This window comes from Macrotis lagotis, chromosome 2 (genome assembly GCF_037893015.1).
Source record: "Macrotis lagotis isolate mMagLag1 chromosome 2, bilby.v1.9.chrom.fasta, whole genome shotgun sequence".
Lineage (NCBI taxonomy): Eukaryota > Metazoa > Chordata > Mammalia > Peramelemorphia > Peramelidae > Macrotis > Macrotis lagotis.
Window position 1 is genome coordinate 51,640,105 of NC_133659.1, and position 144,179 is coordinate 51,784,283.

A 144,179-nucleotide genomic window follows, 5' to 3' on the forward strand; every position below is an offset into this window, starting at 1 on the left:
CTCCAGTACATTTTGTGGTGGTAAAAAAAAGAAAAAAAGGTTCAACCCAAGAGGATGTCCAACAATAGAGGAATTGCTGAATAAGTTGTGGGATATGAATGTGATAGAGTATTACTCACTGTAATAAATGAAGAGATTCCCAATTTCATAAAGAGATAGAAAGACTTATTGGAACTGATGCAGAGAAAGGAGAGCAAAATCATAATAATAATTAATTTTATTATATAAAACAATGTTATAAAAGCAAATAAGTATGAGGACTATTGTAAATGAATGAAAAATAGAATGAGTAGAAGCAATAAAAATGCATTAATAACACAGTAAATAAAACTAATTTTGAAAACTATAAGAACTATCATCAATATAAGGATATGATTCAAAATATATGATTCAAAAGAAACAATGTTGAACTATGATATACATTTAAGAGTGGTAACAGATTTAGGGTACAAAATGAGATGCATGTTTTTTAATAACCATTAAAGAAATTGATATGGCTTAACTATCCACTGTGTTTCATTAACACAAAAAATGGTTTCTTTTATTCTTCTTCATGGGATGGAGGCTAGGTAGAAGTGAGACAAAAACAGATTTTTGCAAACTTAAAGTCAAGCATAGATCAGTACAGTTATAGAACATTAGATATACTTTCAGATGAGATCAGTGTATTATTAATTTTACTTTATTGCTTTTTATTAAACATGAAATCTCTCATAAAGCAAGAATCATATGTAAATGATTGTAATATAAAAGCAAAAGAGATTAATAAAATGAAAGTAAAAATTTTTACACAGTAGGCAAATAAACATTTATTTTCTCAACACCCACATACTCCATGATAATTATTCCTAATACCTATTCCAATCATTTTCTTTTATCCTTTGAATTCTGTTCTGGTAAGCATGTATTAAAAAATGCATGAGAAATGCTTTACCCCTTAGAGCATGATTAAGATCACGAATGGTTTATAAACAATTGTGAAAAATATCTGATGGAACTGTAGACATTTGGTCTTGAAAAAATAGTATGTAGGTTAGGATTACTACTTAGTAAGTATGTCAGCAGTTAATATGAGAAATGTACCAGTCATTCATATTTTTGCCTTCCCGTGAAGTTTTTGAAGGACTTTCTTCACACTACTGATGAAGTAGCTATTATAGGCAGAATGTGAATAGTTTTCAATGCTTTGTCTATGTAAACAGTGTTAGTATGAAAATCAAGTGTGTCTTTAACTCATTTCAACAATGCCAAGATCAGTGCTCTTCCATTGCACAAAGTATAGACGTTCTATGTTCTTTTCTTAGCAGAGAACAAGAACCAATGGTCAGAAGTTTTACAGAGATCGATAGTAACTCATATCTTTAGCATATATTAAAATAATCATAATTAGGGAAAGAAAGAAAAGAAGGGGAGAGAGAGAAAGAAAAGAAAGGAGAATGAGTGAGAGAGGAAGGAAGGAAGGAAGGAAGGAAGGAAGGAAGGAAGGAAGGAAGGAAGGAAGGAAGGAATAATTGAAATAATATTTTGTGTCAAATAGTGAATTCCTATCTTGGAAATTGTTGTTTATCTGTCAGGAATTTTAAAATTGATAATCCCTTTATTTGATGAGTTTTGATTCTATTACCTTCAATCTTCTGACATGATTCTTATATGAACTTTCTCCAATATATATGATTTGAGGTTATGTTTAAAGAGATATACATAGATTTTTCTCCCCCACTCCTCTCTTTCACACACACACACTCTCACTCATCTATAAATGAACGAATACTATTTCAAATGTTTATTTTTTCCCTTTATTCCTTATCCATATCCATAATGGCAAAAAATGAGGAATGGGAAACAAAGAAATCTTTTTGTATTTTCCTTGGCAGGATTTCCTCTATTTCCTTCTATAAGAAGAGAATCATATGGGCTTTTTTACAAGGAGTTGAGTCCCACCCATTGAGTGGACAGTGCTGGAAGACCAAAGACTAGGGAGTGGGGATATGCTGCCATGTAAATACTACGAGGTCTCTAAAAGTAGAAGGCTGCATCTGGTGTGTGATAACATGATAGTTTGTCCAAGAAATAGAAGTGAGATGAAAATCAAAGCTTCAAAAAGTGACACAGTTTATTTGATTAACTTTAACTTTAACTGAATAATGTTGGACAATCTCCCTAAGCTATTTTCATTCTCTTTCTTAAAGACTTTGTTCCAAGTCTGCTCCAAAAAAGTATATTTGGGTGTGGATTCAGAGGAAATAGGTCTGTATTCCAAAACACATAGCCTGGCAAACTGTGGTGTGTGTGAAATAAGGTTCAAATCAGACCCTTGAATAATGACTACCTAAGTGACCTTGACAAATTGTCTGGTCTCTCTAATTCTCTTTTTCCTCTTCAGCATGCTAGGATGATTGAACTAAGCAACACTTAAACTACCTTTTAATTTTAGATCTATGACCTTATAATGAGTCAACATATATATATTTATGCATATATTATATTTTATGCATATATATGATATATATTAAGTTCATAATTATTTCCATTGACATAACTTGTACTGTGCTATTCTCTAGGGTTACAAAAGAGACAAAACACAGTTTCTTCCTTCAAGGAGTTTACTATCTATTCTGAATAATCCTAAGCATGCCATTTAAACTCTTTGGAAATCAAATTCTCTTTGAAAGGGCAGTATTTGACAAAAGAAAATTCTCTTGTGAAGAGGTGATTCCTTCTGTAAGGAGGTAGAGTAGGTCAGAAAAATCCAAGCTATCCAGATTTCCTCCACTAATAAATGAAAGAAATATCTCAAGGTGAAATTAGAATGGTAAAAACAAAAACAAAAAAGTTGTGGCAGAAAAGTATTCCTTCTGGGATAATCAGAAAACATTGAGTGCTCCATCTGGGATGATGGCAGATCTAACTTGGACCAATATGCCAGCTGAGAGAACTGCAATCACCTCCTGGCTAGCTCTCTTTGACAACAAGAAGTGAGTCCTAGAGGTAGCTGGGTTGGAAAGAAGCCTCCTCCTCCTCAGTCACAGGAATTTTCTTCTCCGGGAAGTGTAGGTACTGTGGGATCTGAGCAGGGGAAGAGAGGTATCAAAGTCAGCTTGCAGGTGAGATGCAGTACCGGGCAAATAGCAACCAGAATAGGTCTGGGGAGTGCAAAAGCAAAGACACAAGGCCACTCTTGGTTGAGGACACTTACAATAAAATTAAGTTCTCAGTAACCCACAGTTTACAGACACTGGAGGATTCTCAGGGAGTAATAATAATAATAATATCATTTTCAGAGTATGTTGAAGGGTTCCAGCTGTGGTTTAGAGGAAGAAAGGAGTGCAGAAATTGGGCCCAGAACAAAGTTGCTGAGATCAGGGATAGCATCCATCACATTGCAGGACTAGAGGCTAATAGAAGAAATAACTGGGTTTTTTTTTTTTTTTTTTTTAACGAGCAGTCAAAGAAGAAAGAACTCAACATAGACAATTACTATGAGAAAAGAGAAAACTTGGGTTCATCTTCAGAGGAAATAGAGTAAAAACATCTCAGCAACCCCAAAGAATAACATAAAATAACTTCCTGGGAAAAAGAATTCGTAGAGGGTCTTAACAAAGACTTTAAAAATCAAATAAGAAGAAAAATTCAGTAAAAATAAGAACAATTTTTAAAAAATCCAAGATAACTATGAAATGAAACTAAACTAACTGGAAAAGGAGATATATCATCTTAAGGAAGAAAATGACTCTTTAAATATTAGAACTGAGTATGGGGAAGCCGGTGAAGTTATAAGGGACCAAGAAATAATTAAACAAAATATAAAGAATGAAAAAATAGAGGTGAAACAACAGATTTTGAGAACAGATCAAGAAGAAGCATCTGAAAGCTATGATCATAAAATGTATCTTCAAATAATAAGGCAAGAAATAATTAAGAAAATTGCCTGATCTGTTAGAATAAGAGAAAAGAAAGTAGAAATAGAAAACTATCACCAATCCCCACATGAAATGAATCCTAGGAGGAAAACTGAGAGAAATATCATAGCTAAATTCCGAAACCCCAAGTTAAGGAGAAAATATTAAGAACAAGAAAAAACAAGATTCAAATATATATGACCTGGGTTCAAATTCAGTCACAGACACTTAACTCTTACTAGCTGGGTGATCTTGAGCAAGTCTCTAAGCCTGATAGTTTCTCATCTAGGACAATCTTATTGGACCCAGATGGCTCATCCTCTCATTCAAATACAATTCATGTGCTTGTCATGATGTCACCTCCTTATGTCATGATATTCTTCAAGAATGAAAGTCACAATAATAACAATATACGTAAATATATATATATATATATATATATATAGTTATATATAGTTATAGAGGACTTCTAATTCATAAAGAAATAAAAGGAGGGGATAAGAGAGGGTCACGGGTTAGAGCATAAGGGAACAGGATAAGAGGCTGTATAGAAGATGGTTAGATTAATGGGAGGTTTTGAAGGATATATAGAATAATGAGGCATAGGGTCTTGAAGGGTATGTAAGGGAGGGATTCTTTAAAGAGTGGTTGATCAAGGAATAGGAGGGCAAGTTAGAAAAAGTAACATAGGAGTGAGGAGAGAAATTTTTGTAAAATTTCTGGAAATATAAAATGAGAGATACACAAAAGCAAATATATTTCTATGACTATGTATACATTTCAAAAATATATTTTATATTGTTGTGTATGTATATAGGTATGTGTATACAAATGTCAATATGTATATGGTTATATATATAATGTATAAGTGTGCATATACTTGTCTATGTGTATATTTATGTGCGTACATATAGATGTGCATATATAATATAAATATACAATATATACATGCTTAATTTTAACCATCCTGTGGGGGAGATGGGAGGGAAAAAATAATAAACAGTTCACAGCAGAGAACAGCAGAAAACCTATAAAAAAGCAAAGAAAAGATGAACAATTTTAAATATGTGTAATATTTATTATGTAGGCTTTCTTGAAATCATTTTTTTTTGCTTTATATTATGAATCCTTGCTTATTATATGTTGGACACATGAGAATGTTTTTTCTTTTATTTTGTAAATCATAAAAAAATCATAAAATTTATTCTAATTTCCAAGCAGATGAATGATGAATCCCCCATATTTGTGGTTTACTTTATTTTTTTCTCAACCTTAAGTTAAAAACAAATTTAACTAAAAAAATGAAACTCCACATTCTCTCCTTCTTTCCCTCCCTTCCTTCTTCCTTCCTTGGGAAGATAACTTGATACATTTATATGTATGATGTCTTGCAAAGCGAACTTCCCTATTAGGAACATTGCATAAGAAAACACTGCCCTCCCCCTCCAAAAAAAGAAAAAAAATACAATTTTTTTAAAAAGTATGCTTCAGTCGAAATTTAGACTACATCAATTTTTTCTGTGGAGGTGAATAGTATTTTTCTTCATAAGTCCTTCAGAATTTTCTTGGATAATTTTATTGATCAGAATAACTAAGTCTTTCACAGATTATACTTACACTATTGCTGTTACTGTACACAATATTCTTCTGTATTGTTAACCTCATTTTTCATTAGTTCAGATAAGTCTTCCATGTTTGTTGTTTTACTTTTCCTGAAATCATCTCACTTGCTATTTCTTATAATTATTTTCACTTGAGTTCCTCTAATTAATAGATTTGTTTGATGACTCCATCTGAAAACTACCAGTTCATATCCGTTGGCCTTTTATCAATTAGAGAATTTCTTACTGTTATTGTTATTCAGTAATTTCAGTTGTACTTAACTCTTTGTAACCACCTCTGGGGAGTTTTCTTGACAAAGATACTGAAGTAGTTTGCTATTTCCTTTTCCAGTTCATTTTACAAATGATGAAATGGAGGTAAACCTGGTTCAGGGACTAGCCTAGGGTCATCCAATCAGTAAGTGTCTGAGACTGGATTTGCACTCCTGAAGATGAATCTTCCTCATTATGATCTCAGTGATCTATTTACTGTGCCACCTAGTTGTCCCCACAGTTATGATTATTAACTTTGCATTTCCCTCCTACCTATTTCACTATTGTTTATTCTATTGTTTCTCCTTTTACCCTGTCCATCTTCAGAAATGTGATGTTTTGCATACCAACTCACCCAATCCTTTCTTTTTTCTATCAGTCTACCTCATTTCTATTATCCGTTTCCTATAGTACTTATTTAGAATAAGATAGATTTCTATGTACAACTCAGTTATATATTAATGCCTTTTTGAGTCTATTATGATGAGGGTAAGGTTCAAGTACTGCCTCCTATAATTCATCTATTATTTTGAAGTGAAAGCGCCTTTGCACCTCTTTTATGTAAGTTAATTTATACCATTGTAGGTATCCTTTTACCCTTTTCCCTGAATATTTCTTTCTCACTTATTATTTTTATTTTTTAGATATTCTATCATATTCAAAAGGTAGCAATAGCTTATGTGTCTAATAATGATAAAGTTCTTAGGAACTATAAGAATCATCTTCCTATGTAAGCAGTTTTATCTATTGAATATCTTATTTATCTTTCTTGTTTACCTTGTTATGTCTCCATTAAGTCTTATGCTTTAAAGCCAAATTTTTGTGTTCTGCTCTTTTTTTTGTTTGTCCCTTTTCATCAGGAATGCTTAGAAGTTCTCTCTTTGATTGAATAGGCATTTTCCCTATTAAAGGATTGTACTCAATTTTGCTGTATTGAGATTATTGATGGTATCCTGTGTAATCCCACTAGGGCTCCACTATCTTTGAATTATTTCTTTCTGGTTGCCAGAAATATTTCTTCCTTAATCTGGGAGATCTGGAATTTGGCTAACATATAACTGCGAGTTTCATTTGTGGATATCTTCCACAGAATGATCAGTAGATTCTTTCTATTTTTATTTTACCTTCTGATCCTAGATTATCAAGGTAGTTTTCATTGGTAATTTATTGAAAGATAATATCTAGCACCTTTTTTATTATCAGGGATTTAAAGTTAGCCTAATAATTCTTACATCATCTTTCCTCAATCTTTTATATTTTAGTCATTTTTTCTAATGAAATATTTGAAATTTTCTTCCAACTTTTTCATTGTTTTTTATTGTTACTTGATTTTTCAAAAAGTCATTTGCTTTTACTTGCTCAATTGCAATTGAATTTTTTTTCTTTTCATTTGGGCAATTCTACTTTTTAAGGAGGTTTTTTTCTCCTCAGTGGAATTTTGTGTCAATTTTACTATTTACCCTATGCTGGTTTTTAAAGGGATATTTTTTCAGTATTTTTGTGCCTCCTTTACCAAGCCATTGACAATTTTTTTTCATGATTTTCTAGTATCACTCTCAGTTCTTTTTCCAATTTTTCCCTCCCTTATTTGATTTTTAAAATGTTTTTAAACCCTTCCACAGATTCATTTTGGACCTTAGACATATTCACAATTTTCTGACACTTTGAATGTAGCAATTTTGACATTGTTTTTTGAGTTTGTGTTTTGAACTTTCCTGTCATCAAAGTAACTTTCTATTGTCAGATTCTTTTTTGTTGTTTGCTTATATTTCCAACTTTATATTTAAGTTGAACTCTGTTCAAAGAGAACACTATCCCAAGTTTCAGGTTTACTGAGCTGCTGTTTTCATAACTTTCTGGGGCTTTAGTAAGTTTTCAATTCTTCCAAGTTGGTTTGAACTTGAATGTGTGGTCACTGCTCTCCTGGCTTGTATTTTGATTTGTGATTGACCACAAGCACTCTTTTCATTCCTAAACTGTGACAATGATCTACATGTTGCAGCAGCCACAAGTTCTGGTGTCATAGTATTTCTCCTCACCCTTGGACTATGACCCATATCTGCAACCGAAATCTATATGTCAATGCAGCAGAGTCTGCACATCATGCCAGCAAAGAACCCTCTCTAATCTCAGTTGTCTGACCCCCCTTACCCTCTGTTTTTGTTTTTGTTTTTTTTGGGGGGGCAAGGCAATGGGGTTAAGTGACTTGTCCAAGGTCACACAACTAGGTAATTATTAAATGTCTGAGAATTTGAATTCAGGTCCCCCTGACTCCAGGGCTGGTGCTCTATCCACTGCACAACCTGCTTTACCCTATGAACCTAAATTGGGTCCCAGGCACCCAACAACCACACAACTCTAAGACTCTGGGCAACTCATCTAACCTTGTGAAAAAAAGAAAGAAAAGAAAACAAAAAAAAAATAAGCCCGTCAGAGAAGTTGCTCCTCAGAAATTCATTTTATCTGACTTCCCTTTCTTTTATCACCTACACACTCCCTCCCTACCACCTGGTCACTTTCTCTCATCCATCTTCTCTTCTTTTTCCTCTAGGGTAAGATAGATTTCTAGACCCTGTTGGGTGTGTATGTTGTTTCCTCTCTGAGCCATTTTTGATGAGAATGAAGGCTCATTCATTCCCCCTCTCCTTCCCCACCTCCACAACATTGGAAAAACTTTCTCTTGTCTCTTTTACATGAAATATCTCAGCCCATTATAACTCTCCTTTTCCTTTCTCCCAATACATTGCCTTTTTTCACCCGTTAACTCTATCTTTGTAATATAACTTCATATTTATCTCTCTCCTGTGCCCTGACTATATATGCTCCTTCTAACTGCTCTAATAAATGAGATGGTTCATATGAGCTATCAGTATCTTCTTCCCATGCAAGAATATACATGGTTAAGCATCATTAAATCACTCCTAATCTGCCCTTCCTGCTCACCCTCTCTGTGTTTTGCCTGAGTCTGCTACTTCAAGAACAAACTTTCTGTTCAATTCTGGTCATTTCATCAGGAAAGTTTGAAAGTCCCCTATTTCACTGAATGTTCATATTTTCCCCTGAAAGAGTATGTTCAGTTTTGCTGGGTAGTTGATGTAATCCAAGTTCCATTGCCTTCCAAAATATCATATTCCAAAACCTACAGTCTCTTAATGTAGACACTGCTAGATCCTGTGTAATCCTGACTATAGAGTCATGGTATTTTAATTGTTTCTTTCTTGTTGCTTGTAATATTTTCTCTTTCACTTGAGAGTTTTTGAATTTAGCTATAATAATCCTGGGAGGTTTTTGTTGGGGAGTGGCGGAGTCTCAGAAGGTGATTGGTGGATTCGCTCAATTTCTATTTTACCCTCTTCTTCTATGATATCAGGGCAAGTTTTACTGGAGAATTTTTCTAATGAAGTCTAGGCTCTTTTCCTATTCATGACTTTCAGGTAGTCCAGTAATTTTTAAATTACCTCTTTTGGATCTGTTCTCCAGGTCAGTTGTTTTTCTAATGAGATATTTCACTTTTTCTTCTAATTTTTCACTCTTTTACTTTTGTTTTTGTTTCTTGATTTCTCACAATGTCATCATGTTCCCTTAGCTCCATTCTACATTTGAAGGAGTTATTTTCTTCATAGAGCTTTTTTATCTCTTTTTTCCATCTGGCCAATTCCACTTTTTAAGGCATTCTTCTCCTCATTGATCTTTTGGATTGCTTTTTTCATTTGACCCAAACTGGCTTTTAAACATGCTATTTTCTTTGGTATTATTTTTGTATCTTCTTCACCAATCTGATGACTTGTTTTTCATGTTTTTCCTGCATCAGTTTCATTTATCTTCCCAGTTTTTTTTCTCTTTCTCCTTTACTTGATTTTCAAAATCTTTTTGAGCTCTGCTACAACCTGAGACCAATTCCTATTTTTGGGGGGATATTTTGAATACAGAAGTTTTGACTTGGTTATCTTCTGAGTATATATTTTGATCCTCCATGGAACCAAAGTAATTATTTATAGTCACATTCTTTTTCTTCTGTTGTTTACTCCTTTTCCCAGCCTATAGCTTGGTTTTAATGCATTTCTTAAATGGTGGTTTGGGGACACCTCCCCAGGGACTTTAATTCCTCCAAGGTCTTATGAGAGCCTCTCACTATTCTCCTGGCCTGTGCTCTGGTCTGTGGATGACCATGAGTATTCACCTCTGCCCTGGAGCTGTGAGGAACATCTTTGATCCACTATGGCAGCATGGGGCCCCAGACTGCAACCTCTATCTGAGTATGGCCAAAGCAAAAATCCTGCCTCAAAGATGGTGGAGAGACCTCAAAAGTCTTCCCCTACCCCTTTTACCATCTTGGAACTGAGTGCTCTGGAAGCAGCTTCTGCATGGTCCTGCTTCTGTTTCCTGGAACTGGGTCTGCACTGAGGCCTGGTGGACCTGGGCTCTGTGTTAACTCTCGTGTGCCAGAGTTTTCCCATATACCTTCCAGGTTGTCCTTGGTGATCCTGGACTAAGAAGTCTGAAAAATACTCCTGTTGCCATGGAACCCTGCACTCCTAAGGACCCAGGTGCCTTATAGTCTGTTCCTAGAAGACTGGAGCTCGTTGCTCCAGTGAGTATAGACTTGGATGCCCTGTGGCCTGGGCTGTGCTGCTGTCCCTTCCAGCTCCAATAGAACAAGCCCTGCCTGTGGATCTTTTGAGTTATCTTGGGTTGGAAAAGTGTTTAACTTGGTCTTTCTATAGGTCTGCCCTCTAGAATTTGGTTAGAATCTTAATTTTAAGCAATTTGGAACATTCTAGAGGAGAGCTTCTGGGAATTCCTGCCTCTACATCACTATGTTGGCTCTACCCTGAGGATATTTATAGAGAGACATAGACATATATATATATATATATATATATATATATATATATATGTATATATATATAGACATATATATATAGACATATATATATAGACACACATATATATATATATATATTTGAAAATTTTAGAATAATATATAGATGTTAACTAATAGTATTAATTTAACATTTAGCTTTTTAATGACTCTTTGGATTCTAAGATGGAGATTTTCCCAAAATAGGAATTTTATAAAGTTATTTTCCTTTAAAAGATTTAACAGCTATGGAACAGTTACCATTCCTACCTTGGTATCAGAAAGAAAAAATAATCAACTCTTTCCTCTGATATATATTAACTATGTCTCTATAGGTAAATCATTTAGCATATCAGTAACATAAGCAGCAATAGGTTACAGCTAAATTGCAGCCCAATGGTGAGATTTTATGTCAATACAGTATATTGTTTTGGACCTAGAATAACTGACCTGACTATATCACCTAGAAATATAGTCACTTAGCCTCTCTGATTCTTATTTTACTTATTTGAAAAATGGGAGTAGTAACACCTAACTTACAGAGATTTTATGATGCTTAAGAGGCAACATATTTGTCAATCTCTTTACAAACTGTACCACACTATTGAATTATAAATATCAATATCATCTTCCTCCTATTTGCCCCTCCTCTTAGTCCCACCACCATCATGATTGAACTCATATCATCATCATCATCATCAACAGTGTCCATAGTACAGAGGATTTGACACTGTATTTGGAGTCAGATAGTTCTGAGTTCAAATGCCATTTCAGAACTTACTGGTTATAAATATCTTAGGCCAAGTCATTCATCCTCTCTTTGACAAATGAGGAAATTTAAACTCAATGCTAAGGGAGGTCCTTTTCATCAGTAAAATCCAAGATCCTATGATTTATGTACAGTGGAGGGAGTTTTCCTACCAGGAACCTCTTTCTTTGTAGAAATCTTTGGGGCTAAGCAAGGAATAGGTAAGATTATTCCTGCCTTAGTTATGTTAAAAGAGTGTTAGGAGTTTCTTCTCTTGAAATTGTTCAAATCACAAGTTGAATCTAAATTATAGCACTAAAGAAATTCTGGCAATGAGTTTCCATGATAAACATTTTCTGAATGCTTATCTAGAAGATACACTTCTTCTCCTAAAGTGCCATTATAAGTATTGCAGTGAAATATTAGACTCTTTTTAAAAAATTTGATTTACCTAGAATGACTCAGTGCTCTGTAACCCTAATGCTGCTAAATATGTTCTAGCCCTGAGATTCACTTCACACTTTCTTTAATGGAAAAACCTAGGATGATAATATAGTTGAGTCATGAGTATTATTAATGACTAGATTATGTACATATATCAAAGATTTATTTTTCTAAATTAAAATTCTTCACTAAATAAATAAGCTGACTGGCATTTCCTTGAAATACTGATGACAAAATGGCCATACTTTTTATATGCAATAATGATTTATAGAATTTTAATAGACAGTTTATGTACATGTATGTATGTACATTTTCATAGTGTGAAAGGTAAATGATGTTTCCTTATACCTGTGGTCTACTTTTAACCTGAGTTATTGATTAAAGTGAAAAATCAAGAAATAACAGAAATCTCTTAGAAAATGTACTTCTCAGAGCAAGGAAGAAGATGAGCAAATTAATCTTTCCAAGGCCCTGCAAAATCAGGATAAGATTGATTTTATCTAAAACCTTCAGAGGCAAGATTTTTCATAGAAGTTCAATTACAATATTGTCATTTTCTTGTACAGCATATTGTATTTACAAAATGAATATTATGAATATTTCAAATAAAATATAAGCAGTAATATAATTTATATGCAACTTATTCTATTTTACTTGCAAAACTGTTCGACATTTTCATATGTTGATGAAATATACCCTATTGATGGATACCCTTTATGTTATTTGAAATTTAAGATACAAGAAATTCATGGAGATCATTTGACTATATTTTTCTTAGTGCATAGATTGAATGAATATTAAATTAAGTTTTGTAGGGATAGGAGAATGCAATTTAACAAAATTCATAGGTTCTGACATCAAACTGCAATGAAACTCTGAAATGTTGAGTTTCAGATCAAAACATGAGTTTTGAAATACAATATTTCTGTTACATCTATTCATTTATTTCATCCCTGGTTAGTCCTAAAAGCAATTTCAAAGAATAATTTTTATTGCATGTACAGCCTTGTCTAAAACATATCTTTCTTAATTGAGTTTTCACTTGAAAAATGGTGATTTCAGGTTTTTAATCCTTTTGTTTTTGAGTGGGAGGGTGCAAATAGAACAGTAGAGTTTCAGTTACCTGTGAAGGTTCACTGTTTTAAAAAAAAACAGCTGGAATTTGCCAAGAAGAGAAATACAGATGGATTTTAAAAATAATCTTACTGTTTCCTAGCAATGGGCCAAGGAGTTTAAACTTTGTCATTCTGAGAAAGAAGAAAAAAAAATCTAAGAATTTGAATCTTACATTCAAAATAGTTATAAAATAGATTCAATCCTAGTCAACAAATATTTGTCTAGTTCCTATCATTGTAAGTAGCAATTACAGCAAGAACCATAACAAAAAAAGATTCAAAACTGAACACCTAGTCCAATACCATCATTTAATAGAAGAGTAGAAGTAAAATGATGCTGAAAATCAAAAAGAATAGTGGTAGTAGTAGTAGTAGTAGAAATAGTAGTAGTAGTAATAGTAATTAATAATAATAATATTAGCTTTTTGTCATGCCAGAACTTATCAAAGTACCTCCATAATTCATTCAGCTAGAACTATCATTGTTATATATTTGTAGATATATACTATATGTGTAGAGATATAGCATATCTTTATCCTGAAGAAATCATGGGTTCCTCCAAAAAATTAGATTTATTTTAGCAGTGGTTGACATCTTGATGGAGAAATAAAGATAATACTTAAGTAACAACTATTACATCCTATAACCAAATCTCATCATTTTTTTCCAGAGAAGGATATTATTTTTGTTGAGAAATTACTGTTTAAAAGAAATTCCTAATCAACCATCATAATGTCCTAATATCAATGAAGAGGTAACTATAACTGCCGTATTTTAGCTATGCTCCTTTGGCAATGTTATTCAGACATTCCAGAATTAGAGTTAAAAGTAAATTCAGAGTTCATTTAATCCTATCAGTACCAAGAAGAAATTATTTCTTCCATGCACACAAAATATGGTCATCCAATCTTTCCTTTAAGAAACCCAATATGGGAGATTACGTATCTATTAAGGCAACTAATTATGCATTGAAAATTGTTGTTAAGAAACTGTTTTTTTGTTTATTGTTGTTGTTGAGTTATTTCGATCTATTCAACCCTTTCTGACTATGTGGAGTTTTCTTGGCAAAGTTACTGGAGTTGATTTTCCATTTCCTTCTCTAGTTTTCCTCATTTTTATAGTTAAAATACTGAGATAAAGAAATCAAGTGACTTGTTGATGGTCACAAAGTTAGTAAATATATGAGGTTGGATTTAATCTCAGATCTTTCTGATTTCAGACTCACCACTCTCTCTACTGCATCACCTAACTGCTTTTTTTTGTTTACCTTCCATTAAATTTAAATCTCTGGAATTTCCACTGGTTACCTCAAGTTGTTCCCTCTAACTTCAATTAGAACAAGGCTATCTCCCCTTCCAAATAATAAGACCTTCAAATTCCTGAGGAATTATTATATCCTCTCTGAAGTCTTCTCTTCTTTAGGACCTATAACTCCCTCACTGTTTGGTCTCCTATGGCATTAATTTGAAAGCTTTCCTAGATACCCTCCTCTGGACAAATTACCTCTTCACAGACCATCAGTGAAGAACTAAATTAAATCCTTCAAAATGCTCTAGCTTCATTTATTTATATGTTATAGGGTTTTTTTTCCATTCTGACACTGAATTTTAAAGTTCCAAAAGGAGATGGAAGCTGAGAAAACAGACCAGAGTTGGAAATCACATCTGGCACCTCACCAAAGACAGATGGCATTGTGTTCTCAGTTGCTACCACCCCAAAATGTCCAAAAATTGCTGATTTCTAAGCTGGAAGAGGAATTTTATACTCTTAAGATGTTTTGGTGGATGGTGAGAGTTATGATGCAATTAGACTGTTTTTATTGAAAAAATATCTACATCTCTTGTGAGAATTCTTACTGCTTGAAATGGTTTTGAGTAATTCCTTTTAATTGAGCAACTTTCACATGGAAATGTCTCATCGAAAAGGATATATCAGTTTGCAGTTCAGAACCTTAAGGGAGAAATTGAAAATTCTTTATCCTTGTTTTTCCCACTAAAGAAGTTTGATGCATGTTGAAGACATTAGGGAGGATTAAGATTTGGTTTCAATATTAAGTGACAACCACAAGAAAGAGAACCTAGGAGGGAGACATGTCTTCAGGATAGTGAGAGGATGCAGATTCCCAAAGCATAAGTAAGACTAATAACATAAAAATCCAGACATACTTTTATGGATTCCATCTGCTACAACAGGTTGGAAAAGTTACTACCCTTTTGTATGGTTTGGTGAGAGCAAATGATGACCAAGTTCCAGATATGAGGTTAAGTTTTAAGTGTATAGAGTGCTGACCTAACTATCAAGAAAACCAGATTTCAAGCCTAGCCTCCCACTTCCAAGCTAGGCAAATCATTTAATCTCTGTATTATGCAAGCTCTCAGTTTCCTCATCTGCAAAACAGTGATGATAATAATAATAATTAGTTAGCTCCTAGGGTTGTTATAAGGATGAAATGAGATAATATTTGTAAAACACTTTGTCAACTTAAAAGTGGTATGTAGGGATAGCTAGGTGGTACGGTGGATAGAGCACCCGCCCTGGAGTCAAATCCGGCTTCAAATACTTAATAATTACCTAGCTGTATGGCCTTGGCAAGACATTTAACTCCATTGCCTTGCAAAAAAAAAGTGCTATGTAAATTCTGATTTGGGGAAGGAAATGACCACCTACTTTTTGCCAAGTATCTTTGCCATATATATAGGGCATGAAGTGTCAGACACAAATGAGTGATTCCAAAGCAACAAATGCTAGCTATAATTATCTGACATGTCCAATCCAAAGAAAGGCAAATATGGTGTCAGATATACCAGGTTCAAGATACTATATATATATATATATATATATATATATATATATATATATATGTCCTTTGAAGACTCAAATTCCTTACTTGAAAAAAAGTATGAATGAAAAGACCATGTCTAAATTTTCATCATTCTCACTCATAGGCATGAATAAATTTGGGATGCAACAAATCTGGATAAGATAGAATTCTCCCAAAGCACATTTGAACATGACATCGTTAATATTCTGAAGTGAACTAAGTCTATCTAAGAATACAATGAGGTAATCTATATAAATCACTTTGAAAGCCTTTATATATATATATATTATAAAAACTAATTATTATTGCCATTATTGGTAATAGTAATAGAAGGAGGAGGTTTCATGTAATCAGAACTTTTTTTTTAACTTTTTTTTATTAATTTGCCCAATAAAGTTATCTAAATTTAGATTGGGCATTTTGGAGGCTTATTAAAAGGAGAGGCTGAAAAATCACTTGTTGGCATCATCATCATCATCATCATCAATATCATTATATATGTATGCAGTTATTTATGGTTTGCAAGGGGCTTTACAAATATAATCTTCATTCCCTACAATAATACTGTGAGGTACATGCTATAATGATCCTCATTTTACAGATTATGAAACTGAGGAAAAATTAAAGTTTTAACATCTTATTACATCTCTTTTGAATTGGTAAAATATTTATTAAGCACATAATATGTTCCAGAAATTTTGCTAAGTTGAAAGAACAAGCAAAAGTAAAAAAAAAATCACTAATCTCAAATAGGTTACATTCTAATATGGAATGCTATAGGTATATGTAGAGGTAAGAAAACATACATTCAGAATACATGTAATGTAATTATAAGTACATGTTGACTATAAGATATGTGCTACCCTGTTTTTCCTTCTTTCCTCTATTCTTTGTTTCTTCTCTCCCTCCATCCTCTAGATTCTATTCCTTTTCTTTCTCTTTCTCCTGTCTCTCCTTCTTTCTGGGTAATAAAACATGCTCATACAAGTAAAATGTTGAAAAAATAGATATAAATCTGAACCAAATCCAAAAATCGCTGAATTTAAGTCCTCTTTCTGATATCTATAATGACTGTATGACCCTGGATGTTATTATAATCTTAATACTCTAGGCCAGCATTGTCAAAATAAGAATATAGAACTAAATAAAAATTCCTGTCACTCACATAATGATTTTGTTTTAAAATGTAATGGTATCTTTGTTTAATTGTCTTTTTTATTTTCTTAAATATTTCTCAAATATATTTTGATTTGATTTGGATCATGCTACATGTGACTCTTAGATTGTGTTTGCCACATTGGTTTTAGGCAACCAATATTGTAAATTAAAGAAAACATACTAACATGCATGGTGGTGGTGTTTCCTCAACTGGGGCACCCCTATAACATTAAAATCACAGTAAAAACTATGAAAAAATGCAAAAAGTGTTTTCTCAATCTTTTACTAAGATTAATATTTCATTTTAAAATTTATTTATTTTCCCCATTTATATAATTTTAACATTCTTTTTTTGAATTTTGAGCTCCAAATTGTCTCTTCTCTCCTCCCTCCTCATTGAAAAGGCAAACAATTTTATATAGTTTATATATGTGCAGTCATGCAAAATATATTTCCTTATTAGGCATATTGTAAAACCAAACACTGTGGGTTAATATTTCTAAAGATCTTTGATTCCACCTCTGTGGATGAAATCTTGAGTTTTATAGGACACAATAACCATTTTTATATATATACTTTCTAAATTATTCTTTCCTTTCCCCCATGTCAGATTGGAATCAGTAACACTATTTCTATGATACCATTTGCATAAAATATCAGAATATAGCACTAACTTTGTCTAAGTAATAGCCTTCATAAATTCCATTGGGCAAAACCAACACTATTATATGGTGGTTAAAAATAAATGAGTTCCTGAAGAGAATCACTGATCTAGAGTTGTAAAGAACAAAAGAGATCATCTACTTTATACCTCACATGTTACAGATGAGGAAACTGAGGACTTAAAATATTAAATGACTTGCCCAAAGTCAAACAGTAAGTAGTAGAGAGTGGATTCCAATAAAGCATATTTTGAAAAATGACACCGACAAGGAGATGAACAATACCACACTTCCAAAACATGATGTTGTCATGGGCTTATCATTGTAGATTGATAATGGTAGAACCTAACATTGTCAATCAGCAGACAGTATTTATTAAATACCTATAAGGAACTGAAAACTCTGCTAATTTCCAGGAACAGAAAGGAAAGCAGAAACATGTTCTCTGCCTTTGGTACTAATTTGTAATTAGTTCAAACAAAAATTAATCTCTTTAAGTAAACCACACACCTAGAAGGACTCTAGCTTTACAACATACTCTTCAGGTTTTACTAAAAGGCTTGGTAGTTTCAAAGAAATAGTTACAAATGACACAGAGTAGATTCCAAAGTGAGAAACAAATGGTGGATCACCAATAGTAAAGTTGTTAAACTTGACAATCGAATTTTATGGAACCCATGATGATTCAGAGAACAAATCAGAACAAAATTAGTCATGGCATAGGTAAAGTTCTTTTATTCTATGTCCTAGTTTGAGCTTGGATTCACAATACTTTTAATAAGGAGCAACTCAAGTCTAGTGTCAAAGGCATTTGATTGGATGTCAAATGGGCCTAGATTCAAATATTGACTCTATCACTGACTATGACATAAACTTCAAGACATTTAATCTTTCTGTGTTTCATTTTTTTAATATGGAAACTGAAGAGCTGGGAGGAAGAGATGTCCTAGTTTTAAATTTTATGTTAAACTTTCTTTGACCATTAAATGGAGAGTAGGGGGAATTTATAGCCTAATAAGGTTATGGAAATAATATTATTCCTTTGAATTTTTTTTGGTGAAATGGTGATTTAGAAGGTATAAAAACTGGTTGTAGTATCCTTTTTGGAAAACTTTCAATTCCTGAGTTTTTTAATAATAACCTAGGCTTCCTCCATAATGTACTGAGTATCTGGATCATTTGACAGTCCAGACTCTCATTAGCATCTGGAGAATTCAGCTGCAGAGGGATCCAAAGTTATTTGAAGATCAGGAAGCAGACCAGAAAGATTCATATAAGAAGTGGCAGTTAAATAGTCTAAGAGAAAAATCAACATTCAGAAGCAAGAGAGAGTGAAGGGAGAGAGGTAAAGACTCAGAAACAGGAGACAGAGAAATACAGACAGTCAGAGAGACAAGAGGCAGAGATAAAAATAGAGAAGGGAATAGACAGAGACAGACAAAGAGGCAGAGTGCCAGACAGATAGAGATTGTGAGAAGCAAAGAGACAAAGACAGAAAAAGAAATAGAAAGACTGTCAGAAAGAAGAGATACAGAGAAAGATAGAAACATACAATGATAGAGGTATACCTCTACTAGTCCTTTGGAATTGAAGAAACAGAGGTAGAGAGAGAGAGAGGAAGAGAGAGAGAGAGAGAGAGAGAGAGAGAGAGAGAGAGAGAGAGAGAGAGAGAGAGAGCGAGAGAGCAAAAGTATGAATAAGAACTTAAAATGATAGAGCTAGAAAATGGAGAAACAGGCAGATGGAGGCAAAGAAGCAGAGAGACCCAGAAACAGAGGTACTTGCGAAGAGAGGGAGACAGACAGATAGAGACAGACATAGAGAAAACACCAAAGAATTTTGAGCAGCTAATTTGTTAGAGGAAATGACCTTACAATTCTGAAATAAGAGACTAGGTATTATATAGAACAAATAAGAAGCAAGAAAAGAGGAAGACTTTGAAAAGGTAACTAGATATAATTATCAAGTAAAGTAAGTTGGGGTTTAACACATTCTTACAAAGTTCAATGTGGTATAATAACAAATGATATCTGCTTAGAGTCTTTACATTTATCAAAGCCAGAAAGGCACTTTGAATAAATTGGTTCATGTCATCCTCACAAGAACACTATGAGACAGGTAATTAAATACCCCATATGGATCTACAATTACATTGTTGTTGATGTTCTCTTCAACTATTCAAATGGTAACCGATTTTTCCTTCCCTGTTCTGTACAATTGTTTGATGTCTTCCACTCTGCTTGCCACAAGGCAAAATCTTTCTCATGAGTTGGTGTCTTTTATGCTTTCATTTAACATCTTAAGGATGCTAGTAGACACATGATTTCTTCATTAATTATATCTCATACTTACCACATGACTATACTCTCCATTTTTTTAAATCACATCTGTATTTTCTTTTCTCTGATCTTTATGATAGTTCCTTATTTGTCACATATTTCCATCTTTTTATTTCCCTTATCATTCTTTGGAAATTTATTCTAATTTTTAATTCTTAAGATATTCTCATGTTCTTTGATTTGCAGGCAAATAACCAGTGTGGTCACCTATTAGTTTATTTTTAAAACAGGCTTTCATTTTCAATTAAAATTTGTGGTTATTAAAGGAGACCTGCCATTTCCCAAAGGTAATCTAGATTTTCTAATCCTCCTAGATCATTCTGAGCTCAATTAATTTATTTTCTGCTTCTTTTCAGGATTTTTTAGATAAGATAAACACATAGGCACATAAATGGAGATGTATATTTGTATGTGTATGTTTATTTGTATGTAATGTTTATATGTAGATAGATAATCTCTCCAAGTTGTGCATCTAACTTTTCATTATTGTCTAGATAATAGACTTACTTCAGTCACTTGTTATTTTCTTGTGTGGATGATCAGACAGATAATTGCCTCATAAGGACTGGGGAAAAATGGAAGACTAAAACCAGTTTTGATAAAACAATTTAGCAAGCAAAGTCATTCTAAGAGCACTTGAAATTAAAAATGGAAGAAGGAAAGCAAATGGAAAGATCTCACAATATTTTTAATCATTAATGACAGTAAAATCATCAGAGTCCAAGGTCTCTGAAGGAAAGTGGAATTAGATCAAAAGAGAACAAAGCCAATACCTGAAGTAGATCGGGTATACACAAAAAGGATGCATGATGTATTCCCATGTTATTAACCCTATATTGCATCCAACAAAATTGAGATAGAGGTTAAATAATTTACCCGGGGTCATACATCTAGTAAGTGTGTGAGGCTAGCTTTGAACTCAGGTGTTCTTGACTCCAGGCCCAGTTTATCCATTTTACTCTCCACTGCCTCTAGGGAAATCCAAAATACACAGAAAAAAGGTAAGAGCCTTACTAATACTGAAAACTTATGACCTTAAATACAACAGTCTTATATGACTTCTTTCCCATCTGGGTAATTGATTCATGATAATGATCTACTATGAATATAAATTGAGGAAAATCTCAATAAGAACTTTAATAAGGAAGAGTCTTTTGAAAGTAGTATTCCATAATGGACTACCTCTTTTTCATCACCAAGTGACTTAAAAATGTGTAGGGCATAAAATGTCATTATATATTTGCATTTTTCATTGATCACATTAAAAATAACAATGATAATAATGCTTGATCAGAGCCAATAATGCCTTAGAGAATCTAAGAAAGGTATTTCTCTTTAAAATATCAAAATTAGTCAAGATTTTATGAAGTATACAACACAACCCAAATCCTTTTTACAGATTTTTTTTGATTACTAATTTCAAGTGGAGCATAAAATAAGAGGCATATGCTCATGAAAAGTGTCAGTCTATCATGGCAGAGATCCAAAAAAAAGTTCAAGCTAAAGTACTTTCTATAAAGGAAACCCTCCAGATGTTCTTGGTGGTGGATAACATTGACAAAATTAGTACCTACCCATTAAATATCATTATTTCCATTCACCATATAAATAAGGAAACTAAGACATAGGCAGGGACTTGCCCAAGGTAAGAGGCAGAATTTAAAACCAAATATTTCTATGTCTAGCATTCCATATCCTCAATGGTACTTCTTCTTGGAAATATTGTACTACACTGTCTTTGAGAAGATCTGGCTTAAACTTTTTGTGCCTCAAAATCCCCATTTGTAAAATTGAGAGTATGATAGCTTAATTTTCTATTATATTTTATGGCTTGAAAAGTGTTTTAAATATATTATCTCATTTGTTAATAGTCAGGATGCTCATTGTATAGGGAACTGAGTTCTAATTCCACCTCTCACCAATATTGATTAAGATTTATTTAACCACTCCTTTCTCTAGACAGTTTTCTAATACTATATATCAATTGCAGAAAAGGTGCAGTGGCAAATGAAAACCCCAACAGACCTAGTTTCTGGTTAACCAATAATCAATTTATTAATTAGGCTACCTAATAATCAGCAAATTGATTGTCCCTGGAATATCTCAGGGAATCAAAGCCAAAAGACTTGAAAAGACTGGAAAGCACAATTTGTTTTTAGATTAAAGGATGCTTCAAAAGGTGAAAATTAACCCTGACTTTTGAATAATTAGTAAGAGGGGTGGGCTAAAAGACTGGATTTCAGCATTTAAAGAAAGGAGATTTTTGAATCATCTTCAATTTCAGTGGAGGGGATGGTTCCTTCAGCAGATAGCAGGGAAAGATCACAGCAGGTTTAGTGAGTAAAGATTGTGGGATATGCCCAGGTTGCTAATGGATGACTCCTAGAGGTAATGAGGAATGTAAAGTGTGTACACATACACACACACACACACACACACACACACAAACACACATCCATACACACACTTATATGTGTGTGTATGTGTTTGTGTATAGTCATATAGATATCCCTTATTTTTGTTTTGAAAAGAAAGTGAAATTCAGAAAAGTTTAATGTCTTAGTGACTTAGAAACATAATATTAAATAGCTGAGAAAATATTGGTCTTCAGATATACTGACTCCCAAACCAGTTCTGAAATGGACAAATGGGATCAGGAAGGCTTCTTGCAATAATTCTCTTCATGAGAACAGTTGGTAGCAGTGGGATGGTGAGACCTATACCAGGCACCCCTAAAATGCAAGAATCCAGTTGGTTTGTGGGCAGGTGTCAAAGTTTCTTTGTTTTTTTTTCTTTCATATAGAAAATTTCTCTCCACATATTAGCATACTATTTAACACTGATTGGAGAATTGTTGTTGGTAATCTTTAAATGAAAAAGTCAGAAACCAGGATGGAGGGAGATTCTAAGGTGACAAAGAGTACCTGTTTAGAGGATTAGGGAGGTATCACAGTTTACATAACCCCAACTTCAGGAAATGGAAATGGATTAACCCTCAAGAGGCAAAGAGGAACTTTAAAGAATAATAATATTCATTAATATTCTTATTGAGTCTGGATTCATTGGCACTAGAGAGACCTTGCATAAGTTGAAAATAAATGAAAGTAATGTATTTTTATTTAAAGTCTAACATAACTTCAAGGCTAAACCTTAAGCTGTCTTCCTTGAAAATGAATAGCAAAAGAGGGAATGTGAAAATGAGGCATTAAGATGCAATATGGTTTAATTAGTTCACTCATGGAAAGTTTTTCTTTAATGGGATTTTCCACAAAATAATGGAATAAAATTAGGGTTACCATAGACCTGAGAGTATAAAAGTGTATGACCCTATAAATGCCCAAAGAAAAGAAGCAATACAATTTCTGACAAAGAGGGGATGCTGGCAAGATGAGGATGATATATCCAGTTTTTAACCTGGTCATTTTAGGAATATGTTTTATTACATATATTAAAAAGTTTCCCCCTTTTCCTTTCTCTTTTCTTTTGAAAGCAGAAGTGGAAGGCATTGAAAATAATATTTGTCAATTTTTTTACAAGTAAGATGAAACAATTTTATATTTGTACAAAAGAAAAGAAGCAAGATGTGGTCAAAAGAATAGCTGATTTAAAGTCAGAAAACCTGCATTGGCCTGAAATTTATAAACTGTGTTAAATTTGAAAAACTCATTTAATTTCTTGTGGCCTTATTTTCTTGAATGTTAAAATTAGAGAGCTAGACTCAGTGAGCATAGTACTGAATATATGATATTAAGAAAATGGCTTTATTTTTGGAAATATGTAGAGCAAAGAAGATATTAGAAATGGGGAAAAAAGAACATTCAGGACAATATCATGCCTAGATATTTGAAAGGTTAGAGATGAAAGAAACACTTTTTTTTTTTACCAAAGTAGGATGAGTAACCAGGAGAAATAGTTGGATTTTCCTTTTTTGAAGGTCTTCAAGGAGAGAGCAAATGACCATAGAGTATATATTATAGTAGAGATTATCTTTAGTGATAAATTGACTAGAGTAACTTCAAAAAATAAAATTATGTGAAAATAATTCCACATTGTGTTTGGAATTTATATTTTATTATGACAGTATATACAGTATAACATTTATATCTTTTGAATTAATATTTAGCACTCTGATTCATCATATCTCAGAGTTAGATAAGACCTTAATGACTCACTATACCAACAATACATTTAAAATAAATGCAAACAATGATGTGTTGGGAAAGTAAGCTTCTTATTTTTGCTTAGAAACATCTGAGAGAAAACCATGATGCCTGTAAGGAAGCTACTATGTCACATTAGTAACTGAATTTTAGGAAAGCTTTGTTATTTGATTGTTTTACTGACATAACTAAATTAAGCATACCTCTCTTTTAAAAATAAAGTACCCATTGACTTTTGTTCTTCACTCTGAAAAAAATACCTAAAATGATATCTTCTCCCAAATAAAGAATAAGTCTAATCCTTTCATAACTCTTCAACACTTAGTTATGATTTTCTTGCTCTTCCTTCCCAACTCCTCTCTAGACTAAACATTCCAATTATTTTTCAGTGAGAGAACTGATGAATAGATCATAAGATCCTTGAGGAAAGAAAGCTTCTTTTCAAATTATTTCTGTACCACCCATACTATGATCACAACTGCTCAATATCACCAACACCATAATAATTATCATCATCACCATCATTGTCATCATCATCTGTCATGATTAGGCGAGTGTGGGAGCAAGTGGAAACTCATATTTAGAACTTGTCCCCAAACTAGCTTTCAAGCTTCATTATATATGTGTCTCCTTCTTTCCACTCACCTTACTCATTCTACTCTAAGATTTCATCAGCTCAAGATGGAAAATTGACATGTCCTCCTAAATGATCTTTCTACATTATTTCTCTCTCCACTTTAATGTATACCTCACTCAGCTGCTATAGTAATGTTTCTTTTTTGGTTGTTGTTTTGTTTTTTACAAGGCAAATGGGGTTAAGTGGCTTGCCCAAGGCCACACAGCTAGGTAATTATTAAGTGTCTGAGACCAGATTTGAACCCAGGTACTCCTGACTCCAAGGCCGGTGCTTTATCCACTACACCACCTAGCTGCCCTGTAGCAATATTTCTTAAGAGAAAAATCTATGATTATCAAGTCAATAAATTACAGCAACTTTCCATAAACATGTAAAGTTCGGTTTGGCTTTGAAAGCTCTTCAAAACCTGACCTCAAATTCCCTTTCCACTGAGGAGACTAATAACTGTCACTCTACTTCTTGCATTTCTTGATCCAGTCAAATTGGCCTTTTCTCAATTCTTCAAAGAGGAAAAATGTGTGTTTCTGTGACTTTGCACTGACTATCAATCATTCCTGAATAACTTCCTCATTTCTACCTCAAAGAAGCCCTCACTTTCTTCAAATGACAGTTAATACATCATTTTCTCTATGATCCCTTTCCTAATTCATTCTAATATTAGTGTCTCTCCTCCCTAACTGCCTTGTATTTAACCATGTAGCATTTATTTATTTTTAGTCTATCATTCTATATATATATCATTTATTTGAATGCATGTTGCCTACTCTGGCTAGATTGTAACCTCCTTGAGAGTAGAGCTTATTTCATTTTAGTTTGATTCCTTATCACTTAACACAACCTAAGAAAAACAGGAAATGTTTGTTGATTCATGAATTGATTAATTAATGAAGATAGTTTCCTAGCAATTTTGCTTCCCATAGTATGCAATTAAATATTATAGTAGAGACCACACCCTCCTCAGAACAATCATGCTGCTGATTTTTTTTTTGGCTTATAGACCAAAGACACATACAGGCAATAAAGGCATGTATCATAATGGATACTTTTTTCAAATTATGATCACAGAGATTTGATATCCCATAATATTATAGTGTGAGATTGGCACTATAATGGAATCGGGTGCAATCAGGAAATCCCAAAACATGTAAATGTGAATAAAAGTCCATTTGAATAATTCACCATCACAGTAAATCATAGAGATAAATTTTTTGGCAAGATTCAAATGGATTAGGTATTTATATGTTGACAAATTTATATCTATATTAGTTGTATCAGGACCAGATGTTATAGCATTTATCAACTCCTTTGGTTCATGGCATAAAGAAAAAAACTATTCATAATTATAAAGTACTTTGGTAATTTTGGTGTTGGCAACTAATTTCCAAAGTGATTAGGTACAAGAAGGTGCCCACTTTATGTCATTTCAATTAAACCCTGAGTTTACACTTAAAATATAATAATAAATTGAGATGACTAAAAGTGTAAGTGAAGGATAAATGAAATATGATCATATAGTAGTTATTTTAAAAAATTAAATTTATTTCAATTGAAAGCTCAGTATGAGTCGACAATGTTTATGTGATTGAACTTTTTCTTAAATAAATAAAAAACAAAACCAAAACCCTAATAGAATTAAAAGGTTGCAGTTTTCAGAGCAATGCAATTTATATTAGGAATATTTTTCCTAGGGTCAGAGTGCTAAAAGGATACTCAGACATCACTAGTTCATTTCTCTCATTTTACATGGTAAACTGAATAGTATTCATCTTTAACTTTCCAAGGTTATACAATAAATTATAGTCAAAGGCAAAATATCATGCTGGATCCTCTAAATTCAAACTCCATGAGTTTTCCATTTTACCATGCTCTCTTCAAGGATTTTGTTCATTTTGAGGCACCTCATCAGGAGGAAAATTACTTGAATGATGATGATGTAGAGACTTAGTTAAAGGAATATAGCATGTGTAGCCTGATAAAGAAAAAAAATCTAGGAAGGAAAAGACGTTTTGTGGAATATAGATTAGACTTGCTCCAAGAATCCAGGGCAATCAGTTGATATCTCATGAGCTGGTGAAGTCAGGAAAAGCTTAAGATTCCAACTCCAAAAATTAGAATATGCTAGAAGAGCTGCTTACCCCCACCCCAGAGGTATTTAAACACAAGCAAGATGATCACTTAAAGGGCATGTTAAATGAAAATTGGATTCATGTTTGTTTGAACATTAAGATAGATTTCAAGACTAAAACTTTATGATTCTTTCCATACTCCATTTCTGATAACCAATATATTCCTCCAGAAAGACAACAAATAGAGTTTGGGCTTAAAGGTTGGAAGACATAAATGAGCCTGCTGACTCAGATATGGACAACCTATGGGGCACAAGGTATGTCTAGTCACATTTCTAATATCTAAAACATTATATCATTATGAATTTTCTATTGGTAGTATTATTAAGAATATTTCATATTGGCATATTATGTTTCAAAGATGATACTATATGTTATATTCATTGTTCAATACCCCTTCAAATCTAAGATGGTATAATTCTCATATTATCATATATATGTGTGTGTGCATATATTTATATATATACATATATATGTGTATATATATATATATATATATATATATATATATATATATATACACACATTTCAACAATAAACATGCCAGATGCAGGGCAGCTAGGTGCTGCAGTGGATAGTGCACCAGCCCTAGAGTCAGGAGGACCTGAGTTCAAATATGGCCTCAGATACTTAATAATTCCCTGTCTGTCAGACCTTGGGCAAATCACTTAACCCCATTGCCTTGCAAAAAAAAGTAAAAAAAAATTTTAATGGACATGCTGTTAATAAATAAAAATATTTATTGATTCAAGAGGTGGGGCATGACACAAAAAGTGAAGGTGAAGAAAGTAGCAACCCCAACTTTGAGATACAGCTTATATAAAGATATGGAAGTGGGAGATTGAATGCCTTGTATAAGAATAAAAAATAGAATGATGTGTTTATAATATAGGGGAAATGGCTTTTTTTTAGCCTGGGAAAGTTGATGAATTAGATTGTGAAAGATTTTTTAAAATTCTTTTTTTCTTCCTTTTCTACCCACCCCAGAGATTATTATTCAAATAATCTCTCTCTCTCTCTCTCTCTCTCTCTCTCTCTCTCTCTCTCTCTCTCTCTCTAAATATATATATATATATATATATATATATATATAATAAAATGAGTTATTGTACAAATAAAATCAGATTTAAATAATTGATAAACATTAAATGTAAAATGGAGAGGTTAGAATTTTATCCTAAAGGAAATGGGGATCATTCTTAAGCAGAGTAATGAGAAATGCAGTCAGACTTAGCTGTCCCTAAGTATATAATTCTAATACACTATGCAATATGCAGCACAAAATACTCATTATATTTAAAGCATATTAAAATTTGTCACAAAACTTTCTGTGTATGTTTAGCACTACTACCTCTTGCAAATGTATTTACCACATATACACACATATATACCTATAAAATGTTTCACAATCTAATATAGCTAGAGAGATAGCCAGTCAGTCAGACAGACAAAGATAGATGGAAGGATGGATTGACAGACAGACAGATTTTGGGGGGATCCTTTCAGTCATGACTAACTCTATCCTATATTTGTTTGTCTGAGAATATAAGGAATATTTCAGTACAGCCTAAGGTCACTTTGATATTTTGTTCCTCCAGTCTCCTAGTTTATAGAATAAGCAGTAGACACTTACTAAATATTTATTAAATGGGAATATTCAATCCTTTAATAATTTTTAACTCCATTTTCACAGCAGAAACAAAAGTGGTTTTATTGATACATATTGTTACACTAACCACTATAAAAACAACAAACAGCAAAATAAACTGTTAAATCACAAACCTTGCATTCTACGTTAAATTGTGGAGCTTAAGGTCCTGCTCATAGAACATGATGCTTAAGAACTTTATTAAGTGCTATATTTTGGGATGTGGTTATTTGTTCTTTGTTTTCAAAGAGGACCAATAACATCACAGGGTATATTGGATTTAAGTGAGACAGAGGTGCACGATGTCATCAGCCTCACTCTCTCTTCCCCAGTGATCAAAGTTCAGTGGCAATGCCAGGCATCCAGTGGGATGACCTTGGTATATTTTGTTGTCTGATTAATCTCTAAGCATTGCACGGGGCCTGCTTTAGCTACCTTCATGACTATTGTAACAAATTGGTTTCATCTCATTCCACTGAAAAGTCTTCACTTGATTGGGGTAGATGTCCCCTAACTTACCTTAAACTCAGTTTAAGTTCTGTTCCTTACCCTAAACCTTGTTTCTACATCTGCCTAGATGGTTTACTGGTGTATGGCCATTGTGCATGCCATGGCTTCTTGGCATCACTGATGAGCATTGAAAATAAGGCAGCCATCAAAGGAGGATGAGCACCTTGAAAACGTTTAGCCAGTCCTCACATCAGAGGTGTTGGTGCCTCTTGAGGGTCCCTTAACTTCCAAATGCCCTATACTTTCTGTTGCATGCCTTGCTGGCTATCTGTTCCTCATAACTAATACTTGTCTCAGAAGAGGTGGGAGACAAAGATGACAAGTTCTCCATTTATTTTACAGAATGCCAAGGCTTAAATATCCTCTTAAATCCTGGTTTACCCCCAATTCCACTTGGAGTTCTCCAATTAGCAAATCAAACAGATGCCTTCCAGTTAGTGGACAGCAGGTGATAAGGTTTACTTCCTCAGGCTAGTTCTTCTCACACAATGATGCTATCACTGGCTTAGTGTTTAACACAATGCTCCAGGAAGTGCCAAAACATAAGAAACAGATAAGATCCAGAGAAACAACCCAGAAAACTAAGCCAAGGGTGAACCTGGGCAAGAGGACTGCTAGGCCATCCCCAGTCATGCAAGGACTTCTCTGTGACCCTCAACAGTCTCTTATAATTTTCTAATCTGGAGCTACATTCTATTTGGGGAAAAAGGGGGTTTTGAGTACTGCAATCATTGTCACACTGTCAATCAATTATAGATAATTGGATGGGAAGCAGGAGTTTAGATTAAATTTGAACCAAATTTAATAACATTATTTGTTGATACTTAATTTTTAAAAAATCCTTAACAATTCAACTAAATTAGGGGAGTATAAATAACAATGATGATAAATTCCCTACCTTCTAGGAGCAGCTTTTATTTTTAAATCTAGATCTGTTGCTGTCTAGTCATCTTTCTTGAGGAATCTGGCATATGCTCTGTGTCCTCACTGGGACCCTGCAGTCCTGATTGGTTAGTATCCTCCATGCCTATCCTGGCCCAGTTCCACAATGCCATCCAATCCTCTCCACCCATGTTCCTATCATTCTTCCTTTAACTTTGGGAATAGTAGTCAAGTCTTCCTTAAAAGAATATGTCAATCATTGTTCTGTGACTCTATTATCCCTGGAATAACCTACTCCAAAATATCACTGTCCAAAATGGATTCTCTTCCCTGATTAGAATGTAAATTCTTGAGAAAAATCAAACAAAAAGCACAGAACTTTATATTTCTATCTCTGATGCTTAATTAACTTAGTGCCTGATACAGAGTAAGCATTTAATATATTTACTTTATAATTCATTCATGGATTTATTCAAAATAACAGTCAGACAAATTCAACTGGTCTTAACAGTGAGAATTACATGTTCTTTTTACTCTAAAAAAATTCCCAATATTTTAATATTAGATTCGTGCAACACTGCTGTATATCTGTAAGGTCTACAGAGTCTCCAATCTTGGTAGAATTGAAAATATGTCATTAATATAGCAATGGAGAGGAATGTAGTGAAGGGACTACAGAAGATAGAGGGAATTCCTGGAAAGTAGTCAAAGAATGGATAAGAGTAAAAAAGATAGACCAGATGATGAAAGACTTAAATAACTAATAAATAGCTCCACCACACCTAATAAAATGCTTGTGTATACTACTGGTACCTTCATAAAGTTCAGAGAAATTAGCTGATATCTTTAACACTTTGGGATAACTCCAGTTGCAAACATGGATGTGATGAAAATGGACAAAAGTTACACAGGATAGGTAGGCATGAATGGACAATGATTGCTATCACTGAAATGAATACCTACATTGATAAGATCACAGATTCATTTAAATTGTTGTATTATTTGTTAAAGGTCATTTTTCTTAAGGTAAATCTTTGTGGGGATTAGGAAAAAGGACCATAATGGAAACCATAAATATTAAGTCATTCACAAAAGTTTTGGGGATATCTCAATCATTTAATAAGTTTCAGTTTAATTTATTGTTAATTACATAGACATTATGGTTTCTAATGGAATGAATTCATACCCCTGATGTGACACATAGTAGGCATGTAACCTACATAGTAGGCATGTATCCTTAACTTTTCAGGCCCATTACATGCTTCACAGGACTGCTATGAGAAAACCAACCTGCCAAAATCAAAGTACTATATAAAAATGAGGAATTATTACTATTTCAAATTACTCTGGGCTGACTGTGCAGCATGTGAGGAAGAATACTAACTCCTAATTTCTCAGAGAGAAATAATAAGCTTACGATTACACTGACTTTCTATATTTATTATCTTCCCTATAAGGTGCCAACTGTGCCTAATTCATGGCAAATCATTCAGAATACCAAAAAAGCAGTCTTTCATAATTATTCCTGTCTTTCATTTACTATGATAATATAGTCAAGATAATCTGAATCATGTTATGCAGTTTTCAAGATTTTTATTTGATAAAATAATACTCAGTGAGAGAAATATAGAAAATGATTTTTTTTACTTCTTACTCCTCCTTCAGTTTCTATATTAATTTATGAAATTGCAAGAAGCACTTCACTGCCAGAATTGTCTCTTAAAATACACACACACACACACACACACACACACACACAGAAAGACACAGACACACTGAGAAGCAAACGTTTGGTAATTAACAAAGGGAAATATTAATTCCTTTGGTGCCATTTATTTCAGTACAAAAATGATGTAGACTAACACTATCTGTTCATGAAAATGTTCTGCTGATTATTCTCTTATCCCTGTGCTTTATTAAATTTCCAATTAATGTAATGGTATTGTGGAGCTAGCTCAAACCAGTTCATGAGAGTTGATTGTTAAATTTTCAATGTGAGCATTTACAACTCATAAATAAAAAAATGATAAAAATCAGGCCTTGAATTTATGGTTTTTGTAGATGATCTGAATTTTATAAAATGTTAGAGAAAATGTTAATCATTAAAATTATACTAAAAGTCTTGTGTAACTTTTTTTTCCTGAAAAAACTTTTTTTAAACATTTAAAAATATAAAATTATATTTAGGTATTTTTTACAATATAGGTGGATAACTAGGTGTCTCCATAGTTAGTAGGCATGATGGGGAATCAGGAAATTCTATCTTCTTGAATTCAAATATGGTCTCAGACACACTATCTGTGTTACTGTAGGCAAGTCACTTTATCTTGTTTGTCTTGTAATTCTCATTTGTAAACATGAACTGTAGAATTGGCAAACCATTCATGTATATTTGACAAAAAAAAATCCCAAATGGGGTCAACAGAGTTTGATATGAATAGAAAAAATAGAGCAATTACAAATATTGGTAAATTTGAAGGGATATAGTCATTCATATATAGAGATAAATGGATATGGATATATAAATAATAGCTCCATATAGATGTGGAGATCTAGATATTTGAATCTTTGTTTAAGATTAATCTAAATCATCTCTATAATAATAATGTATCCTTTAATGCTCCTCTCTTCCTCCTTGCTCTCTAATTTGCATGAATGTATATTTGTATTTATGTGAATATAGATATTAATATATGTGAGAATATATGACATTTATTTATATATATGTGTGTGTAAAAGATATCATAAAAACATAGTCCTTCTAATAAGAAATTGGTCATTTATTTCATAGATACCCTTATCCCTTTCTTTACAGTGACTTCCCCGTCTCTAGAAGTGGTTCAGTTCAGTCTCTCTCTCTCTCTCTCTCTCTCTTTCTCTCTCATTTGATATTTTATTTTCTCCAGTCACATGTATAAAACAATTTCTAGCATTTCTTCTTAAACTTTGGACTTCAAAACTCACTCCCTTCCTCCCTTTCCACCCCCAAACCTCTTATTGAGAAGGAAACAATTTAATATATTCTATAAAGGTGTAGTCATGTAAAACATTTCCAAAATAGTTGTTTTGTGAAAGAAAATATAGAACAAAAACAAAATCACAAGAAAAATAAAGGAAAAAAGATCTGCATTCAGACACCATCAATTCTTTCTCTGGGGTTTGGGTTTTATTTTTATTGCATCTTTCAGAGTTGTCTTGGATCATTGTTTTTGATGAGAATTGTTAAATAATTTTCATCTAATCATCTTAAAATATTAGCGTTACTTTGTACATGATAGAGTTCACTTTGCATCAGCTCATGTTAGTCCAGAGTTTTCTAACATTATGTTCATTGCTTGGAGCACAATATTATTCTATCATAATCACATTCCATAATTCCTTCAAGCATTCACCAATTGACGAGCATCCTCTCAATATGCAATTCTTTTTGTCATATAGGTCCTTTTCCTTTGGTTATTTCTTTGAGGATAAAGATCTAGTAGTGGTATTGTTAGGTCTAAGCATATGCATGGCTTTATAGCCCTCTGACATAGTTCCAATTTTCTCTACAGCAATGATTGAATCAGTTCACAATTCCACCAACATTGCATTAATGAATCATTTTTACTGCATCCCATTCAAATATTTTCAGTAATGAGGCTTTTATCAGAGAAACTTGCTTCAAAATTTTTTTTCATACACTATTGCTAAATGTATTTCCCTCCATCCTCTAACCATGTCCCTCTTCAAAAGTATTTTGTTTCTGACTACCCCTTCCCACAATATGCCTGGTCTTCTATCACCACCTCATTTTCTTATCCCCTTCCCCTCCTACTTTCCTGTCAGGTAAGATAGATTTCTATACTTCATTGAGTTTATATGTTATACTCCCTCTTTGAGTCAACTCTGATGACAGTACATTTCACTCTCTTCTCTTCAGCTTCCTCCTCTTTCATTCCACTATAAAAGTTTTTTCTTGCATCTTTTTTGTGAAATAATTTACCCTGTTCAACCTCTCCCTTTCCCTTTTTCTCCAGCATATTCCTCTCTCATTCTTTAATTTGATTTTTTAGATATCATCCCTTCATATTCAACTGTATATATGTATATGTATGTTTATATTTGTGTATATACATATATAAATCTCTATAAAATAAATAAAAACATGTTTGTATATGTTTATATATACTCCTTCTAACTACCCTACAATGAGAAAGATTTTATGAGTTAATAGTATCCACTTGCCATGAAGAAATGTAAATCGTTTAACCTTATTAACTTCTTTATGATTTTCAATAATACTATTCAATCATAATCACATTCCACAATTTGTTCAGGTCCTTTTACTTTTGTTATTTCTTTTGTTTAGTTTTTTTTTTAATGATTCTCTTGAATATTTAGTTTGAAAATCAAATTTCCTATTCAACTCTGGTCTTTTCATTAAGAATGATTGAAAGTCGTTTATTTCATTGAATATCCATTTTTTCTCCTGAAGGATTATACTCAGTTGTGCTGTGATTCTTGGGCATAATTTAAGGACCTTTGCCCTCTGGAATATAATATTCCAAGGCCTTCTATACTTCAGTATAGAAGCTGCTAAACTATTTTATCCTGAATGTGGCTCCATAATATTTGAATTGTTTCTTTCTGATTGCTTGAAGTATTTTCTTCTTATCCTGGCAATTCTAGAATTTGGGATTAATATTCCTGGAAGTTTTCATTTTGTGATCTCTTTCAGGAACTGATTGGTGGATTCTTTCAATTTCTATTTTACATTCTGATTGAAAATTATCAGAGCTGTTTTCTTTGCTGTCTATGCTGTCATCTTTGAATTTCTGTTTGCGTGTCTGTGTGTGTGTGTGTGTGTGTGTGTGTGTGTGTATGTGTGGTCATTAAGTTTGTTGTTTATTCATGGCTTTCAAGTAGTTCAATAATTTTAAAATTATCTCTTCTGAATCTATTTTCAAAGTCAGTTGTTTTTCCAATGAGATATTTATAGTTACTTTTGCATTCTTTTGTTATTTTTAATGTTTCTTATTTTTTATAAAGTTATTATCTTCCATTTGCTCAATTTTAATTTTTGTGCAATTATTTTCTTTAATGAGTTTTCTACCTCTTTTTCATTTTGGTCAATTCTACTTCTTAAATTTAAATTTTAATTTTTTTCCCCAAGTTACATACCAAAACAAGTTTTAACATTCATTTTTAAAACTAAGTTCCAAATTCTCTCCTTTCTTCCTAACCTACCCCCACTAATTGAGAAAAAAAATAATTTGATGAAGGTTCAAATATGTAGCAGTTCAAAACATTTTGATAATACTCATGTTATGAAAGTAAACATAGACTCCCCCAAAAAAGAAATATCAAAAAAAAGGTTAAAAAGATAGACTACATTCTGTATTCAGACACCATCAGCTTTCTCTCTGGGAATAGATAGAATTCTCTGTCCTAAGTCCTTGGGTTACAGCATTGCTTAGAAAAGTTGTCATTCATGACTGATCATCGTACAATATTGCTGTTATTTTGTAGTATATTTCATATTGTGTCTTCTCATATAAGCATTTCCAGGTTTTTATATATATATATATATATATATATACAGATCCTTTGACTTTGTTATTTACCTCTTAATGTGAGTTTTGTTCTTCCTTATCACTATAGAACCTTTCTATGGTCAGAATATTTTTTGTTCCATTATTAGTTATTTACCCAATATATGACTTCATTTTAACTCTTTGTTCAGATAGAGCTCTGCTTAACCATCCTAAGCTTTGGGTTTTTTAACAGGGTAACGAGGTTAAGTGACTTGCCCAAGGTCTCACTGCTAAGTAATTATTTAGTATCTGAGGCTGGATTTGAACTCAGGTCCTCTTGACTTCAAGGCCAGTGCTCTAACCACTGCACCACCTGGCAGTTATTTTCAGATATATTTCTAAGGATCTATAACTTTTCAGTTTTTCCAGGGTGGTAGATCTGAGAAACATTTGCAGAATATTCTCCTGACTTGTGCTCTAGTCTGTGAGTGATCACAAGATCTCTTTTCTACCTTAGAATTGTGAGGAGAGTAGCCACTCTATTGTGGCTGCAAGCTCTGGTGTGTTCGTTATCCATCCCACCTTGGTACTGCCACCCAATCTGGACCTGAGTATGGGAAAAACAATGGAGCCCTGCTTCAGTGATAGCAACGTGACCCAGGTATCTCCTTCTGACCAGTTAATTGAACCCCTACAGTTTTGTGGCTGAGAGCTGCTACTATTTCAGTGACTCCCATGATCTGCTCCAGGTTTGCTTGGGCCAGGTCTGTATTTGTACGATCTATGATGGACTTTGGTCCACTCTCAATCAGGTGTGACAAACCTTTCCTGCTTACCTTCTGAGTTGTCTTTGGAACCTATGGGCTAAATGGTCTGGAAACCCATCTTCTGTCATTGATTCAGTCACCCCTAGTCTGCTCCTGGCTTTTTGGGTTCTGTCTATGTTGCCACTGACCATGCTAGATTGAGTTCCTCTGTCAACCAGAAAGGGCAACAGACCTTTTTTTTTTCTGATCTTCAAAGTTGTCTTGAGTTGAAAAACTGTTTCTCTCCATCTTTTTGTGAGATCTATTGCTCTAAAATTTGTTTTAGGTCATTACTTAAGATACTTCAATGGGTTTGGGGTAGAGCTCAGGTTTAAAGAGCTCTCTTTTATCAGCTTGGTTCTACCCCCCTCCCCTTCTTATATATTTTTTTGCAAGTCAATGGAGTTAAGTGACTTGGCCGAGGTCACAAAGCTAGGCAATTATGAAGTATCTCAGGCTGAATTTGAACTCAGATCCTCCTTGTTCCAAGGTCAGTGTTCTAGCCACAGAGCACCCTAGCTGTCCCTCCCTCCCTCTTTATTTCTCTTTTTCTCCCCTTCCAGGGTGTTCCAAACGACTTAGTGAAGTTTTAATCTTTCAAGGCTTAAAACTGCACCAAAATTTTTGAGATACATAGATGTATTCCATGCTGAGTGTGTGTAACCCACTGACATGTCTGGATCCATAGCAATATCCACATAACATATACGGATACATATTTAATTTGCACTTTGATTTCCCTTTTAAATACACTTTGTATCCTCAAGTACAATATAAGCTCCTTGAAGCAAAAGTTGAGGTTAGAATCTTCACCACAGGCACATTCTACTCTATTTCAGAGGCCTAGGTAAAGCTCCAAAAGTCAAAATCTTTTCTGGTTTCCCATCTTCACCAGGATTCCAAAAGGATAAAGTGACTTGTTCTAGGTCACACAGCTAAGGAGTGACTGAGGATGGATAAAAACTCAGGTCTGCCATACTCAGGACCTAAAGCTCTATCTACCTGCCCCATTTACTATGCAGATCAGCAACTCTTCTTCCAATTACAATCCCAAGATTTCCTAAGAAGTTGAAGGATTGAGCGAATTTTCCGTGGTCACACATCTATACTAGTTGATTTAAGAAGGACTTAAATAGAGGTCACCCTGACTTCAAAGTCATCTAATATGTCAAACGTAGTCTTGCTTCCCAAAATCTGACTTGCCTGAGAAAAAATATACATTCTACTCTCTCTATTCCTAACTTTATTTTAAGCGAATGGCGGTGAGAGCAAAACAAGGTCTACTTGACAAAATCTGTCAGCCAAAGAATCCAACCCACAAAATAGAACTGATATGGACCCACTAAAAAGTGTAAATGGCACCTTGACTGGAAGACAAGGAAGAATAAGTGAGCTGGAAGCATAAGGTTATAACCGGTTGCTCTAGCAACTGAGGGAAACTTTAAATTTGATTGTGGCTTGGGGAGGACGTTCCAAGGAGTGTTGCTATGGTATCAAGTCCCTCTATTCAGAGCGAACAAAGTAACACAAGGGGAGTAAAACCAAGGGGTGCTTGTTCCTATGAAGGGCTTTCCCAATTTGGAAATTCTGTGATTTAATTCCCATGAAGAGACATTGAGCCATTTCTCCTGAGTGAGATCAACTCTAGGTAAGAGAAGTCACAAGCTTGTAAAGAGGGGATAAGAGAGGCTGCTAAGAAAATGTTAAACTCCTCAGCAGGACTATTTTCACACAGTTTCTTTCTCTAGTTCAGAAACTCTGAAGCCCCATAATTTAGCAGCCTCTGGCTACAGGAGGGAGGGGAATAAAGAACAAGTTCCAAAGACATTCAATGTGTGACTGTAGGTGGAATTAAATAAGCTCAATAAGAAGTGAATAAACCAACGAAAAATCATATTGAATTTGCTTTTTAGTTTATTTACAAAAGAAAATTCTTACAATGCTCCAATTCAATGCAACAAACAAGCTACAGTATTTAATTGAATACTAAGTATGCTCTCAGCTCTAGGAAAGGACACCAAAAAAAAAAAAAAAGAAACCATTCTTACCTTCATGGACCTTCCATTCTCTTAGGCAGATACAACATATACAATACATACCCTATAATTGTTATTTTTTAAGGGGAAGAGAACAAAAACTGGTGGAGGCAAGGATTGGGGAGGGGTATGATTGGGACAGACCATTAACACCATTGCCTTGCAAAAATAAATTTAAAAAAAGAAGAGTTATAAATTACAAATAGATTTGATTGTAGTCCTTATGTAATCAAGAATCATCAAAGCTTCTCAGGGAGGGGAAGACTTGGCTAGACTTGGACTTTAGGGATCTACTTTTTGCTAGTTATATGGAGAACTGATTGGAGAAGTGAAGAGGCTAGATACAAGGAGACAAATTAAGTCTACACTATTATCTCTTAGGATGACTAATTGGAATTTGAAGGTTGGACCTTAAAAGTCATTTAGTCCAATCCTGTCAAAATTAATATTTTATAAATTAATTCTATTTGACCAAATCTTAATCTGCTTAATTGTGACTAGAATTGACCCTGGGGTCTCACTGACCATTCCAAAAAGGTCCAGACTCTGGAAGAACTACAATATTAGGATGATTTGAAATACAGTCATAAAAATGATTTATATAACACTTTTTAAAGGATTGACCTAGTAATATTGAGAAGTTCAGAACGAAAGCACAGACTACCAGATACCCATTGAGGTCATTTGCTAAGGAATAGAAAGGAAAGTTTTTATGTAAATATAATATCCCATACTTTACATTGTGTTTATCTTAAATATTATTTATCTAGATTTACAATCTGATAATTTTATGGCTTTTATGTCATTGTCTTATAATGAGTTCTTTTCCACTTCCAGGACAGAAATAATAAATTCTCTGGTTACTAATATAATGTCAAGTCACTCATGAAGTTAAAGTCATTTAGTGGAACTGGGACCATCCATGGGACAAGTCCACAGATTAATAAGGATAGAGTAATTTCTGTTCATTCAATTGATGACAAGGGTTTTAAGAAACAACATATCACCCTGTTCTGCTCACTGGGGTTATTCTTTGTTCAGTATGAAGACTACAAGGATCTTGTCTGACAGGACTTCAATCACCACCTCTATAGTTCTGGTTGAGACATACCCTCTTCCCTTAATGTGTGCAATGAATATATATGCTGCTTAGAGCCAAAAACTACCTTCCCTTGAAAAACTTGACATTGTGCCTTCCCGTTTAACTCCTCCCTTCAACCCATTGCAGGCCATGCAGCCTTTGAAAATCTTAACATAAATGTTCCATGATATGTTTACATGTCTTAGCTAAGTGGTTCATAACAGAGCTATTTTGTTTCATCTTTTAAGAATTGTGATCTTTTTGTGAGTCTCCACATGTGCTACCAAGCATAAGTGACTATAATATTAGAAGAGGAGAATAACTCAGAGGCCTTTAGTTAGGCTTGACTTACAGATTTTTCGAGGGACACAGTCATTTGAATAATCTTGATTAACTTAATAATATACATGATTAGATAAGGGGAAATTTCACAATTCAAAGGGAGTTCTTGGATTGAAGGTGCTATATTATCTAAATTACTTATGAGGTAGGATTCATTGGTATTTAAGAATTTTTTTTTTTTTTTTTAGCAACTAGGAGAGGCAAAATTGTTTTGTTGACCACATAGGCCCTGGGGTAATGTCTACATCATATCAACCATTCTGGTAGAATATGAAAAATACAGTCCATTCTGACTAGTTTGAGGCATCTTAATGATCCCACAAATTTCAGTTGCCTAGTCTTTTCTGATCTCACACAGATAATTTAATCTGGTTTTAGTGAAATCTGAAAAGTATAAGTTGTTGGAATGTTAGAGTATGTAAGTAGATAAAGAATGTCATAGATAGATGAAATGACTAAATATTCTCCACAATGTTCTTGAAACATGGAAGAAAGAACATAAAATCTCAAAAGAGGACTCTCTTGAGAAGATTTCAGAGGCCAACTAGTAAAACCATTAGACAAGGAAGAATATTCTCAACCATATAACCAAGAAATGATGACTTAGCCTTCAGTTCTAAGCCTCTAATAAGAATGAATCTATTACTTACAGGAAAACATGTAACTTCTGAAAAACTTTAACTACAGGAAGTTCTTCCTTATATGATATAGGCATTTATTCTCCAAATGTTTACTCATTGAACCAGTCCTGCCCTCTATTATCAAAAGGTATAACACTAATCTCTCTTCCACCAGACATCTCTATAAATCCTTGAAGCTTACTATGATTTAGTCTCTAATATTCTCTTCTCCCATATTAGCCTTCTAGATTCCTTTAAATAATCGTCTATGGAAGAATCTTGAATCCTTTTAATTTACTTTTCACAATCTTCTGGAATATCTCCATATTATCAATATATTTTTGAAGGGTGACTCCTAGAATTAAATATAAAAATACCAGATATGTTCAGTGGAAAATAAAGGAAGACTCTCAACTCCTTCATTGCATCTTTCTTTGTGTAGTCTCTGGTCACATTTATACACTCAAAGAGCATTCACAAAGAGCTTGCATCTTACACATTTTTAGATATAAATTGTATAAGATAATCTAGGTCTACAAATGGGCAGCTAATATAAACACGTTGACACAGCAAAAAAGAGAATTGAGTCTATTGAGACTATTTAATGATTCCTTATATCATCTAAACCAATGATCCAATACTCAGGACCTTAGGCCCAAATGCAAGTCCAAAACAGAAGCTAAAAATTATAGAAAGATGATAAGACAAGATAAATAACCTGTAACTGTGGCCTGCCTGCTACTTAGTAGGCACTACAAACCCATCAACATGCATCGAGGACTAGGTGAGAGAAAATTCAGTTGAATTGAATCAACTGTCTTAATGGGCCAGAAAATCAACCAGTCTGAGTGAAAAATTCACTTGTTATGGTTGACTGGTACTGGTTGGAAAAGCAACTGAAATTTGTGGGATCATTAAGATGCCCCAAACTAATCAGAATAGACTGTATTTTTCAAATTCTATCTGAATGGTTGATATGATGTAGACATTGCCTCAGGGCCTATGTGGTCAACAAAACAATTTTGCCTCTCCTAGTTGTTAAAAAAAAATTCTTAAATCCCAGTGAAACCTACCCCATAAGTAAGGAATATTTCCTCAACATGTGAGACACTGGCTTGGAAGACAGTTAATTTCCTTTCTTTGCTGGGTTTCCTTAATTCTCCATGGTGACTTTGTCATTTTTGATAGACTCCAATCCCTCTTGTGTGTGGTCTAAAAATAACAAGGACTAGAAATGAGGACAACAATGAATCATATAACAGAAGTGAGAAGAGCTTTCTGCTGATAATTAGTAAGACTTTTCCAATTCAAATCCTTTAAAAAAACTACAGGATTACTAAATCTGGAAAGAACTTTCCATGAAAAAGGTGGTTTCTCCCCCCAAAAACTCAGATTTCTATGAAGCAGCTATAGCAAATCAAGAAAGGGATTTAGCAATTGCTTTGATTGTATGCACCTTGACTTCACAGGGAGTCAAAGGAAAGATACAAAGAATAAAATAAACTAAAATACTCTCACTTTCTCCCCATCGCTGCCCCTTTCATTCCCTACTCTGTGTCTCTGTCTGTCTGTCTGTCTGTCTCTCTCTGTGTGTTTATTTTTCTATCTTTTTGTATCTGTCACTATCAATGGTGCTTTCTCTATCTCTGTATCTCTCTCTGGGTTTATTTCTCTGTATGTCTCTATCTCTGTCTCTCTCTTTTTCTTTCTATGCTTCCTTATTTATCTTTTATTCTTTTTATTTCTGATTATTCAGAAAATGATGAATTATCACTAGTCTAGCATAATATACTACAACCTACCAAGTATGGTTTTACCAAAATACCCCTCAGTCCACTGCAAACTTGAGTGCATATTTTCATGATTCTTTGAAATTCTGAGTATCTGAACTCTCTTCTGATTTTGTCTTTCAGTCTCTGAGACATGTCTTACTTTTCATGACCCCATGAATCATAGAATGCAATATATTTCTGAGGTTTTGTTGGCTAAGACACTGGAGTGGTTTGTCCTTTTCATCTTTAGTAGATCAAGGTAAGACGAGGTTAAGTGACTTGCCTAAGGTCACAAATCTGAGATTTGAATTCAAATCTATCTGACCCCCAGACCCAATGGTTTCTCCAACTTAACCTCCTATCTTCTTCCAAATAAGATCATAAGAACACCTAACTTACAGGGTTGCTATGAATATCACAAAATTTCAGAGTTGGAAGGGCTCACATGATCAAAGTGACCATCTGGTTCAATCCTTTTGTTGTTGAGTCACTTCAGTCAGTCATGTCTTTCTTCTTGACCCCATTTGTAGTCTTCTTGGCAAATATGTTGTAGTGGTTTGCAATTTCCTTCATCAGCTTTTTAGAAATGAGGGAACTTAGATAAACATGGTGAAGTGATTTGTCCAGGTTAACATGACTAATTAGTGTCTGAGACTAGATTAGAATTCAGGTCTTCTTGACTCTACACCCAGAACTCTCCATTCATACCTGTTCTGAGTAGAATCAATGAAAATATTTCAGGAATCATCAAGAATATTACTCATTTTATCCAAATTTTTTCCTGATATCTTTAATTCTCTGGGGACTTATATCACAACTTTCTGTGGGGTTCTGGTCCCTTTTGGCAAAAAATTTAAGAAACATATAGATAGGATCAATAATTTAGAGCAAGAAGAAGCCTCAGGCATGATTATCAGGAGTTCTTAACCTGAGCTCCATGATTTTCTTTTGCTGTCATTGTTAATGTTATGATAATTATAAGTACAATATGACTTCTGATATTTTGGGGGTTTTTGTATTTTTTGCTCTTGATATTTTGATGATTATATTTAAATATAATTGCCATCTTTTGTTCTCTGTGTTTTATTTTATGCATTTAAAATATGAATATAAGAAGAAATGTGGAAGTTTTACAGGAATGACAGAAAAAAATGGATGAAAATCCTGGATCTGTTGAACTCCTTCATTTTAAAGTTGAGGAAACTGAGGCTCATGCAGGCTAAGAAATTTGGTTATTGTCATACAAATGGTAAATAGAAGAGTCAACGTTCATTTTCATGACTTCAGTGTCCAAATCTGCAATTCTTTCTACCTGCTGTGTCCCATAGCTTTTAGACTTTTTTCTTATTCTCATCATTTTAACACTTTGTGCCCTATTATAGTTTTTCTCATATACAAACATCTTAAGACTTCTCCAAGAACTCAGTATTAATAGACATTTATTGTTGTTATTATTGGCTAATTGATTAACCATTTCTGACTTTTTGGGTTTTCTTGGCAAAGATACTGGAGTACAAAGATGCTTCTCCAATTAGTAGACATCAGCCTCTCTCAAAACAGAAGGATGTTGACATAGTAGGAAGAGTGATGGGTTTCAAGTTAGAGGCAGCATTGTACTTGTACCTGCCTCAGTGCAAAGAATGCTGAATTAGGAGTCATGAGACTTAATTTTGAGTCCCATATTTGCTATTTTAGCAGCTGTATGTCATTAGACAAGTCACTTGATAGTTCACAGACCTCAGTTTCTTCAGTTTTTTCCACTCTAAATCCAGCATTCTTATGATCTATTATACTAAGTAAGTCACTTAATTTCCCTTTTCCTTATGTTCCACATCTTTAAAATGGAAAGGAATTAGGGTAGATAGTCTCTTAGAGTCTTCTGGCTCTCAATCTTTTGAACGCCTAGAGATAAATAAAATCCATTCATTCAAAAATTCTCCACAATTAATCACTTTTAAGGAAGAGATCATGCTCTGGTACTCAGGGTCATTATTAGTCAAGTCCATGTTTCCTGGTTTTTCAACAAGCAGTAGGCAAACTTTGAAGGTTTCATGTAGGTGGATGATTTCTTGCTGATTCAGCCGCCTGGATACGAAGACAATTTTTCCAGCTGCCACAGCTTTTCATTCTGTAGAAGTCTCAAAATGCTTTGCAATGAATCAAGCCCTTTCTTGAATAGAGTAAGTAAATAGTTCATTTTAACAGAAACTATATTGTCACTACATCAGCAATTCCCATTTACGAAAAAATGTGCATTACTTATTCAGCTATTTGAAAGATGGTATTATAGGAGAGGCTTTTTGTCAATTCATTTTTTTTCTCCAAGAGCCTTCATTTCCAAACCTATAGTATCATGTGTTTTTAAGATGTCAATTACCATTTTAAAATGTACCACTCTAGCCTGAGTTTCTCAGCAAGTTTCCATGGCAAAGAAAACACTAATCCTTTCAATTTATTGGGAATCAATGTTTAATCCTCTTTTTTTTGTTGTTCTCTACTTGCTACAAATCATGAAGAATTCTAAGCATCAGTTTAAGAAGTGAAAGCCCCATGTAATATTCTTATTACTTATTGATCATTTTAAATTAAAAGTTTTATTGCTCTCTATTTGGAGAGTAAACTAAGAAATTATGTTTCAAATGGAGATATTTTCAACATAGATTATTAATATGAATGTACATTATGAGAAGTTCCCCCTATGCTATTTGATTTCCTTAAATAGAGGTTTTCTTTTTAGTTAAAATTCAGTGAAATAATAATAAACTAAGGCACATATCTATATTTAATGACTGAATTTGAAGGCAACTAATATACAGAAAGAGAAAAACTATACAGTTGAGTTCATTATACTCTTCCTCATCCCCATCCAGAACACTAAAACTGCACCCTTTTGAGGATAATACAAAGATTAGATGGGCCCTCAAAGAGTTTTTCCTAGTCAAGTCTGTACCAGACTCAAACCATTAAATCAAGTCTTAAATTATTTCAAATAAATAAATGAGATGTTTTGTTCTTAATTATATTCAGGAATGGAAATGTTGAATTCCACTTAGATAAGTATTATTCTATCTTTCTTACATAGTCTAGATCCTAATGTCAAATTTTAGCAATTTTTGGGAAAAATAATTATTTAATTAACCATAGTGGGACACATCATGTCACAATTTCCAGATTTCTTGTCCCTTTTTTCAAAAAGCATAAAGATCATAGGCTCATTGATTAAGAGCCTAAAGAAGTCTCAGAATGGATTTTCTGGAGTTCTCAATATAGGCCATGACCTTTTTTGGTACAGTTGTTAATATTAAAATAAATATTTTGATGTAGTTTCTTTTCTTATCCTATTTATTTTATTATATATTTTATTCCTTTCTACATGTAAAAATATTATTCTAATAAGAAGACACTAACTATGTGATCCTGGACAAGTCACTTAAATCTCTTTGCCTCAGTTCCTAATCTGTTAAAATGAATTAGAGAAGGACATGCCAAAACAATATAGACTCTTCGTCACAAACATTTCAAATAGTGTCACAAAGAGTTGGTTCAGGAACAACTAAAGAACTATAACAAAAATTTTGTAATGGAATCCTTAAGTTTCATGAGACCAATAAAGAGGTTCATAACATAAAAATAGTTAAGATAAGAAAAAAGTTAAGAACCCTTTATCTATTTCCAACTCCACATTTTACAGAAGAGGAAATAGAGACTCAGAGGAGTTAAAAAATTTGATCATTATCACACAAATGGTAAATAGAAGTGTCAAGATTCATATTCAGATCTTACATTTCCAAATCTAGTATTCTTTCTACCATTGTGTCCCATGATTTTTAAATTCTTTTATTTTAATCTTGTCACTTTGACCACTTCTGTTCTATTTTAGTTATTACATAAACAAAGGATTCTAGAATGTCATCAGGGTATTAGAACACAAAGTGGTAGTGAAAACTGGGTCAACCAGACTTTGTGTTTGTGTGTGTGTGTGTGTGTGCGTGTGCTTGTGCAAGTGCACACACCTGCACACTTGCATGTTTTGCTAGGAAATGAGTTTAAGTGATTTGCCCAAAGTAAGTAATTTTTAAGTGTCTGAGTCTGGATTTGAACTCCGGTCCTCCTGACTCCAGGGCTATTGCTCTATCCACGTGCCCCCTAACTGCCCCTTGGTCAACCAGACTGACTCAATTTTTTAACTCAGTTGTGAATTTGAGTTCCCTATCTATTGAGTTATAGATCTAGTTCGATTTCTGTCATATAAGAAAAACTTTATTTGACTGGGAATTGTGAAAAAAAGCCAACAAACTTAAATGCATAGTTTAAACCTAGTCTTATGTGACTGAGAAGCTAGACTGCCTCTTATTTCCTACTTAAAAATGTTTAACTAAGAATCTAGTTTAGGCTGACCACAAACCCAGATCTGAAGATTGTTATGAGGAGTTACCTCACAATTATACATTTCAAGCCACTCATTTGTCTTATCTGAAAATGGACTCCATACTGGTCAGTTTGGTGAGGTTTCATGTTCCTTTGATTGAATACATACACTTAATGGGGTTGGGACACCTCTTTTTTCTGATTTCTGAGAACTGGGCTTGTTTGCTCTTTCCTTCCCAAACTGGAAAGTCTTTAATCTTTCCTGTAATTGGAATTAAGACTACATAATTTTGCTTCCTAATTAATTTTTATCTCTTGATTAATTATTTTTGATGTATAAAATTATGACTTTCTGAAGCTAGAGATGTCTGGTCCTCATTTGCTATGAAAATGGAAAATATAAATCAGTATTCTTAGAAATTTAAACCCTTTTTTCCTCTATCATTTCATCTTTCAGCCACTGTATTTTGGGGGGGGGGGTAGCAAAACTAACCAGGTCAAGTCAGCATTCTGAACCACAGGTCAGCAGACTTTCAGAAAAAGAGTGCTCTGATCCTTCTTTCAGTAAAGGACCATTTTTCATAGAAAGCTGCCTCCTGGGAATCAGGCTGCTGTCTACATTCCTGTTTCTTTTGAGCTATGGTGAAGTTGAGGCTTAAGGTGTTCTTGCAGTGGTTTAAGATTAAATTTAAGTTTTGAATTAAGATTTTTCCCCATGAAAGGATTAGTTTGAAAATTAACTACTCCTTCAATCTCCCAACCAGAAGACTAGTAATTTAGGTTTGTTTGTTTTTTTCTCCTCAAACCACACATTTTTTTTAGTTTGGTTTTTTTAGGGTTTTTTTTTTTTGTAAGGCAATGGGGTTAAGTGGCTTGCCCAAGGCCACACAGCTAGGTAATTATTAAGTGTCTGAGACCAGATTTGAACCCAGGTACTCCTGACTCCAGGACTGGTGCTCTATCCACTGCACAACCTAGATGCCCTCACACATTTTTTAAAAGTAACTTTTGATGAGGAAAGATGTCCACTAATGAAGATCAGTAACTTTTCAGTAATTTTATCATATCAAGGAGGCATTTAGTAGCAAAATGTCTCACTTAAGCTCAGATGGCCAGTGTGTACTAGAGGCAGAGGTGAAAGCAAACTATTCCTGATCTATTGACTCTTTGCCTACAGTTTCACAGTTAACTGTCATCCTGTAAAGTAATTTGATAAACTTATTCTCCTTAAAGTGTTAAAGGTTAACCATAGTTAAATTAATAGCTCGACTGTACAGTAGAGGGAATCCTGAATGGAGTCACAAAGACCTAAATTCAAATCCAGCATAAGGTATTTAGATTTATGATGCTAAGTAAATGATACTACTCTCTTGCTTGTACCTTGTCCCTCAAACAAGATACGCCATCTTTTAATTCTGGAAATTTTCTCTCCTTGATTGTTCTCCTTCCTTATTTATTTCTAATAACTTCTCTGGGTTCCTTTATGTCTCAATTAAAAATGCTATTTTTTTACTGAAAGCCTTTTGCAATTCTTCGATTCAAGGGGCTACTTTTTCATTATTTCCTAGTCATGCTATTTATTTATTTATCTGTTCATTTATTGATTTATTTATTTATCTAATCATTTATTTATTAATTTATTCAATTATTTGTTTGTTTAATTATTTATTTAACTATTTCATTATTTATTTATTGTGAGGCAATGGGGTTAAGTGCCCCACCCAAGTTCTCATAGCTAGGCAATTACTAAGTGTAATTACTAAGAGACCAGATTTGAACTCCAGTCCTCTTGACTCCAGGGCCAGTGCTCTATCCACTGAAGCACCAACCTGCCCCTATTCATCCTACTTAGAAGTTGTTTTCTTCTTGTCTCTCCCATTATATTGTGAACTCCTTGAGTGGAAGATGCCTTTTGCACAGTATTACCAAATAGAAGTACTTTTAAAATGGTGATTAATCAACTGATTTGTTCTGAGATAAAATATAATGTCCAAGGACTATTATTTTAAGACCTTCATAATCATTATCTTTTGAAGTTTTTCAGTTTGGTAGTATATTATTTCTGCTTATAGGCACACTGTTCCAATTAGAGCAGCCTAATGGCTATTCCCATGAATTTCACATTCTACCTTCATGGTTTTCAGCCAACTGTTCTTCACACTTATGATAAATCTTCACTTCGTCTTTCACTTCTTCCTTTTAAGCTTAGCTTAGATTTCACCTCTCATGGGAAACCCTTCTTGATCACTCAAGTGATTAGTGTTTTTTTCCCTCCAAAAAAGTGTCTTAGTTCATTTATTTCTTATGTTCTGGTCCCTCAGGTGATTACAAGATTTTTTAAGAGAGTGTTTTTTACATTTGCATCTTTAACCCATAACACAGAGTTTTATAAACATGGGTGCTTAATAAATGCTGAATTCATTTGAACTTACTCTTCAACTGATGGGTAAAAACAAATCTAGCAATAATATTTTATATCTGGTGTCAGTCATTACTTGTCTAACTCATTCTGCCACATTACATTTTTTAATTAAAATTAAAAATGATTTTTTGTTAGAACCTTTTTAGTATAGGCTATATCATAGAGGTTGAAATTTCAAATTCTGAAATTGAGGGTTCCAGTTTTACTTAGACTCAGGAGAGAGCACTGCTCTTGTAAGAGTTATGAGGGAAGAATTTATCATCTTCTTTTTCATATTTTTTTCCATTAACCATATCATTAGATAGAAGGGCACAAAAGTAAATGGAGCATCCAATCTGAGAAAGGAAAGATACACCAAGTATAATATGAGAAAGGAAATAACAAAAAAGGATGTAGAAAGATAAGAAAATGACTTCATGTCTCATCATATCTTGAACCGAAAGTAAATCCTGGCTTTGATTCAAGAAAGGACTTCTAGTAATTAGATATTGTGAATTAACTCTTTGGTTCACATATTTCCTTCATATGTCTCACTATCACAATAAACTTAGTTGAACCCCCTCTTTCCTCTGGAATTCATATGTCCTCATGGGACATCAATTATTTTTTGAAGTGGGGGAATGGATGAGGAAATATATTTGTACTAGCATCCTTTTACCAAGCATACATTTTAAGAAATATCTAGACTTTTTTTGGGGGGTGGGTAAAAACCAAGATGGAAGAATGAAGGCAGGAATTCCCATAAACTCTCCCCCAGACCACTCCATATGCCTTAAAATATGACTCTAACCAAATCCTAGAGTGACAGAACCCAAAGAAAACTGAGTAAAATAATTTTCCAACTCAAGACAACTTGGAAGATCCCTGGGAAGCGTCTGTTCCATCAGGGTTGCAAAGGGCAGCAGTATAACCCAGACCTCATTGACCCCCAGAGCAAACTGGCTCCAGTCATCCAGGAACAGCCAGGGTAGAAGCCTGGTTCTGTGGCAGGTGGGGCAGTTTCCAGGTCTCTTAGTATAGGGATTGCCAAGGAAAGATTGAAAGGTCAGCAGGAAAACTCTATGACACCAAAGAGAGCATAGAGTCCAGGTCAGTGCAGGCCTCAGTGCAGCCCCCATCCTGGGAGCCTGCAGAGCCAGACCAACAGCAGCTTCCAGTGCAATCAGTCCATGGATGTTAGGGGGATCAGGGGAGACTGCAGAGGTCTTTCCACTATACTTGGGACAGGAATCTGTTGCTTTGTCCATATGCAAAACCAGGTTGCACTCTGGGCCACATACCACCATAGCAGAATAGGGATCCTACTCTCAGTCCCAGGGCAGAGGGGAGTGTTTGTGATCATCCACAGACCAGAGCACAGATCAAGAGAACAATCAAAGAATTTCATTAGAAATTGAAGTGGGGGGTGGGGAGGAAGAGTCTTCCCTCAAAAGTTTAGGAAAGTGTTTCCTCAACCCTAGAAGCAGAGTTTCGCCTTAACAAAGAGTTAAAATCAAGTCATAGGCTGGGAAAATGAGCAAACAACAGAAGAAAAATGAAAGAAGAAAAAAGAATGTGAACACAGACAATTATTTTGGGCCTATGGAGGATCAAAATGCACATTCAGAAGAAGACAAAGTGAAAGCTGCTATATCCAATGCCTCCAAGAAAAATAGGAATTGAACTCAGGCTATGGAAGAATTAAAAAAAGTTTTGAAAATCAAGTAAGGGAGATAGATGAAAAATGTGGAAAAGAAATGAGGATGAAGCAGGAAAATCATTGAAATCAAGCCAGCAGCTTGAAGAAGATACAAAAAAATACTGAAGAAAGTAACATCTTAACAAGTTTAGGTCAAAGGGAAAAAGCAGTACAAAAGGTCAATGAGAAGAAGAATATCTTTAGAAAGCAAAATTAGACAGATGGAAAAGGAGATAAAAAAACCCTCTGAAGAAAATAAATCCTTCAAAATGTAGAATGGAGCTATGTGATGACGTTTGAGAAATTAAGAAGCAATAAAACAAAACCAAAAGAATGAAAACTAGAAGGAAATGTGAAATATCTCATTAGAAAAAGTACTGACCTTTTAAAAAATTCCAGGAGAGATAATTTGAAAATTATTGAGCTACCTAAAAGTCATGACCAGGAAAAAAGTCTAGATTTCATTTTGCAAGAAATCTCCAGGAACAATGCCCTGATATCCTAGAAACAAAGAGCAAAATAAAAATTGAAGGAATCTCCTGATTGCCTCATGAAAGAGATCCCAAAATAAAAGCTCCCAGGAATATTATAGCCAAATACCAGAACTCCCAAGTCAAGGAGAAAATATTATAAGCAACCAGAAAGAAACATTTCAGATATCATGGAGCTATAGTCAGTATTACACAGGATTTAGCAGTTTCTATATTAAGAGCTTGCAGAGCTTGGAAATTTGACATTCTGGAAGGCAAAAGAGCTTGTATTACAATCAAAATCAACTACCCAGCAAAACTGAATGCACTCTTTTGGGGGACAAATATGGATACTCAGGAATATAGGGGACTTTCAAAGTTACCTGTTGAAATGACCAGGGCTGAACAGAAAGTTTTATCTTCAAGTACAGGACTCAGGCACAGCATAGAGAGGGTAGAGGGAAGGGCAAATGATGAGGAATTTAATGACGGTGAACTACATGGAAAGATGACACTGATAACTCATATGAATGTTCTCAATTATTAGAGGAGTTAGAAGGAACATACAAAGACAAGGCACAGGCAGGAGCTGAATATGAAGATATAAAGTTGAAGTTAATGGGCAAGAAAAGAATGTATTGGGAGAAAGGGAAAGGAGAGGCATAATGGATTAAGATATTTTACATAAAAGAGGCCAACAAAAGCTTTTGCAATGGAGTGGAATGGAAAAAAGGTGAGGGAGAATGAGTAAACCTTCATTCTCATTGGAAGTAACTCAGAGAGGAAATAACATACACACTCAATAGAGTACCTAGAGGAAAAAAGGAAAGGAAAGAGATGGGAGAAATGGGACAGGGGGAAGGGAGAGAGGATGTGAGTGATAAAAGACAGGGAAGATCATGGGTGAGGGTAGTCAGATACAACATACTTTTGAGGAGAGACAGGGTTAAAGTAGAGAGAGAATAGAATAAATGGGAGTTGGGGGGGGAGAAGATGGAGAGAAATAGAGTCAGCAATAGCAACTGTGCTAAAAAATATTGAGGCAACTTCTATGATGGACTTATGATAAAGAATATGATCCATCTCAGTGGCAGAGGTAATAGTATCTGAACAAAGAATGAAGTACACTATTATTTTCGCTCTATATTTCTTGAAGTTTGTGGGGGGGATGGGGATTATGTTTATTTTTACAACAAAGACTACTGCAGTAATGTGAAAATAAATATCTAAATTAATTATAAAAAAGAAATCAGCAAAAGCTACCCAAAAAAGAAGTATCTTTTTCCTAAAAATTAATTCAGTTTATTAACTGATAATCCATTGGAAACCATTCACTTAGAGCTAATGAGTGACAGGATTGGAACCCCTAACCTCTCAGAATACTTCAAGGCTAAAGTAGTGAAGCAACTTTTGAAACTTCAAATATTTGAGTTCTCCCAATGGTAATAATAATAGCTACAGAATTATCCAGTGTAGGTGTGCTCAGGAAGAGATGCATTTAGAAAAATAATTCTCAAAAGAAAACCTTTAGCTTTATTTATGATAGGCAAATATTGTCATTGATCCCATTTGTTCCTTAGAAGATATATTCATTTTCATGGACATTTGACCTGCCCATCTTCTATTTTATTCATGCACTTCTTAATTGATAGTTTATTTATAATATTATTGATGATGTGTTGCTGCCAGCTCTCACCCACACATACATTGTGATATATCACGAGTCTTAAGAGTGCAGCTATTCCTAAAAAAAGAAACAAATACACAAGAATGTCCTGCTTAGTCACCTATATAAAGGAAAAAATTTAGATGGACAATCAATAAAGCCATGATAACTTATATCTTAGAGAGATAATGTAAAAACGAAATATGTTGTACATTTCTCCTATGTGAAGTGGTTCATGGATCAAATTTGGGACTAGACATCATTAGAATTTCTTCAAAAATTTCTGTATCACCTAGGCAAAAATGAAGTGGTCTCCAGTGTTATTTCATACTGTAACACTTTGAAAGTCAGAATAACATGTTTATACAAGCAGTCTTGGATTTGGGAAGCTTTCTAATAGACATTTATTAAATTCTAGATATTTGACAATACAATGCTAAGTGATAGAAATGCAAAGCAAGATGATAGTAGTCCATTCCCTGAAGATGAACACAATTTAATGGTGGGAGACATTATTCAAAGGTTATATACAAACAAGATTTTTTGGTTTTGTCTTTATTTTTATTGTTTAGTCATTTGGATACTGGATTGTTTTGCATTTCCTTCTCCATTTTATAGATGAGGAAGCTAAGACAAATAGGGTTAAGACCCAGGGTCACACAGCTAGGAAGTATCTGAGGCAAGGACACGAGTCTTCCTGACACACTATGTATTGCACATTTCTGCCCTTCATACTGACCAGAAAAAGTTTCTTGTAAGAAGTTGGATTTTAACATCAGATTAGAAGAAAAACCAATGGAATCTTGAAGGTAGCAACAAAGATGGAGAGCATTCTAGGAATGGAGAATAGCCAGTGAAAATTAACTATCAAGAATTGAAATGTTGTATATGAGGCACAGCACAGTGTAAAAAAATGTAGAAATGTAGAAAGGACAAGGCTATTAAGAACATAAAAGGCAAACAAGATGTTATGATTCTAGAGGAAATAAGGAAGTACTAGAGTTTATTAAACTGGGGGACATATAGTCACCCCTATAGTTTTAGAGTGATCAATTTGACCACTGAGTAAAGTACTTACAGAATAAGATTGAGGCTTGAAAAATCAGAGAGGCCAATCAGTAGGGTATTACAAAATACTAAGAAGTGGATAATAAGAGCCTGAAAAGTATGTTCATAATGCCACTGGACAAAATAAGCATATAAAAGATAAATGACACAATGGTAGAACTTGGAAAAAGTTTGGATTTGTATTGTGAGAATGAGGATGACATGCTGCAAGCCTGGAATGTTGATAGTATGGTGGTACCTATTACAATAAATAAAGATTTTTAAGTAGAAAGAAGTTTTTTGGGGAAAATAACAAATTCTTTCTTGTGCATACTGAATTCGAGATGTCTGTTGGTCAGTCAGAACAAAATGTTTAAGAGGCAATGTAGATTAGAAACTGTTCTTTGTTATTTGTTCACAAAGAAGACCATGACATCAAAAAGCAATGTCATGACTATTAACTGAATTGAATTTAAGTGAGGGGAGACTGTAACAAAGTCATTAAGCCTTATTGTCTTCTTCAGAATCATCTGGGTTCAGTGGCAAGATATAGGTCAGGGCAATTGGAGATGGTCCGCAGACTGGAAAGTAGAAGTAAAGAGAATACTTAGGACTGAATAAATAAAACAGCATAATTTACATGGAAATAATAATTGAATCCATGGGAACTGATGAGATCACTAAAAACAACAGAGAGAGAGAGAGAGAAGAGAAGAGGGCTGAGGACAGATCCTATTTTCAATTCCTATCTCTAGCATATGTTGGCTATGTGACACTGAGCAAGTTACTTACTTGCTCATTATCCCAGGCAATTATCTGTAATGGTAAGATAAAGATCTGCCTCAAAATTGCTTAGGTAAAGGTAATTTTCTCACAGTGTATTTCCATTTGACAATCAAATCACAGATTTGCTTCCATCTCGTTCTTCCTCATGTACCCTGGATTCCAGACAAATTTACTATTTTGTTATCATGAGATAGTCATATAAACTCTCTGAGCTTTCATTCCATCATCCATAAAATGATGATTTTCATTCCATCATCCAGAAAATGATAAATTCGTAGACTTTATAGATAAAATGATGACCATAATATTTATAGAATTTATTTTTGAGGATCAAATTGAAATTAATCAAACAATGAACTTGATAAACCTTAAGGTACATTTTAAATCTCAACTTTTTAAAAATCATTATTCCAACTAATTATTCTGTTTTCCTCTGTAGAAAGAGGAGAAAATGTTTCTCATCTCAAATTCCAATCATTCCACATCAAAGATCATTTTGAAAAAATAAAAACAAAAGAAACTCACTTATGGCTTAATCACCTTATTTTCCCCACTTTATAATCATCATCGTCTAATCTTTATCATCATTGTGATCATCAAATAATTATTGATTTGCATTAAAAAACTAAAAATACACCAGACTGAAAATGAACAAAAGCAGATATTTAATAGTTCAATTATTTGTCTAATGTTAAAACAAATTGTGAATTTCATTGCCAAAACCCCAGGTTGGAAGAATTAACTGCATAGTTTGTCTCATAAAGGGATTTCTTTTTTGGGATTAACAAAAGAAAACTTTCTCTTTGCATTGTTAAATCACATCTCATATGAGCTGCAATTCATTATACTTAATGAAGTCCATATCTTCCAAAAAAAGCACACTCTTTATATCTCTAGGTTCTGTAAATAAAAATATTTTTTTCCTTTCCCTTTAGTCTCCCTTTAGTTTCAAAGCAAATGAACCAAAGATTCCAGCAGCTTCTCTCTTTGCATGTGTTAATTTGTGTGCTTTTAACTAATTCCTTTATCAAAATCAATTTTTAAGAAATATCAAGATGCACTATAAATAGGAAGATAATGTTCTTAGGGTTATCTTCAAGGCATTATATACCAAGAAATGAAAATTTGGGTCTGCTGGTTAAGGCCATTTATCACTTAATAATGTCAGATTGAAAGGAACTGATAATTAATTAAGAGAAAAAGATTTGGGGGTCTACTGGTTTGATAATAATTTCCATCAAGAACACTAGAGCCAATCATTTTAGAGCATTCAAGTAGAGAAAATGGTGTGATAGTTATCATTGACTGTAATTGATGAATCTCACATATTGGAAACAATGATACCAAATGCCAGTTTCAATTAATCTGGAGGTAAAACTCAGATTTAAAATAACAATGGTACCATCTCAGATTGACAAATGTTTCAGCACATTCTTTCTGCATTATGTGACACAGTCCTTTACTATTTCAAAAGTTGTTTTCAGAGGCACGAGTTTGAATTCTTTCTGTTCAAACTATTCAAACTTTAAGGGAGCCTTCTTTAGCTCTGGCAAGGATGTGCAGAATACTGTGCTTGGCACCAGAAATGCCTAAGTAAAGGACAATTAGGTAAATGACACTATTCTTCTACTCCTGAAAAATGGAACATTAGTTTTTACTAAAATGTGCACATCTTAGTACCATAAAATCAAAAACTATTTGGACCCAATAAATTGTCCAAACCAGTAATATCATAATATTATATGTTAGCACTAGCTGGGACCTTACAAACTATGCAATACAAATTTCTCATTTTATAGATAACTAAACTGAGATCCAGAGAGATGATTTGTTTATTTTTTTGTTTGTTTGTTTATTTTTCTAAGGAAATGGGATTAAATCAGTTGGCCAAGGTCACACAGCTAGGGAGTTATTAATTATCTGTGGCCAGTTTTGAATTCAGGTCCTTCTGACTCCAGGGTTGGTGCCCTATCCACCATGCCACCTAGCTGCCCCTAATGTAATTTGTTTAAGATTACAAAGGTAGTAAATGGAAGAGCAAAAATCTGAACTCATGTCCTATTACTCAAAGTTCATCACTCTTTCTACTATAACATTTCTTTTTTCTTTTTATGTTCTCTATAATGTCCTAGGAGTGGAGAAGGGCAGACGTCTGGTTTTTGCAAAGAAAAGAGAATCTATTACCGTGCCACTTTAGACAGTTCTAACTTTTACAAAAATGAATTTGGGCATCATACACATCCATGTGTCTTTTGGATATAAAGAAATTTGTCTAGGCTTTACAGATTTAAAATAGCCTTAGACAACAGTGGGTTTTCTCTTCTTTGACATCTTTAAGAAAAGTTGAATGACAAAAGGATATGTTTTTTCAAGTTCAAGTTGAAATATATCATCTTGATAATTTGTTGTCCATGGAAATTTAAAACATTTTATTAGCTTCATATATAATTGGCTCATTTTTAATTCTTTGGATTCTTTTTTATTCACTTACCATTGTTCTGAGAAGGGATCCATAAGGCAAATCTCTTTCAGATAAAATTTAGTATTTCCTTAAATTATAAATATAGGCCACATGTCCTGGTATTGAAGTATAGTATGAAATCCAGTATTTGGCTTCAACAAAATTCCAAACAATACTATGATACATATACACAAAAATAGATGAATTCTTAGTTTACTTTTAACCCAGAAATTCTATGATAATTTGAGGATATTGAGGATGTAGCAATTGAATTTAATCTTGAAAGAAACCAGGAGATAAGGATATTGTAGAGGAAGAGAACATCTAAAAAAAGTGAAAGGGTGTGGAAATAGATTGCCATGTGCTAAAAACACAAGGTTAGTGTCACTTGCTCCTAGGAAACATAGAAGACAATGAAGTAAAAAAACAACTGGAAAGAAAACCATCTAGTTGATTCAGTGGATAGAGAATTGGACCAGCAAGTTTGAGTTCAAATTTGGTATCAGATTCTCGTTATTTAGATGAATCTGGGCAAGTTACTACACCTCTATTTGCCTCAGTTTTCTCAGGGGTAAAATCAGGATAATCATAGCACCTACATCCCAGGATGGTTGTGAAAACCAAATGACTTAATAATTTGTAAAGTAATTAGTACAGTGTGTGACACATAGTAAGTCATAAATATTAACTATAATAAAGATGACAAAATATTTTAAAAGCAAAAGAGAGGGTTTTATACTTAGTACTGAAGTATTAAAGCATATATAGTTACTGAAAATTTAATACTGAGTTATTAAAGCATATATATTTATTTATATTTAATACTGAAGTATTAAAGCAATGATCATACATACCTGACACTTTGGAAAATGGAGGATATATGGAAGTAGGGAGGGACTTGTGGAGAAATGAAAAATAAAATCATATTGCAATAGTATAGATGTGAGTTAGTGAAGGATTATATAAGAGTGATGGCTGTGTTAATAGGAAAAAATAGAATGCTTATGGGAGCTATTGTGAAGAAAGGTAAAATCAAGACTACTATGCAACAGGATGAATATGTTGAGTGAGAGTGAGGACTCAATGATGACCCCAAGTTATTAAGTATGGATGACATCAGGAATGGTAGAGCCCTCAACAGTAAGACAGATGTAGAAAAGAAGGAAATACTGGGAGGGGAAAGAGTTCTATTTTAGATATGTTTTTACATATGCATTTGTAGATACAAACACACACACACACACACACACTCACACACACACACACACACACACACACAAACACACACAAACATGAGTCATCTCTTAAATGGCTTTTAACCAGGGAGTACATAGCAAAGAAACAATTGAGATATACACTAAAGGTCCTAGAAAAGTCAACTATTTAAATTGACAGATTATTTATTGAATTTTGACCATATGTAAAATGAAAAACTAAGTATTGCAAAGTAACACAAAGGGAATTTCAGAGATGCACTGAAGCAAAAAACAAAACACAAACAGTAGAATCTCTGACTTAAAAGAGCACAAAATCAGGAAGGACATGTTCTCCCATCAGCTACTAGATAGCATAACTAAAATGCAAATACTAGAATGGATGGACGTATGAGGATGTTATATGGAAAGGTGAGTGGAAATCCAAGTGTAGAGTATTTGAAGTGCCAGGAATGGGTTTTTATCCTAAAAAATATAAAACAGCTTTAATGATTATTGGCCAAGACCAGACCTGTGTCATAGGGATGGAACATAATTATTGTGATGTTGGAGATGGAGGGGAAAGGATAAACATCCAAAACAGAGAAAAGTCTGAGAAAGTTATTGCAGCAATCCTTGGAAGAGTGATAAGGGCTTGAGCTAAGGTAAAAACTATGTGAGTTGGGAAAAGGGATAGATGAGAGAGATGCTGATGTGATAGAATTGGACTATAGGGCCACAAAAGTCCATTCCAGTGGAGATTTTGTGATTGAGATCTGACAGTATCTGAGAGTGATTCATTTGGCATTATGATAGAAACTTGAAACTAAGCAAAAATAGGAATCTTCCCTTTAACCCATCCTTATCACCTCCAGCACAGCTTTGGTTTAATGTTAGTGGCTTAAATAGTTATGCCGAGCTGAAAAGCATATAGTTATATAAGCTGAAAATGATTGGAAAGTAAATTTTCAAAGGAAAACTGAGTAGATCTTAGAACCATGTTCACATTGATACTGGTAAACTTGGACATAAACAATGAAGAAGTGATTAAATTGTTGCATGGATATAAATTCTCATAATAAAACTATTGATAAAAGCTAAGATCTCCTTAATTATCTACTTTTTCATTTTAGTATGAAATAAGGTCTATCATTTTTCTCAAACAACTCTACTTAGAGAAAGAATGATCTGGTTACGGACTTCACAATAATGAACAAGCTAAGCAGAATGTCTTTGGCACAATCTCCTTTGAATTTGGGCAGTCATATTGCATTACTTTGCTAAACTGTGTGGTCTTATGTGACAAATTTATGTGAGCAGGTTTGTATTATCCTAATGACATTGCATGCTAATGTTTTGCAGTGTGAAAACATGCATCTATTAGCGGGAACGTGATGAAAAAGAGGCACTATTTGTGTAAATCATCTTGAAAGTTCATCTTGCACAGCTTAGTAACTTATACAGCCTCAAGGTCATGGAAAACAAGCTGTTCTATCCCCTTTCTATCAACCCAGATCTCCCAGCTGGAGCTGTATTTTAAAATGGGAGATCTATAGAATTTTGCTACTAATTCCTTTTACCCTGGATATCCCCAGTGGAAGACAGTAACTCCAATTAGATGTTTATTCAAGTGATAGAGACAAATTGAATAAATGAATGAATGAAAAATTTGGGGTATGTGTCTGAAGTCAGATTAGAACTTAGGTCTTTCTGATTTGAAGTCTCAGGATTGCATCCACATTATTTATTAAATTATTAGGTAAAAAATCACTAACCATTTATTATTATACCATCTGATTAGCATTAATTAAACAAATGACCAATAATTCACACAGACGTGCAAGCGTCTTTACCTTGGTCTTGGAAGATATGTTAGGAGGTGAAGATTTAAAGGCAATAAAAACTGTGCGTTCAAATGCCAGCATGACTGCACCATAGAATGTATGAAAGGAAGTAATCTATGATGAACATCAAAAAGGAGGTCACATTCAACCTTTGAAAGTTTCTAAGTTTCAAATAGAGGAGCTAGTGTTTCCGTATAAGATAAGATGAGTGATATTCAGGAATAATTTGAAGGAAGATAAAACTATACTTTCAATATGCTGTTTCCAGTTTTGATTCAGAATTAATTTTTATTTTCTCCACAACTCTGTTTTCCTCTGCATTAAAGGAAGATCTGAAAAACAAACAAACATACAGTGGCCAATGTGTATGGGTCATCATAACACTTATATTCCTCGCTTGCTGGAATGACAATAACCTCTAACAACTATTGCTCCTTAGAGATTGCTTTAAAAAATTCTGCACAATACAATATTACTGGGAATGTAAAGATGAAATGAAAATCATTCTCTGAATTCAGGGAACTTATATTCTACTATAAGGACAAATGTTTCTTGCAGACAGAAAGCATAAGATATATTGCAAAGGTGGAGAAAATGCTAAATAAAATTAAGGGAATGAGGAATACTGAATGTTGCAGATAGTATGTAAGCTGCACTTCAGTATCAATAAAAGTATTAAGAGAAAGATGTCAGAAGAAATTTTATTTCAAGAAAGAGGATGAGCCTGATTAAATAATAATAATTATAATAATAAATAATAATAATTATAAAGATGTCACAAAGAGGGTTGAATTCCAGAAATAGCTAACTAATCAGTTGAATCTGTATATAGACTGAGAATAAAAAGAAAAAAAAACAAAAGAATGAAAAGATTACTAGACAATAGACTGTGGGAATGGTTTATGGTATTTTAGAGGCATTGGCAGCCCTTGAGCAGAGTATAGTCATATTTCCTTATATTTCAGAAACTATTTTAGTAACAATATGAAGGATAAATTGAAGAGTCATTTAATTGAGAGGTAGTTTGAAAAATCTAAGCAAGAAGTAATGAAGATTACAACTAGAATACAAGTGAAAGGAAAAGGATGGAACTGGTAAGACATTAAAGCTCTTTGAATATGAGCATAAGGAATAAAAATCATTAATGATGTGACCAAAAGTATATATATATATAAAATTCATATTAGTAATTTAAAGAAACAATATTTATTAAAGATTGCAATATATAAGCCTTATGTAATTATATGTTATTATTATATAAGCCCCTCTAACAAGTGATTTGAGATTCAGAAACAAAAGAATATGGTGCTTGTTATTATAATATAATGGTAATCTCAACATTTCCCCATTTTCCTTCTCTGTCACATTGTAAAAAATAAACAAACCATATGATCAAAAATTATACCAACTGTTTTATTTACTTACCAATTTTTTTATTTACTTAAAATACTATGATTTGATAATCTTTGAGATGAAATCATCTAAAATATATAGAAATATACTTTAATTCTAAACTGTTTTAACCTAAGGATATGCTATTTTGATATTTTTTAGAAATTCTGAGATGTTTAAAATTATTTTATTAATGTCATTAATTATTTCCCAATTACATTTAAAATGAGCAATTTTAAAATATTAGAATTATTTTTTAAATTTTGACTTACAAATACTATTCTTTCTATTGTCAGTCTCTATTTCTTGAGAAGGCAAACAATTTGATATTGATTATACATGTGAAGTCTTTTGTTTTGTTTTGTTTTGTTTTGTTTTTTGCAAGGCAAATGGGGTTAAGTGGCTTGCACAAGGCCACACAGCTAGGTAATTATTAAGTGTCTGAGACCGCATTTGAACCCAAGTACTCCTGACTCCAGGGCCAGTGCTTTATCCACTGCGCTACCTAGCCGCCCCCCTGCGCCACCTAGCCGCCCCACCATGTGAAGTCTTGTAATTCATTTTTCTGACTAACCATGTTGGAAAAGAAAACATTTTACAAAGTAGAAAAATAGAAAAGTTAAAAAACTATGCTTCAAAAACAAGAAAGTATATTATACATTTCAAAATGTATGATTTTGACTATATTAAATTAAAAGGGTTTTGCACTAATAAAAGCAATGCTGCAACAATTAGAAGGAAAGTAGAAGGCTGGGATATAATTTTCATAACTAAGGGTTTTGATGAAAGTCTGATTTCTAAAATATAAAGACAATCTCATTAAATTTATAAGGCTATAACTCATTCCCCAATTGACAAATTATCTAAGAATATGAACAGTTTTCAAATAAAGAAATTAAAGCTATAATTAATCATATGCAAAAATGCTCCAAATCATTATTGATTAAATAAATTCAAATTAAAATGAATATTAGGTATCACTTCACACCTATCAGATTGGATAAGATGACAAAAATGGATAATGATCGATGTTAGAGAGATTGTGGGAGGAATGGGACATTGATATATTATTGCTGGTGGAGTTGTGAACAGGTCCAGCCATTGTGGAGAGCAATATGGAACTATATCCAAAGAGCAAAAAACTGATTATACCCTTTGATCCAGCAATTCCAATACTAGGCCTATAGCTAGAAAAAAATCATAAAAAATGGGAAAGGTTCCACATGCTCAAAAATATTTATAGCAGCTCTTTTTGTAATGGCAAAGAATTGGAAATTGAGGGGATGCCCATGAATTGGGGACTGGCTGAACAAGTTATAGTATAATGATGTTAGGGAATACTATTGCTCTATAAGAAGCTTTGAATGGTCAGACTCTAGAGAAGCATGGGATGAATTACAGGAACTGATACTAAGTGAAGGGAGCAGTACCAATAGAACATTATACACATTAACAACAATATTACTGTTGATCAACCTTTAGGGATGCAGCTCATCTCAGCAGTTCAGAGAGTTAGGACTACCCTAGGAGACCTGCATGTACAATGCTATCCCCAGCCAGAGGAAGAAAAACAAATCAAAATGAACAAACAAAAAACCCTACAGAATATGAATCAACACCACACTCACTTTTTAAAAATTTCTCTTATGTTTTTCTTTCTTATCTCATAGATTTCTTTCTTTTTTCCTTAATCTTAATTCCTCATACCCAAAATAACTAATCTGTAGACATGTTAAACATAAATGTATATGTACAATATTCACCTGACTGTTCATTACTGAGAGGAAGGGTGGGAAGGAATGGAGGAAGGAAATCATGTAACTGAAAAATATGTATATGCATGTGGATGAATGTTGAAAAAATTTCATAACATGTAAATTAGGTAAAAAAAAACTATGCTTCAAACTGCATTCAGAGTTCATCAGTTCTCTCCCTCTAGAGGGAGAATTTTTCACCATGGATACTTTGTAATTTTCTTGGTAAGTATTAAATTATTATATTAGTTAAGGTAATTGTTTCTAGTACTTGGATCATTGTCTAAATCAGAGAAGCTAAGTCTTACACAGCTGATTATCCTTAAAAAAAAATTTGTTGCTATGTTCAAAGTTCTCCAAGTTCTATTAACTTCACATCCATTAGTTCATATATCTTCACAGGTTTTGCTGAAACTATCTTATTCTTCATTTCTCATAGGACAATAGTATCCATTACAATCATAAATCATAATTTTAATTCTTCCCTGATCAATGGACATCCCCTAACTTTCTAATTCTTTGTCCTCACAAAGACTGCTATAATTATTTTTGTGACTATTATGACTTTTAGGCAGGTCAAAATCACAGAATCATTGAAAAACATACCTGTCAGATCTATGGATCAGGAAATTGTTCATGGACAAACAAAAGATGTAAAGGTACACAGAAAGTTAAATGATTATTTTGACTTCATAAAATTAAGAAGTTTTTGTACAAGTAAATCTAATGTAGTAAAATTTAGAAGAAAACAAGAAACTAGTAATCTTTTTACATCATTTACACAAATAAAAGGCATTCCCCAATTAATAAGTGACCAAAAGATATGAAAAATATTTAAAGTAATTAAAGCTAGTTATAGCCAAATTGAAATGCTCTATTTATTATAGAAATGTAAATAAAAACAATTCTGATTTACTCTTACCAATTACATTAGTAAATTTTTGAGATGTGGGAAAAATGAGAAATTAATGTACTATTTATAGAGTTGTAAACTGTTTCAATCATTCTGTAGAACAATTTGGAACTATGCCTAAAGGGACATTGATATCAACATAACCAGTTGAGCAAGCAATACCACTATTAGACCTATGTCCCCAAATAAATTTAAAAAAAAAGGAAAAGGGCCTATACGTACAAAATTATTTCTAGCAACTTTTCTGGTGGCAAAGCATTGAAAATGAAGAGGATGTCCATCAATTAGGGAATGACCAAAACAAATTTTGAAATTTGTGTATGATGGAATATTATTTTGCTAAAAGAAATATTAAGAAGATATTCCCATAAAAACCTGAAAAGACTTACATGAGCTGATGCAATATCAAATAAACTACATGCAACAATATTGTAACATAATCATTTGTGAATGGCTTAGCAGTTTTCAGCAATACAGTGATCCAAGACAAATCTGAAGGAGTCAGAATGAAAATTGCTTTCCATCCCCAGAGAAAGAACTTATGGTATCTGAATACTTTCTTCTAAACTTTGTTTTTCTTGAGGGTTTTCTTTTGGTCTATATTTTATTTCACAACATGGCTATTATGAAAATTTTTTTACATGGTTATACATCTATAATCTATATCAAATTGCTTGCCTTCTCAGTGAGGGTTGGGGGATGGAGAGGGAGGAAGGAAGGGATAGAATATGGAATTCAAAGTATTAAAATGAATGTTAGAAATTGTTTTTACGTGGAACTTGGGGAAAATAAACTATTAATTAATTTTAAAAAGAATTTGATTGCTGTGTCATATCTTGTATTTGTGTTTAGAATTAGTATCTTACTTTATTGTCCATGATGCCTTTTGACAAGATGTAGTTTTCCTGCTTATTCCTTTTATTTAGTTCCACTTTTGCGTTTTACTTTGTCTTAATTCACAATTGCTACCCATGACTTTTTAAAAATTTCAACTGAAGCATAACAGATTCTGTTCTAGTTCCTTGTTGGACTCTGTTTCAAATGTGTTTCTTGTAAACAGTTTATTGTTTGTGTATTGTTCCTTATCCATTATCCTTGTCCATTCTCTAACCCATTTCCATTTTATAGTTGAATTCATATTCTTCACCTTCATGTTTTGATTAGATGTGTTTTTCTCCATATCATTTTCTTCTGTTTGCCTTCTTTTTCTCTCTCTTTTTATCCTATCCTTCCACTAAAGGCTATTTTGCTTCTGAACACTGTCTCCTTTTATCACCCTCTATTTTATCAGTTTCCATTTCTTTTATCTCTTCCCCTCTTACTTTACTTTTTTGTAAGGTACAGGCTTATTTTCCTTTCTTGGACCAATTTAATATATGTGATATTCAGCTCTCATTTTCCATTCATTGAAGAAGTTATTCCCATAAATTTCACCATCCTTCTTTTCACCTTCTCCCAGGTTATTCCTCTTTTTAACCATTTTTGAGGAAATTGGGGCAAGTTGACTTTGTCCAGGGTCACATAGATAGTAGGCGTCTAAGACCAGATTGGGAGTTATGTTCTGACTCCAGGATCAGTGATCTATCCACTGTGGTATCTAATTACCACTTATCCACTGTTCTTATATTATCACTACACAATTGACTCACTCCTATGGCCTCTTTCTTCTAACTTCCCTAACGATGATAACGTTCTTAGAGGATTCATGTGTTATATTCCCATTCAAAATTATTGAACAACTTATGATTTCTCTCTCATGCTTACCTTATTGCTATTATTATCTATTAGCCTTTATTGAATCTTATAGTAGGAATTAAAATTTTCTATTAAGATCAGGTCTTTTCACCAAAAATGCTTGAAAGGCCAACATTTCATTAAATAGTCATTTTTTTCCCTTGAAAGACTTTTCCCCCTGGGTATTTTACTGGGTAGTCAGTTTTGCTAGATAGGTTTTTCCAGGCAATAATACCAGCTCTTTTGCCTTCTATCAGTTCTATACTCCGAGCCTTCCACTTCTTTCATATAGAAGCTGCCAAATCTTCTGTGATCCTGACTGTGGCTCCATACTAGTTGAATGGTTTCATTGTGACTCCCTGAAGTAATTTTCCTTTGACCTGGGAGTTTTGAAATTTAGCTATTATATTCCCAGAAGTTTCTTTTTGAGATATCTTCAGGTGGTGATAGGTGCATTCATTCAATGTCTTTCTTGTCTTCTGATTCTAGGATATCCGCGTATTTTTCCTTGAAGACTTTCTAAAACATGCTGTCTAGACTCTTTTTCTCTGATCATGACTTTAAGAGAATTAAGTCTTAAATTGTCTCCCTAAAGATTTTCCAGGTCAGCTGTTGTTTTCCTATGATGTATTTCATTTCTTCCATTTTTTCTTCTTTTGACTTAGTTATTATTTTGGTATTTCATGATGTCATTAGCTTTGCTCTTGTTACTCCTTTAGTCATGTTAATGTTGGGATTGGTTCCATGACTGGGATATTGTCTCAAGCTTCAGGCTTTTTTAATTGTTTTAAGAGCTATTTTAAGGATTTGGAAGTTTTACATGTTTCCAAGGAGATATAGTCACAACTCTCTTGATCTTCACTTTGGTCCTTACACAGGAAAGGTTTTTTTTTATGATATATGATATCCTTACCCTGATCCCTTAAGACTGCAATAGATACTGCTCATCTGGGCCACTCAAGGCTTCCTTCCTTTTTTTCCTCTTTTGTTTTTTTTTTGTTTTATGGGGCTTTTTGCAAGGCAATGGGGTTAAGTGATTTGCCCAAGTTCACATACCTAAGTAATTATTAAGTGTCTGAGGTCATATTTGAACTCAGGTCCTCCTGACTCCAGGGCTGGTGCTCTAGCCATTGTGTCACCTAGATGAACCATGATCCAGATGTTGTTACAGGTCATAGAACTGCCAAATAGTTGCCCCATAGGGTTGTCACTCCTGCTTGATGAAAAGTGATCCATTCTTCCCTTGAAGTATTAACCAGAAGTGAGTACAGTCATTGGAATTGCCAACCAGCTTCTGGTCCTGAGCTCAGTGCCAAGTCATGAGTTCCCTGTATTCTCTACCATTGATGCTACCATTCTAGAATCTGATTTTAATTCTTATTTTAAAGTTATTTGGAAGGGAAAATATTGGGAGAGGTCAGCTGAGAGCTTTCTCTGCTCCAATATCTTGACTCCATTCCAATAAGTTCCCAGTGTTGTAATTTTAAGAGACTGAAGATGATGAGGAAGTGATTTTTTTTCGTTTGTTTTGATTTTGAAACAGTAAGCAAAGAGGGAGAAGGCAACTGTAGCTTTGGGTAAATGACATGTGTCTTAGATCCATTATCATAAGAAGTTAGGCCTAGCTATCATGTGTTCCAGCACTCTACCAGAAAGAAGTTTTGGATTAGTTCTCCTCATTGTTTGATTACAGGTTTCATAATTAGACTTTTGACATTTTCATTGTAATATAGATGTGAATCTGAAAAAGAAATTTGAGTCCCTATATTCAACTCCTGATGCAATATTATAGCAAAGGACAGTTATATAGCACAGGAGAAATTTTTGATGAGATAACCTCCCTTTGGAAAAATGTAAGGGGAAATTAAGCCTAAACTCACTATTTCCCAATGACTTATGAACTAGCCTTTTCCTAGAATTTGTTTGTGCTATAATTGAATTAAGGCATGATTGATTGCTGTTGATTAATTGATTCATTGTCAGCTCAGTCAGCTGAGACTTGGTCTTTAGAGTGAGATCTAGAGAGTAAGAGACAGGCAGATAATGGGAGAGAGAAGTCATTTGGACAGTCTCCCATTCCCTGGATGAAAGACTGCATAGCCCTACAGTACATCCAAGGAATCATGTGAATCAGTGAACAATATGGCCTCAAATGAGAAAGGAAACACATAGTTCCAAATGTGACAACAATGATTGGCAACTATGGAGTGATGAGAAAACAATGCCAATTCCTGAATTTAGCATCCTGAGTAAGAATAAACTCTGGACAACACTGATTCAGATTTCTGAGAAGAGTTATGTGTGAGGACAAACAATGGATAAAGTCGTGATGTAAAGTGAAAATTGAGGGAAAATGTAAAGGAGAAGCTGAAATAAAAGATAAATGAAATCATGCCCTTTCTAACAGTGTTTGTGGACTATACTAGTTTACATGGAAAGTGTTTGCATTCTCCTTTTGGAAAAATATAAATTCAGTGTAGAACTACAAATCTGGAGAACTCCTGAAGTCATTGAAAAGGTAGAATTCCATTTTAGAGTGAATGAAGTTTGTTTTGAATGTTTAGGAGATCAGGTATCATTTTTATGGTTTGATACTAGGTCTAAGAAGGTCTGAATTATGTCAAATGTTTTATGATATAAAGCATTGTGGCTGAAGAAACTTTTCCATTCCTGTAGAGACCCAGATGTGAGTTTTATTCTTATATTCCTTGTACAAACACGTGGTAGGAAAATGAGGAAAAGCTAATCTCTGGTGTACTTAGGGAAAACTGAATGGAACAAGAGACACAGGGGAAATTGTATAAGATTCTTACCAACAATTGATGATTTTATATGTTCTCTACTTCTGCTACTACCACTATGGTTTCCTATTTACTATATGACCCTTAATTAGTGCTTCTTAGACTAGTTTTCTTAAGACCCATTTGGCATAACTACCGGATATTCACATTTTGAACCATAAGGATTCCCCTTTGACCTTAAAAATGCACATTGATAGCTGTTTACTTAACTCCATCCCTGGACACATACATAGGTACTCATTTTTTCAGATAAGACATATAAAGAATTGAAATGAGGAGCAGCTAGGTGGCACAGTGGATGGAGCACCAGCCCTGTAGTCAGGCCAGTACTGGCCTCAGACACTTAATAATTACCTAGCTGTGTGGCCTTGGGCAAGCCACCTAGCCCCATTGCCTTGCAAAAAAAGAAAAAAGAATTGAAATGGAAACTACTTAGTGAATAATCAATTATCCTAACTCTTCATAAAAAGATAATCCAATCAGAAACAAATACTTCATACAAAGCATATTTATTTCCATCTTTATTCCTCTCTGTATATCATTCAACCGACCTTATTTTCAAAGTGTTGTAGATCTTGAAAGGGACCTCAAAAGAAACCTCAAAGGTCCCTAGTTTGGCTCCTTCATATTTCAAATGTGGAAACTAAGGTCTAGAGAAATTAAGTGACTTGCAGAAGTTTACTTAGATATTATATTAAAGAATTAGGAATCATGCAATCTGATTTGCAATGAAGCATACATTTTACTGCAATAATCTTTTAGATCATTTCTTGTGCAACCATTTTGGTTGACTGTATGACCCCAGGGGACCTGTAAGGTCTAAAATTCCATGTAGCTATGGTTCTAATTTAATTTTAAAATGAAATACAACCATTTTCTTAGTGGGCATTTCTTAGTATTGCAATAGTTAAATCATGGAATTCATGCTTTCATAAAATTTGTCATGCTTTTTACTTTGGTATTTTTTCCTTTCATCAAAAAAGTCAAGTATAGATTTTTTTTAATAATAAAGACCACTTGAAATAACAAAGAAACAACTGGTCAGCTATTAATCATGATTGTTATTTTACATAGCTTTAAGATTAAATGTTGATCTGCTTATGGAATATTAGGCATTAACATGTGTTTAGTTCAAAGTTTCCTTGCAAAGCAACTATAGAGCATTAAAATATTACTAGGATATTTCTTTTCTACTCCTACCAGCAGTTGCCATCTATGACACTAAAATGTGTAGTGTATACTTGGCAAAAAAAGAAGTTTTATTTTTGAACGCTGAGAAAGATGGATGTTGAAGGAGGTCTACATTGCTTGATCCAAATTAAATTGCAATTCAGAGAAGAAATTCCCTAACCTTGAAGCTATGTCTCAAGGTTGCAGTCAGACTTATGGGCCTTTTGATAAATCTTTGCTTCTGTCCAGTATTCCTGAAATTAAAATTTTTCTCATTTTAGAAGCTTTGAGACCAATTCTAAAGAAATAGCAATGAATGATAATGATTATTGTAATATATTAGCAAAGCTATACTATGTAGTTTCAATAAAAGGTTTTCTTCAATAGTAATTATACTAACTATGGGGTGGGCCATAGGTCAGAGTCTCACCATAACCATCTTTCATCCAGAAGAAGATTAATCGATCAAGACATTTTTGCTATTACTTTTTTGGGTTAAAATAAATTTCAGGTTATAGGTTCCTGAACTCTTAAGGTAGGTATAAACAACACATTGCAATTTCCCTCAAATTTGATCTCCCTGAGTCAATGCTCTCAAAGAAATACTATTTTATTCCAAAATCATTGCCTTTGGGAAGATCTCTGCTTTTATGTCTTACATTTTCTTTCTTCCTTTTCTCTTCCATTTCACCTTTTCATTTTCTTTCTTTTCTCTCTCTCTCTCTCGCTCTCTCTCTCTCTCTCTCTCTCTCTCTCTCCTCTATCACCCTCTGTTTCTGACTTTCTTTTTCTACTCCTCCTCCCCTTCCTCTTTTTCCTAAATAGAATAATGCAACATTATACTTTTTAAAGGTAGAAATCATGATATTAGATAACAGCAGGAAGGGGAGGTCCCTATGGACATTCATTCTCACCCTGGGCAGAAGAATAAGGGATGATTAATTCAGTTTGTGAAGTTGGGTCATTGGTCCAATTTTCATTCATCTTGTAAGATAGTCTGAAAAATGCCTCTCTCATGACAGAATGACATAGCTCAAGCAACTCTGGGATGTCAGTCACCGTCAGATCGTCAATGTTGAACAGATTAAATACTTTTCTTTTGTTCTTCCCTGATGTGAAGATTTTCTTCTCTGGCTGGTAAAAAAAGGAAAAGAACCTGGACAGTTGGATAAAAGACTCCCTTTTTAAATAGCAAAAGGTCATAATTTTCATACCAAATTCCGTCAGGATAAATCCACACTCACAGATTCTCCTGGACCAAGATGTTCCTCACATCCTCCATCACCTACATGCCTATGTGTGTCTACTTTGTGTTGATGAAAGTTCTTGTTCTATTATGCTCTTCATTCTGAAACCCTGATAACAACTCTAGAATCCATGCATTGAAAGTATCATCTATCTCTGCCGTATTTCCCTTTTATTGAATACTTTTTATTAGAATTTTCATTTAAGAAGGATGCTGGTTTCAAACATGACTCATTCTTCTCCTGGTTATATCTAGGCCTTGCTTTAACAGCCCTTCAGTACATGACTTAGTTCACAGGTTCCAAGTAAAGTAGTTCCTGCCTGACAATCTGGAGCTTCTTGGGAGGATCTTAACTAGACCAGTACTATCTAGGTTGCTCTTACAGTTGAACATGACAAAACCTGACTTCTCATTATTTAGTTTCATTTTACCTGGGCCTCCAACTGAATGTGCAAAAGTATTTAAAAGTTCAGACAAATCTCTTGATAATACTCATGTTGTGCAAAGTGCTGGGACCTATGGCAGCAACATCCAAGTCCAGGACTCCAGGAGATAAATGCTGGCTTTGACACTTGCCCCCACATCTAGGAACACTCCAGAAAACAAGCACAGTGGAACCCAGCATTAATGTCATCCCTTTTCTTTCCATTCTCAAGGCAGAGCATGCAAAAATATTTTGACTATTATTTTCCTTGAAATATTGTTCATTGCTCTCCACAACTTTCGTCCTAGAACCTAGAAATAACATTAGCTCACTAGCTCTGATTCCAGAATTTATATATTTATACCTAGCATCATAATGGATAAACTTTGTAGGGAAAGAGACCATCATCCTTTCTAAAACCAACCAACTTCCTTGGCTCACATTAATAGACAAGCCCCAAATCTATAGAATACTGGCCTCACAGTCAACTGATCAGTTTGTGACCTTACAAACTCCTACGGCCATCATCCAGGGAAGTTTTTACTCTATTATACTCTCCATCCTGAATCCCTGACACCAACTCTAGAATCCACATGTTGAAAGTAGCATCTTTCTCTGTTTTGTCTGTCTCTGTCCCCTTTATTGAATATTTTATTAGAATTTTCATTTAAGAAGGATGCTGGTATCAAACACGGCTCATTTTTCTCCTGGCTATATCTAGACCTTCCTTTAACAGACCTTAATCTGGGTATTTTTCCCCCCACACCCCCTCTGAGATTCTTTTTTTTTTATATATTGTCTTCTGTAATTAGAATTAAACTTTTTGAGGGAAGAGAGTGGCTTTTTTCCTACTTGTCTGAGCATTCCCAGGGATTAGCACATTGTCTGGCACACAGCATTTAATAAATATTCACTGGTTGATTCACCAGGCCACTGTTTGTGTGTTGGCTTCAGCCTTGCTTTCTCAGTGACAGTAGCAGGAAAAGAAAAAATTCATCACCAAAATTCTTGACACTATCCTCCAGTTAAATATAAGAATATAACATGATTTTATTAATAGAAATGGCATCAAAGAAGATACATTATCATATACAGAATTCCAAGACAATGAAACTATTTCATCTGAATTGAAGCTGAACCTTCTTATATTTATATTCTCTCCCTTTAATAATATAAGCTCCCAAAGGTCAGAGATAGTCTCATTTGTTTCCATGTCTGTTTTCTATTTTTGTCCTCTAAGCTTAGCATAATATTTTGTGCATGCAAATTTCTTGATAATATTAAATATTAATTAATTAGAAGCATTAAAATATGTGACAGCCAAATAAAAACCACAAAAGTGAATTGGCAGAGACAGCAAGCTAAATGTTCTAAGACTTGATTCAAAGAAAAGACAATTTCTTGCAATTCCTGTGAATAAAATTTCCACCTACAGTAGTATGATTTGTCCATACAAATTAGAATCTATTTGAGTACACAAAATCCCCAAAACCTTAAAGCTGATTTCCTTCTACTTTGATGATTGAAAAGTTGAAGTTTTACAAACTAACATTCCTGTAGCTATATTTTAATATTGCATATAGCAAGTTCATATTCTCAGGAGACTGTCTATCTTGTGTTTTGAAACAGTACCAAAGATTTTTTCAAGTTCTTTGTATTTTTTTAAAGCACAGGAAAAGTTCAATCTAATCTGCACGACATCATCAAATTTTTATACCATTAAAGTGATTACATTTACACACACAACTCAATTATCAAAGATGTGGATTGTTATATGTGCAATCAGATTATGAAATATAAATCTATATTTTTGATATAATTAAAGTTAAGGTTACAGCAAATTTTGTCATAAACTACATTATGCATTACTGTCTTATGTGCATTTAATAATCCACTTTTAATCTGTATTCTTCAATAAAGATAAATATTTTTCTTGTGGGGTAATTTCACTAAGCAGGAGGAAATGACATGGTACTTCATGCTGTTAGTGAATAATGTTAAAGAAATTACCCAGCAAAGTGTTTTCAAAATACTGCCTCTATTTACCAAAGAAAATATCATTAGGGAAACTGTTTTCTTTTCCTCTCCAGTTATTCCAAAAACAGTTTTAGAAGATTTAAAAAATAGAATAGATAAATAATAATCATGGTTATAAGAAAATACCACACAAGCTACCATGATAACCAGTATTCTATATGTGATGGCCTCTGACTCAGAATCAATGGCTATGGTGTTGATGGAGACTGAAGAAACTTCTTCATAATTATGTCATAATTATGGCCTCAGAAATGAGAAGAATGATTATTGTTTTTAAACATTTATGTTAAACAAGATTTATTTTTTTACACTGATCGATAATGTTAGAACATTTTGGTAATAAGAATTGTTGTAACATTAGAAGTGTTGAATTAAGGCTAAAGATATTTAAATCCAATTTTCACCCTGTACAGAATTTCAAAAGTGGAAGGGGCTTCACTTAAAATTTAGTTTCAGACATCTTTTAGTTGTGTGATCCTGGCCAGGACAGTAAATCTCTATTTGCCTTACTTTTCCCAGTTATAAAAAAGGGAAATAATAATAGTTCTGATTTCATGTGGTTATTATGAAGATTAGATGGGATTTTTTTAACAGCATAACAAGGACTGCATATATTAAGTGTTATATAAATATTTATTCCTTGCCCCCCTTTGGGAACTATCTAATAAGAATTTCAAGTACAGTATTTTTAAAAAAGTAGTCATAAAGATATTGGTAGAAGACCTTTGGTGAGAAGGAAGTTAGAAACTTCCAAAAAGTTCACTCCGCTTAATCATCAATTCATTCTTTAGAAAATATTTTTCTACCCTTTCTTTCAAGTCTAAGGTTGTGATTCTATCAGTTTCCAAACTGTACCTTCATCTGTTCTCTGGGGCAATAGGTCAATTCATCAAATATGTCCAACGTCATTTATTCCTTTCTATTCTTCATCTTTCTAGACAACATGATCTTGAGTCCTTTTCCCATCACTGTTGCCCTTCCATCATTGGTTTCCAGTTTGTCAAAGTTCTTTGTAAAATTTTATAGCATTAACATGGTCTAATAAGTCAAATGTAATTTGCTTTATGTCTTTTAGAATATAGTCCAATATGCCCATATTCATTTCCTGGTTAGTATATTATATGGGGCCTTCATATTGAGCTTGCAGTTCACTAAAAAGCAAAATAAATAAGCAACAAGCAACAATAACAATGACAGAAATTGATCTTTTTATTTTAGTTTTCAATAATCATTTTTGTAATGTTTTGAGGTTCATATTTTTATTCCTTCTTCCCTTCCCTCCTCCCTCCCCTGACAGAGAGCAATCTAATATAGGTTGTACATGTATAACTATGTTAAACATACTTCCATATTAATCACATTGTAACGAAAATCATTGCAAAAAAAGAAAAAAATGAGGGATAAAAAACATAAAAGCATAAAATATTTTAAAAATTGAAACTAGTAAACTTTGGTCTCCATTCAAACTCCTTAGTTCCTTTCCTGGATATGGATGGTGTTTTCCAACACAAGTCTTTTAGAATGTCTTTCATTATTGTATTCCTGAGATGAGCAAGTCCATCATATAGTCGATCATTACACAATGTTGCTGTGAATGTGTGCAATGTGCTTCTGATTCTACTCACTTCACTCAGTATCAATTAAGTAAGTCCTTCCAGGTTTTTCTGAAGTCCTACCCCTAGATTTCTGACAGAATAATAGTATCCTGTTGCATTCATATACTATAATTTATTCAGTTATTCCCCCAAGGATGGATACCCCTTCAATTTCCAATTCTTTGCCACTAAAACAATAGCTGCTATAAATATTGTTGTAAATATGGGGTTTTTACCCTTTCTTTGGAATACAGACTCAGTAGTGATATTTCAATTTACTAGCCTTTCAAATTGCTCAATTCACAACTTCATCAACAATGCATTAATGTCAATGGGTCTTCCCCCCCCCCCACAGAGAATAGTTAAGTTTGGAAGTTATAAGGATAATTTAGTAAATTTAACTAAAGAACTTAAAATTTAAATCCGTTGCATTTCTTTTTTATTAATTTGACCTATTGATGTGATCCATTGAGATCTTTTTTTAGATTCTGATTCAGTTACAAGTAATATATTAGATAAATCTCCAGTTATCCATGGCACATAAATTTTCAAATAATTATAAGTAATAAAATATGATCACACATATTAACATATTAAATATAATTTGGTCTTTAATTTCAAATTTTAAAAATTGAAGTATAACAGTGTAAAGGCAGTTGAAATAAGGAATTTTAGTTTTGAATAACCATTTTGCAATTTACAAACTATGTAATCCTAATCAACTTCTGCTAATATTAATTTCTATATCTGAGTACCAGAGAAATTCTTATTTTCTGCATTATTCCTCCCATGCAGATATATACATCAGTATCTGACTCATTTGGAATTAAAGATACTCACTAGCTTCCTCATAAATACTGAGACTCAAAAGCTCAAAACATGTCAGTTTAATTAAGGATAAAAATAAATCAGGAGAGGAGAAGGGCCAGCATGGCTTAATGAAGAAGATATAGTCTTGAATTTGAAATCATAAAGACCTAGAAGGAAATTGGTTCTCTAATACTTAAGGCCATGTCATTTTACCTCTACCTCCACTTATCTTGGGAATTATTTTCCTAGGAACTCTCTATTAAGTCATAGAGAGGTTTTGCTGATGGTAAATGATTATTTGCCTATGAAAAACTACTACCTATGGGTGCTCTATATTCTTTTCAGTATGCATAGGAAAAAGAATTATATTCTCTAAGAGGGAACATTTCTTTAAAATACTCTTTCATTACTATTATCACCCTACATAACTCTGCTATCCAATGATATTTCTTCAATGTGTGTGTTCTCAATAGCTCCATGAAGCACTATTTTTCATAGTTATATATCAATAGATTAAAGGGAGCTTAAAGACCATCTAGTCTAACACCTCCTCCAAAATAACTAAAGAAAGCAAAACTCAATTAAGTTAAATGATTTGCCTGAAGTCATACATATAGTCAATGCTGTCATCTGTCTCTAGATCCCTTGCTCTTAATACTTATCCATGCTGTTCAGATGTGCTGACTTACTGTTCCTCATCATAAATAGTCTTTGTATCATCAAAGCTATTTATAGTCATATAAAAATGCTCAATCACTATTAATGAGAAAAAGGCAAACTAAAATAACTCTGAGGCACCACTTCACACCTACCATATTGGACAGTATGACAAAAAAGTAAAATCATTAATGTTGGAGAAGATGTGGGAAAAACTGGGACACTAAAATACTGTTGATGGAGTTGTGAACTGATCCAAACATTTTGGAAAGTAATTTCAAACTATGTCCAAAGAGAAATTAAACTGCTAAACCACTGCTAGGTCTGCATCCCAAATTGTTTAAAGGGAAAGGAGCTATTTGTAGAAAAATATTATAACAGTTCTTTTGCTATGGTTAAGAATTGGAATTTGCTAAACAAGTTATGGTACATGAATACTAAGGAATTTTATCATTCTATAAGAAACTTTAAATGGTCAAATTCTAAAGAAGTATGGAACGACATACAGAATCTGATGCTGAACAAAGCAAGCAGAACCAACATACACATCAACAATATTGTGAAATGATCATCCTTGTTGGAAGCAGTTCAGAGAGCTTTGATATCCATATTAGAATGGCTATGGACTATGTTATCCCCACGCAGAGGAAGAAAAGCAAAACAAATAACAATAAAACAAACATCCAGGATCTGATGAACACGTTATAAAAATTATCTCTTATGAATATCTTTCCCTTAACCCTAATCCCTCATACCAAAAAAGACTAATCTGTTAACATGTTTATCAAAAATATGATTGTACTATGCTAACGTGACTGTTTCCCAATGAGGTGAAGGGTTGGGAAGGAAGGGTAGGAGGAAATTTTGTAACTTAAAATATACATGTACATATGGTTGAAAAAGCAAATAAATAAAATAAGCAAAAAAAAGAATTAGAAGTTGAGGGACTGGCTGCCCATCATTTGGGGAAAGGTAGAAAAAACTGTAGTATAAGATTGTGATGTAATAACATTGTGCTATTAAAAAATGACAAATAGGATGATTTCAGGGAAAAAAAACCTGAAAAGAGTTACATGAATGAGGACATTGTGTACAGTAACAACATTATTGTATGATGAAGAATTGGAAATGACTCAACTATTTTCAGAAATACAATGATCCAAGACAAACTCCAAAGACTCATGATGAAGCATGCTATTAGACTCTAGGGGAAAAAAAAGACATATTTTCTGAATACAGACTGAAGCATGCTTTTTCCCCACTTTCTTTTTATCTTTCTTTCATTGCATTTTTTCTTCATCTTTGGTTACAAAATGCTTAATAAGGAAATGTTTGATGTGATTGTATATGGATTACCTATATTGAATTGTTTATTATTTTAAGGAGAGGGAGCAGAGAGAAGGGAAAGACAGAATTGTTAAACTTAATACTTAAAAAAATCCAAATGTTAAAAATTATTTTAAGATGTAATTGGGGAAAATAAAACATTATTTTAAAAAATCTTTTTATTTCATACTGCATGTTTCCTCAGCTCTATAGAGTGTCATCAATGGATCTCTGAAAATCAACAGAGCATTAGAGGTATGTTCTTAACCTAGATCTTATTCTACCTGATTCTCCATATGCAGTTTTATCCTCCTCCCAAGCAAATGGCCTTTACTTATTTTCTTTGAGTATTAAGTAAGAAAAATATTCAAAATATATTGTCTGCAAAGAGCTTGTTTCTCACTTAAAGCATATTTTAGCCAGAGTGACTCCTTTCTTCCAGCTTAATTTTATCCTATGGTTCTTACAGTCTCAGGCCTCCCACAAACAAGAAACAAAAATAAATAATTCTCAGAGAACAGAGAACCAATCTACCTTTGAACCTTAAAAACAAAATTCCTCCTAATGTTGTCCTAGCCCAAAGTCAAGGGCCTCTCTTCCCTAGTGCTACAGCATCCTTGTGATTATTGGGAAGTCCTCGGGCTTTAGTTTGGAGGATTGAATGTAGAATCTTTTTTCTCATTCCAGTAGTTTCTCAATTCTACCAATTCTTCCCACCAGGTACCTTTGCAGAATTATTACAATTACCCAGGAATGCTTCACAAAACAACAAGGAGAAGGGAGGGTGATGAAGTCATGGAATCCAATTGTTATTTCCATTTAATAATGAAAAAGTTTTGTAGTCCAGCACATGTAAAAGGTTGAATGGATGTTTCGATTGAATTGAACATTTTATCAAATTAAAGTAAATTATGTGTAAGATAGTTGTAAAACATTTTTAAGAGATTTTGAGTAGTTATTTGGGAATATGAACAAAGAGCATTAGGTGTAGTGTGGGTGTAATGGGTGACATATCTTAATGTGAAGTGATTGCTAGGCAATACTGATAGGAATGACTTATCTTAGTAAGGGAAAGTTGAAAAAGGCATAAAAGGAAAATACAACATGATGGAAAATAAGAAATGAGGGAAAGAAGTTAACAACAATTGAAAATAAAGGGGTAAAAACAAGTCATTGAACTTCTCTGGACTTGTTTTCTACTCCATAAAATGAATGAGTTTTGCATTAACCTGGCAATGATTTTAAAAATAGTAATAGTAAGTATTGGCGTGTCTACAGAAAGACAGGGACATTATATTTTCTTTGAAGAGGTGTGAATATGATTGACTATTCTAGAAAACAGCTTGGAATAATGTGAGAAAAATGACTAAACTTCAGGATATATGATGTAAAAATACCAGACACACAAAAAAAATTCTATTTATACAATTTCCTTCTCAGTTGAAAGTATTTTTTACTTCTTTGACTAGCCATCTCCATTTTTTTCAGTTGGTTTTTGTGTATTGTCTACTCCCATTAGCCTGTAAATAAATTCTTGAGGGCAGGGATTCTCTTTTTCATATTTGTATCCCCAGATCTTAGAATAGTTTTTGCTCATAGTAGGTTCTGGGTTTTTGTGTTTTTGTGTTTTTTTGGCAAGGCAATGGGGTTAAGTGACTTGTCCAAGGTCATATAACAAAGTATTAAGTGTCTAACACTGAATTTAAACTCAGATTCTCTTGACTTCCAGGGCCAATACTGTGTTACATAATTTTACTTAGGTTCTTAAGAAAAGTTTGTTGACTATTGAGCAAAATTTTTTCTAGCAATGACATGGAAGCATTTCCCTAAAGAGAAAAAAAGTATCTACTTAATTTCTCTGGACCCTGTTCTTGTTTAGAAAGAGCCAATCTTTCCTAATTCTTTCCTTCAGTTGTCTTTATATATGTATTTTCCCATAACTACCACCTTCTGCTCTAATTTGAAGACTTTAAAGGGAAAGATAGGAGAATTGAGAAGGATGAGCAAATTTAAACTATCCAAGAGGATGTTGCTCAAAAAGTAAAGTATTCAAGGAAATTGTCTTGTTTTCCAATATTTCTTTGCCCCTTACATACTATTGCTTAGTTCATTCTTCTTTCAAGGACAGGGGAAGAACATGATTCATGAGGTATGAATTCACATGATACTTTCTTTTCTTACTACATTTAATTGAAGGGGTTTCATTGATTATACTTAAGAAGTAATTACCTTCATAGACTCATTGATTAAATCAATCAATTGGAAAATAAGCATGTACAAGATCTGTACATATCTTTGTGTGAACTAAAGGAATTTCAATTCAGTGCAACATGAAGTCTCTTTTGTTTGAATGAGGAAATTGGTCATGTTTTAAGAAATTTATACAAAAAAGGAACTAGAGGGGTGGCTCGGTGGCACAGTGTGGATAGAGCACCGGCCCTGGAGTCAGGAGTACCTGAGTTCAAATCTGACCTCAGACACTTAATAATTGCCTAGCTGTGTGGCCTTGGGCAAGCCATTTAACCCCATTACCTTGCAAAAAAAAAAAAACCTTAAAGAAAGGAACTAGAGAAAGATTCCAAGGGCTTAATGGAAGGCATAGACATACTATTTGTTGAACCAGAATCAGTAGTATAAGGGCAACTCACAAAATGAAGAGAAAATTGGATGGAACTATGGAAGAGAAGGAACATAGAAAAAACTATTTCCACAAAGTGAGTCTCAGAGCAGAAAACTAGAGATCATTTGTTACTAGTTGTAACTTTGCTCAAGAACTGAGGAAAGATATTTCAAAAAAGGTTCAATCTTTTACTAACCTTCTTGTTCCTGTTAATTGACAGCCACTTTAATATACCCTTCTTGCTTCTTTATTTAACATTTCTGGTCATCTGAATTTTGCCTCAACAGCAAAGGGGAAAGAATTCATCTGGAGTTAAATATAAATATAAATATAAATTAAAGAATAAGGTCACACCGTATATAAATGTTAAGAATTTTTACATTTTTTTTTGGAGAGGAAATGGTTAGAGAGATGTACATCTAATATTTTTCTTGTAAACTCACTAAAATCACAGAGAAGGAAACCCTATGGAACTAATAGATCGCTATATTCTTTTTATAAATTTATTCATTTATTCATTTTTATCCATACGCACATGTATATTTTTAAGTTAGAAAATTTCCTTCCACCCTCCCTTCCTACACCCCTCCCTTCAATGGCAAAGTCAGGTTAGCATTGTACATACAAGTTTTGGATAAACATGTTTACATATTAGTCATTTTCATTATGAGGAATTGGGATTAAGGGAAAGATGTGTGAGGTGATTCTGAAGGGTTGTTTTGTTTTTCTTTTGTGTGTGTTTGTGTGTGTGTGTGTGTGTGTGTGTGTGTGTGTTTTATTTTGTTTTATTTTTCTTCTTCTGGATAGGGATACCATTGTCCATAACTAGTCTAATATGGCTGTCCAAGCTCTCTGAACTGCTGAAAGGAGTTGCTTCCATCAAGATTAATCATCTCACAATGTTGTTATTGAGGTGTACATTGCTCTATTGGTTTTGGTCTCTTTGCTCAGCATTAGTCCATGCTTCTCTAAAGTCGGAACATTTATGGTTTCTTATATAATTTGGGGGTGAGTATTATTATTATAGTATTATTATTGCTTTCCAGCAATATTTCTTTGGTTCGTGTCTAACAGATTCTCTCTCTCTCTCTCTCTCTCTCTCTCTCTCTCTCTCTCTCTCTCTCTTTCTCTTCTTCCCCTCTTCCCTCTTTTCTTCCCTCTCTCTTTCTCTCCCATAACAACTCTATCTTCCTTCACATTTTTGCTTCCTATAATCTATTTACTACTTGGGCATATATATATATTTTGAGACTTTTTTGATGTATTGTTTAGTAAGAATTGATTTTTCCTTTATTGTTTTTCTTTTTATATCTTAAAAATATTATTTGTTATATGGGATATAAGGTGATTGGAATTCTGGGAAGAATATTGATGATGCAACAAGAAAAATGTCTGTGTGTGTGTGTGTGTGTGTGTGTGTGTGTGTGTGTGTATGAGAGAGATAGCAACAGAGTGACATAAACAAAGACACAGAAAAAGAGAGAGAAACTATAGTAAACAATAAATGAAAAAAGTTCCATGTAGTAGAGAGGTCAAAGAATATTATTGTACAATGAGAAAGGCTGAATTTGAGAAATTTAGAGAAACACAGGAAGAACTCTTTGAATTGATGCAATGAAATAAAAAATAGGAAAATAATACCCACAATGATTATTGTAACTTTAATTAAAATAAACATAAAATAGTGCTCCAAACTTTGGAATTATAATGAATAATTTTGGTTCAAAGAAGAGCTAAAGAAATATAACTTCTTTTTCTTAGATCAGTTGTGAACTTTGGTTATGATAATGACTGATTTTGTGACTTTATTTTGGTGCTAACAGAATGACAACTGGAGGATATCTATCAAAACATGTCTAGCTCATTGTGGCAATGGTTGTGATAGAAAAACAAAAATCATCACAGTTTTCATAGTAATTTATAAAAATAATTTAATAAAGGTATTTGACTATATGATCTTTAAAGTCCATTTCAAATTCTAAATCCTGTGATCTTATGAGCCTAAGAGAAACATAAAAGTTGCAAAATGTGATTTTTGAGTCAGAATACTAGCTCAGTTTAAGCAGAGCTTCAAACATTATCAGAAGAAAACCATTAAGAAAATAAATAATTGAATCATTCAGTGTAGCATGTACTACATTTCAGAGAAGGTAGTTCAAGGTACTAGAACAAGCTAGATAACCAGAATTTGAGAAGTTAAAAAGGGAAGATCAAAGGCATGAACCAAAACTGAAATTAGTTGGAGATAAAGGTGATTTTGAAATCATATTGTATATGCTTGCAAATCAATTACGTCAATAAGGAAGACAGTGATTCTCAGCAGTTAAGAGTTACAATAAATATAATACAGAAATAGAAAAATTAAAAGAACAGCTGAACATATTCTAGACCTTAAATCTTGGTAGACAAGGCAAAGTTCAATGGAGTTTAGACAATTATTCTTTTGGTAAAACATTTCATGATTCCCATTTGGACCCTAATATCCTCAAAATTTGTTAGTTTAATTAAATTAAATTCAATACAATTCAATTCATTTCAACAAAGATGGTATGCTATTTACTGATATACAAAAACAAAAGATATTATATATATGTATATATATATATATATATATATATATATATAATTTTATGTTAAAGATAGTCACCCTCTATACTTACCCATGATATTGTTAGATATTGTGTTTATAATCACTGGTGAATGAAAAATAATTTGCTGAGGTAGAAAACATTAACAGCTAGGGAGTTCAAAAAGAATTCTCATATTAAACTAGCACTTGAGCTGAGCATTGAAGAAAACTAAGAGTTCTAAGGGATCAAAATAAGAAATGAGTACATTACAGATAAAACTGAGCAAAGGTACAGAGGTGAAAGATGTAATATGAAAACTACAGAATAGAAAATAAAACGACTAGAACCTAAAGTAAGTAAAAGGGACTATTATAACAATAGAAAGCATAACTAGACAACATCTAAGTGTTATCTAGAATCAATGCAAAAGCCCCAGTCTGCAGATTTCTTCTAGGTCCAAACTAGGGAATGATAAAAACCAAGATTAATAGACCAAGTGACAGAAATGAGAAAGACTCAGGAATGTTATGTAATCTTGTTGCATTTAAAGGGAGAGAGATAAGTGAAGTATAATTTAACTGGAGTAGAGATCCATGAACTCAAATAATCAAACATTTATTAAGCAGTTTCTGAGGGCAAAATATTGATGAATATCTATAATGGATGTGAGATTCAATGGACCCCAGAAGGAAGGGCAAGGTTACCCAATCGTCTAGATCAACATGGAGAACATTATGAACTCATCTGCAATTTAATGTTTAAACTGAAAATGGAGAAACTATAGGAAGAGAAAGAACATTTAACTCATGAAAATACTGGCTATCTTTTACCATCTCATTTATCTTTACTTAAAGAGTTGCCTGTCTAGATTTCAGGTTTTATATATTTCGATTTTTGCAACATGTATGTTTTTCTAAAATACAATGGTTTAAGGAAGGAAAGTTTCTTCAAAGAAACAAGAACAAGGAGATTTCTGATTTCCAAGTTTTAGTTCATAAACATTGAAAATAGAAATGATTCTGTAAATTTGGAAGGAAAAATGTCATAGTTGAAGTGGCCATAGTGTAACTTCAACTATTAGACACATTTATTGGAAGGATTTGGCAAATGAAGATCTGTATTCCACTTGAAATTTTCAGTTTGATAAATTTAATCTCTTTGCAGGACTGATGAAGTTATATAATTTATATATCTATTCATTGCTTAGGGATGCATCTCATCCAAAGCTTTTTGTCCCTTATTTACCTTATGTTTTTTTTTTTTCCCCTAGAATTTGGGAATATCATTTTCCTACCTTGACCAACAAGGAAGGAAACCTTTAATACTAAATCTTCTGCAAAGAGCAAAGTGCCACACACACACACACACACGCACACACACGCACACACACACACACACACACACACACAGACAAACCACAGTTTCCCCTCTATAGAAACGATATTTAGGTAAAATCAAAGAATGAAGCAGTCATGAGCCAAAATACACAATACTGTACATCACTCAAAAAAAAGTATGTTTTAACATTAGTCTTTTGAAATCAGCTTGCATTACTTAATCTGATCCAAGTTCTATTATTAATTAGTGTTCTTTATTTACATTTTTCATAGACAATGTTTATATCATTCTCTTGTTCTGCTTTCTTAACACAGCATTAATTCATACAAGTTGTTCTCCACATTTCTCTGAATTTAGCCATTCTTTATGATATTGTAATATCCTACCACTTCTACCAAACAATATTCAGTCATTTGCCATTTGCTAAGAAATTCACAAGGTTCCTTTCCAGAGGTACTGTTGTCTGCATATTGAGGGGCTGCAACATACCTACTGATTTCTTCTAATATCCTAATTTCCTAGTTTTCCAAACTCCATAATGCACAAGATTTAATCCTCAACTGTACCACAGCTACACACAAGGACAGTCATATTGTTGATCCTGTCATCACTCTAAAGGTGTCCACTAACTTCAAATTTTCCTCATCGTAGCATCATCTTTTGTAATTCTCTTTTCCCAGGTCTTATGTTCCTGTCCGTATCACCAGTATTCTTTATTCCCTCTATTCCTCTGTCCTTTCATGGCTGTAAGGCAAGCTCTTTGGCCCAGATGTGAATATGAATTTTCCTTAGTCGCAGTTGTCTAGCTTGATTTGATGTAGCCATAGTTACACAACATTGTTTAGACTTACGATGTTTATGTACCCTCAGACTTGGCATGAGGCCGGCTTTGTTCTGTGCCCTTATAAATGCCCAGGCTAGTGGGCAGTCTGTGTAGAATAGTTTTAAACAGGAAACAGATGTGGGAGATGTGAGGGAAGAGTCAGATCAGGAACTTGGGAACTGATTAAAAGACTTGGGAAAATGTGAGTGAATATGCAGATTAATTCATGTGTGGACTTCACTCTTTGGCTCTCTTGTTGCTGGCAACAATAAAAGGGTTATCAGTCTCCTCTTCATAGCAGACAGCATTCATTTAGTCTCTCAGAATAAGGAACCTAAGACAGGAGAAAAATCTCCAGAACTCCTGCCCTATAACTGGTGTATTGGGAAGGATTTGTCTGAAACCAAAATCTCCTAACTTACAGGGACCCATCTACAATATCCTCGACAACAAATTTCCTTGATCATTTGTTCTTACCAAACTTGCTTTGCCATCACCTTCCGTCAAATTATTCTTTCCCAAATTATCTCCCACCACTTGTATCCTTAACTCTTATTCTCATACTATTGAACAGAACTAAAGAAACCCATAAAATAATGATGATTGGGTCCAATGCAAATTTATGCTACAGAATTATAACTCAGTCTTCATTGTAACAGCAGTACTTTTTATAGCTTCCTAATTTGTTGAGTATCTCACAGAAACTATTCCAAATATTTTCCTCTTCCTTCCAGCATTCATGGCACCCTTTCCCACAGACTGGCACATTGAACCTTCAATTCTACTTTACCTTATAAATTAGAGTCATTTCCCAAGAGTCTCTTCCCCTCTCCCTTATCTAATATCACATATACATAGTCAACATCAAATATTTACTTATATTAAAAGAAATCAGTAGGTAGGTTGAAGACCCTTAATATGAGGACAACAGTATCTCTGGAAAGTATGCCAGATACTTTTTCAAGGATTGGTAATACAAATGCAAGCAAAATGAAAGACAGCCCTTGCTTTCAAAGGACTTGCACTCTAATGAGAAAAGAAAACAGATTATAAAAAAAGGTTGAAGAACAAGAAAAGAGGGTTAGAGAAGTAAAGAAGGGTATCTACACAGGGACATAGTAAAGAAAGTCTGGAGAGTCAGGAGTATGCTTTGATGAGAAGCAAAGCTATAGCTATAGCTAGAATTTGTACTCTTCTTAAAATAAAGAAATTGAAAAAAGAAATTGACTGATGAGAGGTAGATATCTCAGTGGCATCAGGTACTTTCTGGGCAAGAATTTCAGAGGTAAAGTGAACTTCTAAAGTGAAAAGATTGTTTTATTTGTTGGATCTTCTTTCTCTAGCTCATGCCCTCTAACTTTGAATGTTATATCCCCTTACAGTCTAGGTTGGGCTCTCTTCTCATTTTCATCTATACTGTCACTTTGACATATTATCACCTTCCATGATTTAAATTGTCATCTTTACATAGATGATTTCTCTTATCTATCTCTTTGTCTGTCTATCATCTGAGTGCAAGAAGTATGTGCATATCTCTCCTTATTTCCAGATACATATCAGCACACCACCAACCTCTTCTTGGACATATTAAATTGTTTCCCATTTAAGTTTTTTAAACTTGTCTTGCCCAGAACAGAAGTGATTTTCTTCCTTAAAATCAAAAATGAAAGAAAGAAAAGGAAAGGAAGAAAGAAAGAAAGAAAGAAAGAAAGAAAGAAAGAAAGAAAGAAAGAAAGAAAGAAAGAAAGGAAGGAAGGGAGGAAGGAAGGAAGGAAGGAAGGCAAGAAAGTAGGAAGGCAGGAAGGCAGGAAAGAAACAAAGAAAGAAAAAATAGGAGTAGCTAGGTGCTAAGTAGCTAGGAGAACTTGAGTTCCAATCTGACCTCACATAGTTAATAATTGCCTAGCTGTGTGACCTTGGACATGCCACTTAATCCCATTGTCATAAATACAATTTTAAAGAGAGAGAAGGGGAAGGAAAGAAGGAATAAATTTTATACTGTTCCTGGCTTTCCTATTATTGATGGGGGCATCACTCCTCCAAATTTGGGAACTCCATATTATCTTCAATTCCTTATTTTCAAAACCCCCACATCTCATCTTTTGTCAGTCTTGTCATTTTCATCTTGACAATATGTCTTGTACACATCTCTTCTCTATTCATATGGCTATCAACTTGCTAAAGTCCTCATCCTCTCTCATTTAGATTATTGAATTAGTCTAAAAACCTCAAGTCTTCCCAATCCAATCTATCCTCCTCTTATTTGATAAACTTTTTTGAAAGAATATAAGTTGGATCATGTAGCTTCTACTCATTTATTAACACATTCTAGTAGCTCCTTGTTACCTCCAAAACCAAATATAAATGTCTCTGGCATTTTAAGCAATTCACAACTTGACTTCACTTTATCTTTTTTTCAGCCTTATTAAATATCATTGCCTTTATTTTACTCTCAATTCATATAAATTGCCTTAATGTTTATTTTTCATGGTCCTAAAAGAGCAACATTCAAACATGGATAGATAATTAGCAAATGGAAAAAAATCCATTAGATAGAATCATGAAAAGAAATCAGAATGGATTTATATTGAACAATTTCTGCTGAGCTGAAATGAGACACAATGCACTTTTGCTTGGTTTTAAATTGGCTATAGTAAATCTCTATGAGCAGTGTAAAACAACTCTTGCTGGAAAGCAGTTATGTTCACTGACTACTATGACCTGTTATTTGATTGGTGTATCATATATCCTTCAACAAAAAGCAAGTATACAAAAAAGAAATTCACCTACTTGACTAATTACATTGATATATATGATTAAAAACACTATAAAATGTTTTTGTATATTTCAAAATTGATAACACAAAGTATTAATATGTAGCAGACCACACAAAGAATTCATAAACAAATAAAACCTTATAAACATTCATACATATGTGACAAATCAAGCTCAAAACTTAGAGTTTAATGACTATATATTTTCTTACATTGTCTTTGAGCTAAAACTTAAAATAATATACTTAACAAAGTTGTGAACACTTTGAAAAAAGTTTAAAGAAGACAAACACAGTTCAATATTAATCGAGTTATTAGAACAAACTTAAAATCAAAATTTGATGAATATTCTCCTTAAACTGTTCTAGTATATATATCAAAATAGAGATTGACAAAATATAATAAAATCATGGGGAAAGGAGAAAAAAATGACTTTATATTGAAACTTTATGCTGGAGCTATCCATACACCTAAATTACTACCTTGTACCAGGAGAGTTCATTTTTTTTCTTTCTTTTTTAAAAAATAAATCTATCATTTATCTATTTTTAACATTCAATTCTATTTGAATTTTGAGTTACAAATTCTCTTCATCTGTTCCAAATTTGTATCTTGGTTTTCCGTGCCACCAGGATTACTTTTTTGATAGTTGTTTTTAAAAATTGTTTTCATATTTTTCCAACTTATGTCTTGAATTTGACCTTAATGTTAAAGTTGAACTCTGCTCACCTGGGAGAAAGAAGGCACTGTAACAAGTTTTAGGCTTTTTTTGTGCTACTGTTTTGAAAGCTAATTCTGAGGGTCTGCAAATTTTCTGTATTTCCAAGGTGGTCTGATCTAAGGATAGTCATAGTAACCGCTACCCTGGTCTGAGCTTTGGTCTTTACTCAGGAAGGGTCTTAACTCCCTGTAGCCACAAGTACTGGTCTTCCTCCTGACCCTGGAACTATGACCATGGCCCCTGCTAACTTGTCACTGATAAGTACTTTTCTCTTCTCTTTCCTGCTACTATGATCCAAAACTGATTATGAACAATAGAGTTGTGAATCGTCACCAGCTGCAAGCAAAACCAGCAAACAATTACCCATAATCTCTTTCTGACAAGTTGTCCAGCACCCCAACACCCCATTCCCCTTTTCCACTTTGGGATTTAGAATTTCCAAAGCTGCTACTGCTGCTGCTACTGTGGCTGTTGGAACTTCAACACTCCTATTTGTGCTGCAGTGTTTGTGCTCTATGTCCTGCCCTAGACTCTTGTGTCACAGACGTCTCCTACTGACCACCTAAATTATCTTACAATGGAATAATATCTCTGACTTTTTGTTGACTCCATTCCAAAATTTGATTTGAGGGGGCAGGTAGGTGATATAGTAGACAGAGCATTGACCTTAGCATCAGGAAGTCCTGAGATCAAATCTGGCTTCACATCCTTAATACTTACTTAGCTGGATGATCTTGGGCAAGTCACTTAATCCCATTGCCTTGCAAAGGCCAAAACAAACAAACAAAGTTTGATTTGATGAGTTGATGTGAAGTTGTTTAGCATCCTAAACAAGTTGAATAAGGTTACTGTCTGTATTCTGCCATCTTGTTTCCCATGCTTCATTCCTTTCCTCTTATTTGATTCAGCCCAGTGCTTCAACAGATTAAGATCATATTGGATCCTGACTTTTAATGCAAAGTGATAAATTTCCTCTTTGTATTGTGGTAATTAAAAATTTGGTAACTCAGTGAGTAAAGTGTGATAAATAGGCAGTATTGGATCTGCATATGTACAGAGGTATAGGAAGAGTATCTGAGCTTTTTAAAATATAAGAAGCCTGGCACCTATGGTAATTCAGACTACCTTGCAATAAATCAGTTTGCAGTTATTCTAAAAATATAGATACTTGTTATTTCCCCCCCATTTTCCTTACAATGTAAGTGAATTAGGAATATTTCATTTACTTCATTTGCATTTCAAGAACATAGTAGATGCTTAAGAAATGCTTGTTGAGTGATTGATGGAACCTGCTCTATATTAGAAATATTGCTTTAATCTCCAGGAATTCCATTTCTTTGTCCAATTTTTTACCTTTTTTTTTTTAACAACTGTGAACCTTATTTCTTAGTAGGGAGATGAATCTAATCTCAGGAATAGAAGCTCAGGTGGCCTTAGAGGTGTTTCAATAGTCCTTTAAGTAGGTCTTTCTCTTGATGTGAGATTGCATTTCCATGGAAGCCAAAACATGAGAAGCTCCATTCACTCTTAATCTAGAGGAATACTGAAGAAAGAAGTGACAGTAACCACTGCAACAATGAGGAAGTATAAACTTTGAGGTGTACAACTGGATATACATGGTGATTTTCTCAAAATGCAATGTGTTTTTTTTCATTTGCTATTGAGTAACCTTTTCAGCTAGGGAGAAAAACTGTACTTTCTTTCCTTTAAATCTTCAAAGAAGAAAAATGCAGTATGTCACTCATCTGATGTTGGTTAAAAACAATTTTCTATGCTATCTTTTAATTGAAGTTCATCAAGTCTTAAATCTTTATACCTAGGAGAGATTTCCAGTCTATTAATTTAGAAAAAAAGCAGTTAACCTTCAAGTAAAAACAGTACTGTTCAATAATGACATTTGTTTGCTAAAATCTTTATTTTCTTTTGTGATTGTTTCTCTTTTCCTAGTCTTGGCCGATAGACATTGTTTTGATGGAAGTCTTTAATTCCAGTACTTCTGCAAAGACCAAGATGTTCTGCAAAGGTGGGGGTAAGTGCAGATCTCCAGATTATTCATGACATTATTGGGGCTAGCTTTAGATTTTAATATCAGGTATTATTATAAGGCATAGAAATGTTTTTGCAGAAATATTTATTACCTTATTAAGGTAAACTGCCTTCCCTGCTGGTGGACAATGTTTTATATAAAAACCTCAAAATCCTATAAACTTCTCAGTTGGAGTCCAAACACTTTTTTTTTTTGCTGACACCATGTTGGCCATTACTTTTATTCTAATTTTAAGGACAGTGGTAGCAGCACTTCAATTAACCAATTAATCAAAATAATATTCCAGTTTCTGCATATCTAGTTCTTAAGGGCTTTTTTTTGTCCTGAAGAACATTATTCTGAGTGAATGCCACCTCCTGCTAAGGCAGGCATCAGGCTGCTTGGAAAATCATCCGAGTTAGCTCTTTCTAAAGCAATGAGAAAAGATACCAACTCTGATATGTAAGTAACCATAATTAGTCCAGAGAGATGAATAGGAAAACTATGCGGTTTTTTGAGTTCAGTAGAGATAGTTTTCTTCCCTCCAAACTTCCAGAAATTCTTTGTTCCACTTTCAAAATATTACTCTCAGTATACCTGAAAGCTCAAAATGATCATCATCATTATTATTGTTATTATCATTAAAATGATGATGATGATGATGATGATAATTCCTTGGTAATAGAGAAACCTATATCAATGGAGCAAAGTCTTTGGTGAGGTCTTAAAAACCTTCACAATGATGAGTGGTTTCTCAGTATTCCTCTCAGTGAGTTTATTTACTGATTATATTTGAAATCTTTGTCATTGTTAATATGAACTTTCTGGCACAGAAGGTCTAAAAATTCAAAGATTAAAGTTATTTTTCTAGGAGCAAGAGTTTTCTAAAGAAGAAACAAACCAACCAAAAAACATCTTAAAGGAAAAAAAGAGTGGGATCAACTTGTGACAGAGGATCAGATCTGACATCAGGAAAATCTGAGTTTGATTCATTTTAAATCTCTAATAACTAATTTTGGGGAAATTATGACCTGAACTTAACAAAATTGCTCACCGTAACACTGTGACCTTGGCAAAGTCCTTTAGTAAAAGTAACAATAACAAGCATATCAATTATGTTGTTGATGAAGATGATGATAAAAAAGACTTTGTATAACACTTGAATATTTGTAAAGTCTTGTGTAAAGTCTTGCATCTTTTAATTCTCGTAATATTGCTAATGGTTATTATCATAATTATTTCATAGATGAAGAAGCTAAGGTACAAGGAGGTTGAGTGACTTGCCAGTCACACATCTAGTGAGGATTTGAGGCAAGACTCAAATTCCTATCTTCTTAACTTTAATGTCAATAATCGTCCTACTATACCTCATTTCAAAGGCAGATTTGAAATCATGACCCTCTTCCTAATATTTTCTGAATTGAGAATTTAATAGCATGTGTCAGACTCACAGAAGAGTACCCATGTAAGACAGTACCTCAGATCTAGACCATATCAAACATGAAAAAGAAGTACTGCCATGCCAAACTCATTCTGAACAAATTTAACGTTTCTTCACAGTTTTGAAGAGAAGGATGAGATTAAAGATATGCCTTTTGGTTTAGGAAAGTTTGAATGGCCAAGTAGATCTCAAGCTAGGATGTTTCATTTTTAAATGTCTGAATTATTTGAAAGAGCAAAATTAGCTCGAGGGAGACTCCACAATATTTTAATGGATAACAGCGGCCAATGTCCAAAGAGAACTTAGAAATTTCTGATATACAATAGCCAACAGCAACATCCAATGGCCTCTATTCTAAAATTCAAACTCATTGTTCCCCTAATACCCTATAATCTAACTCTTAAGGATCTAAGCCTATAAAATGATGCATAGCCAGTGATTCATAGCCAAAAATCTTCTAGACTGAAGCTCGGGTCAACATCTGAGCCATGAACAACGAAAGGATTTGAATCACACTTGAAGTTGTAATAGAATTTATTTTGTTTGGCTATATGGATTTTCTTTTGGAATGGGCATTAGGCTTGCAATTTCATTTATATAACTAACTTCCAATAAGAAGGTTTCTTTGTCCTATACATGTCTATCTGCTGTTTCAATTATCATCTCAGAGAGTTTCCTGAAAATCCTGAGAAGACTCTTGAAGAGACACATAGTCAGCATTCATTAGATATAGGATTAGAACTCAGGTCACCGAAATTCCAAGGTAGTTTCTCAATTTAAGGTTTTCCTGCCTCTTGCCAACAGATAACATATCCATCTTTATTTCTATTTCTAAATCAGCTTACTTGTGTGATTTAATATGTCCTTCAATTTTCTCCACCCACTCACCCCCTGACACACACTATGTTTACATATCTCTGATGGTGAAAGGTACTTTTTTAACCTTGAAATAATTCATCTTTTCTTCCTCCCTGGAGGAGAATGAATAGCAATCATATGATTTAAATTAGGCAAAATCACGTGGTTAGATGGCTCTGTGGATAGAGCACCGGCCCTGGAGTCAGGAGTGCCTGAGTTCAACTCAGGCCTCAGACACTTAATAATTACTAGCTGTGTGGCCTTGGGCAAGCCACTTAACCCTATTTGCCTTGCAAAAAAAATCTAAAAAAATAAATTAGGCAAAATTCTAATATCATTGATTCTAGACAAAGACTCATTTTAAAAATTATGAATTGAAGGACTATATGATTTGCGCAAGATCACAGAATAATAGAGAAAGGACTGAAATCTAGGGTTGATGTTTCCATATCCAGTATTTATAGAATCTTAAAGTTGGAAGTACCTCACAAGTCATCAATTTCAAAATGAAACAAAAAGACTTCCATTCTACAATACAGTCATCAAGTAGTCTTCAAACTTTTGCTTGAAGACTTTACACTTGAGGGAAACCTACAGTTTCTCTAAGACAGCCTTTCTACTATGGACCAACTCCAAGTGTTAGGAAGGTTTTATTTAGTTTCTAAAATCATGCATAAATTGGACTCTGCAACTCCTACCCATTGCAGACATTTGAGGTCAAGTAAATAATTTTTTGCACAAGGGAAGAGCAAATGAGATGCTGCTTGTTCACCCATTTACAAAGACTGTTCAGAAGGGTTTGAGTGACCAAGGGCCCAATTATCTCTAAATGAGAGCTTGGCTCAAACTTGGTCTTTATAATTACTCCTGAAAAACTTTAGGACCTAAGATGGATGCACATAGAATCTTTAATGATCCTGCTTTCTCGTCTTTCTTAGACTCACAGAATTCTGACAAATACAGACTTTTTTGAAAGACAGATGGAATATATTGAACAAACTCATTAACAAGATTAAAATAGAAGCCAATTACTTTAGTGAAATTTTTAGAATTATACTAACAAGGAAATCTAGCAATATAATTTCTCTGGATGAGTAATCTATATTATAATATAAAATATTGTAATTGACCAAGTTAAAAATTAAGAGGAGAATAAAAGAGTTGATCAATATATACAATGTTCCTAGATCCCCTTGGACAAAGAATATACTAGATTTAGAAGCCTAGAAGCAGGAAATTAGAATTAGAATTCTAATTATAATTCTAGAATTAGTTAGGAAGATTTCAGTTCAAATCCAGCCTCAGAAATTTGTTAACTTTGAGATCCTGGACAAGTTGTGAAATTTAGCCTGGTTTCAATTTCCTCATCCAGTCAATGGAAATGACGATAACATCTTCCTCTCAGATTTATGATGAGGAGGAGCCAATGAAAGTATAATCCCAAATATTTAAACATTCAGAATACTACTTAAATGTTAGATGTTGTCATTCTCATCATTAACATTAAAATAAGTTCCCTGCAAAAATCCTAAAAATAAATAGATGAATGGGGAAAAAGGAGGAGAGAAAAGGACAAAAAAAAAAAACATTGTCCCTCTGAGCAAAAAAAACAAAGATAACAGATAGAAAGAGGGTTTTTAAATAGGTTGATTTCACTTCCAAATCTAACAATGAATAGTTGAAAAATAAACCAATGAAATGACATAAGGGAGACAAAGGATGACATATGAGAAGACAAAATTATTAAATCTTCTGAAAGAAATTTTAAATCACTGGGCCTGCTCTAATTAACCAATCCACTAGCTAGTATTTATGAATTCCTACAATGTGCCAGGAATTGTGTTAGTACTGGCATTAGATATAAAGTTTATTACAATGGCTAATATTGTCTCCCTTATTCTTCCAGCAATTGCAGAATCATTGAAAAGCAATCTCAGATAAGGAAGCACTCTCTCTCTCTCTCTCAAGCATATCCAAGTAGTATTTCTTCTATTAATCCTTAAAAGCTCCAAATTGGGGGAATATCATACCCCACCACTAAGAAAAACCATTATACTTTTGGGTAGCTCTAAATTTTAAAAATCTTTTTCTTAACTTTAAGCCTAATGTTCCTTCTTTGGAATTTCTATGTATCACTTCTATGTATTACTATGTATTTCTATGTATTACTTCTGGGAACAAAGAGAATAAGTCCAATTACTCTTCCATATATTATCCCTTGAAATACTTTAAAACACATATCATATCCACTATTAATATTTGCTTCTGTACTACATATCAAGTTCTTTTGGTGGTGGTGGCTCTTTCTTCATTCTGGAAGACAATTCTTATATCAGGGAGGTGCTGCCATAATATGCAAATGAGTTGAATTTAAGTGAGAGAGTGCTAAAAAGCCTCACTTTCTTCTTTAGAGCTATCTGGGTCCAATGGCCAGATATAGATCAGAACCATTGGAGATAGCTACACCAAATGGGAGGAAAGCACATTTCTAGACCAGCTATAGTCAGTTGCAACAAACTTATGATACAGCCTATTACACTTCCCTAAGTACAATTCCATTTGAAAAAATTGAAAGGGATGTGGAAACTCACTCACAAATGCTATTCATATCAACATTCCATAACTATTAAATCAAAGAGTTCCAAGAGTGAGAACCCTTTGAAAAACAGCAAATATTTTCCACCAAATACTGCAGTTCTCAACAGTTTGGAAGCCAAGCAAAGGCATACTTGATTATAAGAAACTCTGCATGTATATATATCCTTGTATTTTATTTCATTTTGTTTTTTTTCTTGCTTTTTTCCCTCTTCCATGAATTCAATAAATCTCAGAACTGGCCATCAGATATGCAGATATTCTCCTTTTGAAGTATTTCTGTTGATTTAAGGGAGGAATGAGATGATGAGGTGAATATATGAATATACAACAATTTAATTTGCCTGGACATTGTTAGAAAGAACAACAAAAAAGTTATATTCAAGCTGATATATAGGTTTTTCTTTCTTTTTTAAATTGAAACTGAGATTATATTTCCAAGTTTTGCTAAATAAAACAGTATATTCATTAAACATGAAAATGTTTTTATATAAACATAAAATGTTTTCCCATATTTGATTACTTGATTATGCCTTTTAAATGTGGGTATGAACATGACAAAATATAAATTTGGCTCATGATTAAATACAATATCTGAAATACAATTCTTCAGAAAAATGTCATATCGCAAAGACTAATTCAGTCTGATGCAAGATGAGTAATAAAAAACTGATTCAGTCACTGAATTACTCTGATTTAGTGACTAAGCTATTAAACAATGATTAGTACAAATAATAGGGTATATCTACTTCAGTCTCCTTAATCATTAAATCAGTATAACTACTGAAAAATACAAGTAATTGGCAAAAATGACAAAAAAAAAGAATACTCAGGATTGGAGAGATTATGTTCATATTAAATGCATTTTTATCTCTATCTGTGAATAGATTATGGAAAATAATATGAAATCATGCAAATAAATTTCTGAAACTTCGTAAAGCTTTTATACAGGTACACCATTATCAATTTCACAATATGATAATTTTCTTAAAGTCTCTAATATGCAATATAATGTTTAGAGCAGCACTTTTTGTGATATCAAAGAACTTGAATCCAAATATTGTCCATTGATTGAACCGTTAAAAGAATGTGGTATCTGATACCACCTCACACCTCTCAGACTGGCCAATATGACTAGAAAGGACAGTGATCAATGTTGGAAGGGATGTGGGAAATCTGGGACAGCAATACATTGTTGGTGGAGCTGTGAACTCATCTAGCCTTTCTGGAGAGAAATTTGGAATTACACCCAAAGGGCAATAAAAATGTGCATACATTTTGACCCAGCAATACTACTACTGGGTCTGTACCCTGAAGAGATTATAAAAAGGGTAAAAGCATCTCTTATACAGAAATATTCATAGCAGCCCTGTTTGAGCTGGCAAAGAATTGGAAAATGGGTAAATGTCTTGCAATTGGGGAATGGCTTAACAAACTGTGGTATATGTATATCATGGAACACTACTGTTCTATTAGAAACCAGAAGCGATGGGAATTGAGGGAACTAATACTGAGCAAGATGAGTAGAACCAGAAAAACTTTGTACACCCTAACAGCAACAGGGGGCGATGATCAACCTTTATGGAGATTTCTCATTCCAATAGTGCAACAATCAGGGACAATTTGGGGGTGTCTGTGATGGAGAATAAGATCTGTATCCAGAGAAAGAATCATGGAATTTGAATAAAGACCAAAAACTATTACCTTTAATTTAGGGAAAAAAACAGTTATTATGTAGTTCTGCTATTTCTTATACTATATATTTTTTTCCCTTAAGGATATGATTTCTATCTCATCATATTCAACTTAGATCAATGTATACCATGGAAACTTTGTGAAGACTAATAGACTACTTTCAGTGTGGTCAGGGAGGGAAGGAAGATTGGGGGGAAAAATTGTAAAGTGCAAAATAAACAAAATCTCAAAAAAATTGTTATCTGAAAGTAATGAAATAATACTGCACTATAAAACTGTCAAGAATGATGAAAATTTAGAAGTATGCAGATACATATGAACTAATGAAAAAGAGACAAGAAAACAATATGCACAAGATTTACAACAGCTAATGTTTTTAATGTTTGTCCTTCATTTTGGAAGAAGATCATAACATCAGGGAGGTTATATCATAACAAATACATGAATTAGATTTGAGTGAAGGGAGGTTGTGCTAGGTCACCAGCCTCACTTTCTCCTCCAGAGCCATCCGGGTCCAGTGGCCAGAAATGAATCAGGACTGATAGAGATGGCCCTGGATGTGAGGCAATCAATGTTGCTCAAGGTCACACAGCTAGTGAGAGTCGAGTGTTTGAGGCCAATTGAAACTTGTATCCTCCTGACACCAAGATCAGTGCTCTATCCACAATGCCACCTAGTTGTCCCAGCACCACCTAGTCACCCCAACACCTTCCCCAACAACAACCACATAACATTTAAGGTTGAATATTGCCAAGTCTACCAACCAAAAAAAATTAATAAAGCTCTATGTGCCAGGTACTCTGATGATCACTGTGAATACAGGCACACTAAAAACTGCCCTCAAGTAACACATATTCTAATGGGTGAGAAGCAACATGCAAAAAACTATTTATATACATGAGAGACAGAATAAATTAGAAATCATCTCAGAAGGAAGGCACAAGCATTAAAGTGAGAGTGTGAAATGTATCTTACAAAAAGGACTTGGGGCAGCTAGGTGGCAGTGGATAAAGCACCAGCCCTGGAGTCAGGAGTACCTGGGTTCAAATCTGGTCTCAGACACTTAATAATTACCTAGCCGTGTGGCCTTGGGCAAGCCACTTAACCCCATTTGCCTTGTGAAAACCTTTTTAAAAAAAAGGAATTTAGGTGAGCTTTAAGGTAATCAAAAGAACCCAGGAAATTGGGGGGAAAATGAGGCATTCTAGGAATGAATTACAGATTTTTCTCAGAAAAAAATATGAAAAAGTATTTTCTCTATTATATTATAGAAGTGAGTGTCTATAGGTTTGTAAAATTAAATATATTGCCAGATTATTTTTATTTTAGCTTGTTTTAGTATTTTTTCTTTTATTCTTCTTTAAAAAACAAATTTTATTATAAATTATGGCTCTGTTGGGATACAGGGGAGTATAGGCTATCAATGTAAAAAACTAAACGTGCCAATAAAGTGTTTTTAAAAATAAATCCTCTGCTATCATGCTGGTAAATAATAACAAAACCATGTTTTTAAAGAGTGAATTAATAATTCACTTCAGTTTGCAAACAGTATGCCAATATTGCGTCTATAGCGGCAACATCTTGGAAATATGCTTTAATCCCCAGAATGACTGTAATTGTTTGACTTTAAAATCCTTTGTTGAACTGCACCTATGCTTATGCTCTGAGAATACTCTCAGTGTCTTAGAAACACAGCTACTCTTTCCTAGGGCATACATTTTACCCCACAAACTTTGTGAAGGTAAAGACCATAGGAAATGAATTACCATTTCTTCTGACCACTCTTCTTCCAACAATTGCTCCCTAAACCTCCCCCTTGCCCAATACAGTCATTCAAAATATTCAGCTGAATTTTTGCCATATGTTCTAATTTCTCATTTTTACACCTGTCAATTTAATGCACTTAAAATACTGTCCATAAGTCACTGTTTATGGTGATTTGGAACTCAAAAATAACTGAGTGAATTTTCTGCAACACATAAACTAAGTACTCTCGCTCTTCCTTTAAAAGTACATAATAACTCTATGATTATATTGTCATTACATGTCTGTGTCATTTCTTTCCTTTGTTTTATAGAAGAACAAGGAGCAATTTGTGAAAGTTTTAAACAAGTCAATTTAGATTCAATGTCAGAAAAAAAAATCTTTCTAATAATTAAAACTATCCAGATGTGGGAACTACGAACTCTGAAAGGAATGTAATCTTGTTACATGGAGGTCTTCTAGCAAAGACTGGATGACAACTTATCATCATGTTATAGAGAAAATTATTTTTTAGTGAAGTATTAGACAGGATGTTCTTTAAGGTTCTTTGTAGTTCTGAGATCTTACGTGTTTCATCTGTAAACTCAAGGAGTTTTTTTTTCCTACTCTACCTCTACTTCCTTTTCTCTCTGTTTCTGTTTGAAAGGCAATGAGGTATAATGGATAGAGTCAGTCTCAAGGCCACGAAGAAACCTGGTTTCATATCCCATGTTAAACACTGCATCTCTGTATGATTTTTTATAAATAATTTAAACTTTTAAAAGAAATAATAAATAAAGAGGTGAGGAAAAATGAATGAAACAAACAAAAAGAAGAAAATTAACAATGAGGAGGGGAAATAGGGAAGGAAGGAAGGGAAATACTATATATTGGCTAAAAGTTGCTAGCCCATCTTAGAAGTTTCCGTATCTGAAAGTTATCTTTTTTCAATGAATTCACAAGTCTGGTTACCATTTATATGTCTTTTCACTCTTACCACTACAAAATAAAGCAAATAAAATGAAAAGTCTACTAAATAATAAGTGCATGTAGGGTAGAAATTTTCTCAATGGAATTTCAATCTTGTACATGTATGTGTGTATTTATGATACTATTTATATCAAAGATTGTGGGTCACCCAAATAAGAAACCATATTATGCTAAATTGAATCACTGAGAACTTCATGACTTATTTTTGTTGACATCTAATCTACAAAATCATTGTAAATATTGTAGCTTTGCTGGAATGATCACCACTCCAACTAATAGAGGATATCTCTTTACTAATTTCCCTACATATCTTCCGCTATTTTGGTATTGACAATATTTTAATGAAATGTAAAGGCCCTTGAAAGAGGAATATGTATCTATAAACTGAATAAAATATGGAAAAAGTACCAGAAAAATCATAATAGAAACCATGCACAGCTGTGAATTTGAAAGAACCTCTACTATTTGAATTTCCATTTGAGAAAAATGACTGTTTATCATGCAGTTTTGCAAAGTATTAAAGTTTTAAATAACTCTGTTATGCATGCTACGTATTTATCCCACAGGATTTCAAAAGAAGTTCACTTACTAGCAGGAGCTTTTGTCTTGAAGTGTTTTGATCTTAGCCATTTATGCATTTTATGCTCTTTAATTTGAGACTTTCAGAAGCTAAAAATTACATATAAACTATAATTATTAAGAAAAACTATCAACTATCTATCAACTTCAGTTAAATTTTATCTAAATTTCTACATCTGAAAGAAGGCATTATAACATTCTTTAAAAACTACTACCTAATCTAAGTCTGCACTCTTGCAAATGCTTACACAATAGACTGTATTTTGTCAAATTCTTTGCCCTCTTGTAGAATTAACAATTTTATGCTTAGTGAGTATATTTGTCGAATTGAAGCTCATCCCTGACATAACTGAATGCTAATCTATTTTTAATAAAACTGAGCAGTAAGGTCTGAGTTGATTAAGGCAGTTCATCAATAACTAGCACCACCTGATTAAAACCTTGACTAATATCTTGGAAACAACATTAATTAAAATAAAAACAGGCCTTGAGTTGGGTTGTGCCTTTCCTGAGCTAATGAAATCTTGTATACCTACATTTATCCATCTAAGAAGAGCAGCTTCATGAAAGAATTAGAGAATATATTAATTATTTGTCAAAACCTATACTTTTATTGGAGCGAGGAAGCCCCAATTAGAAACTTATTCTCAATTTTGATTGACAAATCTTTTGTAATTTACGGTCTTTCAAATTTGTCTGCCATAGGATGAGTCTAAATGACTTTGCTTAAGTAAAATAATGTCAGAGGCAATATTTAAATCCATATCTTCCTGAATTAAAGTTTAGCTTTCTATTAACTATGTCATATTGTGACTCTAACTAATGGAGTGGTATTTTTGTAATAATTATAGATCAAAATATTGTAAATTCACAGATCTTAACTGATGATAAATATTGGACAGCTAATGCATCTTAGGGTAATAATTTTTCATCTTCATTCTTAATTGCAAGAAAATTAATTTAGTAAACTATGCTTTATTCTTTAGACTTTGGTATGCATTTGGATGGTTAATATACAGATTCCTTTCATTAAAGCATTCTTTTTAGAACTGCCACTATAAATAAATAGTAAACAAGACTACATTTGTACAGGGGATGATTATATTAACTCTGGGAAATTACAAAGTTCCTTTAATGACTTGGAGATTAGCCAAGAAATAACGATACTGACTATTCCATATACTTACAATGAATGCTCTCAATCTCAGTCTCCAATTTTTTGAAATCCTACCTTCCTTTAAGACTCAAATGAAGCACATCCTCCAGAAAGTCATCTTCTATTCAATATTGACCTCACCATCAATCACAACTGAAATTAATCTGTATTTCCATTGTTATCCTATATTGTTTCTTTAATTGGGCTATAAGCTCCCTTATGGAGCACCTAGTCTTTCAAATTGTTCTTTTAGCATAATAAAGCCTGAATAGATGCTTGTGAATGATTGGATGATTTATTTAACTTTGATAGTTTTTCCAGTGATGTTTGTCAACCATGAGTCTCTAATTACCATAGTCTCAGAAAAACTATACTGAGTAAATTTATCTAACAAGACCAAAATGACATAGCTATGTTTGAGACAAGTTACAGCGTGTCTGTCTATGGCTGATCAGACCAATATGAGCTCAGAAGGCTCTACCACAGGGCAGGCACAAATAGTCAATGTGAACACTTGGGTAGGTGTTCTAAACTTACCTATGCCATGTGTCCTTTGACCTACTTCAATTTTGCTTTCCTTATACAGTGCAGTACCCTCACTGATAAGGGCATGCCGTGCTCTGCCAGTGTCTCTCATGCTGTGCAATCAGTTCGAAAGTTCTTCAATGACACCTTCAGCGTGTCTCAGTATTGCTTCTTACGACCCCCTTGAGAATGTTTGCCCTGTGTGAGTTCTCCATAAATAGCTTTTTGGCAAGTGTAGGTCTTACATTGTCAAAATGCATGCATACCATCGAAGTTGCAATCTCTGTAGTAATGTTGGAATGCTAGAGAGTTTAACTCAAAAAAGAACCTGTTATCTCACTATTGTTCTATTAGGAACCAGGAGGGATGGGAATTCAGGGAAGCCTGGAAGGATTTGCATGAAGTGATGCTGAGTGAGATGAGCAGAACCAGAAAAACACTGCACATGCTAACAGCAACATGGGGATGATTATCAATCTTCATGGACTTGCTCATTCCATCAGTGCAACAATCAGGAACAATCTGGGGCCATCTGCAATGGAGAATACCATCTGTATCCAGAGAAAGAATTGTGGAGTTTAAATAAAAACCAAAGACTATTACCTTTAACTTATGAAAAAAACTGTTATCTTATTATGTAATTTTGCTATCTTTTATACTTTATTTTTCTTCCTTAAGGATATGACTTCTCTCTTATCACATTCAACTTAGATCAGTGTATACCAGGGAAATAATGTAAAGACTAACAGACTGCCTTCTGTGGGGATGGGGGGCAGGACACAAGAATAGGGGAAAAATTGTAAAACTCAAAATAAATAAATCTTTCTTAAAAAAAAAAAAAGAGCCTGTTCTTGGTATCTTCTCTTACCAGGTGATCTTCAGAATCTTCCTAAGACAATTTAAATGGAAGCAGTTCAGTTTCCCGACATGGTGCTGGTAGATTGTCCAGGTTTCACAGGCATATAGCAAAGAGATCAGCACAACAGCTCTGTAGACTTTCAGTGTAGTAGTCAGACTTCTCTCCTGCATTTTCTTTTGGAGCCTCCCAAATACTAAGCCAGCTCTGGCAATGGGTGTGTCCACTTCATTGTCAATGTGGAACTCCTTGAAAAGGACACTACCAAGGTAAGTGAACTTGTCCCTTGTCCACAGCACTCAAAACTTCTCTACTTACTGTTAGCAATGCTTTCACATATGGATGGTGGGGTGCTGGCTGTAGGAGCATTTGTGTTTTCTAGGCATTAATTGTTAGACTAAAATGAGAACAAGCAATAGAGAATTGATCCATATTCTATTGTATCTCAGCTTCAAAGGTTGCATTGACTGCACAATAAGGATGATCTGGAGAACAATGGAAAGCTGACTGGTTGGTTGATAAGATGATGTAATTTATTACCAAAAAGGAACTGCTTGAAACTTAGCTGTAAATATAACTGCTAGGTCTATCTCACAAAGACACTCAAAAGAAAAAGGAAAAGGACCCATTTCTACAAAACTATAGCAGATCTTTTTTAGGGTAGCTAAAAATTGGAAACAAATGGATGTCATCAATTGAGGAATAGCTAAACAAAATGATTGTAATGGAATATTATTGTGCTATAAGCAATGATATGCATGATGATTTCCTAAAAACCTGGAAAAAGTTAGATGAACTGATGCATAGTAAAGAACACAGAACCACAAGGACAAAGTAACAGCAATATCATTTAATGAACTGTGAATGATTTACCCATTTTCGGCAAAATAATGATCTAAGACAATTCCAAAGAACTAATGATGAAGCATATTATTATTCTCCAGAGGGAAAAAACTAAAGCTAATATTAATTGAATACTAACTAAAGCATGCTAGTATTCCTTTGTTTTATTTTTTCCCTTTTGTCTCCATGTACAAAATGACTAATATGGAAATGTTTCACATGATTGCACATTTAAACCTCTATCTCATTGCTTACCATCTCAGGGACTGTGAGAGGCAAGGAAGAGTGGAAGGGAGAGAATTTGGAACTCAAAACTTTAAATAAAAATGTCTAAAAATTGTAATAAAAAATTTTAGCTCTATGAAGACAGAGACAAAAGAACTGAGTAATAGAGACAGAGAGAGCCACATGGAGACATGGGGAAATAAAGAGGGACAGAAACAAAAACAGGAAAAAAAGAGAATGAGACAAGAAACAGAAAAAGAGAGAGAACAAGGAACAAGAGACAGACACATAGGTAGAGACAGAGAGAGAATGATTTTTGAGGGGATAATTGTGTTTTTGAAAGCATTTTATCCTAAAATGAGTAGCAGCTTTGAGATTAGTCCAGAAATGAGAGAATAAATGAAAAAGCATTTGCTTAGAGCTTGTTCTGTGCCAAACTCATGATTTGATTATAGGAAAGTAAACATTCCTTGACCTCAAAAACTTACATTTTAACAATGGAAGAGACCACATATATAGAAGAAAAACTTGGTGAGGGAGAAAAACTTCCAAAGAATAGAACACGTGTCTGGCAAAAGATTCAGAGATAAGTAAAAAATATTCAAGGATTCTGTTCATGGGTTACAGAGAGTTTAATGATAGCTTTAGAAACTAGCTTTAGGAGTCTGGACTAATGCCTGCCTGAGTGAACTCCAGCTAATTGCTATCACCTGAGTAAATTAGGAAGGGCTAGCAGGGATTCCAAAACAACAGACTAACTTCAATGAAGTCAGCCCATGACTCCCCATGTAACCAGAAATCTGGCACTGAACTGACCCAACAGGAAAGCAATTGGTCACAGCAATTTTTTTTTTTTTTTAACCAGGGGACTTATAAGGCAAAAATATAAAGACCTCTAATTTCATGAAAGATTCAGAATTAAAATGGTAAAATCAAAAAAAAAGCTATGCCAATAACTAAAAGGATTTTAAATGTTTGTCTGCTTAGCAGAATCACTCACGAAAATATGTGTTTTAAAATCAAGTTATTCCAACTCTGAAGTATTACTTTACAAGGATCAAAACAATGACAAATGCTCAAAGGGAAGAGAGAAAATAATTACACTAATATATTGCTTATGGAGTTGTGAACTGTTCTAATCATTCTGGAGAAGAATTTGCAATTCCTCCACAAAGTCTATAAAACTGTATATACCAGCAAAGGCACTACTAGGTCCATAACTCCCAAGAAATAAATGAAAACAGATATAAGGACCCATATGTACAAAAATATTCATTTCAACCTTCTTTTTATGGCAAAAAAAAACTGAAATGGAAGGAATATCCATCAGTTAATGAACAACTGAGCAAGTGCAGCACATGGTTGGGATGGAGTACTATTATGGTATAAGAAATAATGAAGGAGAAGGTTTTGGAGGGGGGGAGTACTTTTGTTCAGTCATTCACTTACGTTTCACTCTTCATAACCTTGTAGTCTATACCTCTTCATGGAATTTTCTTGGCAAAGATACTAAAGTGGTTTGCTACAGTTTTCTCCAGTGAATTTTACAGAAAAAAAACACCTATGAGAACTGATGCAAAGTGAACTGAGCAGAACAAGTAGATCACTGTAGTCAGTAACAGCAATATTGTAATAATGATCAACTGTGGACCACTCAGATACTCTGATCAGCACAATGACTCAAGACAATTCCAAAGGGGTCAGGATGAAAAATGACATCCATCTCCAGAGAATAAACTGGGGATCAAACTACTAAATAACTATTTTACCAAGCTAGGCAAAAACAGTAATAAAATTCATCTGGAGCAACAAAAGGGAAAGAATAGCAAGAGAATTGATGAAAAAAAGTTAAAGAAAGATGACCTAGTTCCACCAGTTCTAAAACCATACTATAAAGTGCCAGTCATCAAAGCTGCCTGGTACTGGTTAAAGAATAATGGATCAGTAGAATAGAATAGGTTCAAAGAAAAACACAATAAATAGCTATAACAATCAACTATTTGACAAACCCAAAGACATCAGGTTCTGGGATAACTCTCTTTTTGGCAAAAATTGTTCGGAAAACTGGAAAACAGTATAATAAAACCAAGCCCAGATCCATACCTCACACCCTATACCAAATTAAGGTCAAAATGGGTCCAAGATTTAGACATAAATGGTGACAGCATAGATAAATTAATAGAACAAGAAATACTCTATTAATCTATGGAAAGGGGATAAATTTATGAACAAACAAGAATTAGAGCACATTATAAACTACAAAATGAATTGTTTTAACTATATTAAATTAAAAATGTTTTGCATCAATAAAATCAGTGCTGCCAAAATTAGAAGGAAAGCAGAAAGCTGGGAAAGAATATTCACAATTAGGAGTTCTGATTCAAGGTCTTACTTCTAAAATATAGAGAGAATTGCATCAAATTTATAAGGTCGCATATCATTCCCCAATTGATAAATGGTCAAAGAATATGAATAGACAGTTTTCAAATGAAGAAATTAAAGCTTTATATAATCATATGAAAAAATGTTCCAAATCATTATTAATTAGAGAAATGCAAATAACGAGGTATCACCTCACACCTATCAGATTGGCCAAGATGAGAAAAACGGAAAATGATCAATGTTAGAGAGGTTATGGGAGGATTGGGACATTGATGAATTGCTGGTGGAGTTGTGAATTGATTCAATGTTTCTAAAGAGCAATATGGAACTATGTGCAAAGAGCAATAAAACTGTTCATACCCTTTGACCCAGCAATTTCAATTCTAGGTCTATATCCAGAAGAAATTAATAAAAAAAAAAAAAAGGAAAAGTCCTACATCCTCCAAAATATTCATAACAGCTCTTTTTTGTAGTGGTAAAGAATTGGAAATTGAAGGGATTATCCATCAAATGAGGGATGGCTAAACAAGTTATGATATATGAGGAACCAGCTCCTCTCAACAGTTCAGAGAGCTAGGACAACTGTTTTAGACTGGCTATGGACTATGTTATTCACATCCAGAGGAAGAAAAACAAAACAAAATAAAACACACACACAAAAAACCAAACCTTTCAGAATATGATGAACACTTTTACAAATTATCTCTTATGTATCTCCCTTAATTCTATTTCCTTATACTGAAAATATCTAATCTATAAACATATTTATCCAAAATATGTAAATACAATGCTAATCTGATTGTTCACTGCTGAGAGGCAGAGGGTGGGAAGGCAGGGTGGAAGGAAATTTTGTAACTTAAAAATATATGTGTCCATATGAATTAAAATAAATAAATAAATTTTTAAAAATAATTTTAAAAAAAGGAACTAGTGAACTCAGAGTACAAATTGAAATAAGTTCTCTCACTTTATATTTCTTGATTGATCTTTGTTTTTTGGTGACATGCCTAATGTGGAAATGTTTTACATGATTACACATGGATAATTGATATCATTGCTTGTTTATTCATAGAGTAGAAAGAAGGGAGAGAATTAGAAATTCAAAATATATTTTAAAAAGAATGTAAAAATAAATTTTAACAAAAAATAAAATAGCAACTTTTTTTAATTCATTTTAAATTCTTCCATCCTTCCTTCAATAACATCTATTAATTACCTAATGTATGCAATATAAGACCCTTTGGTTTAGTAAAATAAAAAAGAAGAATTCATCCCCAACTTTAGAAAACAAAATCCAAACTATCCATCTATCAAGGAACTACTATTTTTGCCCAGGACATTAAGAAATCAAAGACAAAAACTGAATTGCTATTTTTGAAGATCTTTTCATCTCTGGTTGCTTATTATATGATTATTACATGGAGGAGACTATACTAGATGTCAAAGGACAAAAAAACCTGAAAAATTATGAGGTCATTCACCTCTAAGAGTTTACTTCCTTCATAGAGTATATTATATGAATACACAAATCATTATTATACAAAATATCATTAAATGTGGCTAAAGGAGATGTCTAAAGATGATATGGAAAAATATGAGGAGGCAGAAGTCAGGAGCTTGTCACTTAAGCATATACAGAAATAGATATGCTATAGATAAGAAGACTGACTGATCCCTTAACTCCCTTATTTTGAGAGAAGGCAGTCAGGTAATACACTCAGAAATGTAGTTGTTCCCTGAAAGATCATTTCATTTAATTATTATACACAGCCCTGGAGTGTCAATACAGCCTAACCATAATGAGAAGTTTAAAACATTGGATTCCATTTCACATTGAACCCTAAAGCCAGAGGGTTGGGAAGAACACCTTGGTATGAACATTGATGGCACCAGCATTTTTCCAACCTTCCAGAGTGTCTTTACTGATTCCTCCTACCCACATCTTCTTTTATGTCAATCCTGTGTTACTCTGAGACTGTCTAAATTTGAGAATAAGTAACGGCCATGTCCACAAACCAATTGAATAACACTTTCAAAACAAATTACAAATTACATGTAGAATATAGTACTTTTTTTCTGGGTGCCACATTTTTCTAGAATCATTGAGAAAATTGGAGGCAGCTAGGTGGTGCAGTGGATAGAGCACTGGCCTTGGAGTAAGGAGGACTGAGTTCAAACTGATCTCAGACACATAATAATTACCTAGTTGTGTGACCTTGGGCAAGTCACTTAATCCCAGTGCCTTGTTAAAAAAAAGACTAAAATAACTTAGAGTAATTGAGAAAAATGAAATACTTTCAGAATAATTCATGAGGAGGAGACATTTCAAAAGAATTTCATGTGATATTCCTTTGGGAGAATTCAAGGTTTGAGGCTATTGTTGCTGTTGTTGCAGCTGCTACTATTGTTGTTTTGTATTTTGTTTTGTTGGGTTTTGAGGGATTTTTTTGCATCTGAAGAATAGAAGTCAATGGGGTCCAAGATTACAGTCTTCAAATATCTGAAAGTATATTATGTGAAAGAGATATTAGCCTTAGGATAATAGGATTTAGTGCTTCAGTGAACTTTGTGGTCTATATAGTCCAACACCTTAATTCCAAAGATAAGAAAACTCAGACTTCTGGGGTAAGTTGACTTGCCTGAGGTTGAATAGTGAATGAATAACAGAGCTGGGATTCAAATGCCAAATTCTAACTAAATCCTGTATTCTTTTCCCTATCACACTTTCTTAGCTAAGCTCTTGCAAGCCAATGCCAGAAACATTCAGTGAGAGTTATAGGGAATCTCATTTAAGTGAATAAAAATACTTCTGAAATATTAAAACTCTCCAAAATGGAATAGACATCTTTAAATGTAGTGAGATAAACCAATAGCAAATGCTGAATCCAGCAAGAATATTCTGGATCTTATTTCTCAATGTTTTGGGAGGTTAGATCAGATGAACTCTGATAGACTATCTTACTCTGAGATTTGATGATTCTTTGAATCTTTAATTCTATGACCTCAAATGTCCTTCTTACCCCTAAAATTCCATAATTCTAGTCAACTGAAAAATTCAATTACTTCCTAATAATTCACTGAAAGAAATGCATCCAGCCTTCCAAGTATGAAAAGATTGTAATGGAATACAAATTTGGGTGTGGATGTAGTTTTTATTCTCTGGAGTTCTGTTCTCTTCTCCCATTTAATGAGGGGAGATATGACCTTTGCTTAGCAAAGAGGTTTGTAAAACTGGATGGATGGTCTACATAGGACTTCAACTTTTGATAGTTATATGTCTGACCCTGTCTCTGGATTCATAAACAGTCTAGGATTCTCAGTGACAAATCCCTAAACAAAAGTCTAGTCAGGAGTTTCTGCCCAACACTGTGTATGTTTCTTAGCAAGAAGAAAGACTATCTGCACAGTTCCAAATCAATGGTTCTAGTCCAACAAATCTGGGATGCCATAGTCATTCTTGCTACATACCTTTGTCATTTTTCCTTACCTTGCAAGTCAATAGGACAAATTTTATTGAGGATTAGGTATGTACAAAACATTGTTTTGAGTGTGATAAGGGAAGCAATGTAATTTAAAACTTCAATTTCCATAATAGCACACATACATGATCACATTCTATTGTCACAACAATAGGAGTCATCAAATAGTAATCACATTTTTGTGTGCATGCATGAGTACAAATATACACAGTCCACAGAGTAAATTTATTTATTTTCTAATCTGAGACACTGACCCAACTCCCAAAACATGTTCAAGAAAATCTTTTAAAAAATCATCACTTGATAATAAATTTTGAAGTATGCATCTATTAAATGATTAAAATTGATAAGGAAGTCAACACATTCATTGCCAGAGCTAGTTCTACAGGAAACTGTGGGACAGAAGATGTATTAGACTTCCTACTAAACTAATTATCTTCAGGGTTATTTGTGCTGATTTCATTGTTGTGAAATCTGAGCAGTCTAAAAACAGGAAATCAGGAAACAATTGTTTCCACTTGAATTGTCTTAGGAAGATTCTGAAGTTCACCTACCAGGATAAAGGTACTAGATCCTGAGATCTTTCCTCCAGTTAAACTATCAAGCATTCAAACTATAATGGGTTGGCCATGTTCCAATACCAAACTTACATTTGTCTATTTTAAGGACTATTTTAAAAAGACCATTTTACAGAGAACTTACATAAGTGCTCCCATGGAGGTCCGAAGAAGTGATACAAGAACAATCTCAAGGTTTCTCTAAAAAACTTTAGAACTGATAACTGATTGTGACTTGGGAGATATTGGTACAGGAGTATCCTGTGTGGCATGTCCACATCAAAAAAAAAGAAAAGGGTGCTGGGCAAAGCAGAATTACAGTAGCTCCAAAGAAACAGAATATGTGCAGTTAGTCTTCTCTACTCTAAATGTTCATATGAATTTTTTATGCCTCACCTAAAGTAGAGTCTTCTGAAGTTGTATTAGCCTGATGTACAACAGTCATCCACAAAAGTTTTAGACTACCTTGATCTCAACATAGTGATGTCATTTTGATCCTCTTCTAAGAGGACAACCACCGAACAGTTCAGACATTCTCAGACTTGCTGGCTCACTCTTCCTCTCTCTCTCTCTCTCTCTCTCTCTCTCTCTCTCTCTCTCTCTCTCTCTCTCTCTCTCTGTCTCTCTCTCTCTTTCTCTCATCTATCTTGTGTCCTCATAGAAAGTGATGGATTTGCATCAATCTTAATTAGTGTTTCGATATAATCTAAGGAGTGAAGGAGTCTAGGAATTATGTTTTTCTTTAAAATTTGATAGAGATCATTTAATTTAATCTCTCTGGGCCTCTAATTTCAGATTAGTGCATTAAAATTATATTCATTGATATATATGTATATACATATATATCTGTGTATCCATTTTTATTTTATTGATTTGGACATACATGTTTTTACAAATAATCTTGTGTATTAAAGTTATTAGCATGATATGAATTTTGAAATTTAATATCTACTTATTTTGACATTGATACCTTTCTTTAGCTATGTCTATAACTATGTCTGTTATCTTTATGTATACCTATATCTGATTTATATTGCCCTCCTTGAGAACTGCCTTATTAGTTTTATGTTGCTAAATGGTGTTTTCTTTCTTTTTAAATGATATTAATTGTTCTTCAATTTCATTTTCTTCCTCGGATTTATTCATCATTAATTTTCAACTGTATTAGTCTCTTCTCATAGTAGAGTTATTTCTATGTTTTATTCTGTTTCTTTGTTCTTTTCTATATTTTATGGGAAAGATTGAACTTGTGAAGTCTTTCTTATTGACAGAGGCATTCAGCACAATATATCTGCCTCACATAGACTTATAATATATTTCAACATCTTAATTAATTAAGCTGCCAGTAGTTTCATAATTTCATTTCACTAAGGAATGATTTAATAAAGCATTTTATTTAAAAATTCCAAATGATTCTCTTACATTTAGTCACATGATGTAGGATAGAGAGAGAGAAAAAATAGAAGCCAAATAGATGTTCTGGCATTGTTCCTGAACAAGTCATTTAATCTCTAGCTTAAATATACTTGGCATCTATTACTTTGACACTAAGTACTAGAGAAACCATTAACCTACAATAGTGGAAGGACTTTAATCATTTAGGATTTCACTACACCAGTGGAATCACAGGTCTCATCCCCATGCCTATTTACTTAACAATAATGTAATTATATTATTTTCCTAAATATAAGGTATAAAATCTAAATTTTTCTTTAGTTGCAAATATCTTTTGTGGGAGATCTAACACCTAAGTAATAATATTGAAAAAATTTTTTGTCCTTTTTTGAAGAAGACCTCAACATCAAGGAGGTGATGACAAGCACAAGATTTGGTTATGAGTGAGTGGGTGCTGTACTTAGTCAGCAGCCTCACTTTCTCCTCCACAGCCATCTGCATACAGTGGCCAGATATGAATTAAGATGACTGGAGATGCCCCTGAATGCAAAGCTCTCAGGGTTAAGTGACTTACCCAAGGTCACACAGCTAGTAAGAGTCAAATGTCTGAGATTGGATCCAAACTCCCATACTCATCACTCCGAGACTATTGTTTTATCCACTATACCACCTAGCTTTTCCATCACCTAAGGAATATTCTGGAATATGTTCTAAATGTATAACATGCACAAAAAGCACACATACAGAGACACACACATGTATATTTTCTTAATAATTTATCAGAAGAAGATTCTTAATTAGTTTTTTATATTTTATGTGATTTTCATACAAGGATATTAAATCTACTTTTCTTTCTTTTTTAAAATTCTATTTGATCCTTAAAAATCCAATGGTTTTTGTTAATGAATTTTACTTTACAAGTATAGCATGTATATGATATAAATACTCTTGCTCTTTTTATCCAATTATTATTTTCTGTTTTATATTCAGCTCTGTAAAATTACTCTTCCATTTGTGTTACAATATGTTGTAAAATGACAAATTTCAGACAAATTAAAAAAATTTGGACACATTTTAATTCTTCTTGGTTAAATTATTCTTTTTAAAATTTTATATTAATATATTGTTGGATATTTTTTCCTTTTGGATTCATTCTGAAACTTGTTTTTTTCTTTCTTGGAGAGTTATCTCACTTTATTTTTTTATAGCCATCATTAGTTTTGTCTTTTCACTATGATTCCAGAATTGTTTTTGATTCCTTTTTTTACAGAACTTTCATTCTTATGTGGAGAGTTGATTAAGTGAGTTGCTTTCTCATTTTGATGAACTTATAGGTAAGTTCCCTATTAGTCTGTGGTTTCATTTTTGTCCAGATAAGTAGTAGCCACTTGAACCCAGGCTTTCACTAATGGCGGAAATCCCTGATATAGATTAGCTAATTTTTAATGTTGTGCAACTGTCTGTGTGGAAGGGTAAATGGGTGTAGAAGAGGTAAGAGCACTGGACTTGGACTTTGAAAGTCCTAAGTAAAAATTCCGTCACACATTTTTTTTAAATATCTTTGCAAGTCAATGGGGTTAAGTGACTTGCCCAAGGCCACACAGCCAGGTAATTATTAAGTGTCTGAAGTCACATATGAACTCAGGTACTCCTGACTCCAGGGCCACTGCTCTATTCACTGTGCCACCTAGCCACCCCAGTCACACACTTCTTAACTATTTCATCCAGAACAAATCAATTCAACCCTGAATTTCCTTATCTATAAAATGATACAAATAATAGCAACTACCTCCCAGTAGTGAGCTTTAAATAACATAGCACATGTAAAGTGCTTTGCAAATCTTAAGATACAATATTAATGTTTATTTTTATAATCAAGTTGCTTCATCTTCATGCTGGCTTTTAAAAGGCATTTTGTTTTTATCTTTTCATTTCTTCCTTTTCTCTAAAGGGACATGAAAAGAACATTGCCAGTACTCCCTGCCCATTCTCCATTTCAGACAATGACTGCCATTGGTTAAATGTATAGGTTTTACAAGAGAGGTACAGTCCTTATCCCTATCAAAATACAAGTAACCAACTAAATTTATGATGTATAAAATGCAGACATAAATGATAGTGGTTTATTTTTAATCATATAACCTGAGAATAGAATTCCTAGATAATGTCCAGTTTATGAATTTAATATTTGGAGGCCAATGTTAAGCCTCAATCAAATGATAACTTTAGAGAGAAGAGTCAGTGAGCAAAGTCATGAAAGTTTCTTAATATAGGCTCATGCTCATGACCACAGATGCTATAATAAATGGAAACAAGAAACTTCTATTTTTGTCATTCATTAGTACTATCAGCAGTTTAAATTCTATGTATCTAATGCGAAAAATGATTACCCCATGTAAAAATTCATGCATATTTCCCATTAAAGTAATTCAAATCCTCAGAAGATTTTTATGTTGTGTGGTATTAGAATAACAGAGGATATTGTTTAGTTTAGTTGTCCCAAATGTTTCCTTTCTGAAACTATGGCAAAAAATAATGTTACATTATGTATAGAATGGAACCAAGAAAGAGGGAGGTTCTTATTAGATGCTGTGATTCTTTCATTTATTATCTTCATTTGTTTATTAGTGCATGTGAGTCTCTTATAATGTCTGTATATTCTGTGGGATGAAATAAAAGTTTTTTATACTTTAAACCTGTTATTTTGAATACCTATAAGGTTTCAGGTCACCATTTTTGCAAGTATTTTTAAACCTAGATATGAAGATTAGAAAAAAAATTTTTCAGATTGAATCTTACAAGGAAGTATAACAGCCCCACTCCCAAAAGGAAGAGTGATATTTTAAGGGAGATTAGCTAAGATTGGATTGAATCGGTTAATATAAATTTATGATTTGGGGAAGTTTTGTCACACTACTTAGCCAAGGTGAGTTCCATGAAATAAGGAATGCATTTTTTTGTAATTTTTGTCATACTATTAGAATTTATGGAAAACAGTTGATAATAAATACTGATTTAAAATATTTACATATCTATGATGTTTTTCTTTTAATATTTCTCAATTTTGTATAAAATTTTTTAATAAAAAATAATTCCAAATTTTCCTCTCTTTTCCAATCCTTCCCTGATTTAAGAAGATGAGTAATTTGATATAATTGTAAATATGAAGTCAAACAAAGCATATCTCCATATTATCTATGTTACAAAAGAAAACACAACATTAATTATTTTTTTTAAATTTAAGAGTATGCTTTATCCTGCCTTCAGACTTTATCAGTTCTCTTTCTGGAGCTGATTAGCATTTTTTATCATTGCTCCTTTGGACCTAAACTGGATCACTAGCTTCATCAGAGTAGCTGCCTTTAACAGCTGATGATTCTTAGAATACTACTAACACTATGAATAGTATTATCTATGTGAGCCATAAATGAACAAACTAGTTCCCCTTACTTCACTTTGCATTAGTTCATATAAATCTTCCCAGGCACTTGTTGCTGCTATTGTTATTTTTAATGTCTTTCCTGATTTTTCTTTTTTTTTAATTTATTTTTATTAAAGATATTATTTGAGTTTTACAATTGTTCCCTCCAATCTTACTTCCCTCCCTGCCACCACCCTACTGAAAGCAATCTGTTAGTCTTTACTTTGTTTCCATGTTGTACATTGATCCAAACTGAGTGTGATGAGAGAGAAATCATATCCTTAAAGAAGAGACAAAAAGTCTAAGAAATAACAAGATCCGGCAATAAGATATCTGTTTTTTTTTTCTAAGTTAAAGGAAATAGTCGTTGAAATTTGTTCAAACTCCACTGCTCTTTATCTGGATACAGATGGCACTCTCCTTTGCAGACAGCCCAAAATTGTTCCCGATTGTTGCACTGTTGGAATGAGCGAGTCCTTCAAGGTTGAACATCACCTCCATGTTACTATTAGGGTGTACAGTGATTTTCTGGTTCTGCTCATCTCACTCAGCATCTTGCTGAAAATAAATTACAGCTTGTCAACCCCTGCTTGTTTGGCATTTTTTCTCTTTACTTTTTATGCTTGTTTATTGAAATAACAAAAATAAGGGAATTAAAAAGTAGTATTTCATGAAAGGTATGATGAGTTTTAAGAAATTAATAAATAAATATCACAGGCATAGTTCTGTCGATTTTTTTCACCTATGGATGTATGAACATTACCATGGTCACTTGAAAAACACTGTTGCTCAGATGAAAATTAAAAAAGACTAAGAAATGTATAGTTATGATTTCCATATTGGGTGGCTACCCAGAGATTCACTTTAGACTGATTACAATTGCCATTTTAAGGCAGCTAGATGGTGCAATGGATAGAGAGCACCAATCCTGGAGTCTGGAGGGATCTGAGTTAAATTTGATCTCAAAAATCACTTAATAAGTACCTAGCTGTGTATTCTTGGGAATCATCAATTCTGCTGATCCCACCACTGGTTAAGCAGTGTTATCTCATAATTGTTTCAATGTATATTTTTTATTCAATGGTGATTTGAAATAGTTTTCATATGACTATAAATAGTTTTGATTTCTTCTGAAAATGCTTTTCATATCATTTACCTGTTTATTTCCATTTTAGTTTGCTTTGTTATGGCAAGGCAATGAGGTTAAGTGACTTGTCCAAGGTCACACAAGATAATTATTAAATGTATGAGACCAGATTTGAACTGGGGTACTCTTGACTCCAGGACTGGTACATCTAGTGCACCACCTAGCTGACCATATCCTTTAACTATTAAACAATTAGGGAACATCTATGTATTCTTATAAATTTGATTCATTTATCTATATATTTGAAAATGAAGGGGTTTTTTTGGTTGTTTTTAGTTTTTTGCAAGGCAAATGGGGTTAAGTGGCTTGCCTAAGGTCACACAGCTAGGTAATTATTAAGTGTCTGAGGTCACATTTGAACTCAGGTACTCCTGACTCCAGGGCCTGTGCTCTATCCACTGCGCCACCTAGCTGCCCCAAAATGAAGTTTTTATCAAGAAACTTGCTGTAATTTTCCCCATTTCCTTCCTTCCTTCTAATCTTGGCTGCATTTAATTTTGTATTTGAAAAGTAACGAAAAAGTTTTTAATTTAATGTAATAAAAATTATACATTTTATATCCTGAAATGTTCTCTATGTCTTGTTTGATGATAATTTCTTCCCTTTTCCATAAATCTGACAAGTAAAGTATTCTTTTGTCCCCTAATTTGACTATAATATTATCCTCTATTTCTAAATCTTAAACTCATTGTGACCTTATCTTGGTATACAGTATGAGGTGTTGGTCTATGTCTAATTTCTGCCAAACTGCTTTTGAGTTTTCCAAGTTTTTGTCTAAGTAGTGTTTTTACCTCAAAAATTGCATTTTTGGGTTTTTTTTAACACTATATCACTATTTACAATTGTATATTGATCATTTCCTATTGTGTATCATGTAAATATATTTCATTAATCTACCACACCATTTCTTTTTTTTTTAGGGTTTTTTTGCAAGGCAAATGGGGTTAAGTGGCTTGCCCAAGGCCACACAGCTAGGTAATTATTAAGTGTCTGAGGACAGATTTGAACTCAGGTACTCCTGACTCTAGATTCGGTGCTCTATCCACTGTGCCATCTAGTTGCCCCTACCACACCATTTCTTAATCAAATCAGATTGTTTTGATAATTGCTGTTTTGCAATGGAACTTGAAATCTGTACTGCTAGGCAATCTTCCTTCATATTTATTTTTATTAATTCTGTATATATATTCTTGATCTTTTATTTCTCCAAATGAATTTTATTGTCATTTTTCAGTTCAATAATTTTTTTTTTTGTTAATTTGACTGACATGGAACTGAATAACCTGATCTTAATAGGATGGTCATTCTTATCATAGTAATTTAGTCTACCCCCCCCAAAAAATGAACATTTCTCCATTTTTTGAGATCTGACTTTATTTGTCTTGAATGTATTTTTAATAACATTCATATATTTTCTGGGTCTGAGTAAGCAGCTAGGTTCCAAGTATTTTATATTGTTTTCAGTTATTTTTAATGAAATTCCTCTTTCTATTTCTTTTCATAGGACTTTGTTGTTAATAAACAGAATTGTTGATGATTTATGTGGTTTATTTTATATCCAATAACTTGACAAAAGTTGTAGATTAGTCCAACTAATTTGAATAATTCAACTAGTTCAAATAGATTTTCACTTGATTTCCTAGGATTTCTTAAGTATATCATCATATCATCTATAGTGATCATTTTATTTCCATGTTTCTTTTTTCTTCTTATTGTCTTATGTAAAATATTTCTAGTACAATATTGAATAATAATGGTTACAGTGGGAATGCTTACTTCACCCTTGACATTATTGGGAAGGTGGCAAACTTGTCTCCAAGTTTGATAGTTTTATTTTAAGTTATTATTTTCAAGAAAGATTCATTTATTCCAAAGTTTTCCTTACAAAAATGAAATATATCTTTTTTGGGAACATCTAAGTAAAAGTCTTGAAGCTTTTTTAAAAAAAATTTCCTTCTTTATGTTTTCTAATACATAAAATTTTTTTTGAGATGTAGTATTGTATTAGCATATTATGCTCTATTCACTTTCTGTTTTGATTAGTATTTAATCTTCCTAAGTAGCTACAGCCTTTTGTTTTCACTTTGCATTTTAAGAATTTTTAAGTAATATGTGAAGAACCTCACTCCATGCCAAACTATTACTCTGTCGTCTCAAATGGAAGGAATTCACCTTTCACTCCATTATTATGACTGGAATGAATCAAAGAGCTCATAATATACCATGTCCATATGGTCTATCCTCTGTAGCTTTCTTTGAATGATTTGGCCTGGGATTTATTGGATAATTCAGGCTTGGGTAACAATAATATTTCTCAGGGAGGCTAGGTGGGGCAATGGATAGAGCAGGAGTACCTGAGTTCAAATCCAACCTCAGAGACTTTATAATTATCTAGCTGTGTGGCCTTGGGCAAGACATTTAACTCCATTGCCTTGCAAATAAACTTAAAAATAAGAATAATAATATTTTTCCCATACCCTCAAATTGAATTTCAATTTGTAGTTTTACTACCATCCTCATGGACTAACGGTCAATTAATTGATTTCCTTTTAATATTATTTTTTCAGGAACTATATGTAAACTTCCTCCAGAATAGGTTATCTTTGCATTGTTCCCATCTAGCAGAACAGTGGAATCAGTGACTCTCCCCCCTCTCCAAGAGTGCCCCTATTCACACTGAAAATTGAATATTCACTAAGTTGCAATTGTCCTTATAGCCCACTCAATTTTCACCAGTTGCTCAGTCTACATATAATTCTATGGCTAAGGACAAAGATTAAAATTGCTGGGTAAATTAGAGGGTATTATGGAAGAAATTAGATTTGTATCAATGCTTCACATTTTGTAGAAAAATAATAATGAAAATATAGGTGTGCTGGATAAAAAAAGGCATATAAGCACATTAGAAAAAAATAGGGGAAAATTTTCATATAAGATCTATGTATAACATAAAATTTCATGAACACCAAAACCATAAAGAAGAACACAATATAATAAAACAGATAGCTTTTATTTCATCAAATTAATTTTTACACAGATAATTAGAATAAATATATCATTTAAAAGAAAAAGTAGCTGGCAAAAAATCTTTTTCAGTGGATTTCTGTGATAAAGGTCTCATTTCTAATATGAATAAGATTCTGATTCAAAGTTATAAGAAAAAGAACCATTCCTCAAATAAAAAAATGGTCTGGCACTATAAATAAGCATTTCCCAAGGGAAAGAACTAAGGTCATATGTATCTATGAGAAAAAAATGAAGATAATAACTACTAATTAGAAAAATGCAAATCAAAGCAATTCTGAGATTCTGTTGAACATTTATCAGCATGACAAAGATGACAAAAAAAGGAAAATAAAAAAATATTGAAGTCGCATAGTAAACTAGGTACAATGATTCACTCTTAGAGGACCAATGAATGGGTACAATTATTCTCAAAACCAGTTTGAATTATCCAGTTCACACTCCCATCAAAAGAGATTCCTTGGGCGGCTAGGCGGCAGGCACAGTGGATACATTACCTGGGTTCAAATTCAACCTCAGACACTTAATAATTACCTAGCTGTGTGGCCTTGGGCAAGCCACTTAACCCTGTTGCCTTGAAAAATCTAAAAGAGAGAGAGAGAGAGAGAGAGAGAGGAGAGAGAGTCCTTTCCTTACATGCTCTCCATTTCCTTTTACTGTCCCTTGAATTTCATTGCACAGTCCCTAAAAACATACTCTGCCTTATGTGGGAAATCCAACTTCCAAAGGACTATCCATAGCAAAAAGGGAACATTTGGCTTAATACTTTCTTTACTCATCTGGGATTCTTCCTCCAGAGTTCTGAGGTAATACTGAGCTAATCAGTTTGCATGAGCCTCTTCTCTATTCCATAGAGAGAATTTCCTATACATGATCAGAAGAGCTCTTGCTATTGGTCAAGAGTCAGTGTCCCACCATCCAATGTCCCAATTCTCCACATTTGCAAAACTTTTCCCCCAACTTTGTCACAATGTGAACCATTTTTTCTTGCCCCAGTTACTGATTGTACCTAATATTAGGAGCAGACCTATTTTCAGTGGCCTGTTAGTTCCGGTTCAATGTGGTCAAAATGTTGTACTCATAAATTATTGAATTGTTAATGAAGTATTTACTATATCCTAACTCAGCAAGGATTTAAAAAAAGAGATATTTACACAACTTTTCCATCAGGTTTGGGTAGTGCCCAGGTGTTGAATTTCTATGTTTCCTGGATTTCCCATTTTCATTTGCAGAAATTCACTACATTGAAGGGAGCCAACTCCATGTGAGTGGAAATTTGAAACCTTTAAATGATCAGGAAATTTCATAAAGGGAGGTAGAATCCTCTCTTTTCCCAGAGATAACTTTTTTTTTAAAGCAGATTCCTATTGTTGGAAAATAGGGAGTCCTGGGACTGACATTAAAAAGGAGGTCATTTCAGGCAGACAGCAAAGGTGACAAAAAAGAAGCAGAAATAGGAGAAAAGAAGTTATATTGGGGAGGGGGGACTGTAACTCAATAAGTATACGTAGCTTGGGGGTTTCAAAGTGAGGACAGTGAAAGATAATATTGCATATTCTTCAAACCTTTTCTACTTCCTCTCTCATGAATGTATGCAATGGAAATGGAGAAGAAGAAATAATGCCAGGGAACAGATTTACACTTCTTATGTTAACAAGGGATTTAAAAAGTCTTAGCTAGTGAGGCTGCTGTTGCAAATCTTATGATCAGATGCTATATATTTCATCTCTTAATACCTGCTGGCATCTTTAATACAAAATTAGTTCATACAATTTTTGTCAAAAGAATTTAAAAGCTAATTTTCTAAAAAAATAAGGCTTGTAAATAACAATGCATCTTAATAACTTTTCCTTCCCAGTAATGAAATAAAGCTAAAAGTTGGGAAATTCTATACACATATTCCTATCTAGTAGTAGGAGTAGCAGTAGCAATAACAGAAGTAGAGGAGTAATTGGTGCTGTAGGTTCAGCAACATCAACAACAGAAGCAGCAGCAGCAGTAGTATTTGAAAATTCCAAAGGGTCCCTTATGAAAAATTCTTTCAGCTTCCAGAGAGAGAAATGATAAATTCTGAGTGCAGATTGAAGCATACGTCTTATAAACTTTCTTTAGTTTTCTTGGTTTTTTTTTTATCTGTATGTGGGGTATACTTTCTTTTGTAACACAGTTAATATGGAAATAGATTTTGCATAAAAACATAGAACTGACATAATATTACTTGTCTTTTCTATGGTGGCAAGTGGCAGGAGGAGGAAAAGAATTTAGAATTCATTTTTTTTCAAAATGAATATAAAAAAATCACAAGTAATTGGTCAATATTTAATGAAATGCATTAAATGTTTTTAAAAGTAATAGAAACCATCAAATTATAGTAATAACAGTAATAATAGTAGCAATAGCAGCAACAATAGCAGCATCAGTGGCTAGCACTTTTGCAAATCAGTTTATACATATAGTTTCCTTTAGTCTCACAACTATTGAGATTGATATTAATATTATTCCCATTTTAAGGATGAGGAAACTAATGCAGAGAGGTTGTGACTTGTCTATTGTCCCACAGGTACTAAATGTCTGAGAAAAGGATCATGAATACAAACTTTTCTCATTCCAAATCCAGTACTGTTTTACTTTGCAATTTAGCATGAAAACAATCTTTTAAAAAAGTTACCTTGTCAATTAAATTTTTGATAGAAAACTAGAAGTTAAAACTTTGAGAACTATCATAGTAAATGTGATTTGCTTTACAACATTTGCCATTCCCTTGTTGTCCCTTGTTGAACCACCAAACAACTCACACTGCAGGCAATTATCTTCTTTTTTTCCATTGTTAAATTTTATTTTGAATTTATGGAACAAAATAAGTATTTCCTAAACACAGTACAATAAAAAGATGATTGCACATGAAACTGCAAATCTATTATGTACAACTTGCTATGCAACAAAATTATCACATAAATAGTTTTTTTTTTTAACAACTATTTCACAATTCAAAGCCAAAAAGCAAAACAACTAATGGAGAAGAGCAAGGGAATAGGAAGTGAGGATTTGAAACAATTTCCCCCCCCTAATGAAGTATCTCTTGTAAAACCCTTCACAATGCCTCAATCAGGGCAATGAGCTATTTATGGATAATCAAAGGTTATTTTAGTAGAATCCAAGAGCTAATTGGTCCCCTCAAGTTTGAAAGGAATTGAGTAAAGACACAATGATGGAATTTCTATCTGACATTAGAGAACCATCTTAAAGGGGTATAGTGAGGCTCTTCATCATGTTGACCAAGATGGCCAAATTTTGTTTTTCATCACAGGGATTTTTTAAGAGTTAAATAAACATGACAACATAGTCTAAAAGTATAATTAGAAGAATAATTATCATGGAAATGTGAAAGTTTGATTGGAAAATATTTTGTGCGAATTAAGAGTGGTAGGAACATAAAGAAGTATTTTTTCTTGTAAAATTTGGGTAATATATTTAAGCAGACAATTATAAATCTGAAGACTATCATTATTGAGAATTTGACCTGCTTAGTAGCAGACTGTAAAACTACAAGAAATGTATAGTAAAGGGAAAAAAATTAAAGTTCATCTAGAATGGAAAAAGAAAATCCTAACTAAAGTAGTTATCCAGTAGTGGAATTAATTGCTGAGGAAGTTAATGTTATTGGCTCACTGTCTTCCAGGATAAGCTTCATAAAAAACATAGAATATGTTGTAGAGATGTTTTTGTTCAATATAGCTTGGGTTAAATATCTTTCACGCAGACACTTCCAAATGTACAATTTTGTTAAAATCATCCATTAAAACATGAAACTATGAAACCATTCATAAGAAGTATATACACTAAAGATTAAGCAGGAAAACAATCCAGTCTTCCCAATCTCTCTCTGTGTCTCCTTGTCTCTCTCTCTGTCTCTGTCTCTCTCTCTCTCTATCTCTCTCTGTCACTGTCTCTGTGTCTGTCTCTGTCTCTCTCTCTCCCTCTGTCTCTGCATCTCTCTGTCTGTCTCTGTCTCTGTCTCTCTCTCTCTCTCTCTCTCTCTCTCTCTCTCTCTCTCTCTCTCTCTCTCTCTGTCTCTCTCTCTCTCTCTCTGCCCCTCTCTCAATATGAAACTTGATTTTGTTGATGTAGGTGAACTCAATTTACTAATGCAGACCACAAACTTCTCAGCTAATTGTACACTAAAAGAGTTGCCTTGGGCAAGTGAAAAGTTACTTCCATCCAAGGTTACAGGGAGAATTTTTATTCATATTTTTCTGACTCACCAACTGCCTTTGAGGGGAGGGTGGAGTGAACAAATCAGAGTCAAGTGATTTGTCCTTAGTCATGCAGCTAGTAAGTGCTGGATTTGGAGTTGGATTTGAACTTATGTCCTCCTGACTCCAGAGCCATGAGGTCAGCTGTCTTAAGTACTTTAATATCTAGCTAGCTAGTTATCCTTTATCATCTGTCTGTCTATCTATCTATCTATCTATCTATCTATCTATCCATCTATCTATGTATCTATCTATTTATCTATCTATTATCTATCTCTCTATTCCAGCATGGGATTAATATTAACATTTTACTACTTTATTTTTAGAACTAAGGAAGATTTGGGGTTTAAATCTCTATTTTATACCTATTAATTTTGTAAGCCTCAAAAAATCAATCTCTAGGAAACATTTTAGAATATAAATACATTGAGAGCTTCTCCATCAAATAGCTATGTATAGAAATGAAACCACAAATTCAGTCCCTATGTCTTTCCCCCTCAAAATCTCTCTCCCTGTCTCTTTCCTGATGCTTATCCATACCCCTATCCTTTCCACTTATTAATTGTAATCAAATTTAAAGGTGTTGAAGAGTGCTAGAGGATAATAGGTTCAAAAAACTTTCCTCTTGATAGTTTTGTACTTTGGACAAGTTACCTGACCTTCTTGAGTATCTTATAACCTGTTCCAATCATAAAATAGTAATATTATTACTACTTAGAAGTATGGATTATACTATTACTTAGCAGTTGTATGGATTATTTTTGGGGGATAGGTAAAATATAAACCATTGTAATCATAAAATTTATTTTTATTTATTTATACATTTATTTGTTCATTCATTGATTCATTTATCTATTCAATCTGTTTTGTTTATTTATTTGGTTTAGTATAGACCTATATTTTGTAATTTAGAAATATTCCATTCTGGAAACTTCCTATACTTAAGGAGAGAGACGACTCCCTAGCAATTTATAGTCTTATAGAATCATCTAGAGGACTGGGAGATCAAATATTTACCCACTATGAATTGCAGACAGGATATTTTTGATACCTATTATATGGACATATCTAATATCAGGAACCCTAATTCCAAGACCTCTATTCAATTATGCTGCCTTTCATATGACATTATTCCTGGAATTTAAAATAATAGCAGAGTTATTTTCTAATTACACCAAATATGACTGGAATCCTGTAGGCTTTGATTTTGAAAAAAAATTCAATAGGACCATCAAAAATATATCCATCATCAGACATGTATTAAATATTTACCATGTGACAGCCATTGTGCTTTAAAACAAGTACAAGATTGTTGATATGTGAATAACCAAAAGTTCATGTTAAAACATCTTGTAAGCTTTAAATAAATGCAAGTTAATTATGTTGGTTATGCCATGGCTACAAAAATTGGACCTTTTAGTCCAATGTGCTGATGAGCCCAGATATGAAACATTGATATTCAGTTGTGGCCAATGAACATTAAACTTGAAGCCATCTCATATGTCCATAAGTCAAAGGAACTGTTGGTTTTAACATAGAGAAGAGAGGTCTAATCACAAATGGATTAACAGCTCTCTTAATGTATTTTAAGATAATGAAGAAGAGTGAATAGAATTATTCTGCCTTTATTCATAGAAAAGGATGAAATAGTTTTGACAGTCGTGTTATATATAAAGAAAATATTCTAGCTCCTAGATCTATAAAAATAGTTTAATATAGACCTTTTATGGTGGTGAGTATCCTGCCATTCAAAGTATTCCAGAAGAGATTCCAAGACCACTACTCAGTGGTATAATTTAAATATCTATTTATCTACGTATGTGTGTGTATTTGCGTACATATGCACATATAGATAAAGAGATAGATAAACAGGTAGATAGACGAAAGATAGATAGATAGATAGATAGATAGATAGATAGATAGATAGATAGATAGATAGATAGACAGACAGATAGATAGATAGATAGATAGATAGATAGATAGATAGATAGATAGATAGATAGATAATCTTCAGGTAAGGATTCAACCTAGCTATTCTCTAAGGCCCCTTGTAATGCTAAGGTTCTAATGACTCTAAGAAAAATAATTGTGATCTCTATCAAGTCAAAGACTGAGAGACAACTAGGGTCCATAATAGACTTGGAGTAAGGAAAATTTTAATTTACATCTTGTTTAGATATATTAAGTCATTTACCTTCTCTATGACTACGTTTCCTCACATGGAAAAAAGGGAATAATAATAATAGTATCTAATAACTTAGTTGTAATCATCATCATCATCTTCTTCCTCATCTCCATCTGTTTGTTTTATATCTCCCCAAAAGCTTTTGAAGACACTTTACTTTTGTGCACATACAATACTTTTTTTAAAGGTGAAACTGAGGACAGAAGACAGAAAACCTGTTTCCTATTTCTCAGATGTCTATCCTGATGGAAATTTTGAGTCGTTTTTTTCTTGCTGTAAAAAAATGCACATAGATATAGCTGAACATAACCTAAGCACCAAATTCAGTAACCACGATACTGAACGCAAGTGCCAAAGACACAAGGCCTCTTGTACGTATGTTCAGTCTGTCCTTGCCAGCTTACAACCTTGCCATCTTTGGTCTAGTGCCACCCATCCTCCTTGCATATTTCTTCCCAACTCAGACCTTCTGCTGGATCCTTTTTGCCTATTTGAGTGCACATTTTTTTCTTTTGTATACATTTGTATAAAGTCAGTAAAAGGGAAATGAATTCATCCCACCAGGGCCAGACTCTAAATATCTTTAATTTTTCTTTATTCCCTTCTGTTATCAGCATCAGTGCATTCTGTACCTCTATGCTAAGATACAATTTTCCATCTTTGAAAAAAGAGGCTTAGTTTATTTTTTTTCAAGATAACTGGTGGCTTTTAAAAAATGAAAAAGAAGGATTAAATGAAAGCAATCATACAGCTGGGTTTACAAGCATGAGTTACTTACAAAGACTGTAAATCTCCCAAAAAAAACTTCTTTTCTATCTGATATTTGCGTTGACTCAATTCCAACACATATTAAGTAATGGATTAACTATTTCCAGGGTAAATGATGAAAATAATTGTATTCTATAGTAGCTTACAGAAAATAGGGACATAAAAGTACAAACTAAAAGTCTACTTTTGGCTCCAACTGACTTTTAAGACTCTTCAAGAGACATCCTTCCCTTCTTCTGTGCTAGGTGGATATTTCATGATTTTTATGAGTTTTAATCCATTCCTCCATTTTAAAGTTCATACAATTGTTCCCAAAAGCTAAATAGCTATGTAAATATTGCCATATATAAGGAACTGAATATCTCTTTATTCATTTGACTATATAGAAAACCCACAAAATGTTAGACATAGTTTGTAAAGCATTCGGTCTTGGAGTAGTGAATGAGAAAGTCCAGAAGAAAAGATAGATGGGAAGTAGGTGAATGGAAGAAAAGCTTTTAGCAAATTCGATTGTTAGTTCTCAATTCAGTATTCACACATCTTCTTTTGTGAAATTTATTGGCATGTGGAATTTTAAAACAAGGAAAATGTGAAGTGTTTTCTATAACCCTTATCTTTATAGTGCCAAATTCCACAAAACTTCTCAATAGAATGTTTGAAATTTTAAACAATCTGAACTTCTTTTATAAAATATAATTCTTACTCATACTCATGCACAACTATACACAGCCCCAAGTCACTCTTGTGATATTATTTTTTATATATTATTTTGTTTATTTCTTTTTCAGTTATAAATTAATGAGCTCATCTGCACTATCTGCTTAGAAAGATTCGGACAAAGATATGTATATGTGTAAAACATTTTATTATATATATATATAGATATTTCTCTGCCTATTCTTTATACACACATATATAATATATTACATAAATATTTTACAAGTGTGTATATACACTCAATTGTTTCTAATCTTTATACATATTATATGTATATAATAATTGTGTATGCATATATCTTTCTGAATATGTCTAGGGAAATATAATATTTAAGAGAAAAATCTGAACCTTCCCCCCCAAGTATTTTTTGAACATATGCCTTCAAGTTTTTAACTGAGTTATTGCATAATGCCCCCCCCCATTAGCTTATAAACTTCTTGAGAGTTAGGACTGTCTTTCACCTTTTTGGCATATCTTTTACTTTTCTGTATTTTTCCAGTGATTAGAATAAAGTCTGGCCAATAATAGGAACTTGATATTTGATTGTGATGGTCTGGTAAGTGGTTTTGTATAAATTCACATCATTTTCCTTGGAGTTGGGAAAGGATAATTAGCATAAAACTCTTGTTTTATCCACAGGCCAGGTAGATTTGAATTACAGTGGTGGTAACATAGTATGAGTAATACTTCTAGATAAAATAAACACAAGCCTCTGGAAATAGATCTACTACACAAAATGTGTACTAATTCCACAAAAATGTGGAAAATTTCAGTATGAGGCATTTTATATCGATTGAGATATTAGCTAGTCATTGTAGATAAATGGTTTAAGAGTTAGTGGTAAGTGTTCTCCTACTTTCTGCATTATCAAGCCAAGAATTCTTAATTACCCTTATTTCTCAGTGAAGGCTTACTATAAAGCTACTTCATCATGAACCAGATTCACAAAATTACTGAATATCAAAATTGAAGTAGAGATCAGTGGGCTTTTAGCCCACAGTTGTTTAACAACAATTTTCCCTAAAACATTCCCAGAAACACCCAAATAGTTATATAACTTTTACTTGAAATCTTCTCGGCTGTGTGATTCCACTACTTCCTAAAATAACTTCATAACTTGAAACTTTCAGTAAAACCCTCCCTGTCCACCACTCCAAAGTAGAAATCACCTCTTCTTATTTACTACTGCATTTTAGCTTATCATTCTCTCTCTCTCCTCTCCTCTACAGTCTTTATTCTTCTTTAATTTTACAAAAGTAACCTCAGAAACCTTTTGTGACAGCACCATCCTTAACAAATAATATTTAGTCTCCTTTTATTGAGATTCAAGACCCTTCATAACTTGATCCCAACATCTCTCCTTCATTTTATTCCCCATTGCTCAATTTCAAAAAAGCTATTCTCCAGCCAACCCTGACCACTCTATTCATTCTCTAGTGGGTTTTTCTTAGAGTTTTTAATGTTTTGGTATAATTGGTGCGAAATAAATAATTAGCATAATTTCATATTTCCCTTCTAACAACTGCGATTTTCCAGTATTTTGGGAAAAGGATTTTATTTTTTTTAGGTTTTTGCAAGGCAAACGGGGTTAAGTGACTTGCCCAAGGCCACACAGCTAGGTAATTATTAAGTGTCTGAGACTGGATGTGAACCCAGGTACTCCTGACTCCAGGGCCAGTGCTTTATCCACTACACCACCTCGCCGCCCCGAAAGGATTTTATTTTGAAGATAAATGTAATGAAATGAAAGAAAGCTAGTTCCAAAATCTAAAAGACATAACTTCACGTTTTGATTTTGTAATATAATTTATGTGATCCTGGAGAAGTAACTGAAGCTCTCCTAGGAAATTTGAAAATTATAAATTGATGAAGAGTAGTATTTCTGAATTAGTAGAGGAACTCAAGCCATAAGAAATCAAAATTTGATAGCTATTAAATTCATTTTATATAACAGTAGAATTCACACGCACTAACAATAAACTGTTACTCATTTAGCTATTTATAATTCTTTGTTCATGAATGTTAGATGCTAGAAAGTATTGGGACAGGTTTCAATTCCAATTATATCTGTATTATCCAGGAAGTTCCTAAAAAGAAGGCTTACTATAATGGGAAGCTTTCCTTAACAACTGTGTCATGAGAAATCTTTGAAAAAACATTTGTTGTATTTTAAAAATGTAGATGATATTTCATTATTGTTTAGTTTGGGAAAAAAACTATAAGTGTTTAGACTAAAGTTAGGAATATTTTGTCAGTGGGTTAAACATTAAGTAATGGCACAATATAGAATTTGAAGTCATTACCGATAAATCTCCTTCATCATGCTTTTCAACTTGTTCTTAACTGTCTTATAGATAACATAGGCATGAGAAAAAAAGACATAGACCTTAATGAGCTTTTATTTCTTTTCATTTTCCTACCCCAATCCATATTTTGTGGGGGCATAGTAATCTCAGTTCTTTTTTGGAATTGTCTATTTATATGTATTGAGATCTTTACATTTATTTCAAATCTAACATGGATTTCTTCTAAAGGTATGAACATTATAGTTCTCATTACTACTTACCTTTACTGTAGATTGGATATTATGGTATGAATTCAAGACTTTGATTATATTCTCAGTACTAATGAAAGTACATAGCTGAAAATACTAGCAGATCTGTTCCATTGCAGAAAATTCTATTTCTGATCTCTCTCTCTCTCTCTCTCTCTCTCTCTCTCTCTCTCTCTCTCTCTCTCTCTCTCTGTCTCTCTCATTGATCTATCTGCCTCTCTTTTTAATTTTTTCAGCAAAAACACTAGGCTTAGCTGAGTATTGCCCCAAACTCACTGCAGGGTTAATTTACTGTTGTTATTTTTACTGTTTCTCATAGCATTTAACCAACTTTGATATTTTGCAAATGATCTTTTATTCTAGACTATTATTGTCAATGAATGTCAACTCTCCGTATTGGGTAAAAAGATTAAGAATTGGCTGATGATTGAGGAAATTCTTGGTGTTTTTTTGGTTTCCTTGAGATAACCATTTTTACATAAATTAAAATTAGTTTTAATAAATGAGGATAATAATTTTATATATTATTTTTGTCCTTTTTGCTACTTAAAAACTATCTTAAACAGATCATTTTGAATCTTCTGAAATTGTATGTATATCCTTCTAATTAAATATTGATTTACAAATTCATGATCTGGTTATATAGATTGACATCTGCTTGATCTGTTAAAATGCAGTTCCTTTCCATTAAAGTGTAATCATTTTCATTTTAGTGATATAATGGTTTTTGCCATTTTGGATATTTCCTGATTCTTTCAATCTATTTCAATAAACATTGAAGAATATCTACCATATACAAACTAATATTCTAACTATTACGAATACAAAGCCAAAATGAAAAACTCTTCATGACCTCAAGGTAAATATATCCAATGTATGTTATTGTATAAATTCAGTTATCATCATAGTAATTTGTAGAAGTCCATTATGAACTTAACTGGAACCCATGACCAATAATATTTCTTGTTAATTTCTATTTACAATAAAATCAATCTTGCCAACTGCATAAACATATTTTCTGAGCAAAACATAAAAGCCATACTTCTGTTTAGCTATAATTCCTTCTGTCTTCTGGGTTTATTTCTTTAAAAAGTTCCACCTTTAAGGTTTGCAAAGAACTTGACATATATAATCTCATTTGATATTCGAAGCAACCTGTGAAATAGATGGGCTTGCCAGCATATCAATTCCTCAAGCAGAGATTAAATGACAACATATAGGACAAGTTGTAGTGGAAACTCTTTTCTATGAATGATTTAGAAAAGAAGGTCCCTGAGGTTCTTTTAAATCCTCAAATTATTTAAGGTTAAATAAAATTTCCATGGTCAACAAATATCCAGTGACAGAGGAGGGCCACAAACTCATTTTTTCAAACTTTAGGAAAAACTAACTATGCACTAAATCACACTTTCAGTTAAAAAAAAAGAATAATGAAAATAAATTGCATTCAGAAAAGTACTTCATGGTTTACAAAGCTATTTCCTCAAAAGAAACCTATGAGGTTAGATGGTTTGGATTTTTAGGTCAGACTTACATATAGGAGCAGCCCAGTGCCTTTTTTTGTAAAAATAAAAAAGTTCCAAAGAAACAAGAAAGGTGGATCTATCTTAACTTAAAGATAGTAGGGGGGCAGAAGAGAACAAGAAAATGGGGAGGGGGGACAGAAGGGACAGCCAACAAGGAGAGGTTCAGAAACAAAATATTTTAAGTAGGGGCAGCGTGAAAGGAGAGAGAATAGAATAAGTGGGATGGGGAATAGGATGAAGGGTAATATAATCACCAATAGTAATTGTGAAAAAAATGTGAAGCAAAGATCTCATTTCTAAAACAAAGAAAACTGAGTGAAATTCATAAAAATAAGAACCATTCCTCAATTGATAAATGATTGAAAGATATGAACAGTTTCAGGTAAAATAATGAAAGCTATCTAAGGTCAAATGGGGAAAAAAAGGGTTCCACTTCATTATTGATTGGAGAAAGCAAATGAGCAATTCTTAAGTCTTTCCTCCAAACTTTAAGACTGACCAATGGGGGCAGCTAGGTGTTGCAGTGGATAGAGCACCGGCCCTGGAGTCAGGAGTACCTGAGTTCAAATCTGGCCTCAGACACTTAATAATTATGTAGCTGTGTGGCCTTGGGCAAGCCACTTAACCCCATTTGCCTTGCAAAAACCTAAAAAAAAAGACTAACCAATGGGACAGAAAAGGAAAAATGACAACTATTGGATCAAATAATAAGGCATTAATGCACAATTGGTGGAACTGTGAACTGATTCAATCATTCAGTAGAGCAATTGGGAACTTTGTCCAAAGGGGTATAAAACTATGAGTATCCTTTTATCTAGTAATACCACTATTAATTCTGTATTTCAAAAGTGAATTTTAAAAAAGGAGAAGAACCTATGTATATAAAAATGTGTATAGCAACTCTTTTTTTGGTGACAAAGAATTGGGAATTAATGGAATGCACACCTTTTGGTGAAAGGCTGAACAAATTCAAGTATGTAATTGTGATGGGATACTATTGAACAATAAGAAATGATGAGCAGGATACTCTCACAAAAAAAAAAACTTGGAATGACTTACACGAACATCTGATGCAGAATGAAATATCCCATGTACAAAATCATTCAAGTGAAAGGATAGGCATAATTAGCATTCATAATAAGAAAATACAAACAATTTGCATACACATTTTTTAAAGAAGTTTCTAAATACAATTAGAAAAATAAACATTAAAGCAACTTAATTTCCACCTCACATATGGTTGATTCAACATTCCCTCCCCACCACGAATTGGCATTTTCCTCTATTCGTGGTGGGGAGGGAATGTTGAAAAACAGGAAAAGTTATGAGTCATCCCAATAATGCTAAGGTGGGGAAATTGGGATTCAACTGAAAAAGTCATTAAATTATGCAAAACCTCTCACCTAGGATGTTACTACTACCAACTTTAATATTTTGCAAATGATTTTTTATTCTAGACTATTATTGACAATGAATGTCAGTTCTCCTTATTTGGCAAAAAGATTAAGAATTGGCTGATGATTGAGGAAATTCTTGGTGTTTTTTGGTTTCCTTGAGATAATCATTTTAAATAAATTGAAATTAATTTTAATAAATAATTTTGAATTCAAAAAAAGTACTTCAAGGTTTACAAAGCTCTTTCCTCAAAACAAACCTGTGAGGTTTGTTTCCAAAGAGATCTGGGATCCAAATATGCAAACATATTTTAACTATTCTTTTTATCAGAAGTAGCTGGAAACTGAGGGGGTACCCATAAATTAGAGAATGGATGGACACATCATGGCTTTTAAATTTAACAGAGATGTATTGTGCTACAAGAAATTACAACAAAAATTCTATATTCTGGTAATTGTGCTAAATACTGGGGACACAAAGAAAGAACCAATCTTCAAGAAGCTATGAATCAAACACAAAAGGACACTCAAAACTGGGAAGAGGATTGAGAAAGGTAATCAGTGTATGGGCATGATGAAGAGGTGCAAAGAAGTTCAAAAACTGTGTAACTGAACAAATTGAATGGCTTCTAAGAAATATGGGAGACTAATATGAATGAATGTACATTTAAATGAGCAGATCCAGAATGATTAACAGAATAATGATATGAAAATAGTTTTGAAAAATAAGAAATCTAATAAAAGGTAATTTTCCAGTCCTCAGTAATGAAGTATTCTACACATCTTCTGGCAGAGAGCTAATACACTAATGCAATAATCTTTGGACAATTTCAGTATGAGAATTTATTTTGACTGCATATTTGTTAGAAAATTTTTATTTGGGGCAGCTAGGTGATGCAGTGAATAGAGCACAGGCCCTGGAGTCAGGAGGACTTGAGTTCAAATTCATCCTCAGACACTTAATAATTATGTGACTGTGTGATCTTGGGCAAGTCACTTAACCCCATTTCCTTGCCAAAAAAAATCCTAGAAAAAGAATTATTTTATTTTTCTTCCTTCCCGTGAACTGGGGAGAGGTGGCATGGAGGGAAATAGGAACTCCAGGTAGTAAAGAAATTGCTTAAAAATAAAACTAAAGAAAAAGAAAATGAACAAAACAGATTCATTGAAGACATCCACAAGGCGCTTGGTCCCAATAATTTGAATGAATAGAGACAAACAAAGGAAAGAACAGAGGGAACAGCAATGAAGCAAGGCATCTACATTTAACATATATTTTGGGGCAGCTAGATGGTGCAATGAATAGATCATAAGCCCTGGAGTCAGGGGAACCTGAGTTCAAATGTGACCTCAGACACTTAATAATTACCTAACTGTGTGGCCTTGGGCAAGTCACTTATCCCCATTGACTTGCAAAAAAACCTAAAATATATTTTAAAGTAAAAGTAAGCTCAACATAATTGTTCATAGTTTCACATAAACCTCTTTTCTAACATATGCATATATATTCATGAAAACACATTTTACTTGAGATTTGCAAAATCAGGTACTTTATTTAAAGAGGTATGTCATAATACAAAATTATGTTTGCATGTATTTATGTATGGGTATTATAATGGCCAAATGTGAAAAAGAATTCAGAAGTTGCTTGATGACAGTGAAAGAGAAGAGTGTAAAATCTGGCATGAAGTTTAATATCAAAGAACTAAGGTCTTGGCAATTGGTCCCATCACTCCCTGGCAAATTTTTTATATTCTTGGGTTCAAAGATCACTGCAGTTGGCAAAGGCTGTCATGAAATTAAAAGACACTTACTAAGCTCTGGCAAATATGGACAGTATACTAAAAAGCAAAGACAGGGCAGCTATGTGGCATAGTGGATTAAAGTCCCAGCCCTAGAGTCAGGAGGACCAGAGTTCAAATCCAAACTCAGACACTTAATAATTGCCTGGTTATGTAACCCCATTGCCTTAAATAATTTTTTTTAGAAAAGCAAAGACAAAACCTTGCTGACAAAGCTCTGCATAGTCAATGCTAGCATCTTTCCAGTAGCAAAGTATGATAGTGAATGTTGGATTGTAAGGGAATGATGCTTTTAACTGTGGTGGAGCAAATTTTTGTGAGGGAATAGGACAATAAAAAATCAAATCATCAATCCTTGAAATAATTCTGTCTATTTACTGTAAGATCAGATACAGAAGCTATAGCTTAAATACTTTCGTCACATGAGAACTTGGGACTCATTGGAAAGACCCTGCTATTGGGAAAAATTGAAGGCAAAAAGGAAAAGGGAATGGCAGAAAATGAGATGAAAGACAGTGTCATGGAATCTACAAATATGAATTTGGAAAGACTTCAAGAGATAATGGAGGATAGAAGGACTTGTGGTAATTGCATTAATAAAGAGTTGGATATATCTGAACAATAAAACAATAACTTAAATGTATACAATCTTCTCTCTTTGAACTAATTGTAATAAGAGTAAGGTTTACGTGTTGCTTCTCTACTGTAAAAGCTCTTCCTTGTGTGTCTTTCAGCCAATTTTACCCATTCTTTTTTCCCTTGTCCCCTTTTCCAGTACATCCCTCTTTCTCACCCATTTCATTTTTAAAAAATATCATCCCATGGAGTGACTAAGTGGTTCAGTGGATAGAGCACCGGCCCTGGAGTCAGGAGTACCTGAGTTCAAATCTGGCCTCAGACACTTAATAATTACCTAGCTGTGTGGCCTTGGTCAAGCTACTTAACCCCATTGCCTTGCAAAAAAAAAAAATAGCATCCCAGCATTATTGCCTCATAACCATGTCCTCTGTCTATGTAAAATTCTTCTAAATGTCCTACAATTGTACAATTATTAGTAGTTACATGTATCATATTGTCATATAAGATTGTGAACAGTTAGACTTTATTGCATTTTTGTGAATTCTATTTCATGTTTCTCTTGAGTCTTATGTTTGAATGTCAAATTTTCTATTCAACTATGCTCTTTTCAATGGAGTACTTGAAAGTCCTCTATTTTATTAAATTTCTATTGTTTTCTCCTGAAAGATTATACTCAATTTTCCTCGTTAGTTTATTCTTGGTTGTAATCCTGGTTCCTTTGCCTTCCCAGAATATTATGTTTCCTCCTTTAACATTGCAGTTGCTAAACTTCATGATTCATGCAGTCTGAATACTTCTTTTCTATCTGCTTTCAATATTTTCTCCTTTACTGGGGAACTTTGGAATTTGGTTATAATATTACTGGGAATTTCCATTTTGGGATTTCTTTCAAAATGTGATCAATGGATTCTTTCAATTTTTATTTTACTCTCTCATTTTAAAATATTGGGGAAGTTTTGCTGAATAATTTCTTGAAATATGTTATCCAGATTCATCTTTTTTAATCAGGAGGTTCCAAATAGTCTAATAGTTCTGAAACAATATCTCCTCAATCTATTGTCCAGATCAATTGTTTTTCCAATGAGACAATTCACATTTTCTTCTATTTTTCATTTTTGACTTTGCTCTGAAGTTATGGTTCATAGAGTCCTTAGCTTCTATTTTCCCATTTCTAATTTTTAAGAAATTATATTCTTCAATCAACTTTTGTTCCTCTCTTTTTCCTTTTGGCCAGTTATGCTTTTTAAGTTCTTTAATGATTTTTTGTCCCTCTTCTCTACCAAGGTGTTAATTCTCTTGTCATATTTTTATCACTCATTTCTTTTTCCATTACTTCCTTTACCATTATTATATATTCCTTTAGTTCTTCCTGGAATTCTTGTTGGGCTTCTGTACAATTTGTGTTTTCCTCTTATGCTTCTGAACTTGTGCTTTGATCTTAAGTTTCTATTTCACATTTTCCTTATTATTTATTCAGTTTTTCAGTCTATTTCTTTATGAACTTTATGCTAAAATTGATCACTCTTCCCACCACTGGGGGTGAGGATGCGAAAATTATTGTAAACTTCTGATTGTTTTTGTGCTGTTTTCAGAGCTAATTCTGAGAATTTGCAGGTTTTCAGGCTTCCAAGCTAGTATGAATTGGGTAGAGATGTGGTTACTCTTCTGGTTTGTACTCTGGTCTTTACAAAGGTAAAGAAAGATAAAGACCCTGCCCTCTTCTTTTGCAAATGCAAGCAGTGGTGCCCCTTAGGGCCCTGAAATCACACCCCAGAACTTTGTATAAGAGATGTATCATGATCCTATACCCAGTGACTGCTCAGGGTCCCCTATATTCCCTTTCTGACTAATTGTCCAACCGCCTTACTGTTTTGGGGCTGAACATTCCCATAGTTGCTGTTACCGCTGTCACAATTATCTCCAAGGCTTGCCACTGGTGCTACCAATATATGAACTCCAAAACAGGCCTGATGTCAGTGATAAAGACCTCTCCAGACAACTTCTTAGATTATCTTGCGATAGAAAAATGTCTCATTCCAAATTTTGGTTGACTTTGCTTCGTCATAATTCAATTTCATGTATTATTTTAAAGTTGATTAGAAACAAATGGAATAATTCAACTTAGATTCTGTCTCCACAAAATATCTTGGCTCTACCTTCAGGAAAATATGACTGAACCCCTTCATGTCACCCTTAATAACTGATTATCTTAGAATAAGAAACACTTAAAATAAAATGGCCTCATATATTTTCTTTCCAAATTCATATATTGAAATCCATTTCCCCATTCCACTTCATCCCTTCCCAACACAGCAGGAATAGGAACAAGAACAATAAAAATTATACAAATCAAATTAACATTGATAAAGGGTTTAAAAATCTATAATATCTATAATAGAGTTATAACTAAAATTGGCTCAGTAAAGTAGCTAATGCTATTGTTATTTGGACAAAAGAACAAGCATTTGAATGCCTATGGTACTGACAAATGAGTAGCATAGAAATTTAAACATTTTAAGATGCTAAATAACTTTCATGATCACATTGTTGGTAAATGTTAGTACCAGGAAATTAAATAATTTTATTAAATATCTATCTAACATTCTTTAAAAGTGAGCATCTAGCTATTTCTTGAAGACATGTAGAGATGATAGAAGACAGCCCATTTCATTTATATAATCATTGAAACTTTTAGCTTGCTCATTCCCCCCTTAACATCAAGCATAAATTTGCTTTACTTTTTCAATTCTCATCTGTTTCTCCTAGTTTTACCATCTGGGGACAATAAAAATATACCGATGTGCTCTTGTATGTATGAAACATTAGCATTCCTGTTTATTGAGGCCAGTTCTTGATTATAGTGTCACAAATATTATATAGACACTTCAATTCCATTCCATCAAATGTAATGGAAGTTATTTCATCTACTTAGGCTAATTCTTAGCCTCCTTCAAACCTCAGAGCTCATGGTAAATTTTCCCAAAAATTTTAATGACTCTATTCTTTCTTGTTCTTCCTGGATGATGATCAATACAATTATGATGATGGTGGTCATGGTGGTCATGGTGGTGGTGATATGGTGATATGACAGAAATTCTTCTAAAAGTTTCACAATTATTATTTCATTTGATTCTCACAAAAACCCTGGAAGATGGATATTATTATGATCTGCATTTTACAGATAAAGAGACAGAGCTTAGGTGACTTGTCCAGGATCACAGAACTAGTAAATATCTGAGGCTAGCTCTCCATAGGGAAAAGCTAAATGAAACCAAGCACTTATCATGGATACTATATAGAGGATGTTTAGCAAGATATAGTTTGGAATAGATGATCTCTGAAGTCATTTTCATTTCTGAGGGTGATTCTATGACATTCCAATTATTTCTCATAAAGATGCTGAGTTCCAGGAGGCAACAGAATGATTTAGATTTCTTTATCATCACCAGCAGCAAGCATATAGGGTAGAATATAGCAGATGCTAAATACATATGAATTGGTTGATTATTTGCTACATTTATTGGACATGGAATAAAAGACATTAAATCATATGTAATTATCACAAATCACCAAAAACTCCTCTCACTTCATATGCTTACGAGGACTGTGAATAAACTAAAGATAACTTCCTATTTCTGAACTTATTAGCAGAAAAACAAGACTACAACACATTAATTCAAGAAACTACATCAGTGACTTGCTATTAACTTCCCTTTTCAGTATTCTGGTGCTTTACTATAGTGAACTTACAGTGACTCAAAAATCTGCTTATTACAATAACCTCCAAATAGCCTCCTGTTCTCGAATAGATCCTTTCCATCTTCCCTACCTAAGTGAATTTAAAAAGACATTATTTCATTTACTGTACTGTATCTCTAGAACATAGCAGTGTGTCTAGTACATATTAGGTTCTTTATGGTATTTGTTATTTGATGTATTCATTTTTTATAGTTTTGATCCAGGATTCATTCCCCTTTTAAGTTTTTTTCCGTCAATATTTGTGTGGTTTGGTTGCAAGTCCTTCATCATCTTATTTATTTTCCTCTGAGTACAAAGCACTTTAACATTGTGTATTTGAAATTGGTTAAGAGGGGGGATTCACAGAGCATTAAACAACCCTCCTCATGCAGCAGATACACATGGTCTCTGGCAGTCTGTGTATTTATTGGAATAGAGACCATCAATTATTTTATTTAAGTGATAATCTCATACAACTGGAGCATGAACTTGTTAATATATGTGTCCAGTCAGCCCTGACTCTTACACCATGAAATTATTGAGGGGACAAAGGTTCCATTTGGCTAGATTTTTGTTGTTGTTGTTGCTATCATTTAATGATGGGCATGTATTCTGAAGTGATCTTGATGTGAACTTACATCGAAAAAATATAAAATAAGGGGCATCTCATCAGAATGCAGTCTCCCTAACTGGTCAGACATTGGTTCCAGGAAATCACTTAGAATGAATAATGGAACATTTGCTCAGCATTTTGATGGACTGATAAGGTCAAAATACTGAAGACCACAGTGACAAGGGGGACTTTTGCCATACTACCGTCAGATAATGCGCAAGTATTTTTCCAACACAAATAAGTGTGTGAATGATAATGTAAGCTTTTAGAAAGGACTTTGGGTAAATACTAGTCAACAAAAAGCTTTATTGGACCAGGAATTCCTAAGCTATAGCAGATTACTTTTAGTTTCATTATTAAACAAACAATAACCAAACTCTTATAGTTAGATTGGCAGAGAAAAAGAATTAAAATTTACCTTAATCAGCTACTAGATGTATGACTCTGCTATATCATTTGACATTCCCATGCCTCAGTTTTCTAATCTTTAAAATGAAGATGATGGATTCATTAGTTTCTAAGGACCTTTTAAGCTATCAGATTATGAGAAAAAGTAACATATGGGTTACGGTGAACCCTTTCTGTAGTTGATTTTTATTAACCAGACCTATAATTTTTTGATTATAGGGAGCTTTGACTGAGAAATTTCTGCTATCTGGGCAGGCTGACTGGCAAATGATTTGCAATTTGTGGAAACTTGCTTAGAGAGTTGACCAACATAAGATCACATTATCCTGACTTCAAGTCTAGCTCTCTATGCACTATACCAAACTGTCTTTTTCTGAGACCCTTTGGTACACATGGGTAGTATAATCAATAGATTATGCTAAAGGTATTTGCATGCCATTAAATTATCACATCTCCAATGTAAATCATGACTCTAAACCTCAAACTTTGGGTTACATTTCTTAGATTTAAGCTTGAGCCGGCCACTATCGATTCTTTGCATGAGATCTTTTTATTTGTTTGTTTGTTTGTTTTTTGGTTTTGCTAGGAAGTGGGGTTAAGTGGCTTACCCAAAGTCACACAGCTAGGTAATTATTAAGTGTCTGAGGTCCAATTTGAACTCTAGGTCCTCCTGACTCCAAAGCTAGTGCTCTATCCACTGGGCCACCTAGCTGCCACGGCATGAGATCTTAAAGATAAGCTCAGCCTATTCAAGAATTTACTATTATAATCATGCTCTGAACAAACCTGAGAAAACATCACTAAGAGGCTCTCTCTGATTCATGGCTGCTGAATTAGCATCATAAAAATATCTATATGATTTATTTTGCTTTCTCATTTTTCAGTTGTATCTAATTCTTTGTGGCCCCATTTGGGGATGTTTTGACAAAGACACTGGACAGTTTGCCAATTCCTTTTCTAGTTCATTTTACATATGAGAAAACTGAGAAAAACGTCAAGGCAATTGGATGATATAGTGAATAAAGCACTATGCCTGGGAACAGGAAGACTTGAGTTCAAATCCAATTTCAGAAAACAACTAAGTATTCTTGAACAAGTTAATTAATATCTATTTACCTTGGTTTCTCCAGCTGTAAAATGGGAGAAATAGTAACACCTATCCTTGAGGATTATTATAAGAAAGATAAATGAAATAATATTTATAAAGTGTTTTGCAAATCTTAGAGTGATTTATATATGATGATGATGATGATGATGATGATGATGATGATGATGATGATGACTATGATGATGAATAGGAAGTCAATGGTAGAATTATACCTTGGAGCTCACACCCTTTCTTTTCTCAGCTTCTTGAAAATCAAAGAGGTGGCAGGATGGGCCTCAATTTATATAACTTGTTAGTAGCAAAACTAGGTGTGCTGATTGTTAGTCCAATCTTTTCCGATATCTTACATATTTGCTTTATTAAACTTTATCATTAATCAAAACATGGTTGTTGGATCACTTTATGGTTGCAGAGAATGGGTCACTTCTCTATTTTGATGAACTCAACCTGATATTTTCATTTACTTAGTAGCAAGATAAGTAAAATAAAAAAACCTCAGGTATAATGCTAAGCAATGGTTTGGTCCAATAAAATGAAGAGGTCCAGTAGTAGTCAATACAACAACTTTTTTAAAGTTGGAAACATGTTGCTTCTTTTCAGGAAAATCTTGATCCTGATTTAACAAAAGTGCAAAATTCTTTGAAGTAATCTTATAATGCAGCAAATGCAAGGATATTTTCCTTCTTTTCTTTTCTCCTAATTGAGAAATGGTAAAACTAATGTGCAACCAATCCAAGGGATATGTATGGTAATAAAGTGGACGGCTTATTTATCTGATTGAGCCTCAAAAATGTGGAGAAGTGTCTGGGTTGAGAGAGTAATGGCAGCCAGAAGGATGAACTTGGGAGGTTTTTCAGACGAGATATAGCACTAGAAAAAGTGACTTAAAAGGATTTGTTGCCTCCATAGAGGTCTGAATGTTTAGATTAAGAAGGTAAATACCATGGGATGGGAAAAATAAGGAATCCATGTTATGCAGCTAAAGTAAGTAACAGACAAAAGAATAGATATACAAAAGAGAGACAGAGAGACACAGAGGGGAAAAGATTTTAGAGAAGGAGAGACACAAGTCAAAATAAAGATAATGAGACAGAGAGACATAAATATGTGCATGTATACACATTTGCATAGATACATGTTTGTATATATACATGAATATGTATTTATAATATTTGTATTTATACTATCTATAATGTATGAGTATATATCCAAGAAAATAAGGTGCATATTTGCACATATATAAGAAAATAATTTTATATATTTTACATGTTTTAAATGTACATTTTTCCCCTTTCCTCTTAGAACTTAAGATTTTTGAAGGTAGAGACTTTTCAATATTTATATTTCCTGCATTTAGTATAGTTCCTGATACCCAGTTTTATTATTTATTTATTAACTATAAATTAATCCCTATCCCTTAATTATGAGTTCTATTTTACTTCCACTATACCATGTGTTTCTCTGTCTTTGTCTGTCTCTTTCTCTCTAATATGTACATATATAGAAGATATGTGCATATAAGAAAGGGAAATGCTCAAGGGATATGCATTGAAACTGATTTCACTGCTAAAAACATTCTTAGGTGAGGGAACTCCCTCTACCAATGGAGATCAGAGCCTTCTCTGGAATTTAGATTATTAGAGAATTCTTTAGAACCCTGAACAATTAAGTGAACTTCCCAAGGTGACATAGCCAGAAAGTGGTCTAGGACTTAAACCTCGGTCTTTTTAGCTTTGAGGCCAACTCTTTATTCACTGTATCACAGTGGAAAGATTGAAATATCTATCAATTGGAAATAGCTTCTCCTACATTGCATGAAAGCATTCATTAAAACTCCAAATCAAAAACCCATAGAGATTAGAATGGTCTAAGAAGTCCAGAAATCCTGGATTCTATTATTACCATAGACACTAAAGCTTTGAAATAATAATCAATTCATTGAACTTCTCAGGTACTCATTTTCTTCATTTGTAAAATAGTGATAGTAATTATTACCATAGTAATCATAAAGAAATGTTTTCAGTAAAGTGTTTTGGAATGTTTATAGAGCTATATTCATGCAGGTTATTCTTAGTCCTTATCCCAGAGTCTCATAAGACCAAATATATAATTTTTTTATTTCTATAAACATATAACATTTTAATATTTAAATGATTCAATTTGTTTACTTTATAAGAATTATTTAGTCAATTGTGAGATATACATTTGCACTCATTTTGTTCATTCATATATTTGGCAAAATCAACTAGTTAGATTCCAAGTGAATACTAGAAGGTTAACTCTTCCTGATGGAGTGCTCACCATAAGTGAGAAGGCAGATCAGGGTGAACTAGTTTAATTGAGTTGAACTGAGAAAATATGACAGGGTTCTCTAAGTAAAGGTGAACTCTTAGTGGATTATTTTAATGGAAAAGACACAAATTAGAATGAGCAGAAGTGGATTCAATTCCCAATTATACTTTATTCTTTTATCTGCGTTATTATGGGTAAGTCATTTAATTTTTAACCCTGAATTCCTTCATCTGTAAAATTGATATAACAATAATATTACTTACTTCAAAATCAATAGGAATATCTATTGTTCAAGTATTTTTAAAGATGTTACAATTGCTCTTGGATCAGTGTCTCTTGTGTCATGAAGAATCCAGATACACTCTGGTGGATTTTCAAACATTCTTACCTCAGGAACCCAATGGAAGAAAGCTGATAAAGCATATGAATGGTACCCTATAGGATACTGAGGATAGATTATTCTTTTGTTCCCACAGTTCATAGAAGACATTCACTAAAAGTAAGATGGTAGAGTAGAAAACCAAGAATGAGTGGTCAATAGCTCCAAAGATTTATGTAGATGTGTGGATTCATTTACAGTTTTGTTTCTATGGGTTCCCCTAAAGATTCTT

The 144,179-nt window shown here is 33.4% G+C and overlaps 1 long non-coding RNA gene across 3 annotated transcripts; it reads left to right on the top strand.

Annotated features, from left to right (window-relative positions):
- Positions 1-37,728: 37,728 nt before the first annotated feature.
- LOC141510994 (uncharacterized) lies at positions 37,729-91,845 on the top strand. 3 transcript variants are annotated; one of them, XR_012475227.1, is made up of 5 exons: positions 37,729-37,851; positions 42,196-42,313; positions 78,054-78,103; positions 90,642-90,723; positions 91,592-91,845. It is a non-coding gene; the product is annotated as an uncharacterized LOC141510994 (long non-coding RNA). The 3 variants fall into 3 exon arrangements; XR_012475226.1 differs by lacking the exon at positions 42,196-42,313; XR_012475228.1 differs by lacking the exons at positions 42,196-42,313; positions 78,054-78,103.
- The last annotated feature ends 52,334 nt before the right edge of the window (positions 91,846-144,179 follow it).